General features: G+C 41.0%; 2 protein-coding genes across 3 annotated transcripts; one reads left to right on the forward strand and one right to left on the reverse strand.

Annotated features, from left to right (window-relative positions):
- Window positions 1-17544: 17544 nt before the first annotated feature.
- Window positions 17545-98107, reverse strand: JPH1 (junctophilin 1). Its single transcript, XM_021688275.1, has 6 exons — window positions 97682-98107; window positions 91402-92161; window positions 40833-40951; window positions 25693-26342; window positions 19346-19441; window positions 17545-17564 (listed from the first exon to the last, which is right to left on the reverse strand). The coding sequence occupies exons 1-5, from the start codon at window positions 98058-98060 to the stop codon at window positions 19361-19363; spliced, it is 1989 nt and encodes a 662-aa protein (XP_021543950.1). The 5' UTR covers window positions 98061-98107; the 3' UTR covers window positions 17545-17564; window positions 19346-19360.
- A 27548-nt stretch (window positions 98108-125655) lies between these two features.
- Window positions 125656-141204, forward strand: GDAP1 (ganglioside induced differentiation associated protein 1). 2 transcript variants are annotated; one of them, XM_021688443.1, is made up of 6 exons: window positions 125656-125772; window positions 126456-126648; window positions 136119-136292; window positions 137505-137599; window positions 139645-139759; window positions 140786-141204. In XM_021688443.1, exons 1-6 carry the CDS (start codon window positions 125656-125658, stop codon window positions 141166-141168), a joined length of 1077 nt encoding a protein of 358 aa, XP_021544118.1. In that variant the 3' UTR covers window positions 141169-141204. The 2 variants fall into 2 exon arrangements, with proteins under 2 accessions (XP_021544118.1, XP_044770171.1); XM_044914236.1 differs by lacking the exon at window positions 136119-136292.
- Window positions 141205-144179: the final 2975 nt, after the last annotated feature.

Raw genomic sequence — 144179 nt, forward strand, 5'->3', positions numbered from 1 at the left:
ATTTGGCCAATGAAAAGGAGGAGGTACCTAGGATTACAGCTTTCAAAGAATAATTTAGCAACATTGAACAGATGCGAGTTGGTGATAAATTACATTTGGCCAATGAAAAGGAGGAGGTACCTAGGATTACAGCTTTGGGGTTCTGGGGGGGACAGTATGGGAATGATCCGTTCAGTTTGTAAACACCTACCACCTTTTAAGTAAACTTGAGCCAGGTCCAGAGCTTCCAAAAGGCTCCAGGGAAGGCAGTTTAAGTGTTCCCTTCTCCCTTCAAAATGCAATTCAGTTTTTCCATTTGACCTCTTAAATACGGAGTTTCTTATACTGTTGCTGACACATCCCTGTATCGGGCTTGTATTCCTCTCCCTTCCTCTCTTCTCTCTCCTTCCTCCATCCTCTCTCATTTCCCTCCAATATTCTTTTTTTATATTTGTGTTGAACCAGCCTATGGCAGGCCAGGACAAGAAAGAACCCAGGACTTTCTATCCACCGCTGCGTTTCCCCACTCCCTCCCTGTGCTGTGGTTCCTCTCTGTGTTGGAAAACTCACCAGAACCCAGTGGATACAAAGGAATTCACTTTCTGGCTGGTTCTCTTGGTGAGAGCACTGCATGGAACCAGCAGATGCCTCACCAGCAGGAAAGGCTGTTGTTAGGATAGGAAATGCGGATAATTGGCATGCTTTCTTTCGTCTGCCAATGCTGCTCTGAAAACAAGCTGCCATAGACTGCAGCTTTGCCTCAGTGCAGCTGTGGTTCCCAGCACACAGGATCTGTTCTTTAGGAATTAGAAACACGTTGATCTGAGCTGTACAAGCTGATGGCTGAAGGCAGTCCAATTGCATATGTCATCTGAGAAGCTCTAACTAGTGTACTGTTTGGTCAGTGGGGCTAGCAGAGTGGTGACTGAGCCAGCTTTTTGCTGCTGCTTTTCCTTTGCTGTGACCCAGTGTTTCCAGCAGCACATTGCTGGGCACATGTACCTCATCTTCAGGCCCAGGAAACTCAGGGGAGTCAGAGAGTCAAAGCATGTCTGTCTCCTTTGCTAGAGTGCAAGCTTTTTGAGGACGGGGGAGTGGAATTTACTTCTGTGTTTCCCAAAGCACCTTGCCTCAGGTAGTTCAAGTCGACTTACCTAAGTGGCCTCGTTCTGGGAAGGCGGAGCTTGGCTGTATCATTGCCTCTCCCTTTCCCCTGCCCATTCTCAGGTGAGCTGATGGGGCTTGGAGCAGGTGTTCAGGCTGCCACTTTCCCAGGATCTCTCTCAAGAGAGCACACACAGGATTTCCTTCTCCTTGGTGTCTGGAGATGGCTGTGCGACCAGCTAAAGAGGAGTGAGCTGGCCTCTCCGTGGGGCCTGGGGCACACACTGACATTTCATGGTTGCCCACAAGGCTGAAGCTGGAGAACATGACTTTTCCCTTGGTGACCCTGATGACTCTGGAGGGAACGCCCCTCCCCAAGCTTCAGGCGAATGGTACTGACTTCTGGCTTGCTCACCAAAGGCTCACCTTCAACCCTCTTTTAGTTTGCTCCTATGCCAGAGCCCCCATCAGCCTGATGCCTCTGTTTGCATGGCTGGGGTTGGGGCGTGGGACACAAATTCATGAACAAGGAAAGAACCACAGCCACTGGATACAAAAGCCAAGTGGGATATCTGGTCCAGGTGACTCTTTCCAAAGCAAACTCCTTCCACAGACAAGGTAAGAAACAAATTTTAACAACAACATACAAAAAACCCACCCAAATCAGGAAAATTCTTAAGGCAATGAAACTAGAGCTTTAAGATGGTTTTATGGAACTAAAGAATTACGTTTTTTGAAGAAATTCAATAGATGCATTTTGAGCACTTATTACTGTAAAAAAACCTTTTGCTGAGTGTTTTGAGGAGTATGATGACGACTGAGATTGCCCTTTTCTCAAGGAGTTCATAATCTGCTGAAGAAAGGAGACTAAAACAACTAGATGTGGAGAGCTCATATGAAGTAGGAGAAAGTGGTTTTGCACGTAGAAGGAGCCATTAGTTGGAAGTGGCAGAGGAGAGCGGCCTCCCGGAGGGGGTGCTGTGTCAGCTGGGGAGCGTGAGGGGAGGGATCGTGGGGCGCTGAATGCTGGGCTTGGGGGACAGACCAGGGAGGCTGGAGGGACGTTGTGGGAGACGAGGTTGGAAAGTGGCTTGGAGTCAAATAGAAGAGGGTCTTGATTGCTGTGGTAAGAAATTTGAGGACTGGGGTGATACAGGAACAGTGCAAAATGCCAGCCACCTGAGGGGCTGCCCAGGTGCGGAAGCAGCATGAGGGACCTAGATGTTGGCATCAGGTGTACTTAGGCTTACAGGCCTGTTATATCCCTCACAGCTGTGTGACCTTGGAGGCATCTTGCAGTTTACCCTTCTGTAATGGCGTTGCTGACGTAAAAAGAGAAACTCTGGAAGAAGTAGGAATAACGTACGTAAAGGGTGTTTGGTAGGTCATGGCCTCTTGGTGTAGGTCGGCTGCCTGAATAAACTCAGAGAGAGGCATGGGTATGTTTTTTTGTTTCTTTGTTTTTGTCATTTATTTGTCAGAGAGAGTGAGAGAGAGCACAAGCAGGGGGAGCAGCAGAGGGAGAAGCAGGCTTCCCGCAGAGTAGGGAGCCCGATGCGAGGCTCGATCCTAGGACCCTGGGATCATGACCTGAGCCGAAGGCAGACGCTTAACCGACTGAGCCACCCAGGCGTCCCGAGGCATGGGTGTGTTACCTTCACTTTATAGTTGGAATGTTTGAGGTTGAAAGAGTTTAAAATAGCTATCTAAGCTGCCCGAGGAAAAGTAAAAATTCTGGTCTGGATTCCAGCCCAGAGCCCACATTCTTCCTTTTGAAATATACTGCTTCATGGAGAGAAAACCAACATGGGGACGGGTAATATGTCACGGCGTGTGTCACTGCCCTCAAGGAGTTGACCCTCCGGCCCTTCTAACATGGGAATTTGGACTGTGAAACAGGGTTGTGGTGCTGGGGGCGCTCAGAGGAGGTGTAGTCCCTGTGAGAGGCCATGGTGATGGGGCGCCCCTGGATTTCGCTGAAGAAAGGGAATTCCAGGGTGGTGTGTGCTGTGAGTGCTGCCCAAGATGCAAGGCAGGACGACAGGCCTGGTCCTCTCACTCAACTTGGAATGACTTGGAAGAGTGCCTCAGCCTCAAGTCCCCGCTCAGCTGAGGCCCTCCTTGGGGTTGCATCACAGCTCAGCCTCTCTCTCCTCCCTCTCCTGCTGCTTCCCCGCAGCCTGCCACAGGTACTGACCTGAGAGTGCTCCCTGTCGGACATCAGCAAGCTAATCCCTGTCTCATTCCGCTTCCTGGGGGATCCCCACTTGTGCTATTCAGATTCAGATAATAACCTGTCGCTTTGGACTGCACTTGCATCTGCAAGATTCAGACCCCTCCCTAGGTGCTGGTGATGAGAGGACAGAGATCCACATGGATGATGCCCAAGAGCCCCCTAGGGTACTCTTTTACAGGCTGCAGCCTGTCTGGGTCTACCCCCTTGAAATTCTTGTCTGGGATGGACATTCTCCTTGATGCCTGGTGGGATGGGCAGAGAGAGTGTGTGGGTGTGGGTGTGGGTGGGGAGGTGGGGCTGTGAGTGGCAGCAGGGGTCAGGAGCAGGGAGGATTTTGAGTGGAGGCACTCCTCTTCCAAATGCCCCTGCAGCTACTCTGTGGAATGCGGAGAGGTACAGAGCATGGGAAAGGAAAGGTGGGAGGGCGTGGCTGGGAATGAGGTACCACATGGAGCAGGAGGGAGAATCAGATTCCAGGAAGGGAGTCTTTTAAGATCCTTTCCTATTGGAAAAGATTGCTGATGTACAGAATGGAGAACTCAACATCTGCAAACCTCTACTGGGAGAGTTCCACTGGGATGTACTTTCTATAGTTTCGGTGATGATAGAAGCAAGTTATTCTTTATTCCCCTTTATGCATATAAAATTGTAATTTTAAAAACTGAGAACCTCCCCCCCCCCCCCAACTGGAAGCACTGTGTCCATTGACACAGGCTGTGTCAATGTGAACCTGGAAAATCTGGCTGGCCAGGGCTGCGGGGGTCCCTTTACTGCTGAGCAGCTCCTGGAACTCAGGGACCCCAGGAACTGTCCTTGCACCCCAGTGACAGGAGGGTGCACACCTGGCTGGCCTATGGTTGTACAAACTTAACACTCAAACTCCCAGTGAGTTTTCTGTGTGGTGCTCTGCCCTTCTCCTGGCTGAGTTCTTTGGCCAAGTGCTGGCCAGTTGGAAAATCAAGACTTGGCAGGGGCTGGATCTCACTAGGGGAGAGCCTCTGATCCTTCTTCAGACCTGAGGACCTGTACTGGAAAGGGTCTGGCCTGGTCCCGTGAATGCGTGGGGGTCATTCCCCTGTTTCTTCTCATTTTTAGGGCAGTGAAGAAGTGAGTGTACATTCTATTATAAGGAGGTCACAGGTTTGGAGCTATGTTCTAGAAATATTTGGCTTTGTCTCTCTGGCAAGTCCTAGTAGGAACAATAGAAAGGGCAGACTGGGGGCAGGGAGACCAGTTTGGATGCTCCTGTGATCCGCTGCCTGGAGCCAAATTAGAATGGTGGCGAGGGGACTAGAAAAGAGGGGGTCATTCGAGAGACACTGGAGGCAGGATGTGTGGGAGGTAACAGTGGCTTCCACAAAGAGAAGTCAGACTTGATGGAACAGTGGCAGATAATGCCATTAAAACAAACTGGGAAGTCAGTTCTCACAAACCCTATGAGACAGACTTCAAAAATAGACCTGGTTTCAAATTCTAGCTCTGTTACTACTAGCTGTTACTAATATGCCGCTGGATATACATTACCTCTTGGAGCCCAATTGATCGTTTTTAACTTGTAAATCTGGGATGACGATGACTGCTTCCTACAGTTATTTATTGTAAAGAATGAATTTAATGAGAAAATGTCATGAGCATTTACAACAGGCCAGTACACAGTCAGCACTCAAATGGCAGTGACTGGGTAGAGACTGATTAGTGCAATTTATGCGCTTGGGGGCGTGGGTGGGCAGGATGGACCTGCAGAGGAGAGCAAACGGTTCTGGTTGAGTGGTTCAGGGAAGGCCCAAGAGGAGTCAAGAGTTCGTGCTGATGTCTCTTCAGGTCTTCAAGGTTTTATTTATTTATTTATTTAATTTTTGTTAGTGAACATCCAGTGCAATATTGGTTTCTGGAGCAGAATTCAGTGATTCATCACTTACATACAACACCCAGTGCCCATCACAACAAGTGCCCTCCTTAATACCCATCACCCAACTAGCCCATCCCCCACCACCTCCCTTCCTCAACCCTCAGTTGTTCTCTGTCATTAAGAGTCACTTGTGGCTTTTTTCCCCCTCTCTCCTTTTTTTTCTTTTCCCCCTTCTCATATGTTCATCTGTATTGTTTCTTAAATTCGACATATGAGTGAGATCATATGGTTTTTGTCTTTCTCTGACTTATTTCACTTAGCATAATATACTCTAGCTCCATCCACATTGTTGCAAATGGCATGATTTCATTCTTTTTGATGGCTGAGTAATATTCCATTATATATACACATACCCACCCACCACATCTTCTTTATCCATTCATCAGTCGATGGACATTTGGGCTCTCTCCATAGTTTGGTTATTGTTGATAAAGCTGCTATTAACATCGGAGTGCATGTACCCCTTTGAATCTGTATTTTTGTATCATTTGGGTAAATACCTAGTAGTGCAATTGCTGGATCGTAGGGTAGTTCTATTTTTAACTTTTTAAGGAACAGGTCTTCAATGTTTTAGAAGTCCAATTCTCTCAAGCATACAAATAAATTGATTTATAAAATGGTCTCTTCTTTTTAGGGTAGGTGCAAACAACAAGCATGAATACTGTTGATAATCTCTTATATTTACACAATGTTGGAATCATTTCCCTCCTTTTATTACCTTTTTAGTAGCTGCTGAGAATTTTGTTAAAGGGGGATTAAACCATAATGACATTTATTATTTAACAAGAGAATTTCAAGAATGTTGTTAAGGATCCAAACTTTTTCGAACTCTCTGCTTCCCCATTCTTGTTAGGTTTTTGTTCTTATGCTTGTTGCCTCATGGTTTCACGATGGTTGCTACAGCACAAGACATCACACCTACATTCAAATCTGAAAAAAAGAGGAAGGTGGCGCAACACTGAGTTCTCTGCTACCTATCCCTTTTATCAGGAAAATAAAAACCTTTCTGGAAGACTCAGCAAAGTTTCACTGGCCAGAATTAGGACACATGGTCACTGCCAAGGATTAAAAGAGTCTGAGAAAGCAAAAATCTGGCAGAGGAAGGAGATTGCCTGATAATGATTCCCTTCCCTAGAGGTAGATTTTTAGGTAGCTGAGATCTCAGCATAAGATTCTGGCAAACTTAAGAGTCCTGGTTTATCCAGTGACTTACCATTTAACTGTAGATCAGTGGACATTTTCATGGATGAGTAGGTAATCTCTGTTTTCTAGGAGGTAGGAGAACTGAAAGACCATTTTAATAGAAGAGATCTATTTGCCTTTTTGGTTCCCAGGACCTACAGAAGCTTTAATTCTTTTTTTTTTTTTTTTAATCCCCCCCCCCTTTTTTTTTTATTTCAGTAAACAAATAGTGGATCTTTCCATACAGATAATAACTAAAAAATACTGGTGAACTTCAAGATCAAACTTTGTTCTTAAATTTATCTATGAGTTCAGGGGTAGGCTCAATTGCACGGGAAGCCGAACCAACAGGAAGGAGGATGAAGAAGCCAGTCCCACCTCCCGCAGGAAGGGGCTTGTGCAGTAGTGATTAACAGCTGCTCTCTTCTGCCCTCAGGTCGGATGGCCAGGCCTGGGCTCCTCCTCCTCATGAAGGAACACTTTCTTGACCCTTCGTGATTCAGCTGAAGATTGCTTAAGCGTTCACAGATATATACGGTAGTTTAACCGTCAAATTCTTTGTTATACAATGAATTAGAAAAATTGTACATTTGATGTGATACTCGGTGACCTCAGACTCAGGGATAAAAGAAGTTATTATAATACCTCTGTGATAATTAAGCCTGAATTAGTAAAATTAATGACAAAATAGTTACTTTTGTGAAGAGAGGCAATTACAAAATATCAATTACAAGAATCTGAAGATGGATGGTGGTGATGGTTGCACAACAGTATGAATGTATAGAATGCACTGAACTGTACACTTAAAACTGGTTAAAATGGTAAATTTATGTTATATATATTTTACCATGATAAAAAAAAAAATCTGCTGAATGTAGTCTTGTTGAGAGATCTGCTCTAATGAATGGATAGAAAATTTGTAAAGAGAAAAACAAATCCTTGCACACCAGTGGGTGTTTGTCCTTCACCATATGCTTGGTACACAGCCTGATCACAGAGTTCTCTGGGACTTTGGGCCCATATACCCAATGGCATTCTCTCCTCTGAACCCATCTCACAAACCCGTCAGGCCCACTGTGTCTCAAACTTTAGTTTTTAGTTTTCTGTGTCTTCGGGCCTCTTGTTCACGCCTCCTCCCATCTCCCCTGTTGAGGACTCTAACAGGCACTCAGTGGCTCAAGCCTGAACTTGGCATCATTCTGGTATTCGACTTTTCCCTTATTCTCCCTACTAAATCACCACTTTGGGTTAATTCTGTCTCCTCAGTGTTGCTCTAATCTGTCCATTTTTCTTCCCCTCCATAGTTGCCACTCTGAGGCAAATAAAGAACCAGGAACTCTCAACTCTGAATGAGCTCCTGGTATCCATTCACCATCCATGTAATCCTAAATGCCTGAAAACATTTAAAGGTGTTACGAAGTAATTAAAATTTTTATTGTGGTAAGAACACAACATGAGATTTACCCTTTTAAAAGATTTTTTTAAAGGTTTTATTTATTTATTTGACAGAGAGACAGCGAGAGAGGGAACACAAGCAGGGGGAGTGGGAGAGGGAGAAGTAGGCTTCCCGCTGAGCAGGGAGCCCAATGCGGGGCCCGATCCCAGGATTCCGGCTAGACCCGAGCCGAAGGCAGACGCTTAACGACTGAGCCACCCAGGCGCCCCTTAAAAGATTTTTTTTTAAAGATTTATTTATTTGAGAGAGCAAGAGCACGTGAGTCGGGGAAGGGGCTGATGGAGAGAGTCTTCAAGCAGTCTCCCCGCTGAGCGTGGAGCTCAACATGCTACTCGATCTCAGGATCCATGAAATCTTGACCTGAGCCAAAACCAAGAGTCAGACGCTTAACCAAGTGAGCCACCCAGGGGCCCCTCTTAAAAGATTTTTGAGGGCACAGTACAGTACTGTTATCTACAGGCATGATATTATACAGCAGATCTCTAGACTTACTCATCTTGTTTTACTGAAACTTTTCTTGTTTATTAGAAATCATCTTCTTAATCAAGACAGATGATCTGTTGACCTTCTTGGATATATTATCAAATTGATTAGCAAACTGCTTTTACCAAGGCTCTCAGTCGTAATTTTTGCCAAATAGAAATGGAGTGATATCTGAACAGGATTTCTACATATGCTTAAAACTTCTTACTCTTCCGGGCGCCTGGGTGGCTCAGTTGGTTAAGCGACTGCCTTCGGCTCAGGTCATGATCCTGGAGTCCCGGGATCGAGTCCCACATCGGGCTCCCTGCTCAGCGGGGGGTCTGCTTCTCCCTCTGACCCTCTCCCCTCTCATGGTCTCTATCTCTCATTCTCTCTCTCAAATAAATAAATAAAATCTTTTAAAAATAAAAAAAAAACAAAAAAAACTTCTTACTCTTCCATAAGTATTCACCCTTCCTCCACACACATTTAGCAGAGTAATATTAATACAGTAAGACAAAAGAATTGGAGGTCATGTCCTCAGAGCATGTTGCAGAAGATGGCTTTCTTTCAACAGTGAGTGAGCTGTCCAAGTGGGCAAGGTTATTTCAGGTTTTTTTTTTTTTTTAAGATTTTATTATTTGAGAGAGAGAGAAAGAGAGAGAGAGAGTGTGCATGAGCTGGGTGAGGGGCAGAGGGAGAAGCAGACTCCCTGCTGAGCAGGGAGCCCCATGCAGGACTCGATCTTGGGACTTCAGGATCATGACCTGAGCCGAAGGCAGACACTCAACCAACTGAGCCACCCAGGCGCCCCAAAGTTATTTCAGTTTTATGAATTCACTCGTCAGTCCTGTTGGACATATGTATGTGCCAGGCACTGGTGAGTACAGACATGGGACAGAATCCCCACCTGCAAGGAGTGCACAGCCTAGTAGTAGAGACAGATTTGAAAAACAAATGGTTCATGCAGTAAAGTGCTAAAAATCAAGTAAGGTGGTTTGGAGTAACTGAGGAGGGACATTCCTTGGAGCCTGGGAAAGTTTCCCAGAATGAGAAAGTAAAGATGCTCTGGAGTTGAGATCTAGTGCTAACTCCAAATCAAGCTCTTTTTCCATCTCAACTAAGAATGTAGTTAATGTGGCAGGCACTGGATTTTGAAAATCTCATATTTTGGGGCGCCTGGGTGGCTCAGTCGTTACGCATCTGCTTTCGGCTTGGGTCATGATCCCAGGGTCCTGGGATCAAGCCCCGCATCGGGCTCCCTGCTCAGTGGGGAGCCTGCTTCTCCCTCTCCCACTCCCCCTGCTTGTGTTCCCTCTCTCTCTGTGTCTCTCTCTGTCAAATAAATAAAATCTTAAAAAAAAAATCTCATTATTTTAATCTGCATTTCCCTGGCTACCAGTCAGATTGAGCGTCTTTTCATGTTTATTGACCATTGTGTATTTCTCTTCTGTGTCTTGTCTATTCTTGCCATTTGTGGAAAATCTCTATGTTGAAGATAGACTCTCTGAGGCAGCTAGGGAACTTGTCTGATGCTCTTTGAAGGATTAATTTCCTAAATTCCACACTCGTCTCTTGACAAAAATAAGGACCAGGATGTTTTCCTAAAAGCCCCCTTGCTTCCTGGCAGTATCTGCCTTCTCTCTTCTTTGATAATCAGGCTTCCTCTTGGAGGCTTGTGATTGCTGAGGTAGGTTAGCAGGACGTGATGGGATCTGTATGTGCAGATACTATTGTCATCTTTAATGACATAGGTTTGTTTGTGTTTTCCTGTAAAAGCTAGAGAAGAAAGTCTACAGAGATGGACAGAGTTATGTGTAGGCTTGCAAACATGAGCACGCCTGACAAAACGGAAGTATTTGAGTGTGCAAATCTTAAAAGAATGAGGTCCAAAGTCGTATGTGGTTTGAAGAAATGGCTACAGATAAACCACTGCGTGGATTTGAGAATGACTCTCCTTCAAGTGATGGACAATGCACTACCTTCAACCTTAGATATCAATGTTTTGTTCCAATGAACCCCGGGAACCAGCCTTTATGTTTTGCCTGACAGCAGTCAGAACACCTTTGCAATGGGCCGTGTTCTAACCTTCTGGTGGCGGAGGACAGACTCCGAGCTGCTGAGATATGGGAGAAAGAGCACCCAGGACTTGGAGTCAGAGGCACCTGGGTGGGAGTCTTGTTTCTGTTAATCAGCTGTGTTTTGTTAAACAGTTCTCTCCACCCCTCTTGACCTTGGGTTTCTCATTGCAAAATGAGGAAGTTATCTAAGTTCTAAGTTCAAAAGTTATCTAAGTTCTCTGATCTAGTCTAAGGATCAAATAATGTTGTGATAACGGATGTTTGTCTGTCTGTATGTATTCTTTTCTACTCTTCTCTTTGGCACACACAGAGCCAGGCAATAAGCTTAACTGTAGTTGGCGCCTCATACTTGCACCCTGCTTGATTATATAACGCAGTGGTTCTCAAAGATCGGTCCCCTGGCCAGCAGCAAGGCATCACTTAGGAACATGTTAGAGATGCAAATTCCCAGAATTATTAAATCAGAAACTGACTGGGTGGGGCTCAGCAATGTTTTACCTTCAGCTGATTCTAATGCTCATGGCGGTTTGAAAACCACTGAAATAGTCTCCTTCCTGTTGTGGTTCATACAGAATGAGATTTGGTGAGAGGGGGAAAAAAAAGTGTGTGTTTTAATGACAAAAGCTATTTAAAGTCCCAGGAGGTGTCTTTCTTCTAATGTCAGGTTTTCCTTAAAATAGTGAATGAAATATGTTTGAGCAGGAGAATTGTTTCCTGTTTCCTACTGAAGAAAAGCACTCAAGTTCAGCTTAAGGCAGGATTTGAGATAAGCTATCAGGATGTCTACATTGAACTGAGCAGGTAACTCCTTAGCCTCTTTTCTGTTCTTTCTCTATAAATATTAATGATGAACTTATAAACTAATGGATGCTACACTAACTACTCAGCTCTGGAAGATCTGACATTATGATATTTTGCCATGCTATTATTTCTGATTAAATGTATTTTAATTTTCTTTAAAGCCAGAGCCATTTGCCTATGTTCATAACCATAGTGATTAAACATAACAGCTGAGCCCATTAACACATTTCTGCGTATCAGTGAACATCTTGATGCTCTACCTGCCTCAGGAAGTTTGTTCCTATAACTAAGAGTATAGTCATTGTGGCAAGTCTTTGTCAGGCTCATTTCTCATACACCTTAATTGTATCTTTTTATCATGCAGTTTTTGTGAGTAATAGACATTAATGAATAGTTGTACTAGTAAGAGCGTTCCATATTAAGTATTCCTAAGCTTCTAATGAGAAATGCACCAATGCTCACTAGTGTGTCTTCTGATGATCAGTAAGAGCTTTGATTTTTATTGTCTGTCCTTTGCTTTTGAGAAGGAACTCATTTAACTATTCAAAGTACAGCTGGTTCTCTATGCGGAATGCATCCCTTAGTGCAGGAGGATCTGATGCTTAATGACCAAAGAATTTCATTTCAATGAATTTAAAGAAAAATCAATTAAATACTATTAAAAAAATTCAAGAAAACAATTTAGGTATTATGAACAAACTATTTAACACTTCATAAAGTAAACAGTCTCCTTTTGGAGAACTGCCAAATGTGGTAGAAGGCAGGGAACTTTTATAGGTTAAAGAATAAAGAAAAAGAAAAAAAAATAGAAGTATCTGATTGGTTGGGGCCACAACACTTGTTTGGGGTGAGCGACCCAGAGTTAGCTTGGGGTTTGGGGATTGGCTGACGGGATATATTGTGTTTCTGGTCAAATGGAGCATTTACAGGGACCCAAAAGTTATTTAAGCTCTGGTTTGCTGATAAGGCACCCCAGGCGAGGGCCGCTCCATCTTGGGCCTAGAAAGTTATTTCAACAGTACCTAACAAATGTTTGATGAAGGAATAAGTAAAAATTGCTGATAAAGTTGAGACAATTAAGTGTGGTAGTATCTACTATATGTTGAGAGCCTACTATGTGTTAGGGAGTTGATTGAAGTTCTCTACTTTGATTCTTATAAAAACACTACGGGGGCTCCTGGGTGGCTCAGGTTAAGTGTCTGACTCTTGGTTTTGGCTCAGGTTATGCTCTTAGGGTTGTGAGATGGAGCTCTGAGTCAGGCTCTGCGCTGGGGGTGGAGCCTGCTTGAGATTCTTTCTCTCCCTCTGCCCTCCCCAGCTTGCTCTCATGCTGTCTGTCTCAAAAGAAATCTTAAAAAACAAAACAAAAACCAAAAAATCAAACACTCTGAGGCAGATATTATTGTTCTCATTTTACAGACCCCAAAACTATCTTTAGAGTATACCAAAATGGACATGTAATGTTTGGTGTTGGCACAGCCAATGAATAGGGGGAGAACTCAAAAGGAAGTGTGTGGCTGGTTCTATAAACTGGCATCTGAGAAAGTGGCATCCTGAATTGAAGCCTTTTTATACTTCTCTATTTGAATTACTATCCTCAATTAGGCTGACATGTTTGTCAAACTGCACTGGAAAATTGTGTGTCTCTAAGCATTCTGCTGCTGTGGGGAGACTGACAGGGAGCCATGATTCAGCGCAATGGAGAGCTCGGGTTTTGCAGGGCACTAAGGCGTCAGGCAGGGTACTGAACACAGGCCACATTAAAATTCCTGAAAGCTCATCTTAAAAAAAAAAGGGGGGGGGGGCGGTGCCTGGCTGGCTCAGTGGGTAGAGCATGTGACTCTTGATCCTGGGGTTGTAAGATTGTAGAGATTACTTAAAAAAAAAAAAAAATCTTTTTAAAAAACTAAACCCCTGAGAGCTCTGAGCAGGGTAGCAGATAGGTTTGCAGTGCTTCCTTTATAATTTACTCAGTCTTTAGAATGTCAACACAAATACAGGTAAATTGTTGATAGCTGGAGTGAACCAATAGAAACCCAAAAATACAGTCTAGGGTCTTTGAGATTAGTAATACTCTTTTGTGAAGGCAAAAACGGACCTGATTATTAGAAAAAATGGAAAGAGATTCCTGTGCACAAAAATCCTAATGGAAGAAAACTAAACTGTTAAGTACGTAAATATTGGGAAATAAAGTGGACATTGAGAAATGAAAAATTATGCTGAATCCCCCACATTACTTGTATCATGCCAAACAAATGAGATGTAGATAGCATCAAACCTTATTTTGGGCACAGATGTAGTGCATTCTTTGGTGCTTTCTTGTGTTGAGATTACTTCCCAAATTCTTGCTTGGTTTCAGTGGGCTGATGAGTAACCACAGACTGAAGTGATAGCTGTCTATCCTTTTATTTATTTATTTATTTATTTTATTTATTATTTTTTTGTAGTTTTTAATTTTATTATGTTATGTTAGTCACCATACATCATTAGTTTTTGATGTAGTGATCCACGATCCATTGTTTTCGTATAACACCCAGTGCTCCATGCAGAACGTGCCCTCCTTAATACCCATCACCTGGCTAACCAACCCCCCCTCCCCCCTCCCCTCTAAAACCCTGTTTGTTTCTCAGAGTCCATAGTCTCTCATGGTTCATCTCTCCCTCCAATTCCCCCGTCCCATTTTCCCCTTCCTTCTCCTAGTGTCCTCCATGCTATTCCTTATGTTCCACAAATAAGTGAAACCATATGATAATTGACTTTCTCTGCTTGACTTATTTCACTGAGCATAATCTCCTCCAGTCCCATCCATGTTGATGTAAAAGTTGGGTATTCATCCTTTCTGATGGCTGAGTAATATTCCATTGTATATATGGACCACATCTTCTTTTTCCATTCATCTGTTGAAGGGCATCTCGGCTCTTTCCACAGTTTGGCTATTGTGGGCATTGCTGCTATGAACATTGGGGTGCATATGGCCCTTCTTTTCACTACATCTGTGTCTTTGGGGTAAATGGTAGTGCAATTGCTGGGTCATAGGGTAGCTCTATTTTTAAATTTTTGAGGAACCTCCACACTGTTTTCCAAAGTGGCTGTACCAACTTGCATTCTGTCTATCCTTTTAAATATTGTGTGGATCGGAATGTTTCTAACCTCCGCTCACTTTTTTTTGGCCCAATTATCTGATGTAAAACTGCTTTTAAAATGCGAATCTTTAGGTGATGGATTCCATCACCTGGTACCTCTACAACAATGCTAGGTTTGAGCATCTTCTTGGCCTTTATCAGAAGCAGCTGCCTGACTCTAGGTACTTGCTCTGGTGGTCAGAAGCTGTTGTTAGAACATGCCCAGAACATGAGAAAATTAGATGACCTTTGGCTTCTTCTCACCTTTGCTTCTGCTTTTACTGCATGGGGGACATGATATTGATCAGATTCTTTTCTTCCAAATATGTGCCATAAATGGCAAGAAGGTGACATGTGACATACATTCCTAAGACCAAAGACCTCTGTTGCTTTCCCTTAAGCAAATGTCATGATTCCATTGAACACTTGATGTTGTTCTTGATATTTCATGAATGAGTTTGCTTGGGGCAAGGATGGGAAAAGGAAAGACTTGTACATGAGTACTGTAATCTTCCGCTGAGTCTGTCTCTCCCTCCAAATCTTCTCTCCAGAATTCTCTTCAAAGATTGATATACGCTTTACGGTGGTAAGTGAGCTGCTTTACCAATCACTAGCTGAACAAATCTCAGGCCCTCACTTCTGTGTTAATTCTAATAGTTTACCTAAATCAGATCATGTTTTCTGCCTTTTTATGGTTGATGAGTATGACAGTGTGGAATAATAATAACCAATATATGAAATGAAAAAGCACATTTAGAATCCGATCTGGGACTCAGATACAAATTTTTATAACTTTTTGGCTACCCTTGGGCAAGTCATTTAAATGCAGGAATTCTTCCCTAGAGATCTTGTAAGAATCTAATGAGTCACTTAAGTGAATATTCTTTGTAAAGCAAATGTCTCACATCATACTATACAGAAAATTGCATTTTAGCGTAGAGAAGGAACTCTGGTGAAGGGTGGCCTTTGATTTTCACAGTGAAAAAGGAAGAAAGAACATAATATGACCTGTGACATAATTAAGCTTTAAAAAGAGGCCTTTATAGTGGGATCTCACTCTATTTTTAATGTGTTTGAGACACTTATAGAAATTAACATTTTTTTTCCTAGTTCCTCCAACTGGCAAAAACTAACACAACAGTTACTATGAGCCAGGCACTGTACTGAGCACTTAACAGAAATGACCTCATTTCACCTTCACAACCACACTGGGAGGTCAGTGCTCTGGTTACACCCATTTTAGAGATGAGGAAACCAGGGCACAGACTAGAGAAAAATCCATAATCAGTCACGACCGTAGCCGAGAATTTTATCCATATTCACTGCATTCAGGACTATTTATTTTATTCTGTATATTTTGCTATTTCCTCCTACTCCCATACATGAGATTCCTATTGGGGCTAGTACAGAACACTGAAGTACTTGTCAGTACTTTTGGGGGCAGAAGGAAATGCTGGATGTAGATAGTTCCCAAACGCAGGCTAATCAAACCCAGCCTGACGAGCCATTGGTTATGCTGTGCTGACCGAATAAGCCCTGTGTGCAGCCACATACTGGGTTGGAAAGATGAGGCTACGCAAGTTTACAGAGCACGGGAGGAGGGCTGCGGGTCGCATCAAGTGTATGCCTGGGGAGCCTGCTTACCATAGTTCCTGAAACAGTTATTGCATTAAAAGGGCACATAGAGTATTTTCCAGATTTCCCAACCACAAAGTCTTTACCCCAGCTTTGGCTTCAGCCATCAAAACTTGTGGTTTGGACCTGAAACTGGAATCAATAATCTTTCTAGCACCCTGTGCTTTTTCCCACCCGCTCCAGAAGAGTCTGTGTTCCATTCTTTTAGATTTTACTGGGAGATGAATCCCTTAAGCTGTTCCATCTTTTACTACTTAGAGGTGCTAACTTGATGCGTTCTTCATACAGGGGTCTCCAAGACCTTAGCCTTCAGCAGGAGTGGCTCGTTTGGGGATGTGAAAGCACCATGGCGGCTCCCTGGGAAGCTGTTTTGGAGGCGGGCCTTTCACTGTCCCTCATAGGGAGCTTGCTAGGTGTCAGGGCGGCCTGGGCCGGTACCCGATGGCTTCAAAGGGAGCCCAGGGGCTGGAAATTCTAGTGGTGGCAAGTTTATTATGCACAGTGTGCCTAAGCTTCCCGAAATGTGTCTCAACAGGGGCCGTAGCAACATATTAACTTATTTGAGGCACAATTGTCCAAAAACTTTAATTACTTGAAAAGTACCCGTGCAGGAGGGGGATTTACTCCAACTTTGAGTTTTCCTTAACAACAGGGGCAGACTTAAAACCCTGGCTAAGGAACTAATCCAATTAATGAAGGCACTAAGCGGGAAAATGAATCTTATTTTACAAAATTAGTTGGAAAGCCCAGGATGAAAGAAACGTAGAAAGAAATAATGGTGCAACTACCTTCTCCCCTGTGGCTGCTTTGAGCATTCTGTACCCCATTTCTGTCAGTTTGTCAGCAGATCTTTCTCTTAATACAACCCACCAACCCCCAAATTCCACATAACTCAAGACAGTAATTGACTCACAAAGGAAACACTTAATAACCAACTTTCTCTTTTTATTAGAGCGGATACAGTTGTGAAAACTGTACATTATACATTTTGGTTTCGAGGATTATAAATAAAGGAACTCACAGGTAGGGAGTTCTTTTTCACAGCAAGAAACTTTAAATAAACAAGGTCATGTTTTATTAAGTACATTGGCAGACTTCATGTGCTGTCCAAAATGTAGAGCACAGTATAACAACCCATTAGAAAGAGCCTTTCATGTAAAATACAGCTGTGCACATTTTAGAAAAATACCAACAATTTGAGCTGTTTTTAAAAAAGCTTATAAATCATACATATATTTATAAATGGAAACAACATGCTCACTTTATAAACATATCCTTTAGTTATCTGTTACCCATTATTTCCAAAGCATTACACATTTTAAATAAACACTTAGTAAGATTAAATATTTTATTTTTTAAAAAAAAATCCGCTTTCCCAGCATCAAGAGCTATGGGGTTAGGAAGGCGCAGTGAGAGTACGGAGACTGACACAGGAGCTTAAACGTTTCTTGGCTAAAAACGTACTTCCTAAATTTAAAAGTCAAAGCAAAATGTAAAAAATAAATAAATATACAAGTTGTAATTTTCATTTGCTCTCTTTCTGCTTTCTTCTTTATTCCATATTGGTCACACCCAGGATTCTCAACATATTGCACTTCTGCAAAAAACATCACTGGGTTACTACCCTGCAGGTGACAAAGCATTCAGTCCACACCTGTGCTAACACGTGAGTGGTCTCTTCTGCATTGAAAAGGTAGCAAGAATCTGATTAAACCATGCAGATCATGAAAATATTTAGGAATAGCTAGCTCCTTCTCCACAATGTAATGTCTTAGAGAGATTTAAGATACCTTTCCTCCCCTGATTTCTTTTTAAATAATTATCTTTATAAAGACCACGTAGTGTCTCTAAGTAATAAGCATGCTTCTGAGTAATAAAGGATGAATTATAAAACAGCAAAAAAAAAAAAAAAATCAGATGTCAGAATAACAAAGGACTGCAAAAGACAAATATTTAAATAAAAACGGCTAAGCCTTTAAAATGTGAAATAAAATTACGAAAGGACTTTGAAACACACGTAAAGGCGTAAAATTGAGAAGCAGAGGTTTAACAAAGCTTTATGCTCTACCTGAATGTATTCAACAAAAATTTAAGTTGGAAGAAAAAAAAAAAAAAGACCAGAGCAGTTATTAATAGCATCTTGCTTAACTTTCATGGGAATTAACATAGTCACTGACAAGATTTTATTTGGTTGTAAAGTACGTCAGCATTGAAACTGAATCCTTTAAACACTGATTACTGCAATCCATGCAACGTTTTGACTACACTTCTTAGAATTCTGTTGTCTTTCAGCTTTTAAAATTTAGCACCTCCTAAGGGCATAATTAAAACTATTTAAAATGATTTCTTAGGAAGGTATAATGCCTTCATCACTGCTAAATTTTAAACAGCCTGTTACAGGTTTAGGAAGACTAAATGGCATGAAAAAAAAAATGATGTATTGCTATCGCAACAAACACATCTTCTCTAGAATGTTGTTGTTTCTTTTCCTTGAGATGCAACAAGTGTGTTTCCTCCAGCCAGGACCACACATTGTAGAGGGCTATACATCCTACTTCAATAAACAGCAAGAATGAACAGAGGCGTGCACAAGCAAACGAAACGTTCTCTCCCAGAACATTCCAGGAGATGTTAAAGCAGCAGGTCATGGCGTAAGACTGGTGAGTGATGCTGCTACCTATTTCTTCTAATGAGATAGGAGTGAATGTTGGAACCATGGCCGCAGCAACACAATCCTCCGACCGCATTCTTCGGGCAGTCGTTTGTTTTCCCAGCTCCCTACTAAAAACGTCAGATGGTAAAATAGTAAGGCAGCTGTTGACTTCCATCAGGAAAAAAAAAAAAATGCAGCTCCATACATTTCCAGTTTAGTCACACTCTGCTAGGACAGATGGAGTAGCCAATGCCAAGAACTTCGCCGGATGGGGGCTGCTTCAGCAGATTTTAAGAGAGAATGATTATTAAGTTTTGCTCTCCAACACGGCTGCTTGCTTCAGCTCCCAGAGGACCCCAAAGCCACCAAGCATTCCCAGGGGGACCGAACAGGTCCTCTGGCTGAATTTTCCAAGTTTCATCTCTTTCGCGATCCCATCCTAATTCCAAGCCTCCTTCCCTGAGTCTGAGTCTGACTGGGGTGTGCCATTTAAAGGGCTGATGATGCCACGGCAGAGAACTGTGGGCTAACACCGCTAGTTGTCATACCTTCACTGAAGGGTCAAAACAGTTACAGCATTAAGTAACTATGTTGAATCACATTCAGGCACAGCCAAAATTAAAGTGAAGGACAATATGCAGTGGTTTAAAAAAAAAGTAAATTGAAATAATGGGAAAAGAATGTTATAGATGGTGATTTTATATAGAAATTAAGGCTATTCTTACCTTTCCTAATTCCAATCAAGTTAGAAAGTGAACAAAAAGAATGGCCAACCCGATATTCAACAGCATGACGAGGACAATCATGACTGAATTAGGGCCCTGGAAATGAAACAGAACAAAACAAGCATAATGTTTCCATATTAATATCCACATGTAAGCTAGCTCATAAAATCAATTACCCCCCCAAAATAAACAAATACATAAATAAATAAAAACCTCAACCCCGTTGCAGTGAATGACAGCAGCTCCAAAAGGTATAAACTAAAAATAGCAATGCCGTATTTAGGTGCAGCCGTCTCCGCACTTTCACTATGAAATGAATCCAGTCCTGATTAAATCTAAAAAAAAAAAAAAATGACTAACAATCTAGTTCATTCACCTCAGAACATCTGACAACAGCAGTCTGGGTGAGAGTTCGCCATAATGGGGTGAGGGACTAATGGAGAGTGGATATGCACTTTTTGTTAAGGTGTAATTTAGATGAATTATTTGCTCATGAAGGCAATTAGAAAGTAAGACTAAAATCTTTAGGGGTACTGAGGCCTCTCAGGAAAAATTTAGGACTCTTGCTTTTCCTGGTCAGAGTTTTGGATACCACCCCATCCTTAAAGTAAAAATTGCAAGCGGGAAGTTAAACACTTGCAGAAATTATCTTATAGGTCTTAATTCTTCACTTCTTTGCTCACAGCCACCACGTTTCAGAAATCAAGTTCTATTAAACTGCAGAATCATATTTTGATAAATACAGCTGTAATAAATACCAGCTAGCCAAGGTACCCAAACTTTCTTTACTTGTTTAAAAAGCCAACCTTATTGACCCATTGTTCAAGAGCTGCTCATGCTTGACCATCTTTATTACAGAGACCTGATCTTGGTATTTACTATTAAAATAGTGTCTAATTTTTTAATATTAACTGTGTTCTAAACTGGCCTTATGAGGTGGGTGGGGTATTTTAATTGTTATTTTACAGATGAGGAAACAGTTGTACTAGATTTGAATACTGAATGAGGCTACATTGAAACAGGATAACAGAGTCCTCAAATGTGGTACTGGTGTGATTTTTGGAGGGGGGGGCGGGGAGGTAAGAAAGACTGGAATTGCAATTGGTCCAGTGCTCATGTTGCAAGATATAGAGCTTGGGTCACATCCTTATAGGGGGTCTCCTCCCCAGCTGGGGCCACAACCTCCCTGGCAGGGGTCAGAGTGCCCTGGTTTTCGTTTCTCATAACACTTCGCACTTTGTCACTTCTTGTTAATCTCCGTCTTTGCCCTAGACTGAGTTCCATGGTGGTGGGAGCTGTGCTTTGTTCACCGCCGTGCACCCGGCACATATGCGTCACCCAATTCATCCAGGTTTTCATTATGAACACCTGCTATCTTCTGGTACTTTTCCAGGTGTTGTGGATGTGGTTGTTGACCTTATTTATTCACTGCCTTAAATGAAGAACAAGGTGATTAGTAAAATCAGAGTGGGGGAGAAAAGGAAGGAAAAATGGGTATCCTTGAGATGGGGACTACTAGGAAGAAGAAAAACCCTAGTTCCTAAACCCCAAGTAAAGGGGAGGAGAAAGCACATTTATTGCAGGTCTTTATATGCCAGGCAGTGGGCTAATAATAAGTATTGCTGGGTATATGATTTCTTCTTCACAAGTGATTACAAGTTACAGAGCTCCGAGAAGGTAAGTGTCTTGCCCAAGGTTACTCATCCAGTTTAAGCAAATTACAAAACTAAAATTAAACTTTGTCTACTTCAGAGCTGTTTTTTTTCCCCCTATATCCCTGTATAGCTATAGGCCTTAGTTTAAAAATAATAATTTCTAATCAAGTTCTTGAAAATGGCATTTTCATCTATATCCTCTGATTTCGTGGTAGCAGAAAACCAATCAAATCTTGATAGGACCAATTGTTCTTTTAGAATAGTTGTATTCTAAGGTACTAGGAGGGTTCAAATCTATGTAACTCTTCAATAATGATTAACTTAAAATGTCTAGTGTAGGAAACATAACTCAGAAAATAATTGAAATCTTTCAACATAACTCAGCATGGAGATTAAGGAAATGCTATTACTATCACAAACTTTGATTAGATTTTGCTCATGAATATATTAAGTTTGGATTCATGTAACTCTTTTGGGCCAGTGGATTTAATTCATAATTCCTGAAGACAGTGATATTAAAGATGAGGAAAAGTATATGAGGTCAGAACAACACAATGTAGAGTTCAGTGTCTTATAGTGGACCAAGGAAAAGTAGAAAAACAGAAAGTGCCTTCAGTGAATCTAACTTCAAAAGTCTAAGCTGTGTCTGGACTTTTAACTCCCATTTCATAAATCCTTACAAGGTTCCATGAGTTTATCTAACTTTTTGAATTCATTAGCATTTCTGGATGGAGATATATATATATATATATATATATATATATATGTATACATGTACATATTTATATATAAATATATAGACATGTATATATATTTATCCAACTGTACAACTCCATTTATAAAGCTTTTTTTAAAGATGATTCAGTGCAGATGAGGGTAAGGCAGCAATAAAAAATTCAAACAGCAATCAGGTGGCAAATAAATTCTGGGATGCTATGTTTAATAGGCAGATCTCAAGACGTGACCTCGGTGTTCTTCAGGTACCTACGCTGGACACAGGGTGGAAAGCTTTAAGATGAAGTCTCATAAACATGACTGTGGTAGCCAGTTGTAGCTTAAAATAGCAAAATGAAAAAAAAAATCAGTCTTGCTTTTCAAGACTGACTGAGACAGGTGTAATAAAAGGAGCTGTAGCAGGGCAAAGTGCAAATCTGGATTGGAAGAACTTTTAGGCAGTTAGAAAATAAAGTGTGGGGAAATATGGAAATATGAAGTTCTAACTCAAGAAATGTATCTTTTCTTCAAAAGACTATTACTCATTTAAAACTGAGGAATCTTCTGAAGAGTTACTATAGTCTGTTAAATCTAAAATTTCTCTAAAAACATGAAAAGAAAAAAAATTGAATTTAGTATAAATAGGCAAGTTTGTATGTATTTACTGTTTGTAGGGTTTTAGTGTGTGTGTACTTGGTTCAAAATTGACGTGACAGGGATGCCTTAATTTCCAAATAGAACTGGAAGAGAGTAATGGCTAAGAAAAAGTGCAGGCAGTTCTCAGAAGGAGTCAAGATTGCGAATTAGAAGACCCCTTGCTAGTCTGTTTGATGATCAGGCTGTAATGATGTCTCTACGGGATCCTACCCATGCTGCAAAATCCTACAAAGAGGTGGGTACCGCACAGAATGTGTTTCCATGGAATATCAGTCTGTGTGCAACCATGGCCCACAGGAGTCCAACGTTTCTCAAGAAGTTTATAGAGTAATCCGTGACATAGCCCCCCGTCTCTTACTGCTTATATCAAGTAGTTAAATTTGCTAAGTATTAGCCTGTGTCTCAGAAGGTTTTCTGTTTTTCTAGGAGATGGCTATCCAGGGTGGTCCTGAGGATGGGTCAAAATCTATTGGAATATTTATGAACTATTTTATGCTTCAACGACTACAGTATTGGGACAATAATGGCCACTGCTTTTTGAGCACTTACCATGTGCTATGCATTGTGCTAAGAGCTGTGTAAGTACTAACTCATTTAACCTTCAAAACAGCCCCATGATATAGGTAGAGATGAGGAAAACAACTCACAGAGCAGGTAGGAAACTTGCCCAAGGTCACACAACTGCGAAGCAACACAACTGGGATTTGAACCTAGGAAGTCTGGCACCAGAGTCCACAGCCTTAGCCACCAGCGTATCCGGTCTCAGTCAATAAGCTGGTGACTAAAATTCCAGATCCCAGTGTATTCAACAACCCGAAAAATGACGATTCTGACTCATACTAGATCTCTCGGTTGCCCACAACGAACACCGCTTCAGTCTGGTTTTTCCCTCCAGTGTGTGCTTCGTTGTGAATATTCCTTTGAGTTTTCAAGTTATTTATAAACCTCTAACTTACACAGTGTCTATCTCAAAATTGTACGCAGTACTCCTTAGTTTTAAAGATGGTTCATTAGCTACCTTCATGATGATTTTATCACTTCTAAACTGCCAAGAAAACAGTTGTCAGGAGTGTGAAAGGCAGTTTTGTGTTATGATCAGGAAAAGGTTAACTGTTAAAATCTTCACATGAAGGTGCCAAGGCAATCTTTTTTTTTTTTTTAATAAAGCCTCATTTACGGTCAGTGGATTTTTTTTTTTCTTTAAAGATTTTATTTATTTATTCATGAAAGACAGAGAGAGAGGCAGAGGGAGAAGCAGGCTCCCAAGGAGCAGAGAGCCCGATGTGGGACTCGATCCCAGGACCCTGGGATCATGACCTGAGCTGAAGGCGCCCTGGTGCCAAGGCAATCTTGACTTCCGGTTCCTGTCATGCACAGAGGCTGCAGAGGGCTAGGCCTCCTTTCTCCTGGGATGTGGAAGGGAGCCCTAGAGACCAGCCTACCAGGCTGCAGGATGCTTGGCTACCTCCAAGAATCAGATGGTTCTGCACATAAGTAAAAAAGATACTTTTCCTAAATAAGGAGGCTATGAGTTTATCACACAGTAGTAACATTTCACAGACTGTGTGTAGGACACTGGGCCATTCACTTCCTCTTAGGCAGTTCTAGAGGTCAACTGAACCCCACTACTGGATACCGCAAGGTAGAAACTATATAGCCTTGCATTGTTTGAATTTCACCCTTGTAAATCAGGCAAACTAATCGACTTCGTTTGTCTTAAAAACCATTTATCCCCATGGAGGATGACTCTCAGGAAGTTAACGTAGTTAATCTGATTAATTTAGACGTAGATGATAAAAAAGATGAGAACCAGTGTTTGTAAATGTTAGCAAAATAAACCTAAGAAACAGCAAATATAAGTTAATAAAAAAAGATGCATTTCAATTGTTTAACGTTGTTACTGTTTAAACCTGTTTTCTTTTGTCTGTTCAGTTTAAGTTGGTCAACAAGAATATAATACAACTCTCTTAATCTATGTCTCAGAAATTAGTAAATATTGGGTCAGCTGTGGCTTCTTCCCTAAGCTGCATTTAACATGCAACACCTCTGTTCCAAAAACATGTGACTAGGTCAACAGATCAGTTGGTCAATTTTTTATTAATAATTACTTAGCTTCAGGATTTTATAAATTCTATAGAATTTGATAAAGTATTAATTCCATGTTATTCAAATCTCTACATGCTCATCAAATGACACTTATCAATAACAAATAGCGTTCTGGTTGACTAATTAAAACCCTTAAATGCTCAAGACTAATTGAAAATAAAACTAGCATTTACCAGAAAACTAAACTTTTAGAAGCACTTACACTGAGAAGTTAGAAGACCAAAGTAATTTTAAACAGTTGAAAAGAAAAACAATGTTCTAGTGGCAAAGCCTAATTGAGTAAAATCCAAACTATTTAGGAGAATAATTCACAATAGCTACAAAAAATGTTCTTTTGCCTAAAGATGCTGACTGGAGTATCTTTTCCTTCTCCTTCACTTTTAGTCTGTCTTTTTGGGCCTGAAGTGAGTCTCTTCTAGGCACACAGACATAAATAAGTCTTGTTTTCTATCCATTCCTTTATGTCTTTTGTGAGGCTCAAGAGCATGGCTAAGAACCTAGCAACTGGTGGTGGAACTCTTTTCCCAGCTAGGGCTGTGAGAGGACCCGGCCCTTGTCAGCGCCCACGATTCCTTTCTAGGCAATCAATCAGAGAGTTAGCTACATGTGCTCCTCCAAAATTCATATGTTGAAACCCTAATCCCCAGTGTGATGGTATTTGGAGGGGGACCCTGGGTCATGAGGGTGGAGCCCTCATGAGGGGATTAGTGCCCTTGTAGGAGACATGAGAGAGCGTGCTGTTTCTCTCAGCCCTGGGAGGGTACAGCAAGGAGGCCTATGAACCAGGAATTGGGTTCTCACCAGACATCAAGTCTGTGGCACCTTGATCTTGGGACTCCCAGCCTCCAGAATTAGAAGAAAGAAGAAATTTTGTTGTTTAAGCCACCCAGTTTATGGCATTTTTGTCATAGCAGCTCAAACTAAGCTACCACAAAACTTACCAAGAAGTGTGGGGAAAGGCTTGCTAACATATGATTCAGTAACAAGCTGGCTACCTGAATGATGTTTAAGATGGGTGACTGAGCAGACAGGGACAAATTTCTGCCCCAAGAGCTCTTTGCTGTCTCAGGCTACAAATGTGCTAAGCTCTCTCCTACGTAGTCCTATGCTCGTCAGGACTTTTGCCAGACAAGCTGTCATCAAGATGCAAGTCACCCTACGCTGCTACCTGAAGGAACCAAAAGGAAGCAAAAAAACACATTGTGCACAACTTACTGAATTGGCTTCTTTTTCCAAAGAAGGGCATGAATTGTTGCTTGCTGGATTCTTTGGTATAGCAAGTTCAGACTTCTTAGCTTTTGGCTCAGCTTTGCTTTCTTTGGCAACTGGTTTTGTCACAGATTTAGGGGGACTCCATTTGTTGGGTACTGGCTTGTGCACCAGCGCTGAGGAAGACAGGCTTGATCCTTCCTCTTCCTCCACGTCTTCTGGGGGGTGCTGGGGGGCGTTCAGTTTCACATAGTAGCCGTGGTACTGAGAATGCAGTTCCCCATTACTGGGGTTGGGGATGTGGTGGCGGCCAGAGTACCTGGACGTGGGCACCATGGCTCCCACCTCCTTTGTGGGAGCCTTTGACATCAAAGGCTTATTGATGATGGCTGTCACCTGCTCGTCAGCCACACTCCGTTTGTCTTGGTTGAGTCTTGCCCCTGAGCTGGGGTTCTGCTGCTTTGTGGGTTTTGGGGAGGAGGGCTGGGCAGAGTGGCTTTGTTTGGGACTTGCTTCAGGAGACCTGGGGGGTGTCGTGCCTTTGCGATAAAAATGAGGAGATTCCTTTGGTGTAGGTGGCTTTTCCGGTACTTTTTCTTCTGGATTTTCTTTAGCATCTACACCTTCCTGAAATCTCTGTTTGATATAATCTGGGCCTGGGGAAAAATTGACAACAGAAGGAAGGTAATAAAAAAGATAAGGCATAAAGGCTTGTTCCTTCTGGCTATCTATATGCATTTTTGCTACGTCAGATTAGCCATTCCTTTTTTTTTCTTTTAAAAATATTGCCAAGGCTTGGATTAAACATAAGCACACCTCATTTCTGAGGGGAAAAGATTATTTGTTGCAGAAAAAGTTAATATTTACCATTATTTATACTATTTTGATAGCCATAAAGGTTAAACAGTTCTGACTTCCCAATAATTGCATCATTCCTGCCTGCTTGCAGAACACTGAGGTGAAATTCATGTTGATGGAGCACTGGTGATAACACCATAATTAAGCTACATATTCAAATTTTGCAGAGTAACTAAAACACAAAGTACACACTCAAGCTGACTCTTGTATGTTTAGTAGATTAAAATATTTAAATTACTTAATAAATTAACACTTAACAGAGCATCTACTGTGTAAGTAAGAATAGAACCTGCAGATGACATTTGTAATGCTACTTCATCAAAGGATCATTTTTAATTTTTTTTTAAAGATTTATTTGAGAGTTGGGGGAAGGGGCAGAGGGAGAAAAAGACTTCCCACTGAGCAGGGAGCCTGATGTGGGGCTTGAGCCCAGGACCTGAGCTGAAGGCAGATGCTTAACCCCTTGAGCCACCCAGGTGCCCCATCAAAATATCATTTAAACCTCCTGGAGTCCTTCAACAGCTTCTGCAAGCATCAAAGTCATGACAAGGCAGTTGTCTTTTGACACACTAGTCCCTGGATTTTTTTTTTCTTTTTCTAAATACTTTAGGATTGTTTATAACAAACATGTTATTTTTCTAAATGGAAAAATTTGCATTTAAAGAAAGGGGCCCTGATATAAGTGTTGCTACATGGACTTTTTTTTGTTTTCATTGGCATGGAGTATCTTTTCCTACCCCTTCATTTTCAGTCTCTCTCCTTAGGTCTGAAGTGAGTCTCTTGTTGGCATATATAGATAGGTCTTGTTTTCTATCCATTCCTTCATTCTATGTCTTTCAACTGGAGCATTTAGACCATTTACTTTTAAAATAATTATTGACAGATATGTACTCATAAAAAAGCTGGGGAAGCAATACTTATATCAGACAAAATAGACTTAAAGACACAACGAAGGGCTTTACGTAATGATAAAGGGATCAATCCAACAAGAGGATCTAAAAATCTAACTGTAAAGATCTATGCATCCAACACTGGAATACCTAAATACATAAAGCAAATATTAACAGATAGTTATTTTCTGCCTGGATGATCTACCCATTGATGTAAGTGGGTGTTAAAGTCTCCTACTATTATTAGATTACTGTCATTTTCTCCCTTTAGAAGGGAGCAGTGCCTTTGAATGATACATTAGACCAGATGGACTTAACAGATTATATACAGAACATCCCATCCAAACCCAGCAGAATATACATTCTTTTCAAGTGCACATGGTACATTCTCTAGGCTAGATCACATGTTAGGCCACAAAACAAGTCTCAATAAATTTAAGAAGACTGAAATCCTATCATGCATCATTTCTGACCACAACAGTTTAAAACTAGAAATCAATTATAAGAAAAAAAAAACTGGAAAAAAACACATGTGGAGACTAAACAACATGCTACTTGACAAACAAAAATAAAAACACAGTGATCCAGATCTTTGGGATGCCCTAAAGGGACCTCAAGAAAAATCTCAATCTAACCTTATACCTACAGGAACTAGAAAAAAAGGGAAAAAGCTCAAAGTTGGTAGAAGGAAGGAAATAATAAAGATGAGAGCAAAAATAAAGGAAATATAGAGTAAAAACACAATAGAAAAAAATGAAACAAAATTGACATTTAGCCAGACTCATTTAGAAAAATGGCAAAATAAAATCAGAAACAAAGGAAAACAGCCAGCACCATAGAAATACAAAAGAGACTACTACAAAAATTATATGCCAACAAATTGGATAATCTAGAAGAAATGAATAAATTCCTAAAAACAGTCTTCCAAAACTGAATCAGGAAAAAATAGAAAAATCTGAACATATCAATTACTAGTAATGAAATTGAATTGGTAATCAAAAACTCCCAACAAATAGAAGTCCAGGACCAGATGGATTCACAGGTGAATTCTATCAAACATTTAAAGAAGAGTTAATACCTAGTCTCCTCAAATTATTCCAAAAAACAGAAGAGGAAGTAAAGCTTCCAAATTTATTCTACAAGGCCAGCATTACCCTCATACAAAAACCAGAGACATTATAAAAAAAAACTACAGTCCAATAGCTCTGATGCACACAGGTGCAAGTTCCCAATAAAATATCAGCAAACCTCATTTAACAATACATGAAATGAATCATTCGCCATGATCAACTGGGATTTATTTTGGGGATGCAAAGGACGGTTCAATGTTTGCAAATCAAGCGATGTGACACACTACATTAACAAAATGAAGTATAAAAATCATATGATCATCTCAATAGATGCATAAAAAGCATTTAACAAAACTCATCATTTACTCATGATAAAAATTCTCAACAAAGTGAGTTTAGAGGGAACATACCTCAACATAATAAAGGCCACATATGACAAGCCCAGAGCTAACATCATATTCAGAGGTGAAAAACTAAGAGCTTTTCCTCTAACATCAGAAATAAGATAAGAATGTCCACTCTTGCCACTTCTATTTAACATAGTTCTGGAAGTTCTAGCTGCAGCAATTAGACAAGAAAAAGAAATAAAGGCATACAAATTAAGGAAAAAGTAAACTATTTGCAAAAGACAAGATACTATATATAGAAAACCCTAGGGGTACCTGGGTGGCTCAGTTGGTTAAGCGTCCAGCTCTTGGTTTTGGCTCAGGTCATGATCTCATGGGTCATGAGATCAAGCCCTGTGTTGGGCTCTGCACTCAGCAGAGAGTCTGCTTGAAGATTCTCTCCCTCTGCCCCTCCCCCCACTCACGAGCTCTCTAAAATAAATAAAATCTTATTTAAAAAAGGAAAACCCTAAATACTCCACCAAGAAACTATTAGAATAAATGAATTTGGAAGTTGCAGGATACAAAATTGATATATGGCAATCTGTTGTGTTTCCATACACTAATAACAAAGTGTTAGTTAATCAGAAAGAAATTAAGAAAACAATCCCATTTACAATTGCACCAAAAACACTGATGGAAGAAGTTGAAGATGCCACAAATGGAAAGACATTCCATGCTCACGGATTGAAAGAATTAATGTTGTTAAAATGCCCATTCTATCCAAAGCAATCTACAGATTCAATACAATCCCTATCAGAATACCAATAGCATTTTTCACAGAACTAGAACAAAAATAATCATGAAATTTGTATGGAACTACAAAAGACCCTGAATAGCCAAACCAGCCTTGAAAAAGAAAAACAAAGCTTGGAGGTATCACAATCCTAGATTTCAAGATATACTATAAAGCTACAGTAATCCAAATAGTATTGTACTGGCACAAAAATAGATCAATGGAACAGAATAGAGAGCCGAGAAATAAATCCATGCTTATATGGTCAATTACACTATGACAAAGGAGGCAAGAATATACAATAAGGAAAAGACAGTCCCTTCAATAAATGGTTGTTGGGCAAACTGGACACCTACATGCAAAAGAATTCTTACACCATACACAAAAATAAAAATGGATTAAAGACCTAAATGTGAGACCTGAAACCATAAAGCTCCTAGAAGAAAACGTAGGCAATAATCTTGTTTGACAGCAGCCCTAGCAACATTTTTCTAGATATGTCTCCTCAGGCAAGGGAAACAAAAGCAAAAATAAACTACTGAGACTACACCAAAATAAAGAGCTTTTGCAAAGAAAAACCAACAAATCAAAAAGGCAACTTACTAAGTGGGAGAAGATATTTGCAAATGATATATCCAATAAGGGGTTAATGTCTAAAACATTATGCAAGAACTAATGCAACTCAACACGAAAAAAACCCCACAATCTGACTGAAAAATGGGCAGAGGACCTGAACAGACATTTTCCCAAAGAAGGCATACAGATGGCCCACAGACACATGGAAAAATCCTAAGCATCACTAATCATCAGGGAAATGCAAATCAAGTCCACAATGAGATATCACTTTACATCTGTCAGAATGGCTGGTATTAGACGAGAAATAAGTACTGGCGAGGATATGGAGAAAACCTTTGTGCACTGTTGGTGGAAATGTAAATTGGTGTAGCCACTGTGGAAAACAGCATGGAGGTTCCTCAAAAAATTAACAATAGCATATTATCTAGTATTCCATTATTGGGTATTTAGCCAAAGAAAATGACAATACTAATCTGAACAGATGTATGTACCCCTAGGTTTACTGCAGCATTACTTACAATAATCAAGATATGGAAAGCAACCCAAGTGCCCTTGATAGATGAATGGACAAAAAAGATGTATATACACACAATAAAGTGTTACTCAGCAATGAAAAAGGCAATTTTTGCCATTTGTGACAACATGGATGGACCTAGAGGGTATTATCCAAATGAAGTAAGTCAGAGAAAGACAAATACCACATAATTTCATTTATATGTAGGATCTAAAAAGCAAAACAAACAAAAAGCAGAAATAGATTCATAAATATGGAGAACTGATGGTTGCCAGAGGGGAGGGAGGTGGAGGGATGGGCAAAATGGATGAAGGTGAGTGGAAGGTACAAGCTTCCAGTTATGAAATGAGTAAGTCATGGGGATGAAAGGTACAGCATAGGGAATACAGTCAATGGTATTGTAATAGGGTGACAGATGGTCGCTACACTTGTAGTGAGCAGAGCATAACTGTACAAACTTGTGGAATCACTACGCTGTACACCTGAAACTAAAGTAACATCTGGTGGGGCACCTGGGTGGCTCAGCCAGTTAAGTGTCTGGCTCTTGATTTCGGCTTAGGTCATGATCTCAGGGTCATGAGACCGAGCCCCACGTCAGGCTCCATGCTCAGCAAAGAGTCTGATTAAGATTCTCTCTCCCTTGGGCCCTCCTGTCCCTGCTCCCACTCACTTTCTCTAAAATAAATAAATAAAAAAGTTTAACGAAGTTACATTTGGTGTGTCAAGTATACTTCAATTAAAAAAAAATGGTACGGGGCACCTGGGTGGCTCAGATGGTTAAGCGTCTGCCTTCGGCTCAGGTCATGATCCCAGGGTTCTGGGATCGAGTCCCGCATCGGGCTCCCTGCTAGGCGGGGAGCCTGCTTCTCCCTCTACCTCTGCCTCTCTCTCTCTGACTTGCATGAATAAATAAATAAAACATTTAAAAAAAATTAAAAAAAAAATGGTACATTGTAGTGTTATGTGGGAGGTTTTGAAGGAGTGAAGAGTAACGACCCAGACTATGCAGCACAAGATGGTACAGGCCTTGAGTTTATGAATGTCAGTGGTCCAGGCAGTGGGAAAACCCTGGGGCTGTCCCAGACAGCACTCCAAGGCAGCGCCCTCTCTGTAGGCACTTCACCTCTCAGCTCCTCCCCTATAAGCAGGCCACGTATATCCTTTGGCCACCACTCCACCTATCAGCCACTTTCATCTCATGAGGTCAAGTCAAGGTCACACAATGCAGGTGGCCCTATTCTCTGCAAATGGGCAAGAGCTGACAACATCATCTCTTGAGAATACAGGGAGAAACCACCCCACCAATTTGTTTACAGAAACTGGCATCTGTTCACTTTCCTTCCTGCCCCCTACTCCCACCCCTCACCCCAAACTTGGAAGATTTACAGAGGAGCTGAAGAACAATTATCCTTAAGAGTTAAAATACATACTGCTTACTTATACTTTTAATTGCTCTTCCTTTGGTGGTCTGAGTAGTAACTTAGTGTTCTGAGACCGCTATTTATACAAGGTATTTTCCACAATTTAAAGCTTCACCAAAATCTTAGGAAGCAGGCATTATTATCCCAATTTACTGAAGTGAAAATAGCTATAGTAGCTGAAAACCAAAAATCACACAGCTTCTGTGCATCCTTAAAATAAAATATAATACATGTATATGTAATCTTTTAAGCCAAAAATGAGAATTCCCAAAGACCCATAATTATAGGTTATGTTCAGGGCCCAGAACATAACAAACAGTATTATCCCACTTTCCATCCAAACAGGATAAGATCATATGTCAGCAACTGCGATTTCCTTTCTGGACTTGCAAGCTCCCCCAAATGCTACCACCCCTTTTAAATTTGGCTAATTTTCTTTGAAAGTATGAATTCCTGGCCCAAAGAAAGGTATCTCAGTGCCCTAAAGGAAAAGGGGCATCTGCCAGTCATTCAAAAGGTGATGATTTTCCTGTTTCTGACTTCTCTGTTGGTGCTGGGACTGGCACATACCAGCAAGAGAAAAAAGTAGCAGCACCAGAAAGTGCTGTTCTTTCATCAACAGACTTGCCCTTACTTTAAAAAACCCATTAAGGTCATTTATACTGGTCTTCCATGGAGAAGAACCTCATCAATCTATGGCACAAAATCCCTCCTCCCTTCCTGTGATAAGAGATAGTATCTGATACAGTTTGATGCAGTGTGTTGCTTACATATTTTTTTTTTCTCAACCCTTCTACCCCAAATTTCATCAGAGTTGATTTTACTTGTACTTCACTGTTATTCAATTTTACAGCATTATTGGAATACAGAAATTACAAGGTATTTTTAATGTCTTCAATCTAAGGGGTAGGAACAAAAGTTATTTTTGCAAATCTAAAGATAAAGGCACATTAAAAGCTAATATTTAACTTAAGTACCTATAAGCTATACAGAAAAGAGCTGGGGGGTGTGGGAATGGACTCTGGTGAACATGATTAGTTATACATTCTTAAAGCTGTGAGGAAAAGATACAGAGTCACTGAACTATGAGAAATAAAGCTGTCACAGAGCCCATGTGCTTCATTTTGAAAATATGAGACCATAATAGTGCAGCTTACAAATTTAGGACTTATCCAAATTTGTAAGGAAGAAAGTAAACTGTCAGTATTTGCAGATAACATCATGCTATATAATATATACAGAAAACCCTAAAGACTACACCAAAAAACTATTAGAATGAATAAATGAATTCAGTAAAGTTGCAGAATACAAAATTAATATACAGAAATCTGTTGTGTTTCTATACACTAATAGTGAAGTGGCAGAAAGAGAAATTAAGAAACAATCCCATTTACAACTGCATCAAAAATAATAAAATTAGGAATAAACCTAGGAATAAACCAAGGAGGTGAAAGACCTGTACTCTGAAGACTATAAGACACTGATGAAGGACACCGAGGATGACACAAATGTAAAGATATTCCACGCTCATGGACTGGAAGAATCAGAAGCATTAAAATATGCATACTACCCAAAGCAATCTCTAGATCCCTACCAAAACACCAACAGTATTTTTCACAGAACCAGAATAGTCCTAAAATTTGTATGGAATCACAAAAGACTTCAAATGGCTAAAGCAATCTTGAAAAAGAACAAAAAATCTGGAGGTATCACAATCCAGATTTCAGGTTATACTACAAAGCTAGAATAAGCAAAACAGTATGGGACTGGCACAAAAAGAAACACAGAGATCAGTGGAATGGAATAGAGAGCCCAGAAATAAACTCATGCTTGTATAGTCAATCTATGGCGAAGGAGGCAAGAATATGCAATGAGGAAAAGACAGTCCCTTCAATCAGTGGTGCTGGGAAACTGGACCACTATCTTATATCATACATGAAAATAAACTCAAAATGGATTAAAGACCTAAACATCAGACCTGAAACCGTAAAACTACTAAAACAGGCAATAACCTCTCGGACATCAGCCTTAGCAAAATTTTTCTAGATATGTCTCCTCAGGCAAGAAAAACAAAAGCAAAAATAAACTATTGGGACTACACCAAAATAAAAAGCTTTTGCACAGAGAGGAAACCACCAACAAAATGAAAAGGCAACCTACTATATGGGAGAAGGTATTTGCAATTGATATGTCTGATAAGGGGTTAGTATCAAATATATAAAGAACTCATACAACTCAACACCAAAAAACCCAAATAATCTGATTTAAAAAACTGGCAGAGGACCTGAACAAACATTTTTCCAAAGAATATATAGAGATGGCCAACAGATACCTGAAAAGATACTCAGCATCACTAACCATCAAGGGAATACAAATTAAAACCACAAGGAGATATCACCTCTCACTGGTCAGAATAGCTAGCTGGTATGAAAAAGACAAGAAATAATGAATGTTGAAGGTGTGGAGAAAAGGGAACCCTTGTACACTATTTTGGTGGAAATGTAAATTTGTTCAGCCGTTGGAAAACAGTATGGAGGTTCCTCAAAATTTAAAAATAGAAATACCAAACATTACGGTATTTCCACTGCTGCGTATTTACCGCAAGAAAGCAGAAACACTAATTCAAAAAGATCCATGCACCCCTATGCTTACTGCAGCATTTGTAACAGCCAAGATAAGATATGGAAGCAACGTAAGTGTCCATTTATATATGAATGAAGAATATGTGGTATACACATGTGCGTGCATGTGCACGTGCACACACTCACTGGAATATTACTCAACCATAAAAAAGAATGAGTTCTTGCCATTTATGACAATAATGGATAGACCCAGTATTATGCTAAGTGAAATACGTCAGCTTTGGGAAGACAAATACCATATGATTTCACTTATATGTGGAATCTAAAAAACAAAACAAATTAACAACAAAAATCCAGAAACAGATTCATAAGTACAGAGAACTGGTGGTTGCCAGAGAGAAAGGGGATTGGCAAAATAGGTGAAGGCGCTGAAGAGGTAAAAACTAAATAAGTGAAGGGGATGAAAAGTACAACATAGGGAATATAGTCAATAATATTGTAGTAACTTTGTAATAGCTTCGGAAGGTAACATACACTTAAGGGGAGCATTGCATAATGCACAGAAGTGTCAAATCACAGTATTGTATACCTGTGACAAATGTTGTATATCAAGCATACCTCAATTAAAAAAAAAGGAATTTACTAGAATGGTGGACATACACTCTAGTACTAACTTTCATATTAAAAAAAATTCTCAGCTTTACCATGCATTAATAAATGGCTAGATAAGAAAATAAATGTACTCTAAAGCAGGGGCTCCATATCTGCTGTCTGTCAGAGGCACTGGGGTGCAATTCCCAGAGACTTTAAGTATGAATCGAAGCCTTGAAGTCTTGATGTTTAACAAATGCTCCAGGTGATTCTAATGTACCCAGATAGAGCCATTTAAAAGCATGCAAAAAAAAAATAGGTGGGCCTAACTCCAGGTGGCATGGTTCCAACATGGGGTGGCCATGTGGGGACGGGCCAGCTAAGGGAGGATAAACAGTTCGATATTCCAGAGTATGACTGAATGCTTTTTGAACAAGACCTATAACGCTGAGGACAGAAGTTTTTTCCTGGACTCTCTTCTTGGAAGGCACATGTGCTTGCTACTTGTTCTGACACAACTGTGTGTGAGTGGGGCCATGCCAGCAACACAGAACAGATGACACGCAGCAGTTCACTACAAAGACTAGTCAGGATATTGCCAGCGAGCAAGACTACGACGTATGTTGATGGTTGTTGTAGGAAGCGTTTTCATCCATCTTTACAGACCGTCTCTCTGAATCCTAAGGGACTTCTCCCCCTGGGGATTCATGTTAGGAAGAAGTCAGATACAAGTCACCTGCTCACTGGCATGCCACACAACATGAAGCCACGTTCAGCACATGTCATCCACCAACACTGAGAGGCTCCTTGTCACAGTTGGCATGAAAGCTCTGAGCAGATATGGCAGATGGTTAACAGCAGGGGATGCGACTAGTTCTACCTAGGTGAGCCTTGGTGGGCTGGCTGTGGGCAGAAGGAGCACCATGAAGATTCCCCAAAACAAATGTCGACGAGGGTAGGGCTCACGGCAAGTGCTTTATAGTAACATTGGAAGTCATTAAATAGAAATCGGATATTTTCTACGGAGACTGCCAGTCAGGAGAAGAGGACCAGATTGAAAGATTCTAAAAAGGTGATATAACCAGCAGCACAATTACTTTTATATTCTACATGGAAAGAATGCCCCTTTCCTACAGGACTTCAGAGTCCCATCTATAAAGATACTGCCTCTTCTATGAACATGGCCAGAGGGCTCTTGCCTGCAAGCTGGGGGACCTCCATTCTGGTGTCTTGCGCAGGGCGGGCACTCAACACACATTTGTGGGGCTGAAAATACTGAAATAAGTGGTAGGAGTAACCAGCAAACTCATGAATTATTAATTTCATGTCAACTAGTGGATTATTCCATTTCCCCTTTTCCATGGAAAAAATGTATTCTGAATTTTGGGTTTTGGAAAGTGAGTTTAGAAGTCCTCTGTTCCAGGATACCTCCCTTAACCAAAAATACTACATATTAATGATAAGCAGAGACCATTATATAATGAAAATATGCTTTGATTTCTAAAGACTTCTAACTCATACCAGAAATGTGAGCTTAGTTAACACTGGCCCATAATAACCTAAATACTTCACTTTTACTTTAAATAATGTACAGAGTGTTATGTGTGTACACATACATGCTATTATGGACTGACTGTTTATGTCTCCCCCAAACTCATATACTGAAGCTCTAACCCCCAATGTGTTCATATTTAGAAGTAGGGCCTTTGGGAGGTAAGTAGGTTTATTTATTATTTCTATTTAAATTCAATTAGCCAACATATAGTACATACTTAGTTTCAGATGTAGTGTTCAATCATTTATCAGTTGCATATAACACCCAGCGCTCATCACATGGTAGGTAGGTTTAGACCAGGTTATGAAGGTGAGACCCTCATGACAGCATTCATGCCCTTATAGAAAGAGGAAGAGACAGCAGAGTTCTTGTTCTCTATCCAAACACGTGCAACCAGGAAAGGCCACGTGAGGACATAGGGAGGAGGCCATCTCCAAGCCAGGAAGATGGCTCTCTACCAGAACTCAACCATACTGGCACTCTGATCTCAGCCTTCCAGCCTCCAGAACTGTGAGAAGTAAATTTCTGTTTCTTAAGCCACCCAGTCTGTAGCATTTTACTTTGTTATAGCAGCCGAGCTGACTAATACACATGCTTAAACACAGGAAGACAAAACTTGCTGAGGATATTTCCTAGGGAAGTGAGCTGGCTATCTCCTAAGAGGGCTCAAAGTAAACACATTTACCACATTCTGGGGCAGTGCTTTTCAGTCTTTATTTTTTTTTGGCTCAGGCACTCCCACTATTGATAAATACAAAAGTTTTGCACCCTACTTAATATCACTTGAAGTTAAAAACAAAATAAGTATCTTGATGGGAAGGAAACTGAAAGAGTGGGACAAAGAACCATACCATTTCCCAAGCATCCTCCCCTCTGCTTCCTTAGCAATCATCCGAAATCTCATCTCAGCTTTCCTGGCTTAGAAACCTGATTTCATCAACACTTTGAAGTAAAGCCATCCCTTGGGGGCAGACTCACATCACCAGAGCTCACAAGACTGATGTCAAACACCAGAAGGTCAATTCATTAGTTCACCATGGGCAATGTAAACATCACAAAGGCCAGGGACTCGTACCCACGGCACCAATGCATGCTGTTCCTGTTGGGAGGCCTCCACGAGGAGCTCAACCAAAATTAGAAGGTTACGGTGAATGTGGGATTCGGACAAGCAGCAGGAGACGAATCAAATAGCTAAAGGCATCAGGCTCAGCTAGCCTGATGCATCCATTTCCTCAGTGGAATGATCTTGCCCATAAAGCCATACACGGTTGTCTACGGTTCCCTGCATCCTTCCCCATAACACAAACGTCCTTGCCTATTCAACTGCAATACTCCCAGGGTTTGGCCACGGCCTCTCTCTCCCCTGGACAGTGTTTGGATGGGTGCTGCCAATTTTTGCCTCTGTGGCTTTTTTTTCCCCTATACTACTTTGGGTGACCAATTATTTAGATAGTTTTAATACACTTAATCTGGTTGCAAGGAAATCTTGCTGTAATACAGCTGTGCTATCACTTACCACTTTATAGATCTTTATGCAGTATCACAGGCTCATTCGAAAATGTAACTCTCGGAGGGAAATGTCATTTCTAAGTTCTTGGGGGGTGACTTGCTGTGTCACCCATACACACGACAATGACGGTTTGTGTACAGACGTGTAATTATCTACATATACAGTCACATCCCTCCATTTGTATGCTTTTTATTATTTGTTAGAACTTAACCCTTTGGGTGACAAAGCCTTCCCTTGTGCTTATTTTTTTTCCTTAGTTTTTAACTGAACCGTAGAATAATGCAGTTTTGAACTAAAAAGCATTAGATTTAATTAAGATGGCAAATATCTGAAAATATGGCCAGCTCTGGGAAAAGTGTTCAACATGTAAGGTACAACAGACCTCCTTTATCCTAGGGCCAACAACTTCTATGTACGACACATGGCCTTTCAAACGATGGAAATATTTATATCTAAGATATGTAAATTAAATGAGCAGCCTGACTTTAAAAAAAGTACTTGAAAGCCCTTTTAGAAATGTCTATCTGATTTGATCACCCTATAAATGCAGAGTGGACAGCTTGAGTTATGCTCCCTTGAGAAGATCAATAATACTTAGTACAGAAAAGGCTTTCTATCCAGTTGTTGAAGGAAGAGTTGGCTATCGGTCAAAGGGGACTGCAGCCTTCCCCTTGGCCCTGTCTTAAATAGACCTGTTGTCACCTTATGCTACTGTGATGTATTCATTACTGATGGACAACTTGCTTGTATGAAGCTGGTGTGTTAGCTAAGAGGGTGGAATTACATTTTCCCACAATATTTTCTTCCCTTAAATGCTTTAATGCCATAAAAGGCTTTTAAAACCATTTAGTCTGGGAAACTGAGATGACCTTCAGTATCATTTAGCTCTTGGTAACACCTAATAGAAATCTATAGGGACCCCATTCCCCTGGAGAATTAACAACAGAACCTAGAAATTACCATCTGCAGACAACAATACTAAGTTTGTTTGCTTTCAGAGCAGCTCAATCCTAGGGCTACTTCATGAAGCAGCACTATCTCCTGTCCAGCCGCTGCCCCATGGTAATGCCACTGGGGAGGGAACAGGACAATCCCTCGTAGGTGGCTGAACTCTATCTGCAGCGCTCACACCAACAGGTAGTGACCAATGCACTCAGGTATCAGGAAGTAGGCATTCATTTCACAGGTATACGTTAAATGGCTGAAATCTCATCCAGAGGTTTAGAAAGGAGGCACATGAAAGAAAACACCCATTATCATGGTTGTCTCCCTGGAGCTGAATTATTACAGAAGTCACTCTGAAAGCTCTATCACTCAGCAACCAGACTAGGTCCCTTTCTAGTCTCTCTCCTAAAAAACAGTCTTCTTAACCTGGTCTTTTACTGTCTTCATTCTTTGTAGGGGAAAAAAAAAGAAAAACACACCATGTCCTCCTTTCCTTCTGATTCCTCCATCCTTTATTACAGCCAAGTTTCTAGCTTTTGTATTGATCTTGCTATTCTGTTCACTTTGACCTGCCTTGTTCACTTAGTGGGTTCCAGGATTATATTACCTTTATTGGAACCAAACACAATTGAACACATATGTTGTACAGGGTGCTAGTTTTCCAGCTTGAGTTAACAGAAACCAATGTGGAAACATTCTTTACCGAGAAAATATAAATTTTGATATTTAGAATTTTATAGAGCATTTATTTTGATCTCTTCATCTAGAAATTTGTTGATTCCTCAATCACTGGGAAGATGTTGTTTCTGAAACAATGAAGAAACATAAATAAAAAAGTGGCTAGACTATTATAGAAAGGGATGGAAACCATCTACTAAGAAACCACTTTAACAGAAGTCAGTTAAATATTTAAACCTACTGCAAATATTTGTGTATTGCTATTTTATAACGTTTGAGAAGTAGATGATCTGGATTGATTTTTTTTTTTTTGAGGTTGTTATTTTAATTTCTTCTACCATGACTTGGGTTTTCCTGTTAATATATGCAGATTAATCTTTAAGTGGTATACTTCCTTACCTAACCACAGGTAGTTCAGATCAATTAAAAAACGTAGTCATAGTAGTTACTGGTTCATCTCTTACTACTGCTAATGGTATGGTTATATGTGCCTCTGAATTTGGAATGTTTGTTACAACATGTGCAACAGTCACTAATGTGCTAACACCATTTCTTAGAATCAGATACTTCTTTTGGACTCCCATCTCCTTTACTGCTATCAGCTCAAAGTTTGTTGCTGGGAGTCAGGAGGCCGGAAGGGAGAGACACTGGGGAATAAGCCAAATCTGCAGCACTAACACTCAGACTTCAAATACTTAGGACTTTTTGTACCTACTTGTTTTGTAGTATTGCTGGTATCCCTGAAGCACAGACCTTTAAGGAAAAGGAAAAGGGAAAAAAACGGGGACCAGAGGCAATACCCCTACCTCTCCCATCCCTGGACAACAGTCTCACCTGGTTGGTAGAAGTCAGGCGACAGCTCCCTGGCCACAGCTCTTGCGATGTCACACTCCTGGCGGGCCGCCTGGGCAGCCTGGTCGGCGGCGTCAGCTTTCGCTCTTGCGTGTGCAGTCCTACACGGGGCACAAAGGGCGAGTCAGCAAGGGCGGTACCTTGTTAATTACCCACGGACAAGCACGCTGTCTGCGGCGGGGCGGGGAGAGAAATGCTCACTGCGCTCAGGGCCCCGCGCTTCCCACTGCAAGTTTTAAGGTCATAGTGTCATGAGCTATCCACGAAAACATGGATGGAACCACCTGTATATTGCCTCAGTCCTTCTTTCAAGCTAAATGAAAGGGTGAGCAAGTTTTGTGCAGCCTGATGCAAAGCCTGGTTTTCAAAACTTCCTGGGTCAAATCTCCTGCTGACTTTGGTTGGCAGCTTGCCCCGCAAACCATGGAGAGTAGAGTTAGAGCTTATGAATATAGTGTTCATGAATTTAATTCCTGTGGCAGAATCTATATAAGAATTTGATTAAGAAGGGTCTGCCCAGTAGCATGCTGAAGAAAGTAACTCTGGAAAAAACGTGGTAAAACTCTTATTTGTAGCCTTGATTTCCATGGTTAAACACGCCCTCTATGACCGATTCAAGTGACCAGCGTGATGTCACTGAATGTGTGGTTGGGAAGAGATGCACACAATGGGCTCACAAGCCTGCAGAAGCAGAGTGCAGGGTCTGCACTTAGGAATGTGCTCAGAAGGTTTTGAGGAGTCCATTTAAGTATGTTTTTTTGTGAAACAAGGAGACAGAGTTGGGGAGGAGGAAACAGATGTCTTTCAATCTTCCACCTGCCCCTTGGCCCATCCTCACTCACGAAACCTCTTCCCTTTCCAAAGAACTAGGGTGAGGGAGAAGGCAGCTGGGTAGAGAATGGGGCTTCTTATGGCAAGACAGGAGAACTGATGTCCCCCTGCCCAAGAAGAGAAGATTTAGAGGGTAAGACAGAGAACTCTAGGGCATCCGCTTCCAAAGAAGACCTTGCCCAGTTAGTATTAAATGATAATCATGGGCATTTATTTCTTATGATTTTGTTAACTTTCTCTTCTATTTCACTAGCATCAGGCATGGCTATAGATAACTAGTAGTAAAAGCTTGATGAAAAGTCTGGAAGAGGTGCTTGCACTTATTTCAGAAACAGCAGGAGAGGAAAAGTTGGGAAACAACGTTGAGCCCCAGCAGTTCTTAGGAGAGAAAATGCAGGTGGCAGCTGGAGGAGGCCGGCAGACCAAATTCCTGTGACTAGCTGCAGGAAGGAAGAAGGGAAGATGGGGTCTGACCTGAGACAGGGGTCAGTAGGTCCTGTTCCCAAATTCTGCAACTACCTCCTCTCTCTCTCTGTGTCTTCATGGGACCCTTCACTCCTCCTTAGGACCTAACCAACACTGGAGGCTGGATGTACTAGAATGTAAGCTTCATGAAGATTGGGATTTTACATCTCTGGTCCTCTGCTGTATTCCCAATGTGTATGAACTACCTGGCACCCGGTATTTATTGAGGGCTCGTTTTATGAATAAAAGAATGAATGATGCATCCTTAGGAACAGCTGGGGAGTTCCTTAAAAGTGAACGGATTGACAAAACTATAGAGCCAGTAAAAAGATCGGTGGTTGCCAAGGGTTCAGGGTAAAAGTGGGGGAGGGATGAATAGGGGAGCACAGGAGAAACTTAGAGCAGCGAAACTACTCTGTATGACACTGTAATGGGGGCTCCATGCCATTATGCATGTGTCAAAACCCACGAGACAGTACCACACACAGAGTGAGCCCTAATGTCAACTATGGACTTTAGTTAACATTAATGTAGCAATCCTGGCTCATCAATTGTACCAGAAGTACCCATCAGTGCAGTGTTCATAATAGGGGAAACTGTGTGGGTGTGGAGAGAGGAGGTATATAGGGGAACAAACCCTCTACTTTCTGCTCAATTTTTCTAGAAATTTAAAACTACTCTAAAAAATAAAGCCCAATAATTAAAAATGAATGGATCGACTTTCAATCATCAAAATTGTTATTTCTGAATCACAGAAGATACTTCAGATTACAAGGTTATCATGAAATGGAAACAAAATCAAGAAGGTAAGAGCATAGTCCTGAACAATGGGCTTTCATAACCCCCTCGTGGGAGCCATGGCTGATGATGGGTGAAACTTCAGTCCCTGTGTTGTGCCTGAGAATCAATGGATGCCCTCTGTTATGTTCTTGCACAGTTTCTCAGAATCTCAACTCGTTTCCCCAGAATTATTTTCCATTGTATCTGCTATTCTTAGATAGACCCTAATTATATCTAGGCATCACAATTAATGAAGCCGTAAGAATACAGTTATGCTGCCTTATAATAAAATCTGCTAGCCCTTCGGTGATACATTTATAAAACCAAGTACAAACAGTTTATTCTGATAAAATCACAACACACCACTACATACTCACATAAAATGATACCATTTATCTCCACCACTTTTTACAATACCTGGAGAATAAACATATACAGCTTAATATTTCTGCAAATGTATTTTGGAAGAACAGTGTCTGTAAAGCTGTAACCCCTTTACTCTTTTACTTGCTCTTTCCTGTAAGACCAAACCGGGGGGCGGGGGGCGTGCAACCTTTCTATCTAGTGCCCCTCCCTGTGTCAGTGCTCCTACACAGGTGGCAAGATGAGTCAAAACCACACATTCAAACCCTGAAACAAGAGGTCTGCACGAGAGCTTCTGGTAGCCTTAGACCCAATGACAGGAAGTAGAAGAGAACAGGAACCCATCTGAGTTTGCTGTCACCACCAGCTTTGTGTGGCCAGGCCACTGATATGTCTAGATTTTGCCCGGGGGAAAAAATCTGGGCTTAACTCCGGCTCATGTTAGTGAATTCATGTGTTCAAATCCCCAGCTCACTTCCAGAGCAACACACGACCCCTTTATTCAGCCAAGTGGTAAGACATGCCTTTGTTCATGGGTTGGGGGGTGCGGGGGTGCGGGGGGGTTCTGGCTAGTTAGTCTGGAGAGGACAGCTGCAACAATGCAGGGTGGATACCCTGCTGCTACAGCTGGTCACGTGGAAAACACACACACACACACACACACGCGCACACACAAACAGGAGCATGCACGCCCAAGAACTCTCTCACGTATTCAACACACCGCCCATGTCCATAAGCGGTCAGACCCTCACGAATCTCCAAATACCATTATCACATACACTTTCTGCCATAAAATGCAGTAAAAAGTAAGTAAACAGCAACTTCTTTCAGTTAGGCATCAGCTGTCGACTTTCTGTTAGGGCCATATATATATATTTTTTTCCCAAATAAACCCAAGTTTTAGCTTATAGAGAGTTACTATGTGTGGGAGAAGAGGCAGGGAGACCTGAGCAGTTGGCTAAGCTCACACAAGCAGCTGGGTGAGCCCCCCCCCCCCAGACATAAGTCCTGCGAAGGTCACTTGTGAACAGCCAGAACAGTAAATGGGGCATTTCTGGACGTAAGGCATTCCTGGCACACAACAACTTAATTTCAACCGATTTTTCTAATCAGTAGTTTGATGATGAATACCTGAAATTATTCTTTAATAACTGAAATAGTTCTTCATGAACTCTCAAGTCATCTTACTCAGAACAAAATGGTCTGGCTTTCCTGATTTTTCTTAAACTTATTAATGCTTTCATGAAAAAAAAAGTCTATCAACAATATATTGAATATGCCTGGCATAGACTCCTGCTAAGGTAACAAGCTGGCCCCTTAGCTGTCTGTCCCAACTTCTAACTTCAATCTTTTTTTAAAAGATTTTATTTATTTGAGAGAGAGTGAGTGAGCGAGCGAGGGGGGTGGGGAGCAGAGAGAGAGGGAGAAGTAGACTCCCCACTGAGCGTGGAGCCCGAAGCAGGGCTCAATCTCACGACCTTGAGATTGTGACCTGAGCCGAAGTCAAGAGTTGGATGCTCAACCGATTGAGCCACGCAGGGTGCCCCTAACTTCAATCTTTTACTCACCTATACACTGACATAGCTGATGACGATTTTAATTTAGAATGCACAACAAATCTGCTAAAGGTAAAACTGTATACAATATTCACAAATTTTGCTATTTCTGCTTTTTTGTATGTTTTCTTCCCAACAACAAACTGCTTTAAAAAAATGTGGATTTTGATGTCTTTTTAAATTTGTTATATTAAATCAAAGTCAGTTTACTGGTATTTAAAATCTGACAGCAGAGCTGATGATGTATTTGGTTTGGGGGCTGTACACCTGATTTGCTTTGATGTCCAAATATTTAAAGAAGATTATTAGGAAAATTTAAAAATGAGCTCAATTGTGCATAAGAATCCAAATCTCAGGTGATGGCAACCCCATCTTCCAGTTCCTCAGGCCTAAACCGTTTGAGTCATCCTTGATGCCCCCCTTTCTGTCACACGCCACATCCACAGTGAGCAAATCCAGTTGGCATTACCTCCAAAACATCCTTAATCCAGCCAGTTCTTGTTATCATTGCTGTGCCTGCCCTGGTCACATTGCCACCATCTCTCACCAGGGTTCCTGCAAAGGCAGAACTGACCTCCCCGCGTCTATTGTCACTGCTGACCATTCTGTTTCCCTTCTGGTTCTCCTGAAAATGCCTGACGATAGCTAACATTCTTTCCTGGGTTAAGACATCATGATAAGAAAATGCAAAAAAGTATGACCTGTTAGCCTTCCGAAATAAGAAAATGCAAATAAATATGACCTGTTAGCCTTCCTTTTGGAGTGTGACCTTACTCATTTATGAGAGACCCAGATTTGGGAAAGCCAATTATCTTGTGCATACAGTTGTGGCCCTTTTTAAGAAGACATCAGTCTGTGAAGCAAGAAATACTCTTGACAGGAACAAGAGAGTGGTGGCTGCACAGATCTCGGCTAAAAAACAGAGACATGATTTCTGAGTTCCTGCACTCAGAAGAAACTGTTCTTTCTATCTTGATTTGGCTCTCTGATAAGCCCAGCCCGGCGAGGCTCAGCATGTGCTCCTCCTGATAAGGTACAAGCGGGCCCCTTAGATGCCGGTCTTGACTTCTAACTTCCAATCTTCTATACATCTGCTGACTGACATAGCTGATGAAGATTTTAATCTGGAAAATGATTACATGTTACATGATTCTGCTAAATCTCTATTTTCAGTAAATTTGGTTTGGGAAGACTACTTGTTATGAGTCCAGTCCTTACCATTTTACTAGTTCTTGAGTGTTCATTTTCTCCCTCAGTTGCTTTCTTGTTTTTTAAAAGACAGGACCTGGCACAGTAACTTCAGGACGGAATTCTTAGGTCCTGGTTAAAAACAAGTTACATCACTAACAAAGAGTTATCATTTTCCTGGGCAGGAGTTAATCTCTTCCTTTTCTGAAAGTGGTATCAAATTATTTAGATATGAAATATAAACTAAGGGGCATTATATCCCCATTGAAGTTTGGTATTTGATCTTTCAAGGGCCTAAACTTCCACGGAGGCGTGAAAATATACTGGCTTTGAAAGCATTACGAGCCAGTGACTAGGCTGAGGCCAGTCTAGGCCACAGATGATTCTTGTCTATGAGATCAAAAGTCAAACCACATTACGTTAGCTATCATACAAATCCCTCTGTAGAATCATATCATACCCTCGGCTTTTTATCAAAGGGAGAGAGGAAGAACCAAGATTCATACGAAGAATGGTTACATATCTTTTGTAAAATGCCATCCTTTATGTGTGACACTGCTATGTTTATAAAAGATCTTGGTGACACATTCCTCTTAAAGTTTAGTGCCCGAAAAAAAATGGCCTCTGCTGGTAAATTTGTGTGCCTCCGTGGATCATAAAAGGAGAACTACATAATTTATTATTTCTCTTTTTGTTAAGGCTACTAGGAATCTTGGAGTAAAATTAGCCTCAATCGGGGTGCCTGGGTGGCTCAGTCGTTAAGCGTCTGCCTTCGGCTCAGGTCATGATTCCAGGTCCTGGGATCGAGCCCCGCATCGGGCTCCCTGCTCGGCAGGAAGCCTGCTTCTCCCTCTCCCACTCCCCCTGCTTGTATTCCCTCTCTCGCGGTGTCTCTCTCTGTCAAATAAATAAATAAAATCTTTAAAAAAAAAAAAATAAAAAAAAAAAAAAAAAAATTAGCCTCAATCTATGTGCGTGGTTATCTTCTGTAACTACATGGCTTTAACATTCTCCAATGTCAGGAATGCTATTATGTGAGTGAATCATAATGCCCTGCAAATCCTTTTTGGAAACTGGCAGGATACTGAAAAAAAAAAAATCACCAGATCAATAAGCTCTTGTTATACTAAGTTTTTTGAAGTCTAGTCCCTCACAGTGTGTTAAAGCTCAGGAACGCAGGTCATAACCTAGGGACAGCAGAACCTATTTATTATTCAACTTCCTTCACAGGATTTTTTTCTATATCCATTTTCAAGCTTGAAACATAAATCCTCATTCTTAGGTACTTTACAGATTTTATTCCATAACATTTATCAAATTTAATAAGCTTAAAGACTATATTCTCTGGATAGCCAGCTCAAAAGCACATTTGTAATCCTCAGTTGGAAGAGGCCAAATAACTGGCTATCTTCTTCTTTGTTCTGAGTTCTATAAAATTTATCTAAAATTTGCCTTCTCATGTAATTTATGCATTGAAAAAAATCTGATGTAAAAAACCATTTAAGGCATGTTTTACTCTTGAAATCATTTTTAGAAAAAGTCCTTTTTAATGAGGGTCATTCTAAAGTTCAAAAACATTACCATTAAATAAGACTAAAACTTCTCTTTAAAATATAATCACCTGCAACTCACTGAATGGGAGATATATTTGCTGATCATTTATCTAATAATGGGTCAGTATCCAGAATATGTAAGCACTCCTACAACTCAATGACCAATAAATAAGTAAATAAATAAATAAACAAACCCAATTAAAAAAAAGGGCAAAGGACTTCAATAGACATTTCTGCAAGGAAGATCTACATACAGCCAATAAGCACACAAGATGCTCAACATCACTAATCATAACTGAAATGCACATGAAAATCACAATGAGATACTACCTCACACTCATTAGGATGGCTACTATCAAAAAAAAAAAAAAGGAAACAACAAGTGTTGGTGAGGATGTGAAGAAATTTGAAACCTTGTGCCTGGATGGAGGGAGTGTAAAATGGCGCAGCTGCTGTGGAAAACAGTACGGGGGTTCCTCAAAAAATTAAAAATAGAATTACCATATGATCCACCAATTCCACTTGTGGGTATATAGCCAGAAGAAATGAAAGCAGTGTCTCAAATACATATCTGTACACTCATGTTCATGGCAGCATTATTCACAATGGCCAAATGGTAGAAACCCAAGTGTCCCTCAATGAATGAATGAATGGATAAGCAAAATGTGGCATACACACAGAATATTATTCAACCTTAAAAAAAAAAGGAAATTCTGACACATGCTATAAAACATGGGTGGAACTTGAGGGCATTGTGTTAAGTGAAGAGGGCCAGTCACAAAAGGACAAACACCCAATGATTTCATTCATATGAGGTCCCTTGAGAAGTCAAGTTCACAGAGACAGAAAGTAGAAGGGTGGTTGCCAGGGCTAAAGCAAGGGGAACGAGGAGTTGTCATTTAACAGGTATAGGTTTTAGTTGTGCAAAATGAAAATAAAAAAATTGGTTGCACGACAAAGTGAATGTACTAAACGCTACTGAACTGCACACTTAAAAATGGTTAGGATGGTCGATTTCGTGTTACGTATATTTTACAATTAAAAATAAAAAAAAATACCTTGTACCTGATATCACCTGATGTACAAGTATTTATGGAGCATCCTATGTGTCCTGAGGAAGTGAGGAGAGAAGACCAAAGGTTAGATTCTCAGATGAGAAGCTGCTGTGCTAGTCCAAGCCAGGGCATGCTATGTATCTAACGAGGGTAAGAGCTGGAAGGACTAACCCACAATGTTTTACGGGAGGGACTATCAGAACTTTGAAACACGAGGGCAGCCTCCATATCTGTTTTGCCAGCTCTTAACAAAACCCCTGGAACAGAGGACGTTTCAATGGATACTTGTAGAATGGATAGATGGCTAAGAAGAGAAACATACAAGATAACCCCAAGAAATCTAACTTGGTATCCGGATGAATAGCTTACTACAGATAGAAACTGTGCAGGTGGTAAGGGGAGACAGTTGGAAGGTGATGACAAGTTCAGTTTTAGATGAGCAGGATTTTACATGACACAGACATTTCTAGTTGGAAATACAGGGCTGAGATGCAAAGTAAAGGTCAAGGTTACAAACAGGAAGGTGGGCATCGTGATGCACAGAAGATGAGTTCATGAAAGATGGACGAACCCAACAGGTAAGTGAGAAACAAAAAGCAAAGAGCTGAGGATGGAGACAAAATTGTCCTAGGGACTTGGAGAAAGAAATAAGGGTTCCAAGTTCTTGTTCTTGGATAAATCCTGTGCTCCTCTTAGGAGTTAAGTGGGGCCAGATGGGAATGTATCTCTTCTCTGGGGCAGAGGCACTGACTGGCTGATTTATGTGGTAGTCCCTGAAACAAGCGCAGTTGGAATCTGAGGAATGGATGAGTGGTCACTCCTGCCCTGTGCTGGAGAAAGGTGAGGGCAGAGGAGAGGCTGCTGGATTTGGTAAGAACCTTTGAGAGGGCAGTACTAACAAGCAGCCCACTGCAGAAGCCAGACAAGGGGGGCTGGTAAGGAAATGGGCAGAGGAAGTAGAGGAAGCAGGTGTGGGCCACACGCTGGAGACTTTTGTCCCAGAAAGGAAGGAGGAAATGTGGACAGTAACCAGAAGGATTAGCTGGGCCAAGGGAAAAGACGTTTTACTCTTATCTTAAGAAAATGAGAGCTGATCTTATCGTGAGGTGGGAAGAAAGATACTCAAACAACAGGGGAAAATGAAGAAGCCTTGAGAAGGTGACAGTTGTTAGAGACGGGTCCTAGATGAGGCAAAAGAAAGGAAACAGGAAAAAACATAAGAACAGTGATGGCCTCATCCAATATTTTAAGGTTACTTGAAAGATCCTTTGAAAGCTTGAAAGAGACCGAGAGTGCTGTGGGCTTTGGGACCAGACAGGCCTGGGTTCAAACTCCAGTTTATCATATACTGACTGTGTTCCTTGAGCCTCAATTTCCTTACCTATAAAATAGGGAGGACATTACCTTGTAGAGTTGTTCTGGATCAAAACTGATTGATGTGAAGTACTTAGTACTAACTTAGAGAGGGTATATAGTCAATAAATGGCCATTATTAGTCTTCTGCTAAAATGTAGGGCTGGTGGGAGGAATCGGGTGGGGGGTGGTTTTACAAAGGTGAAGATTTGGAATCAGAATGGAGACAAGGACTATTGGAGTTGCTGAATAGGACCAGGAGGACCTGACATCAGGTCACCATGATGCTACATCTTCCTCTCAGGGCTCTCTCTTCTGGGAGAAGAACAGACAGAAGAAGGCAGCCTTGATGCAGGGTAGAGACGTGAACGAGGAAGATGGGGATGGAACCCTGGGTAGAGAGAGAGGGCACACAGCCAATGGTGGACTTTGGACCAGAGGAAACAGCGAGGGTTAAGTTAGGATCAAATGAAAAATGTAAAGGCGATTTAGTAACTGTTAAGTCCTATCAATGCAGACTATCATTATACTTGTAGGTGCTTTTTTAACTGATTGAAATAAGGCATCTGTCTTTCCTATAGCAAATTTGTAGAAACTGTCTTATTCTGACTAAATCTGGTGTACTACTAAAGAGTCTGTCTTTAAATCAAATTACAAGCTCTTGGTAACAAAAGGTGGGGCAAATTATTTTAAAATGGAGGCATGTTCCATAAAACGAAACTAGATACAATCATGAGTATATTTTCTATTTAGTGCGGTAACAGAAACATCTGGACGTGCCTGGTAAGAACTCTGTAACCCTTGGAACAGCGAAGACCTGGGTAATGACAAGAATTGGCATGTCAGCGCTGTTTCTATTTCTCTATCAGTGTTGTTATGGTCCTTATCCTTTACCAGGGGTCCATTATGGGTACAAATTGAAGTATGACTAAGAATTAGAGCAACTGAAGATGATCTAATGGTCAAAACACATGACAGAAGTTGGTGGTATTTGGCCGAGTGACAGACTGACGAAGTGACTGGCTCACAGGTGGACCTAGTCTCCACTTACTGCTGCCACCGCCCATTACATGTACACCCTGGTGCTCAAACTATTCCATTAGATAAAATCTGTACATTAAAAAAATTAAGCAAACATCATTCACTCATAAAAATCACAAATGCTTTAGAACTCTTCCTTGAATGCATAGTTGAAAAACATTTTCTTAGGTAATAAAATATCCATTTTCTATCTCCTATGACCTAAAATGGTTCCCTAAATATCCCAAATCTACCAGTTTCCATTTCACTTTGTTCTATTTAGATATGTTTAGAAAGTGAACAATAAGGGATCTATTCCTCTGTTGAACATTTGATGCAGAACCGTATGAGCAAGAACTGGCTTGGGACTGGCCATGCAAAACCATTCTGCATCTTGAGCTCTGTCATGTTAAATGTGCATGTTTTGAAGCTGCAGAGTTTATGAGAGGCCTGCTTTGTGAGGAATGCTGAAATAGTAGGGATAAATAGTGGACCCTTGAACAACGCAGGGTTGAGGGGTGCCAACTCCCTGCACGGTCAAAAATCTGCGTATAACTTGACTCCCCCCAAACTTAACTACTAACTGCCCACTGCTGACCAGAAGCCTTGCTGATAACATAAACAGTCAATTAACACATATTTTTGTAATATTATGTGCATTATATTCTTACAATAAAGTAAGCTAGAGAAAAGAAAATGTTAATAAGAAAACCATAAAATATATTTACTGTATTTGTAAAAAAAAAAAAAATCTGTGTATAAGTTCAATGGTCCACTGTGTTGTTCAAGGGTCAACTGTAGTTGTACTCTCAGCAAACTGGTTTTAGTCACTTCATGTTTTCTTGTAGGATTTGTAATTCAGTTAGTCCATTTATTTCATGCCTGGTTCATGACAAGGAATCATTTGATAGTTCAACTAAGTCTTGACTGTTTTTACTTTAAATCTTCAGCCTCTTGCTCCAATAGATACTGGGGACAACGATATAAAAAGCACAAAGGATTTGCTCTGATTTATGTTAACCTTCTGGTTTTGAGGAAGTGACTCTTGAGAGTTCTACTTTACTAGACAGATGAGAAAACACAACTCTTCACTAGAAGGGCCTCTGAGAACTGGAAGGGGTCAGGCAGAACCCACCAACTCTCCTAATCTTTAGGGCAAAGTGGGTGACTATATTGTAAAAAGGTTTCTGTATTACTATCTTTTTTATTTTGCTTTAGCAAACATTTTGTTTTTAATTATTTCATCTTCTAGTTATACACTTTTCTTTCTGCTATTTTCATTCATATCCATAATTTTTATATTCATGCTTTCTCTTTGAGTCTGTTGCCCTCCTTATTTCTCTATCTGATTCTTTAAACTTAATAGATTTATGTCTCCTGTTGAAAAATGCAAATTTTGAGCTTTCTTCTTTAAATATATATTTTTAAAATCTGTTTTGGCTGACTTTCAAGTGAAAATAACACAGCTCAGAAAACATCTCACTATAGACTATAGGAAAGATTTGGTTTTCATCAAGGGTATTCTTTAGCAGGAACATTTTTAGGTGGTGTTAAAAATACTACAGAGTCATCCAACTCATAGTTGCCTTTCCCCAAATCACCAAATTAGTAATTAACGCCTCCGACTTTAAAAGGAGGTATCAGAAGATCATCCAGTTCTTCCGGAATTCTTAAAAAGTTTTCTTCTTCATCCTCATGAGAATCTCAAAAAATTTCTGTTGTAACTTTACCTGTATTCAGCATTTGCTGTGCTAAACTGAGAAGAGCAATTTTTCATTCCAGTATTCGATAGATAAAATAATGGCTTACCCAAGGACACAGAAAAATGGAGACAGAAACAGATACATAAAGCAGGGTAACTGGTTTTCTGTGTTGGACTTTCAATATAAGTAACAGTACAATCTGGGGGGCGGGCAGAGGCAGTTTTGAAAATGAATATATGTATATCAAGATAAAAATGCATACTTCATTAGAGATGGTAGTAGAAAAACAAGGCAGGATTCAAATAAAGTAAAAAAAATCACGTTATATTCTAGTTCAAATAACAGGAATCTTTTCCTTCTGGCCCTGATAGACTATCAGTGATCTGCTTCAATCCTACATCCTTGTGGTGCTTATAATGCTTGGAATATTCTCGACCACCAGCCTGTTGTCTGCCTATGCCTACTCTAGACACATTTTGATGAACTTTTAACCTTTATTTTTCTTCTCGGAATTAATTGACTCTGGGGCCTGGGATGCCATACCTGTCAGGAGGATGGATGGACCCCTGCTGCAGTCAATGGGGAATGCACGTGCTGCCTTCCAGAACTCCATTCCTGAGGAGACAGATGCCTTAACCCAAATGGAACTACTGCTCACCAATCCGAGACTCAGATCAAGTCCAAAGAATCTCAAGAAGAATTCCAGGCATAGAAGGAATACCGCACATCCCAAGAATGGGGGAACATTTAGGATGTGATTTGCATGGAAGTCAGGATTTCCTGTGAGGTCCCCAATTCAACATGTACTAATTGCTATCTTACACCTGGTGGAAAGTCAGATTGAACTCTGGAGGGACAGGGAGAGTGACTTGCCAAACTCTGAAACCCTCCCCCCCGGCCCCGCCCTGGGCAGAGAGCTGTCCAGGGTTAGCACAAAGGCCCAGAGTTTTACCTGCTGCTTTACTGCTTTCTGATCTGCAGGTTCACCTCAAAGCACTGGGCTATACTTTCCAAGTGAGATTTCCTGATTGGGCTAAGTTTTAGCCACGGCAGGAGCACTGGAAATAGTCCTTCCTTCCTTTTCAGTACAATCACAGTATCTACCGAAATGACAACAGACTGGGGGACAATAGGACGTGTTCTTGCCTGAGGGCCGCTCTGCCCTATCTGAAGTAGGAATGTGAAAAATCTTGCACCTAAGGCAGAGAACTCTGTAGCCCTGAGAGGCTCTGTAGGATTCTGCTAGATACTGGTAAAACATATTTATAATTTTGGACCCAAATAATGCTGCAATGGACACAATGAAGTATAATACTTCACATTCTGGAATGAAATGGGGACACAGAAAGTCCTTTGATAGCTTAGTATACAGTCCCTTTGGGTCCATCAGTTACCCTGAAAACATGAAGAACATCAAAGGAAGGAGATGCCGATGAGGGTCAATTATGATGCACAAAACATGCCCATCCTGAACAGACCTCCGTTCTCTTAGGAGTACGTGTGGACTCCACTGCCCTGTAGACAGGGCTTCTTCCAGGGAGGAATTAGAATGCCCTGGAAAATGGCATGTGTGCCCCAGAGTAAGAAGAAGTGTAAGAAGCTCTTTCCATCCAAGACAAGGAGGGGACAGAGCATGGAAGTCTGAGGTTGGTGAGCAGCTTGCAGCTAGAATCTACACCGTTAGGAGCTCTTACTAATGTTCAGAATGTCCCGCTGTTCCTCGTCTTCCTATTGACATGTCTCCAGGTTTCAGATCACTTTTGGATTTGGCTCCCTAAGATAATCACCCCTGGCTTCTCTCTCCTGACATCTTCCCATTGCAATCCAAAGCCTCACTTCATGATCAACTCTTAACGTTTTTGACCCCAAATAAAACCTCAACATATTTCATCATTACAAATGTCTAGAAATGCTTTTAAATTATTTGCTACTCCAGGCGCACACAGTTCTGATTAAATTCTAAGTATCATGCTTACTTTTCTTTCCCTACTTACTATATTCATATTGTATACCTCACCATCCTGCTCTGACCCCTCTGCAATTCTGGTGGTGAAATTAAAGCTTCTTTTCCCTTAAATTTCTCCCTGGCAGATGATCACTGCTGGCAACAGTCAATTGTAAATATGAAATTTCTCTGCCATGTTTTTCTGAGATGTCACAGCAACAGCGCCTCAAACAAGTGGTCTTGCATGGCACAGTGACATGAAAAAGGTTGATGCTGGTCTGAGAAAGAGGCTTCTGTCATAGCCTGAGCTCTGAGACACTATATAAAAAATTAGCACAAGTGACATATTTTAATGCAATGAATAACATGCAATTTACGTTAAAATATCTTTTCCATGGTGCTGGCACAGTTCCAGAAAACAGCTTATCTACCTTACTTCTAGAAGTCCGAAATTAATTTTTGAAGCAAATATTTTTCATTCTAGACATAATGGAAAGACCTAGGATTATTATTTTTTTAATCTGTTTTGCAATCTTAGAACTATCAATTGTAACTAACAACTATCAATTTAAATGCTGTAAGACCATGGATCTCTTGTAGCACTAAAAATTTCTAAGTAGTGCCAAAGGTTTGCTTGGTAGGTTTAATTGGACAGTGCGTTTTAGAAGAATACACAAATATATGTAAATATATAATATACACACACTTTAATACATGGATGTTATATTTGACTGAAATGTATCTCTGTACCAACAAATGCTAACCATTATTATGAGTGTCTGAAGGGTTTTTTTGTTTGTTCTCATTTGGGGCAAATATCTAACTGTATTTACTGTCCTCTAATAAAACATTTTTTGGTTTTATTGATCCCAGGGAACACAACGGAGTTGGAATTAAGAAAAACTAAAAACAATGAACCAAATAAAACATTTTAGGGATAAATAATTTAACCAAAATGCTAGCTAAAACTCTTACACTGACTACTAACACTACCCTGGCAACTAGTTAAGTCAGGGCTGCTTATATTTTTAAATTATAATCTCATTATGTACAGCACCAGGCTCCTTTGTCAAAATAAGGCTTTATTACCTGGTTATGATAGAATTCAATTCATGGGCTGAAAAAGGCTCTGATGCCTGGAAAACCTAATTGCAATGGTATTGTCCTTTACTCTGGGTGAGAAATCATGAAACTGGAATTCAGTAACCAGATTTTAATTTAAAGTTAAGAATACGGCACATTTTAATCAGTTTTTGAGATAGCCTTACAAACTTCTGAGTGCTTTCACGAGTTTTCTTTTTTACACTCTGGGAATTTACATTGACCTGAAATTTAAGTTATGAAGTAGGATCCCGGGGTGTCCTATTTGCTGTTGTTATCCGAGCCTGTACGATCCATCTCAAAAGCCCATTTTTCCCGTCTGTCAGCCATCTCTTGGCAAAGAGCCCCACTGCCTGCCATTTGCCACTTGTTCTGGGCTATTTTAATTCTGGACAAGTTGTGGTCGTAGGCTATATTTAAGTTGGCCTGCTCTGTGAAGAAACACGGCAAATGCACATGGCACCTTTTCCCTTTTTGACATAATCCAATTGTGCTTTGGCTTTGAGTCAAGCTGTGCGAGATTCTGTGTTATACAGGCCGGCTTAGCGCCCACTCTCCACGTCCCAGGTGCTTCCCACCCATGAGGTGGGGTGGGGGGCCATTCACCGGGAAGGGATGAGCTGTGGCAGGAACCCATACAGCCGTCACCGAAAACTTAAAGAGCAAACTGAGAAATAGGAACGATGATGAAAGGAAAAATAAAGATACCTCCAGCTCTTGGCTGAGTGTTACTGGCACATCTGCAGAATAATTTCTCAAAGACGAACTTCCAGACATGAATTCCGTAAAATATTATGCATCTATTGAGAGACCCTTAAGAGAAACAACATGCACCTTTTAAAAAGCCAGCTTTCTCATTTCTGAGCTTTTAGAAGCGGACATTCGAAGATACACTTGGTTCTAACCTGCCCCTCCTAATGGGCCCCCACCCTCTCCGCTGCCATCAGTTTGTACGCTTTCTACCTAGCACAGAGGTGTTAAGTTTTTACTTGGAGTTATGCTGTTCCTTCAGAGAAGAAAAACAGGTCGGAAATGCACACTACTCATTAAAAGTTAAATACAACGTAAAAAACACCTTTCTAGAGAACTGCGCTGAGGTCTTGTAAGCTTCGGAAGTTCAAAGCTAGCCTAAAGGCAGGATCTGTGATGAAGAACCAGAAGACACTTAACTTTTAAGGAAATATTTTACAAGTCCGGGAACTTTTGCCTTGAGTCCTTAATGTACAAATGCTGGTACTGACCTATTCATTTTGCTGGCAGTGGAATTCAAATCCAGACTAGTTTTATGATCCTATTCATCTAGCCAGTCCACGGAACTAAAGTATAAAAACCAAATTTCTGCCTATTTACTTGAGAGGTATTTAGTCTGACTGCTTGGGCTCTTAGAAATGACCAGTTTACTGACGTGCTGTCAGCTAAGACTCTACTTGATTTTTTTGCTGAAAAAACTTTACTACTCAAGCAGGGAGTAAGACCGGGCTTTTGTTTTCTGGAATGAGCAGGAAAACCATTTCAGAAATACTATGTTAAGAAAGCACTCACACACACAGACTTGTCAATTAATACGAAACCACTTTTAAATGTCCCTAACAAAGGAAGGGCCATTAGTAGACTGTTTGGTTACATGTAGTCAGGGCTACAGGCTTTCACATTTATCTACATGGTAGCAAAACAGAGATGAAGAAAATGGATCAATACAGAGATGCCTGTTTTTTACTAGAAAGCACACAAGTGTTACTGAATATCATTATGTTCTGAATATCATGAAAGCACAACCCGAAATAAATTACCCTTTAGTTCTCTAAGCTTTTGGAAAGCTAATTCCAAATTTCAGTAAATAAAAATGCCATCTTCTTTCCCAAATGCATTGCCAGGCTCCTTGGTAGTCTTTTAGGAATGAAAATTACTTAAGGTTTTCCCAGTCTATCTTTTCTTTTCCTAAAATGCTGTCCAAGCTCATTCTTAAAGGCAGCATGACAAAAAATGTGAGCGACTCTTCTGCCACAACCATGCATAACTAGGATAAATCATGTAATTACAAGTCTGGATCAGGAACCTGCCACGGAAATGCTGCCAATGGGAGTATAATTGGGGCTAACAGCACAACAGATAATGGAAACATAATGTCCCTAAAGGAACTTTAAATCCCTTAATATAATTGCGGTACCATCCCCAGGATTTTCCTCCTATAACAAGGATAGGAAGCGGGCTCTTTTGAGAACGCTGGGACAGAAAGGTCTTTATGAGAGTCGTCATCTTAGGTCAGAATCAAGGCAGGGAAGAGACCAATTCAGGCTTTAAAAATAAAAAAAGCCAACTTAAATGATTATTAGCACTTTTTAAAAAAAAGACATTTTTTAAATAATGTCTTAATTACTAGTTCAACTTTTATTATATTGTGTGCTTCTGGTATTATCAACTAAAACACACACATACACAGATCACACATATCCCAAGATTAAAATAAACAAAGGGTTATGTGTCATTATTTCTAGGAAGGACAGGGTAAAGGAGAAGAGAAATTCTATCATATTTTTTGAAGAGCCTGGGAGAGAAACGGACATTAGACAGACAAATCAAACCATAAAGCGATAGGTGGTAGGAGCTGAAAACTAAGAGGCACAGCCACATTTCTGGGCTCGGGGGCCTGTGGACAGGGGTGAATGGATGGGACAGGACCCAGAGGTTTACAGCAGCCATGGACCCGTGCCTCACGCGACCTGAACAACACGGCCACACTGAGCTGTGAAGTTGTGAGCAGGGCAGTGAGCTGTCGTCTGTGGTCTCTGTGGCCTGGAGGTCAGCCCTGCCTCTGGTCATCATGCAGCACTGACCACGCGAGACACAAAGGACAGGGGCAGATTCTTTCTAGTCAGTTCAGTGACTTGTACTCTACAAAATATCACCGTTGGAGAAATATAAATGCCTGGGATGTATTTCTTGTAGTAGGTTAATCAAGCAAGTGTTGATGATGATGGGGATGATGATAACTGCTGTTAGCATTTCCCGAGTGCTTTTTATATGCCAGGTTTAACTTGCATCATCTGTTCCAAGAACTTTATCCACCCTGGGTTATGAGCTAGTGGGTGGTGGGAGCAAATCTGAATGGAAGATAAGAATTGTGCATGCATCCCCCCATCCCCAAATCCTAGTCAAGCCGTAGACTTCCCCATGGTAATCTTTTCTTACTTGTTTTTCCTCACCACCCAAATTTACTAAAAGATAAATATTTTCTTCCAGATATGCTCTAAATTAGCATATATATTTCTTCTTTTCGCAGGAGTTGGTTCTTAACCAACTGAGCCACCCAGGCGCCCAGGAGTTGGTTCTTATATAGAATAAAATTTTAGGGACAATTTTTAGTTTAAATAAGAGTATAATCAGTGCTATCAAGTAACAAGTGATTATTAGCTGCACCAGATTTTCAAATGATTTTACTCCAAGATATGGCATTTTTTTTTTTAAACCAGGTTGCAACACCTCCCTCAGACCTTTATAAGATGTTGAGGTTCCACTGTCTTTCATTGGGGTTTCAGCTGGTGACACACACCAGACCCCCTATCGTGGGCATTTCACCTCCCGTGGTAGAGGCATCGGAAGCCTTCTGCCTGCTTGGTCACCCTGAGGCCACCTTGCCATCCATCCTGGTCCCTGCTGTCTCTTGCCATCTGGAGGCTCTGACTGCTCCTTCCCTACCTATTGCCCTTAGCATGTCCTTGGGTGTCTCAGCACTTGTAATATTTGGCATTGAAAACCCAATGCCTCAATCCACAGCATGTTGTTACAACCACAGCATAAATGTAATCCTTGGATTAGATTAACATAATGGACATTTCACGGTCTCCCTGGACTTGCTCTATAGATGTGGACACATTATTTAGGATCCACGGACTTCAAAAGTGCCAAACTAAAAATATCTATTATACCATATCGGAACACACTCAAAATTGAGTTTCTGGCTCTCTGTCTAATCTTTGCCTATAGTGGTTACGAACATGAGTTCTAGAGTCAGGCTGCCTGGATGCAAAATAGCTCTCACCATTCACTAGCCTGTAACCCAGAGCAAGTTACCTACTCTTGCTATGATGCTGTTTCCTCTTCTGTAAATTGAGAATAGTCGTAGGACCTACCTTGCAGAGTTATTATGAGGATCACAGGTGATACACATAAGGCCCTAAGAACAGATAATGCAGATAAAGCTGGGTGTAGAACACTCAACATCATTATAGATAATATTTATCCATTTAATTAATTGAATAATTTAAAAATATATTAAGTTGCTAAATAAGTAATATATTCAAAATGGTTCAATAAAACATAAAAAAATAATGGGAAAAGTCTCCCTCTTACTTTGTCCCTTATTTATATTGTTATTAACCCAGCCGCAGCTAACCAGTGTTGCTGTTTTTTAAAGACTTTTGCAGAGTTTCTTTAAGTATATACAAGAAGACCGGAATATAAGTTCCTATTTCCTCCTTTCCTATATAAAGGAAAGCAATATATACACTATTTCTGTACCTTTGTGACATGCAACTAGAAAACAGTGACCAGATAGCATTAGGCATCAGACTGTGCCAAACTCATGTAATCCTTAACCTTCATGAGAAAGGACAGTGAGTGTGACAACCCAAGTGAAGCAGGGGCAGCAGAGAGGTGACAAGGGCTCTGGTCAGAGGACCTGTATGTGCGTCCTGGTCCCACCATTTGCAAGCTGTGCAACCACGAACAGATTACTTAAAAGTCTTGGAGACACATTGGTTGTCAACATGTTTGTTGTGGGGATATCACGAGATCTGCAAATCTGAAGACATACACAGATACACCCATAGTGTTGTTACTGGTTAGAAGCTACCACAACCCACAGGGCCACTCTTTCTATTCTGGAAACCCCGGTGTGTGGATATGGAGACACAAAGTCTCTATTTGTGACCTGGTATGTGGCCGGCCCAATGCGGTTCCTTGCCTAAGGTCACAAAGGTCTACTTTTCCTTGAGCAAGGAAGAGCTGGTATGGGCTATACTCTGGATCTTAGATCTACCTTGTTCAACTTTTCTAATATGGATCCAATTTCTTTGAGAGCTGACCTAAAATTTCATCAACAAAAATTTTTACCTGACATGAAGCTTAAGTTTTGAAAGTAAACCAGAGGGTAAATTGGGAAGGCAAGTAGAAGACAATACTGAAGGCCCTAGTGGTTTTCACTTCCTCAGATGCAGCCGCATGCATTCAGTCCTGAAGGCATGGCTGATGGGCTTCATCACTTTGCGTTCCTGATCCTGGCTGCAGCTGGGTCTGTTGCTTCTTTAGGGGTCTGAGCACTCGTAGAGGAGAAGCTTTTCATGGGGTTTAAGAGATTTGGCTTCTATTGCTGATTCCTTATTATTTATGACCAGAGGTCTCTCACCTCCCTCTGATATATTAGTGTCCTCATCTATAAAATTAAGGAGTCAGAATGAGAACAATTCTAATTCAATCTATTTTTTTTAAAGATTTTATATATTTATTTGAGGAGAGAGTGAACACGAGTGGGGGGTAGGAAGGGCAGAAGGAGAGGGACAAGCAGACTCTCCACTGAGCAGGGAGCCCACTGCGAGGCTGGATCCCAGGACCCCAGGATCATGACCTGATCCGAAGGCAGACACCTAACTGGCTGAGCCCCTTTAATTCGCCCTTATAACTAAACTTAACCTACTTTCCCCTACCCTATACAAAACGGGATAAAAGTGCTGACGTTACACCTTACAGGTGCCTATCTCCACCTCCTCGGCTTTCCCCTGCCTCCTGTCCGTGGCGCCCCCATAAAACCTGAGAATCTCTGAGGTGTGCAACTACCCGGGAAAAGTAAGGCATTCTAAAGTTCTCTTCAACATGAATAGTCAGTAACATGAATGTGGCAACTACACTTATTTCTAGAAATCTGCTGATTACATACAAGTAAAACCTAGAACTCCTTTTATTTACTTATCTTTTTTAAAGTGATAATAGTCCTCCTACTAAATCTGAGGAATTATTTTGCTTTGGTAAATAAAGTTAGGGGCATTAGATTCAAGTAGGAGAGGCAACTGTACCTTCTAACTAAAACTTTCCTACAATTTGAATGATTAAGAACTCTAAGTAATGGCCTGTACGCAGCAATCAGATCATCTGCGGAAAGTAAGAACTCAAGTTGTATGTATTTTATAACAAATAGATAAAAAAATCTAGCAGTAGGTGTTTATACATATGAGCAAAGCCCAAATGTCCTCAAGGATTCATGGCAGATTATTTTTATAAGTGGATCTCTAATGCTGGCCACAGTCTTTAAATATCCTATAATCTGCTAATTAAAGCTGGAGTTATTAATCATTACATCAACATATTTTACAAAATCTGGAAACGGAGAAAGACCTCAGAAATCATTTAGTTCCAATTCATTTATGTGGACCAGGAAGCTCAGGCCTAGAGGGGAGATGGTTACATGGTACGCGGGCATCCTTGCGCAGGTGTGCGTGCGCGCACACACACGCGCGCGCACTGGGGAGGTCTGTATTATGTGACCCCAGCCTCCCTAGGCCAGTGCCTGTGGTGATGGCATGGTAGGAGGCTCTATAACAGGCGTGCAGAATGCAAAGCAGTCATATTCCTAACTAGTTGGGCAAAAGGTATCATTTCACCAGCCATGTGGTGGTGAAAGTCAGGGGACCTGCCATCCTCAGGGGACGGTGTGAGGATGTACCCTGTGCAGAGATGGCTGTTTTAAGTGTGACTGCCAAGAACTGGGCTACTTTTCAGCAGACAGATGTTTCTCACTTATTTTTTCAACTAATTCTACTATTACTGTATTCACCTTAAAAAAAAACTATTTGAGAGACAGTAGTACATGAGTGGGGGGAGGGGCAGAGGGAGAGATCTCCCCCCGCACCCCGACTTGGGGCTCAATCCCAGGACCCTGAGATCATGACCTGAGCCGAAACCAAGAGCTGGACCTTTAACTGACTGAGCCACCCAGGCGCGACTCACCTTTCTTATTAGTGTTGAAGTGTATGGGACAGAGGAGAGGCAGGGAAGGAACAGCCCACACAAAAGGAAGGAAGGTGACAGGGAAAGCAAGGTGGGGAAGACAGACGGCAATGCACTGACTACTGGGGGTTCTACGCAGCAGAGTGTAACCACACAGTAAATATCCTAGAGTTAAGTTTGACACTGAAAAATGATCTTAAGTCTCTGAGAGAAATGTAAAAATGAACATTTTCCTATTTATAGAACTACCATAATGTGTGGGTACAAACACACACACTGATAATATATAAATATATACTACCCTGCAATTACTGCACATATATATTCCAGGAACTTTGCTAAACACTTTACAAATGAAATTATTGTGCTGGACTCTTACAACAGTCCTTCAAGGTTATTATTCTATTATGTATAAGGAATCAAGCTCTGGTACGTAGTGTTGGATCCAAAGTACATAGCAGAACCAGGACTGAACCCAGTTAGGTTTAATGAAAAAGTCCATGCTCTTTCTTCCACATTATGCTGCCTATCAGCTGGAAATAATTAAAATGTTATGGGGGGAAATCTGCCAACTTGTAATTTTGCTTATTATACTGGTTTTTGTATTTAAGTCAAATATAATCCCAATAAAATGAACTTTCACTAAATTGATCATTCAGATAAAGGTTCTTATCAATCCTGTGAGCTACACATAAAACTAATAATCAGCTGGAAATTCACTGCTAAACCAACTCTGCTCACCATTGTCCTCCCCAGATCGGAATGTTACCAGTGGTCACTTGGGCATTTAAGGCTTGCCTTAACATAGTAGGAGCAAAAACCCTACTGATCCCTCGGTGAGCCAAACTGGTTAAGAGAGCTGAAAGTACTAAGTGGACAGATGTGTTTATCCAATTATTTCAGGCAAATGGACCCAGTATTCGTATCTAACACACTGAAATAAAGCCACTCTTCTTTGGCAGCAAGTGTCTATGGACAAGTTTCTAACTGAAGCTTGATAAGCATACACTCTTTTCATGAGAGTTTGTAAAGGATGCTCCATGTTCTTCTGATCGCCGGAATCCAAGTACCAGGCCAGGCTCCCCACGATGTGCCAGACCCGTTCTGATCTGTCCACTGTGCTTTGTGGGAGCTACCCAAACCTGACCTCACTCAGCCCACAATTACCTCCTCACATTCATACTTTGATGATATTAGGTCATGGCCTAAATCTTCTTAAACACAGTTGGATTTCCCCCTCCCACACCCTGTCCTTTTCTTATAACCACTGGTGCCGCCCACCCGTGGCCTCTCCCTTCCCAGGACTGCCAACTGTCAGCCATCTTTGACATTACAATGGATAGAAGATGGGGAGAGGCTACAGAAAAATGACCAAGCTGGCTCTTGGAAATATGTTTGAGAAGCTGTCTACTCCAATCTGAGATGAGGAGACTTTTCTAATGTTCCAGTTACCCCTTATAAGAGGCTATGTGTCAGGCGTTACACAAGATCCATCTCATATATGAGCTTATTTAATCCTTTTGATGTTCCTATGGGGAGGGCTCTATAATCCTAATTTTATTGATGAAGAAACAAGGGCTAAGAGAGATTAAATAACTTGCCCAAGGTAGAGTTAAGACATTCCCTGACTGCAAAGTATCTGTTCTTCCCACACTTCATGACCTTAAATTATAGAGTGTGAATAAGATCAGTCCCCCATACTAGTCTAGAATGTTCCTCCAAGCTCTGCCTAACAAAGGCTCAAACTATTATTAGGGAAGATGTGTGAATATTTTATTCTAAAACAGAGGACCCGGAGGCTATCTGCCCAACCACAGAATGCATTCCATACTCTATCAGAAAGTTTTATTTTTTTCTGTGCCATCAGGACAGAGATGCCAAGAATACTCATTCTGTGGTGGGTACCAACATTATTCCAAACTACAGAAAAACTTTTAAATTAAAGAACTATAGAATGTATACATTTGAATTTAAATAGGTACCCCAGGATTTTCCTACAGGCACGTTAATGAACTGCATCTTGGCTTTTAAAAGAGAGTTGAACGTAACGTGTATTATAGTTCTGTTTGTGATAGTTGGGTGTTAGAGGCAAACTAGGATCCATCACTTAGGGGAATGCTAAGTAAAATTGGATGCATGCATACTTTAAAATACCGTGCAGCTGTCCGAGCCAATGGCCCAGGTGTACTTATGGCTGCAGGGAGGCCAGGTGTACATCTTAAAATAGGCTTGAGTGGTGCAAAAAAACTTTAACATTATATAAAAATGTAAAATGTTATTAATATGTTAAATGATTACAAATAAAAGAAAATGAGCGGTGTGACACAGTGCCATTCATATAAACTAAAAATATCTAGAAACAACACTGTACTTTTCTATTTATACAGAATCAATGGCATATAATCAACATTTATTACTGGGCAGTTATGGAGGAGAAGGGAATGGGCCTGGGGAAACCGATAAAGGGGAAAGAGGGAAAAGAAGAGAGGGCCCTTCCATTAATGGTTGCTGACAGAAAGCCAGGACCTGGGGAATGTGATTACTTTAACCTTCTACACTAAAGGGTTAAGAAAACAAAAGGAAGGAGGGTGGGAGAGAGGGAAGGAAGGGGGGAGGGGAGGAAGCTGGGGAGGGAGGGAAGACAGAGGAGCAGGTGGGCAGAAGATGGACACCAGTTATGAATCCAGGTCAGAGCTTTGTCTCCACATTGACTTTTATCTCTTAGCTCTGTTTTAGAGTGGTACAGTACACCGTCCCCAGCCTTGGGAAGCTCTTTCACGCATCCATGCGGACACAGTCACCCCGCAAGCCCCAGGCACTGCACAACCAAGCCTGGATTAGAAGCCCAGGTGGTAGGCTGGAATACTAATATTAACAGAAAATCATACTTGTTGGCATTCGAATTGTACCTTTGGATTGATTCCTACAAAAAAGGCTCCATTATAAAAAGAAAAATTTTCTTTTTATAAATACACAGAATGACAGAGTATAAACAATGCAGAATGGAGACCAGAGAAATAAAAAGCAAAAAGGCAAACTAATGACTAGATGGGTTTAAAAGTTCATTTCCCCCCTTCTTCTCCTCCTCTTCTTCCTTTCCCTCCCCTGCAGCGGGCACCCAAGGAGTCCAAGGGGTGGCAGTGGCTGCAAATCCCCCTCCTTGGGACCCCAGCCCCGGAGAGGCCGGCTGGGGAGGCGCTACGGTGGCTGGGGAAAAAGCTGTCGGAAGCCAGGAGTGGTGAATGAACTCCTAAACAAACTCTCCACTGACACATTACTAAAAATAAGTATGCTTACATGCATAACACATTTTTGGAACAGTAAACTGAGCTCTCTCTGTCATCCTCTCTAGAGACTTTAAGTTTCACATTCAGCTTTATAGAAAATAAAATGCAGGTGGCAACAACTCCGAGCGCTGCAGGTAGGAACTTTTGAGGTAGGTGATAAATGCCCATCTGCCAAGACCTTAAGGAATTGCAGCGGGCGGATAGGCACCGTTCATCAGCTGCTTGCCCGTGATTGTGGTCAAACGCTGATAAGGCTCACTTGGGCATTGCCTTATTTAGTCAGACTTCTCTGCCCAAACACCGGTGCATGATGACAACAGCTCATGCTATTACCAGTCTTTCTCCTTTCAGTCATTGGTGCTGACACACCAATTAAAGAGAGTGTCTCCGTTATTCAAACAGCCTCTTGCCTTTCCTGGTAGCAGCTATTCTACAAAGAATAATGATAATGATATTACAAATAAACCTGCATATATTTACTTGGCAAAGATTTCTCATACGGAATACTGAAAAGTAAATTTTAGTACCTCAGGCTTTTTTTTTTTTTTTAAACCCAACACTGAACAAATTATAATGTTGTATATTACGGCTCTGTTGGTTTGGCTCAACTGTGTGTTGTTTTTTTTTTTTTTCATAAACCAGTATTATTACTATTTCTATTATTTTTTTTAAAAAGGCATTATTGTAAAGAGCCCTAGAGAAAATAATTTGATCTAGACCTGATTCTGCTCTTAACTGCACCAATACATGAGTCTATACACACAAAAACGTATATGTACACAAAGCACTGTATGTATTTAAATTATATTCTACAAGAAGTCTAGTATGTGAATCAGTTCTAATTGCTTATAGAATGAGGAAGCTCTTTATGTACTGATATGGAATGACTTTTAATATATATTACTAATTAAAAAAACAACAACAGGGTACAGAACAGTGTGTATTCTAGGCTACAATCCTTTATCTGTAATTCCAACATCTAAAAAGCTTTAAAAACCTAAATTTTCAAGTTTAATGCCAAAACTTATTTGACAGTAACACCTGAGTGCAACTGACATGAGGCTATTTATGGTTCTTATTTATCCCATTTGGTGTGCGTATTCAGTTTCCCTGGAGAATTAATATGTTTGATTACTCCGTGCTGTTCAGACCCCCTGTAGGTATTATGTAATTTATGCCATAAGCGCCATTTTGCTTTTCTAAAATCCAGTAAATTCTGAATTCTAAAACATATCTGGACCCAAAACATCTTGAAAGCAATTATGGACTTGTGGTATGCAACCATTTGTGTTAAAGGGGATAAAATGTATATTTGTATGTATATAATTATCAGAAAAATTTTATTAAGATACTAATAACATCGGTTGTCTTTAGAAAAAGGAACTGATTAGCTGGAGTCAGGAATGGGAGGGAGATTTATCACTCGGTCTTCCATTTTGTAACTTTAAAATTTTGAACCATGAACATGTATCATTTATCCAAAAAAAAAAAAAGAATATTAAAATTTAAAAAATCACCACTTATACAAGCATATGTCAATAGCATGATCTGTTTAAAATACACTCTGTTAACAAGTCTTCAGTAGGCAATCTTTACACCCATTGCCAGTGGATCCCCTTGACTAGTCCTCTTTAGTCGCCATGAACTTGGGCTGTTCTGGGCTCTCACTGTAAGTGTGCCCAGGTCTTTACAATGCTGCCACCCCTGCCTTCCAAATGCCATTTACAATTCATTTCTTAAACGAAGCTTTTGTCTGCCTAGCCCACCTGCGGTTACTTCAGGTCTATCTGTCGCTCTATAAAACTCATGGTATTGGCTAGCTACATGCTCCCTTACTTATCCTTACTATTACACTGGAAATTCATAAAAGGGGTGATAAAATAATCTGGCTTTGAACATTCTGCTTGGCAGTTTTTCTTACATTGATGGCTCATTATACTGCGTGTGTATTTGGTCTTCCTAATGAGCCTTCCAGGGCCTGCCCAAATAATAAATGATAACTACTAGCTAAACTGAATTAAGCTTATAAAACAAAAATCATGTCCCAGGGAGGCTTTATAATGAAAATGAAATAAAAAAAATAATCAAGGCAGGCTTCTGAAGACTCAAATACCACCTGTAAATGACAACTCACAGTAGAGCCTGGCCTGACAGGAAGTGATTCTGAATTTCCAGATTTCCAAGTGCTGCTATGTGCACTGATGGGGGAGAAAACCCAGCTACATTTTGGTGCTCTTCCACACGTAAGAAGTGGTCTAGTAAGAATTACTGTGAATTAAAAATTGCATCTGTTCCCTGTGCTGTTAAAGAAGTTCTCCACTAATTGAGATGAGTCCTGAGGATCCAAACTGAGACTCAAAATCTTTAAAAATCATGGGCTACTAAATTTAGGAACAACCCAAATCCTTGTATTTCTTAGAACCTTTGGAATCACTTCAAAATGATTTTTGAAAAGGTATACATATTCAGTTTAACAATTAGTTCAGTTTCTCTTTTTTAAGACAGAAAGCAAGAGACTTTTTTAAAGAGTCAAAGTACATCCAATGAAGTAAAATTTCCCTCTGACTATACATTTCCTTCAAGGCCACTGTTTTGGCATTGGTAACAAACTTTTGTATTCACAACTATGAAAAAAACCCTACATTTTCTCTTCTTTTTATTCTTAGAAATTAATTCTACTAAAGAAATCCACTTCTAAGTCATGTCTGCATCATCACAAAATAAAGGCAAAACATCGAAATGGTTTTCCATATAAATATGTACTTGTTTTAGCTGATAATCATAAGGTTTTATTATTATTATATATATATTTTTAAAGATTTTATTTATTTGACAGAGAGAGAGAGAGACAGCAAGAGAGGGAACACAAGCAGGGGGAGTGGGAGAGGGAGAAGCAGGCTCCCTGCTGAGCAAGGAGACCGATGTGGGGCTCGATTCCAGGACCCTGGGATCATGACCTGAGCTGAAGGCAGACGCTTAACGACTGAGCCACCCAGGTGCCCCTATTATTATTATTTTTAAGCCAGAAAAACCTTAGCAAGAATTCTAAGTCTCTGTTCTCACTTTACAGATGAAAAGACCAAGCCTGGGGAAGTCACAGTTTACGGGATGTGTCCCACCTGCTGTCCACTTCGAGGTGTACAATTACTCATAGGAACTGGCTGGACAAAACAAGCACAGACCTATAGCCTAAGAAGTACTGAAACATGGGTCTGTACGGAATGCCACGGAGCAGACAGGAAGATGGAGGGGGCTGGAGAAGGCAGCCCCAGAAGGGGCTATGGCTGGGCCAGGTTTCATCTTCCCATCCTCCTCCGTCCGCCTGTGAGTCGCTAAGCCTCCCGCTGCCCTCTCCAGCAGAATTTCAGCTGCACCAGCACTTCTGCCCTGTAATGGGCTGTTTACTTGCCTGTCTCACCTCATGACATTATGAGCACCCAAAGGGCAAGTGCTGCCTTTGAATACCCATTTCTTGGACCTGCATCATGTCAGGGGAGGGGAGGCTCTCAATTAACATCCATTAAATGAGCTGGGTCTACAAATGACTTGAGGGTCAAAATGTGCCAGGCAGAGCGGGATATCCAGAAGGATAGTGGATGGTTAAGTCTAGAAGTGGGAAAAGTTGGCAGGGAGAAGGGCAGATGTGGGTAGGAGACAAGAACGAGCAAGAGGCAGAAGGAAAGAGAGTTAAGGAGCACATGAGCATTCAAGGAAATGCTTTAGGAGGCAGACAAAAGAAAGTAGAGCCCATGGACGGTTTCTCGGAAGAGATCAAAGTGGTTACCATCCTTAGTCAACACTAAATAAATAGAGGCCACGAAACCATAGACTTACATAGTTGTAATGACAGGCTTAGGTTATTTGAATAATCTTTTGTTCACATGTTTCTGTTAAAAGCTGGTAAATATTTTCGCTGTGTAGAGCTACTTAGCCTTAAAAGTGACTTTCAAACGACGCATTTCTTTTGTCCAGGGAGGGAGGATTTTACTTAAGAGTCTGCTGTTTGGCAAACATGGCCTCGCCCATACGTGAAGAGAGTGGCTGGACCTGCTGGAAAGGAGGTTGCTATGTAAACTCTGAAAGATACCAACCAACCAGTCCCAGGAAATACACCTGTACTAACCCGACGGATCCATTAAGCCAAGCAACCGTCAAAAAGGGGAAGATAACATTTTCTATAGAAACCTCATCTGAGAGAATGGAGCCAGAGTTCAGTTAGATCCGATTTCGATTTCTTTACAGGGTTAAAAGGAAATAAATGATTATCGTGGTTAACATACCTGCATTTATGGCAATGAGGGTATCTACCACAATTACACCACCAGCTCCAACACGGCCCTCTTCAGAGAGAGAGAACACAAATCAGCTCCCGCAAGAACAACATGGCCTAACAGATTTATAATGGTAATTAAAGCTTTGATTTTTTTTTGAAAAAGGAGATAACTCCAAAGGTATTTAACTGAAAAATGCACAATAATCACAAGGCTTCGGGAGCACACCAGGAACTGGGTCCCTCGCAGGAGGTTCCCTGTTGTGCCCCTGTTGCCCCATGCCTGCTTTTGTGCTCTTCTCTCGTGCTCTTTGCTTAGAACATGCTCTCTCCCGTTTCTATTTGCCGAAATCCTTTCCAAGGTCCAAGATCCAACTCTAACCCCTTCCCCCTGAGGCCTTTCCTGATGCTCCCACGTGGAAAAAAAAAAAAATCCCCTTGTTTCTAAATTTCATGCAAGACCAAAAAGATTCAGAGAAACACAACTGACTCTAGCATGGCACTTGCTTGTCACCTTACGTCATGGTGATTTGTTACAACGCACTACTAGAGGACACCCTGCTGGAGAGCCAGGATGATCTTAGACTCACTTCTGAACTCCTAGCAGTGTTTACCCCTGGAAGCATCAGCAAGTACTCAGTGTAGGAAAGGACAGTGGTCTGGGTCTTCCATAGTTTGTCACGATGGCCTACGGCATATGGGTCTGTAAGTACTGACTTCTAGATCCCTAATTTTTACTCTATTCTTCTGGTGTCATTTTGCAGATTGCAAATTTACCCAACTATAAATGGGGGGAAAAGGCTGATTTCAGTTATTTCCCTAAAGCCTAAACAGACACGCCTCGGAAAGGACATAACGAAGACGTTTTAATCATCTTCCGGTAGACATTTCACACTGCTTCGTTTTTAATCAAACATAAACATAGCACGAGGAGGATTTTGTATCTAACTTTCAGGTTATTTTCTCATACTTTCAAGTCTGGCCATTTCTTCTGAAAAGTTGATTGAAACACTATGAGGCAGGAATGCAGAAATGCAGGCATGTAGGTGGGTAACTGTGTTGAAAGGAGAAGTCCAATCAAATCCTGTTTTGCAAGGCAAGACCCAGGACAAAGACACAGGTGTTCAGCTCAAAGCTGTTTAAATTTTCACAGCACACAGCACACAATGGTGAATGAATCAGGCTGGTCTGAGTCTCAAAAAGGAAACCTGCATCACAAAAATCTGTCTTTATATCCACAGTTTGCACACACCCTGGAGCAGCCTGCAGGCACTTCAAACAGAGGTGTGGCTCTATATACTGCAGGCTGGGACTTGTCTTCACGTGTCCATGTGATGTATTAGGAAAAAATCAGTTATGCTATTCTAGAATTTGGGGGAGAATCTCTACAGCTATCTTTCTATGAATGCCATTGAACTTCCACTAACCCAGTAACTGAACATACATATTACTTGAACTTCATAAAAGCCTTGGATAGGGCCTCAGAGACATTATACCCTCAGATAGATATGCTCAAGGAGGCATCGGGAGAACAAGTTCACCCCAAATTTCTCTATGAGCACCTTAGCAAGAGTAAGAGCTCACGCCTGCACAATGCTTACTGGTGCCAGGCACTGTTCCAAATACTTGGCACGTACCAACTCAAGGAGGACTTATTTTAACCCTGTGAGGAGGCACTATGAATTATCATGCCCATTTCACAGATGATGCAATTAACAGTTGGAGAGGTAAAGTTGTTTACTTGAGGCCACTCAGCTAAAAATGTGACAGAGCCAAGACTTGAGGTTGCTGTGGCTCGGACATCTGTGCTCTTAACTACTATACCACATTGCAGAAAGAATTCCCTAAACCACTCTGGGCAAAAATCAGGCTGTCAGTTAAATATTTATTTGAATCGTTTCCCTCTTTTGTCCCTTCTGAAACTCTGCGCTACAGCTCACATTCACTTCTTCCTCGATTTTCAAAGGCAAAGATGACTGAGTTAGAGTTGACTTACAAGCCTCTCTTCCCAGGATCAGACTGACCCAAAAGAGGGGATGGTACGTTATTAGAACTCAAACTGTGGGGTAGAGTCAGGCGCAAACCAGCCTCCGTGAGATGGTTCTGCCGGAAATAGGATAGCTTGGACCCAAATGTTGAACGACGCTGGGGGCCAATAGACACCCAGCTCCTACCTGTGAGCTGGTAGCCCCTGGGGGACATGGGGACTCTTGTAGGGCCTGGTAGGTGCAGGGGAGGGTGCTGCTCTCACTTCTCTGCTTTCTCAGATCTGGCTTCCCAGGTCCCACAATGCACTGGGGGAGCAAAGGAGGTGGCATCCTGCAAGTCTCAGGGAGCTCTTTTGAATGTGGGGAGTCGGTGGGCCCGTGGGAACAAATAGCAGCAGAACAGGAGCAGTGCAGGGGCTGGAAGGGGAATTCTGGGATTGGACTCCAAAGCCTGGGGCCTGGGGACTTCCCTGTAACCTGACTTCTTCCCACGGAAGGTAAAGTCCCCAGTTCCTGACTGCCCTCAGCTCCTGCTCTTCCTGCATCTCTTTTAGGCTGAAGATATAAACCTACCTTACTTACCCTTCCAACTTCAGTCCTAAGGGAAGCATTTGAATGCCATCCAGGTAAATGGGAGAGGAGCCAAGACAAAGTCAGCCACAAGGAAGGAAACAGACCCAACAGTGCGCCTGAATGGACCTGCCCTGAGTCACACACGACGGAGCCAGAGCAAGCCAAAATGAGCACTGGGCGAAAATTTTTTTTTTTTTTTTTTAAAGATTTTATTTATTTATTTGAGAGAGAGAATGAGATAGAGAGCATGAGAGGGGGGAGGGTCAGAGAGAGAGGCAGACTCCCCGCTGAGCAGGGAGCCCGACGCGGGACTCGATCCCGGGACTCCAGGATCATGACCTGAGCCGAAGGCAGTCGCTTAACCAGCTGAGCCACCCAGGCGCCCTGGGCGAAAATTCTACACCGACCTCACTTCTCCCAAGAATTCCTCCTCTTCCTTGGAACAGATTTCTTTTCTAGTGAGATTTCTTTTCTAGTGATGCTCCCACACATTGCTTCAACCTCCACGTAGCTCTTCTTTAATTTCCAGCTGCACTGCAAGTTGTTTACCTATCCATCTCTGCCCCTAGGTTATACATTTCCTGGAGGATAGGGCCCCATCTCATTTTGGTTTCTCCCCAGACACCTACTCTTTTTGCTTTACACAGAGCAGATATTCTGGAACCGCTGGTTGAAATAATTACAAAATTTACTCTAACATGAAACATTTAGCATCCCCTTTCCACTTCAAGTCTATTACCTCGTTTAACCCTCACAATAATCCTGCTAATAGCTATTATTGTTCTTTTCCCACTGTGCAGATGAAGGCACGTGAGGCCTGAGTCCCATCGCTGACAGTGCCAGGATGGGAACCCAGACTGTAGTCACAGTGTGCGTGTTCTTAACCACAAGCTGCACACACCGCCTCTCCACGGCCTGGAATTCCAGGAGTATAAATAACAATAGCATTGTAGCGGGAAGGGACAAATAAGAGCTCTTAACCCTCCACGCTTTTGCCCTTGCAGTCCCTCTGCTAGGAAAGCCCTTCTTCCCCGTTCTGTTCCTGGAAGTGCCTACTTTGTCTCCCCAAGACTGCCCAAGAGTTGCCCTTTGAAGTCTCTCTCAGTTCCTCCGGGTGTTCAGGGATCCTCTGCTGGCTTCTTATGTATCCTGTCCTTTGCTGTGTGACATCATTTAATACCTGCTGCTTTTCTCCTCAATCTCCTGCCCTGGAAACATGAGCTCTCAGAGGGCAAGGGCTGTCTTTATACAGTACTCAGTATGGAAGTATTCGACAACGGCTGGCTGTATCAGTTTATTTAGTACCTATTAAGCGCTGCTTCCTGTGTAAGGGGCACTCATACACTAATCGAATTTAATTCTCCCAACTTCTGTGAGCTGGGTGCCAAATCACCCTCTTTTTTTTGGACAAGTAATCTAAGGCTTAAAAGGTCACATAGACGATATTTGAATACAATCTCCCACCTCAGCCCAGTCTGGCAAGCTGCGACAGTCTTTCTGGCATCCTGGCCCCCAAACATAAGGCAGGGCCAGTACCACGGGGAAGACTGGCATGTTCTTCAGGTCACCTGTGAATGGGTCTCTCCAGGTCTTGCTCCTGGGCACTGATCTGAGCCTGTTTGGGAAAGAGATACAGTCTCCAGGTGACGAGTGAATTGGACCTCTCAAACTTCAGCTCATTCACCTGATTGTCTCCTGTCACTCAGGCTTCACGTGTTTGTTACAACCGAGCCCCCAGGAAATCAGTGTCACTAACCACAAAGGACTTTCAGTAACGAATGATCATTTTCATTAAACTTAAAAACTTTTATGCAATGACCTCAGCATATATTTATGTAGTATTGAGCTGATAAAATGAACTGTCAGAAACCCGATGAGATTTTAGCTTTGTAATGGATTCTAAATCTCCAAGGAAGAAAGCCAACTGAAAAGTGATAAATGAATCAAAACCAAGTATTTAGAGTACTTATCAGCTCTTGATACCTGCACTGGGTCCCATGTAATGTATAAGATAGAATTATTTTTATTAGCTATACAGTATACATTAATAAACATAAAGTTGGCCACTGAAGTTTTAAAATGACCTCTTATTCATGATTATCATTTTCTTTCTGGGTGTAAGAAACATTTTATTCTGGGTTTAACTCTTGTAATTCTTACTAAAAATGATTCCAGCTAGCTTTAGATTTGTGCCTAATTATTAGGAAAAACTTATAGTAACTCTGCATAGATTTACATTTCGTTAAGTTCAGTATTAATTCAGATTTCTAAAAATTATTTAGAATTTAGGTGAGCGGAATTTCATACTAATTATAGAGCTGCAATGGATGGGGAAAAGGAAGAACAGAAAAATTAAGAGAAAAAAAATCTTGAAAATGTCAAGAGAAAAGCCAGTTATGGTCACCCTATTTTAAGCTCCTAAAAGTCACTACACCTGCTTGGTACAGGGACTGTAAATATATTTATTTGCTTCTTAATCTCCATGGCTTGAACACTTAAACTTTTATATCCTTGGCTTACTCAGAGTCCTCATCAAGACAAAAATTATAAGGCATGACTCAATGTAATCCATGCTTTTGAAAGAGCTACAATTTTATATTTTATTTAGTAAGTGTTCATTGTTCAGTAAAAAGTTTTTCTTTTCATATTCTCCTGTTTCATGAGAATAAGAAAAACTGTTGACTAGACCAGAATACACATGTAACCAGTTTCTTCTTAATGGAAAAATCAGACTGTTCAACAGAGACCCCTGTACCTCATCAAGCATTCCTGCACCTGCCTGATTTCCAGCAGGAGGGGGGATTTCTCAGGTGGTCAGTCAGAGCCGGCTGAGCAGGGGGCCTTTTCAAGCTGGGACTTGCCACTGCCGAGAATTTGCAGGAAGGCTGGACTGTGCTCCGAAATACGCCAGCTCTGGGAAGCTAGGTGGACTCTCTATTACAAACCAGAGAGGGGTCAAACAAAACAAACTTGTAACGAGTTAGAGCAGAGACCAGGGAGCGGAAAAAAAAACATAGACGGTCCTGTGGAACATCATCAGCACAAAACAGACCTCTGGTTCTCCCGTGATTTTAATCTTCAGCTGAACCCAAGTGCTCTTTGCAAGACTGCTAACTTACTCACTGTTCTTGGTCCTGCTTACTCCATGTATGTAAAATGCCTACGGATGTCCTTCTGGGGGCAGGTCCCAGGGGATAAGGTTTGGGGCCTGAAACTGGCCTCTGCAGAGTTTTCACACTCTTTGTTTAATTAGTAAGTCAGATATCTTCCTACGAGCCATGTGCTTATTCTCTTGATCCATTTTGTACACATAATAACTACGCAAAAATAAAAGATGCCTTTTCCAAGGCAAAGAAACTCATAGATGTTAATTTCACTCTTTTATATAGACTTAAGTAGACAACAGGCTGTATAAAGAGTTAATGAAAGCTCTGATTACTATATGGCTGACCATCTAGATACTGCGATGGCTACCTTATTAATAAATAAGAAAAATAAAAAGGATTTGCTAATGTGACTTGATTCCAGACAATGGAATTATGCAAATAGAGATGTTATAACCACAGTAGAACCTTGGTCATTATCTTAAGTTTATCTTAGTATAAAATAATTCCCTCGTTTCCACACATGATTTACCATCTCTGATGATTCCTTATAAATTTCTCAACCTCAGCCTTCTCTAACTCATTTTCCTAACAACTCTATTACAAGTGACTATGTAAATCTTTGATTTTGATGTTTTCATTTCCCCCTGGGAACTCTTAAATGCACAAGGCTCCTAGGTACCATTCTTACAGGAATCTCTTCTTGCTTTGTTCCTCCCTGAAAGTCCATGACTCAAAGATTATCCTTCTCCCTAAAGTGTCACCCCCATTATTTATGGTTCATGTGTGTTCTTAGCGGACTACGCTCAGATCCTTAGGGTTTTAACTCTCTTTGTACACAACCAGTGGTAGACAAGATGAGTTCTCCTTTGCCACTTTCAAGAATCCAGTTCTTTATGCGTGGATTGATTTGTTCATGTCCTCCATGGTCCTGTTGCAACTTTTGCTGTGTCCAATCCACCGTGTGCATGACAGCTAAAACCATTCTCCTCAGATGTTGTTTTGCTCATGTTACTAACTTCCTCAGGACTCTGAAACGGTTTCCACTTGTGTATTACATAAGGCCTGATTAGTGCTTTTAAGATCCTTCAATAGTCAGCACCCTTATCTAATTGTCCTCTTCTCTGACCATGACTCAGCTGGACTCTACAAGACCTGCCGCAAAACACTGTGCATCTTACGTTACACACACCAGCAGGGGGGCGCCCAGTCCAGAAGGGTTTTGAGTACGTTTTTGTACACACACTTTAAGACTTCTCAGAAGATGAAGCTCCAGAGTGAAAATCTAACAGAAAGGTCAGATCCAGTGTCTCTAGCCTCCTACCTTCCTATTATTATTATTCTTTTCTACAGACCAACAGCATTAGCTTTCAGGAATTTCAGACTAGCCCCACTGCTGCTATCTCCCAATTTACTAGCTTTCTGGATTTTTTTTTTCCCCCTGGGTGGTAGGATAAGGGTGAGAGGGAAGTGTTTGCATATGAAAGACCCTTGTTTTCAGGTGCTGTTGGCCACGGGAGTCGCTAGGGAATACCAACACGGAACATCAGAAGATTAATAAGGCTCTGAGGCCAGAAGTAATATCCACTCCAGCAAACCACAAGGACAGTATTGCCCATGATAATGAACACTGGTGATCTCTACTGCCTTGAAGCATTTTTCATTCTCTTCAGGCTGTGAGTCATCCGACACGCTATTCTTCTCCCACCTGGCAAAATCTCTGTTGCCTCTGTGACAAATCATGCCTTAGCTTCCCTTCAAAATATTGCTCAAGGCTCAAATTCCTTATGAAATCATTCCAGACCAATTCCACCTGGCACCAGACATGCCAATTATCCCAGGAACCCCTTTATTCATGCTGTCTCTCTAATTTTTCTCCCTTTTCTCATTACTCGGCATTCCCTTAGGGCCAGCATCTTATACATATGAATTTACATAGATTCATATGCATACATGTTTATACAGACACTGTTTATGGAGGGGGGATGCTGGAGACTTTTTAATTTTCTTCCCTTTGTTGGCTTACGCCTTCTATTTCCTTCAAAATTTCCCTTATTATCGGGCACTGAATACAGCGGAGGCTCTGTAACTGTTACAAATATAGCAACTGTAATTTAAAGAAAACTTTTCAAGAGTAAAGTTTAGTAACTGAACTTTAAACCACAAAATTAACACATTACTGAAGATTCCAAAGAAAGAAAAAACTGAAAACTCTTACATATGCTCTTCTTTCCCTTGTTTTCATTTATAGAATGAAACATTAGGGACTGTCTGCTCACTCTATAATTAGGCTTTAATCATTCCAACAATGGGTTGAAAGTTATTCTGATTTAGTGAGGAGTAAGAAGAATAACAATTTTGAAAAATGCTTTTACTCTCAAGTTTGTATGGTAACATGAAAAAAAAAAAAAGACCTCAAAATAGTAGTAGTGGCCAAGAGAAAAGTTTTTGAAGGTGCTTTATGGACAGGTCAATCTTTTTTTAATTCCTGTAAGACCACCCATTTAGACATTTAGATAAACTACTTCAAAACCTGTATGGAATAAGGTAGGCATTAATAAACAGCTGACTGAATGAATTGCCTTGTGTTATTATTTAACTACTCCCTGTGGGTCTAAGTTCTCTCCAACCAACCCGAAGTTTGTGGACAGGTCAGGTGCATCTACCTTTCTCCCACTTCAGGTCTCGTGCGATACTAAGTGTGTCAACATTTAACAATACCCGAGATGATTAAAAAAAAAAAAGACTGGTATGTGAGCTGCGCTCCTGGAATGCTTACAGGTACTTCAAAAATGGTTTTAATTTTGGTTATATGTCCCTAACTGTAATCTTGTTCTTAACAGTTTATGACAATGGGACATTTTCCCTTTCAGTCCACCATCTTCTGAATCTGGAGGTGGAAAAGTAAAACCTCAATGATGCTTCACTGTGTTTACCAACTGAATAATTTCTTTAAGAAATATTGTTGGTATAGTTAGGTGAAGTCAAGTTCAAAACAGCAGTGGAGGTCCAGACTTGGACCATCTATTAATGAGAGATCCAGAAAGACGACTTTGCTTAATATGTTTGAAATAAATGACCCACATTCCAGGAATGATGAACCTTTTCACTAATCTTATTTAGGAGCATTAGAATATCACACACACGAACATCTTAGATTTGCCTCTGTTCCTCACCCACCACTTTGATCCATCAATTCCAGCTAATTTCGTCTCCTGCTTCTCTACTATCCATGCCCTTGACTGGGTCTTTACCATCTTGCCACAGACCAGGTCTCCAGTCTTGGCCCCACTTAAATCCATCTCAGAGACAGATGGTTCCTTGCCCCACTTCCTTCAAATACTCCCCAACACCAACAAGAGTAGACAATCCAGCTCCCAAACCTTCATGACATCATTTCCTATCATATCATAACCTACACTTACCAACTTTCAGTGTGCCTCAAGATAACTGGGGAAGCTTGTAAAACGCAGATTTCTGAGCCTCACCCAAAGACATGAGAAGCCAGCACTGGGTAGGGGCCAGAAATTTTCAAGTGCCCCTTGTGATCAGCTGCAGGGGCTGTGGATGGAGAAGCCCCTCTATCCAACTGCTGCTAGGAACTTACCCTATGCACCTTCATCCCACTCTGTCTTCCTCTGGATATTCCTTTTGTCCGGAGCATCCTTGCTACCATTTGCTTTCTGCTGAGTCTTGATCCATTCTCCACAGCACAGGCTCAGCCCTTCAGCCCTACATGTGTTTAGTGTTCTTCCTTCTTTTGCATTTCAGTTTTTCTTAGAATTCACCATACTGATATTACCCGTTTATGTTTGTCTCAGCCACAAGATTTGTGGCTACTGAATAATACTGGTTAAATGGAACCGGCAAAATGAAGCATATGACGAAATAATGAAGCATATGGCGACTGCTCCCAGATAGATCTTCTTTTCTGAGCCTAAGGCAGGCGCATGGGTAAAAGGAAAAAAAATTCCTACCCCAATTCTCAAAATATAGTGGACATTAAAGGCTTGGGCTCTGATGCTATGCTGCCTGGAATCTGCCCTACCATAGGTCATCTACCTGTTTTGTGACCTTTCTAGGTCTTGGTTTCCTCCTGACTAATAGGGTAGCTGTGGGGATTAGGTGAGATGAGAGATGCCAAGTTCATGGCAGGGGTTCAGGCACCAGGTAACCACTGAACCATGTTAGCTCTGTTTGTGTTGGCCAAAAGGCATCACCCGAATTGCTGTCCTCAGGCCCAAAGGGGAAGGGTGCTTGCACTAGTGTGTTGTATACGTGGGGGAAATGTTTAGCACTGTCTACACTGCTTCCCTATTTGGAAACATGGCCAAAAAAATCATCTTACTGCAGGATAGCTAACTTTGATGTTTTTGTATCTGAATGATGCTAAGATTCTGCTACCATCAAAAATCATATCTTATAGACTCTATGCAGAGATAGTTTTAGTTTAAGTTAAAATGTGATTTAAATTAACAATCTTCAGCTATTGAAAAAATTTGATTTTTTTTTTTTTTTTAGAAAGCACCAGTCATGTACTTCTTAGCACTATAAGACTCTTATCTATGTATATTCTGTTGATAGCATTGCTACTGTCAGTGATAACAGTCCCTATACGAAGAGACATTTTGTTTGGTTTTCTTAATTCAGTCCTATATGGACCTTGCGCACAACCACAAAAGACTAACAGAGGTTAGGCAAAGGAAAGGGGCCTGGGTGTGAGGGTGTTCTGGGCAGAGAGGGCTTGCTTGTGCAGAAGCACAGGTAAGTGACAAGCTCACCCAGGTGGGTTAGGTGCCTCCCGGGGGGTCCCTCCACCTCCCAACCCCACCTGTCTCACGGCATTGGCCCACTGCACAGGAGTGCTGTGAACCCCCCAGGGTATTTGCTCTTAATGACAAGTTTTGTTTCTTATTCATCTTTGTATTCCTAGGGCCTAGCGTCATGTTTGGGCAGAACTGGCACTAAATAAATGTTTGCCAAACGATGTTTCTTTAGCACAATAATTTGTGAGAGTGATATTTTGTTCCAGTACGTTGCCAAGAAAGAAACAGGCCAACAGATCTTGCTCACTGGGTAGGTCCTTTGAGCATAAATCTTAGAAAGCATAATTTCACAAATTCAGAAACAGACTTTCTGATACCTGAATTGCATTGTCCTAAAGCAACAGGTTCCTCCTAGTTACTGAATGTGAGAATTTCTTTATTTGTACTTCTTAAAAAGAGCTGCATCCAGCATCATGTACATGGAATTCCTCTTTTGCAGTGTGCCTCATAATGTCTTTGTTCCTCAGGGTTTAGGTCTGAGCTCTTTATGTGTGGTACAAGTCTGAATTCCAGGCCCATGTTCCTTTTTGTCTTTGGGCCCAGCATCTCAAAATTCAAGAAGTCAAAATCCAAACAGCTTCCTCTCTAAACCCGTACTTTCTTCTCTGGTCCCTGTCTGAATAAACAGTACTGGCATCCCTCCAGTTGGCCGAGCCTGAAACTTGGGGGTCACTCTCACTCTGCCTCTTCTAGGTTTGCTACATTTAGTCAACCAGCCATCAAGTCCTACTGAGTTTGCCTGGGAGACTGTCACCCATCCATGTGCTCTTTCCATCCCCACTGTCACTGCTTAGCTCAGCCCCTCGGTTCTTACGCAGATTACTAGTTAGCAGATTACTACTTAATCAGTCTCCAGTTTTATTAGCTCCTTGCTCTTCCCAGCCTCTATACCACTTGCATCCAGAGTGATCTTTCTAAATTTGATCATGTAATTCTTCTGCCTAAAGCTATCAGTAGCTCTCCCTGTTCTTTGCGATAATGTTCAAACTCCCCCTTATAGGTTAGTGAGCCCTTACTTACTTCACCTCATCTCTCAACAACCGCCCCCCCCCCAAGCTAGTAGTCTCTTTTCTAGCCATATTTTCCAGTCATAATTTTCCAGTATTCCAAATACAAGTGGGCCATTATACTTTGCACCCTTCTCTATCTTTTTTGGAAAACACTCACACATCCTTTGGTTTTCAAGCTGGATACCACCTGCACAATCATGCCTCCAGCCCCAGGCTATGATTAAGCTCCTCCTATGTGCTACCTAAGCTCAGAGCAAGGGGCCAATCATGTGCGAGGTTACTGCATTTTTACCTGTCCTAACTGTCCTGATCTGTCCAACAGAAATGACTGGATCTTAATCATTATTTTACATTTACACAGTATGTCATCAATTCATGTTATAAGAGTGATTAAAATTAATTAATTAAAATTAATATTTCACGGAGATAAAAACCAAGCCTTATAAAATGGGCTGGTAACCTAGAGTCTTTTCTGCAAATCCAGACCAGGGTGTTAATCAATGTGTTAACTAATGACCCTTCCACTGCATTTGCATCTTTGCCAGGTAATCTATCAGTCACAGCTCAACTGATTCTCAAATCACTGGGGTGAGCAGGAGGGGTGGGAAATGAGTAACAAGGCCTGGTGGAGGGTGGGTATGGCTCCTCCATTCCTACTCCTGAACCCGAAACTCCAGCTTCTATGGGATTTCTCCTCAACATATTTTGACTAGTAGGTTCCCCACACGAATATCAAACCTTTCCCCTAATGGATGGAAGTGAATGTAGGAAATCTTGAAATACTAATTCAAAAAGCTCCCACACCAATGTAAAAAATTAAACAGAGAGGGATCTCTGGACCAAGCCAACTGAGATCAAAACTTGATGGACTTGATACAGCAAAACTCAGCAAAATTTTAACCTTATTCAGAAGTTTTTAAAAACTAACAAAAATATAGCGAAGTTATTTGTTAATCTCTGGCATAATCAATTATTTTAAAAATGCTAGAAAATGAATTAATGTATTTTACTTGGCTTGAATAAGTTTCTTTTGGCACACAGGGAAATCCTAAGAAGATTTGACTTCAAAGAGTCGCACTCTTTTGGGGGCGATCTTGATTCCTTACATATTAATTAAATTCCTGATAAAGAAGCTTATCTTGAATTGAGCATATTATACAAATAAATGTGAAACACCAACTGAAATAGAAGGGCAAAATTATTAAAAGCTTATTTGGTTTTATTCTCAAGAGACTGTTGTACTAAAGCTGAATGACTTACATAAATACCTTTGGCATTTGTTGGATCCTGTTCCCAAACACAATGTTCATATTTCATCTATAATAAGAAAAGCATCTCAAAGATTTGCAAGGCACTCGTCTTGCAAGCGTCCAGTTTGGTGTCTTGAGTAAAGTGAGATTGGCAGAGTCAGCTTAATCCATCATGGAAAGTTGTGAGCGGGGTGCTTTGGCTGCCTGGCAGTTGCTGCTCAGACGAGTCTCCCAGCTGTGTTAGCATGCACACAGAGCTCTGCCACTTGCCCAAAGACAGAGTAGCTCCAGGTCAAGGCTAAAAGCTGTAGGGGGCACCCGGGATGGAACACGAACGCTATCACACCTTTGGCTTTCCGGGAAACACAGTAGGGGGGCTTTCGTTACAAAGGAAGCTATACTAGAAAGTAACTGCTGCTTTAATTCTTCATAGTTACAGAAGCAGGAAAAATGTCATGCTTCGGAGATAAATGAGATTGAACCTGCTGCAGTTTGTACTGTCTAAGCAAACTCAGATTTCTATAGTTAAAACAAGGCCAACATGTGTCCCAAAAACCTAGCTTATTATCTCCCTGGCACGTTGCTTTTTCCCTCCCGTCTTTGCAGCCGGTTTTCGCCAAGTAGATTTCTGCAGAATTCAACATTACCTCATATCCCATTCACACCATATACAGACGGCATCTTCTCCTTATGCTCTCTGCTTAATCAAAGGGGAGAGACCTGCCTACATGATCCAGGGCTTAAAAAAAGTAGGTTTTTAATGGCCCACAGGTCTGGATAACTGTGACCCTCTCATTATTATGGCATAAGACCCATTTTCATTAAATTTGTAGTGCTTGAACCTACTTGTTCATCATTAAAACACACGCCCTTCCCTCCCCCAAGGCCTCAGTTTCTGAATGGGCCTGAACTTGGGAGGGTTGGATGAAGAGTTTTTAAAGAAAGGTCTTCAGAAACAAGATACCCTAAGAAAGTTTTACAAGGTTCCCATAACACAGTATGTTCCCATGTTAGGTGTAATGACCTGCTAAGCATGAAGTACTGTAACATCAGAGCTGAAGGAGAGAAGCCGGGCATGTTCCCGTCATGCTTCTGGAGTATCATCCTATCCAAGCTTTACCCCTTGTTTGGGGGCAGGACAGAGCAGATGCCTAGGTATCTTTCTGGTTTCAGCTGCTCCCTCTGCACACCCACACAGAAAATCCTCAGTGACTGGCCCACAGAGAAGGCCCCTCAATACAGAGAAGTATAGCTTTCTTTAAACAGCCTGGACAAGAATGTGAGGAAATTAGAGCAGGCTCTTCACCCTCGCCCATGGGAAATGGGCATTCTTTGGTAAAAAGGAGAAACACGTGTTTACAATTTTTATGTGCAATACAGAAACTATAATATACAAAAGATAATGGTGACCTAACACTAGCATACCTACACTATATGAAGATAAAAACCTTTATTATCCTACACTGTCTTCAGAACATCACCCCAGCATAGCTTGATATAAATACATATGCCAATTCCTTGTTCAGTTTCTTTTCAGTCTTAAACAATATAATTGCCTGTTGATAGCAGACTGACTTCACACAGATCTGAGGCTGGGAATGGGGTGAATCTTGACACACGCTCACATCTAAACACAGGTGGTCACACTTGGTGGATTTAATTCCTTTCCTTTTGCTTATCCCTATTGCTGCTTCCCAAGCCTCCTTCCCTTCCTTTTTCCTTCCTTCCTCCATCTTTACCTCTATCCCGGTCTGGCTTCTTGGTCATCTATCAACTGTCACTTTTGGGAATGATACTTGTAAGATGGACACATTTCCCAAAACATGAACTGGATATGGTAATTCACAGTTTACATACAAAGCCCTGTGATACCCACTCTCTCATTCAACTCTTAAGGCAACCCTTCTGTGAAGAAAGAGGCAACTCTCAATCCCCATTCACAGTAACTCTTCTCAGCCTAAGCATATTAACCAAGCCTCTGGAAGCTGTTTGCAGAAGGGCTGGTGCTAACAGGTGGAAAAGCGTGACAGGCGGCAAAGTCTGATATGGAAGAGCACAGGAGGCATAACTAAAGAAAATCATTAATGCTCTCCTCAACACTGACTTCCCACATTTTAGGCGATTTCCGCCAGAGTTCTTTACGTATTTAACAGCTTTTTCATTAAAATGGCTTACAAAACATTACTAAAAATTCAACCTTCCTGCAAAAATCACTTATGCTAAAAACTGAACATTCACCAGAGCCCCAATTGAAGAAATAAAAAATTCATGGAAAAGATAATCTACAATTGTTCTTAAAGATATGATAGGACTACTAACATTAAAGAAACAGAATAAACCAGAATTTTGATTTGCAAAAGAGATCTAGAATCCATTTGTCCAACTGAATTTAAGAATTTCAAATTCCTGGCCCTTCACAATAACTTGGTAGAGACTGAACTTTTTCCCTAAAATTGGTAGCAGTTTAATTTGGATCCGTAATGTGCACTGACTCATGGTTGACTCTGGGTTTTAATTACTAATAAGTGAAGTGTGAATCAAGTCAAGTAGTCTTATAAGGAACTGTTCTACTGAACACTATTATTTGAGCTCAGGAAAATGACAAAAAAAAAAAAAAAGGTAAGACAAGAAAAACCTTCAAAAGGGAATAAAGACAGCAAAACATTTAGAAAACAGATTCTTAAAAAACAGTAAGCTCTTACGTTCTGACCAATCACATATTTTGGTGATGTCAAACAGGTAGAATGAGCTAATATTTTTATAGTGAGTATAAGTTGACTTCCTGGAGTTTCCATATCTGCTTAAGGGAAGCACTCACATGTATCACTGGACCAGCTCATCCCTGTGAAGAATGGAGATAAGAGTTTGGCTTAACCTCAAGTTCTTATTCCCCGGCCATGCCTTAGTGATGACTCTTTAATGATGTAGACATAGCTAAGGAAAAGCGCACCCGTAACACATACTTTTGCATTTTCTGTACTTCCTTGATTATTGCCAGATTATAGCATGATGATTTACGAGAGCTATGTTTCCTTCCTTTAAAGCTGGTTTATAAATGCCCAACAAAACAGAATTAGAAGCCCTGGGAGTGTTTACAGCCTAAGTAGTGAGAATTTAATTCACTCATTCATCAAATATTTACCAGAGCCCTTATAAAAGTGTCCTGATCTAAACTAGCTGCTGGGTGCATAAAAGTGAGCAAAGCTGCCTTCAGGGTCTGGCTTTCTGATCTAGTTGGAGAAAGAGATATCAAACGAATACACTAAAATACGATGACAACTCAGACAAATGGGCATTTAGGTGGAAGGGGGTGGGAGTGGGGGGGAGGGGAGAGTGTGGGCTTAGGGGAAACTTTCGTGAAGGGACTTGATGCCTAAACCTGAAGAGGGAGCTAGCCAGAGGGATAGCTGGGGCAAGGGCACCAGGCAGAGGGAAGGGACGAGCAAAGACTTCCCTTAGAACTGAAGGAAAGCCAAGACTTCCCTTAGAACTGAAGGAAAGCCGTTGCGGCTGACTCATTCAGGCCATGGAGGAAAGAGGGAGAGTGGTAAGGAATTACATCTTTTTAGAAGAAAAATATGGGAAATATATTTTCATGTAGGATTTTTGGAAAAAAGTCTTTTTTTTTTTTTTTTTAATATTAAGGTTCAAAATTGGCAACATGGAATCCAATCTCTAGTTCTGGAAACAGGTGCAGCAAGCTCACCTGTGCACCAGACCCTTGGGCTTCAGGCCTCCACATTCTATCTGGTGCTTCCATCCCCCTGTACGACTACATTTGTGCCAGGCCCAGCAGGGTTAGGGCTGGGCGGGACACAGTACAGGGCTCCCTCCCAACATTACCTGTCTCAGTGTTGCTGTCACCACCTGAAGTTTGGGAGAGACTGGGCGCAGGAGTCACTGACACTTCACGGTCGTCTTGGAAGCCTGTCCAGCCACACACCCTCCCAGCTTCAGTGAGGCGGGCCACAGAGTCAGAGAACGGTGGTCCACTCCACCCTCCCACTTGATTTTCTTTCTTCGAATCTGTGTGATACAATGAAGCCAGCCTGTGGTTCTCAATTGCTTGAGGCCAGCTCTCTCCCATCCCTGTCATCAGCCATCTTCCATCCTTTAGCATGATGATCATGTCCTCTGGGGCTCAGAGTCTACAAAGCTCTTCTTTTGTCTACATCCTTTTCTAAATTATCTATTCTTTTCCAAGGAAGTATGGTTCTCTAAGGGCCACTTACTTGCTATCTCAGCCAAATGCCTCAACTTAAAATTCTTCCTTAAAATATTTTTTCTTGGGCGCCTGGGTAGCTCAGTCATTAAGCGTCTACCTTTGGCTCAGGTCATGATCCCAGGGTCCTGGGATCAAGCTCTGCATCTGGCTCCCTGCTCAGCGGGAAGCCTGCTTCTCCCTCTCCCACTCCCCCTGCTTGCGTTCTCTCTCTCGCTGTCTCTCTGTCAAAAAAATAAATAAAATCTTTTAAAAAAATATTTTTCTCAAGGAACAGTATTTTGAACATCTCTTAGGCGATGACTGGAGACAAAAGTGACCTGGAGTAAGGATGACCAAATGAGAATTGTAATCGAAACCACAGGAACAGTGGGGTCATCTTGGGCAGGGCTGTGGTCTCTGCCTCTGAATGGGGAGGGGCTTGAAACATTCAGAGTTGCTCCTTTACCTCTTGCACATTTCTTTAAAAACAAGGTTGAGACATTGTCTCAATTCCAGGAGATGATTTTTACCCACAGGACCAAGACAAGAACGGAAGAAAACATCTTGTTACATCTTATAGACATAATACTCTTTAGATCAGAACAGAAACCTGAAGAAAAGTTGTAAGAGTCAGCAAATTATTAGTCTCCCTTAGAGTTTTCACTCTTTAAGTGCTAACCTGCTAGTAAACGATTAGTATCTACTAATTCTCTATCTGCTGCATTATTCCTATTATCCTCTAACTGTTATGTGATCCTCACATTCCCTTATCGATAAGAATTAAACAGGGGCCCATAATACACCTTCTGAAATAAGCCTCCTGTGTGTTTCCTGCAGACACACCACTCCCTCTTCAAAGAAGCAAAGGTCCACAGACCTTCTTGAATCTCTGGGGGCTGAAGGTGGTTGGTTCCATGTCTCCTGATTTCCCTGAGGAGGATACCATGATTTTCTCTCAAAGCTAACTTGAAGCTTTGCTTCAAGATAATATAGGGTGATGGCACAAAGACGGATCCATTTTCCTGAGACTTAAGAAACAAAAATTCTCCACAGCCTAAGAAATAATAGCAAAAGAATAATGATGAGCACTATCTAGGTGGCAAACTGAGATGGTCAGTAACTCTTACCATCTCCCTCTGTTGCTAATGGCAAATGAGTGATTTTGAGAGCTGCAGCCATAGGAGCCTTACTTTCTAGTTGTTATTCTGCCATTACTGGGGCAGGACCGGGGGAGAGTGTCACCTACGTTCTTAAACTTTTGCTTTTTTTTAAAACCAAAACATTAATGGTAACTACTGGAGGGTCCAGGAAGGGCTAAGCAGATACTCAGGCATTATAAAGAGCCATGGTTTATGACAATATAGTAAGAAGTCCGTTCCCCAGCCAGCAATCTCCAAAACCTTAACTTTTCCTCTATTAAAAAAAAATTATTTATTACTTTTTAAAAGATTTATTTATTTATGAGAGCGAGTAAGCGAGAGTGGGGTGGGGGGAGGGGCAGAGGGAGAGAGAGAAAATCTCAAGCAGACCCCCTGCTGAGCACGGAGCCCGCCCCGCCGCCGCAGGGCTCAATCTCGCCACCCCAAGATCATGACCTAAGCCGAAATCAAGTCACCAACTGAGCCACCCAGGTGACCCAAAAAAGTTTTTAAAAGAATGTAGAACTTTAAGCTCAGAGCCACTGAAGGGGACTGTCGGTCCTTCAGCTACTTTCTACAAAAACAAGTGGCAAAAACTCTGTATCTGAAGTATTTATTAAAGCAAGGAATCTGAAAAGAGGAGTAACATAGTTAAAGTAAGACATAAAAGGTTAATTGAGTATTTTGTCTATTGCATCATCTAAACAGTATACATATATTTTTTACTGTGGTTAGAACCCTTCAGAGATCTACCCTCTTAACAAATTTTTATGTACACAATACAGTACTGTTAACTACGATCTTGCTTAACTGAAACTTCAGAGCTGTTGAACAGCGGCTCCCCATTTCCCCCTCCATCCAGCCTCTGGCAACCACCATTTTACTCTGTTTCTAGGAGTTTGGCCATTTTAGATACCTCATTTACATGGAATCATGCAATATTTGTCTTGTGACTGGCTTATTTCACTTAGTATCGTGAATTGAGCATTTGCAAAATAGCTAAGTGAAATATCTATGAAGTAGTTAACTGGCTAAAAGTATGTTTGCTGATTATCAACTATGTAATACAGTACTCTCAAACTATATTACTATCCCGAAAAGACTTTCAACAGAGGGGACGTGGCTAGGACTTGGGTAAGAGTTTTATGATACTAGCATAATCAAAGATCCTTGCATTACAAGCATTTCCCTTTCATTATTTAGATTCCTCCAATTTAAACTAACCGTAAAAGTCAATAATTAAAGTGAGTGTAAGAAAATCATTTGCTAGAGTGTCCTGCACAGGTGTACTTTCCATCTGCCGAGATCAAACTGGCTCTACTAGAGTACCAGGTTGTAAGGTGAAAAAAAATGGAAGAATCCAGGAGTGCATTTAAAATTAGAGGCCGGGGCATAACCAAACGTACATCACTAGCTCTAAAAGTTAGCTGAGAGCCAGAGAAGCCAGTAAGATTAGATGTGCCAAGTATCCCATCTATAAGCAAACTGAAAAGCAAGTAACGCAACGCTTGGTGATCTGGGAAAACTATGATCTAAAATAAAGGATGCTCAGCAGAGAAGAGAGGTGAGGCCCTTCCTGAAAGTCTGTGCTGATCAACAAGCAATATTAACTTTAAAACAGGATGAGTTTGGGATAAAGATGGAAACCCTGAAGACTTTTAACACATACCTCAATATAATGCAAAAAATAAGACCAAGTAGTGCTTCAGATACTAAGAAGTAAACAGCAGCCATAAAAGTTTTTTTTTTTAAATAGAAACTTGAGAAGTCTGAAAGTATTCCATTGAGCCTCACGAAGTTGCCATTTTTTGAACATCAAAAGGTCCAAATATCAGTAATTTCATATGGTTCAGCCAAAGCAAAAGAGCGTTCACTTATTCAATGCTAAAAATAAAAACCTGAAGACATGCTAATTTTTGTGGCCTTGAAAGAAGGCTTACTTCTATGAGAAAATATAACCGAAGTAGAAGACATAGGCCTCAAGTCGTACAAAACTGTGGCCAGTCAGTGGCCATGTAAATAAGCCTAAAAATAGTATTTTCCATTTATAACCATCGTTTTTGTCTACAATAAGACAATTCTATTCCCAATAGATTTCTCCATCCCTCTTGCTGGATCCCTGAACCCAGCTATTAATGGTAAAACTTCAGGCACATAGTCCTGTGCCCACAGACACCCCACTTCTCAATCTATAATTCACCGCTTTCTCCTACTCACTCCATCCCTTCTCTACTGCTCTACTTTCTTCCAACTTTGGCACACTGACAGTCCCATCTGTCCATGTCAGGTTCCCCCCCCCACCCCTTCCCTTTTAATACACCAGTGATCTAATCATTCTTGCATAGAAAGTGGTGATTTGTATGAGCCTTAGTCCCTCATCCATTCCCATATGGATGAGCTGGGTTTTTTTTCTTTTTCTTTTTTTTTGCAGTGATATTTTATTTATTATTATTATTTTTAAAATTTTAGGTAGTGAACGTACAGTGCAATATTGGTTTCTGGAGTAGAATTCAGTGATTCATCACTTACATACAACACCCAGGGCTCACCATAACAAGTGCCCTCCTTAACTTGGATGGGAGCTCTGTTGTTCTAAAGAATGCATGCAAGATTTGGCCTTGTAACTTTACATTTCTGCCATATTTAGATTTTGATGCCTTCTCAAAAAACAAAACAAAACAAAAACAAAAAAATAACTTTCTGGATTCCTGACAATGTACATAGGGTCTGCACGACCCGACGTATTAGGGAAATAATTTGCAACAGGAAGGGCATCTCAATGTGCCTTCAACATTTTGTGATGATGGCCTTTCAGAACAGTGCAGGTACATTTCCGACTCATTCCATTGCACTTCATCGTTTTCTAACTTTGGTTCTGGCAGTTGTAGAGGCTCTTTGGTGGTGTTAACAACAAAATGACAAACATACTATTTGATATCCCACTGTTGTGAACGACCAGCACAACCACCGCCCCCTGCATTTACATACCTTGAATTTGCTATTTCCACTTTGGTTCTCGCCATGGCAGCTGCCCTTTGCGCGCCTTCAATTGCTCTGTCCACCTTCTCCCTAGTTTTTGTATTTCTTATTGGTATAAGCTGCTTCCTTATTCCACGGACCAGAATATTATTTTTGTATTTTCCCTCTTCTTTGGAGCCGTCAGGAAACACGGTGCAGCCATACCCGTGCCTCTTGTTATTTGCCCACTCGCCTTCATACTTCATGCCGTTGGAGCGCTCGCTAATGCCGAAACCATTGCGCTTGTCGTTCTTCCACTCGCCCATGTAGGTTTCCGTGGTGGTGGCGTCGACGTGGTCTTCCACGGGGCAAAAATCACAATCGACATCGCCGAAGCTGATCGTGGAGTTGGCATCGCTGGAACTAATTCTGCTCATGGCCGCGTCGCTGCGGACCGAGCTGCGCTTACTGGAGATGGAAGACTTGGATTCAGACTTGCGAAGTTTCATGCTTCCGAGAAGGGAGCCCCTTCGGAAGAGGCCGCCCTTCTTCTTGCCCACGAGCTCCGCGTCGGCATGGAAGTTGAGCACGAAGCCGCCGCGGGTGCCCGCAGGACTGTCGGCGGCAGCCGCGGCGTCGTGGAGCACGCTGCCATTGCTCTGCTCGCTGCGCAGTGAGGCCATGGAGGTGCGCAGCGGGGAGCGGATCACCGTGGCCATGCCATAGGGCACGCTCTGGCGCACGCCGTAGCCATGTCGCATGCCCCCGGCCCACTGGCCCTGGTAGGTACCTTCAAGAGACCGTGAGAAAGCACAGCGTGAGTCGGGGGCAGAAGGGGTGCCCTCTTGGCTGCAAGCGCCCGGGTACGCCCCGGGAGAGCCTGGCGCATAGAGCAGGCAGGCCCACGGTCAGATCCCATACATTTCCAAGTCAACTCTAAGCGCTACTTTTCATCCATTTGTGAATTCCCGCCCTGTAATTTTGTGTCTATGGTTTTAATGTAATTGCATAGCATTTTCCAATAGTCTGGCAACTTTGCTTTTCATTTAAAAATTTATATGAGTGTACTACTTTCTAATACAAAAAGAGGGATCATTAGAAAACAACTTTTCTCCTCTGAAATTAACACATCAAAATCCCCCAAAGGAAGGCAGTGTCACAGAAGATGAAATGAGTTCTATTTGTGAATTTTATTCTAATTTTACTCATTTAGCTGAAAACCTTTAAAAACTCTAGACCCGTCACTGTAACATTCCAACAGGCTCAAAGACTTAACATTGGTGACCTGAATACTCGGGACATGGGCCATCAGATTATCTTACATTTTTTTTTTTCTTTCATGTTCACCATTTTTTTTTAGGGTAGGGAAAACTTTAATATTTAGGCTTGTTATGTAGATTTGGGAGAAATTTTTGGAGCTAAGAGTGATTTGACAAATACTGTATGTATCCTGAATATAGCGAACCATTATGAAAAAATGGGCAATTTAAGATTTTGTACTTCCAGGTGGAACGGTCAACATTTGTCCTGTACTACTGGCCAAATTTCTGCTTTCTCCTCGCCATTCTCTTCACGGATTCCCCTAGTCTCTGACACTACATAATGAAACACATCATGGACTAGAAGCACTCTGAGGGCAGGATTACCTCCCAAGCAAACACAAAATTTCCAGTCTCATGGCTTATGTGCCCTGTGGTCTGTAGGTGTTTGATGACTTCATAGTAAATAGCTATGGTGACTCAAAAGAATATACTATTTACTCCTAGAAAAACTGAGATTAAGGCCAGAATAAAACTTCCACTACTAACAGTATCGAATTCATCTCAGAGCAAAGGTGTGTTTGACCATGTTCCTTAAAATTCTATTGATACCAGATCACTTTTTCAATGAATATTATGCCATTTTAGGAATAGGATAATCTCTAAAGCATTTGTGTTCCGTAAGTTTTTCTATTAAATAAATTTGCTAAATAACCTGGTGTGGCTTTTTAAATCACATGAAAAACTGGGGGGCGCCTGGGTGGCTCAGTCGTTAAGCGTCTGCCTTCGGCTCAGGTCATGATCCCAGGGTCCTGGGATCGAGCCCCACGTCGGGCTCCCTGCTCCACGGGGAGCCTGCTTCTCCCTCTGCTCTCCCCCTGCTTGTGTTCCCTCTCTCGCTGTGACTCTCTGTCAAATAAATAAATAAAATCTTAAAAAAAAAATTACATGAAAAACTGAATATTAAAATTAGGGAACTTAGGGGAAAAAAATAAGAGGGAACTTAGAATTTTCTTTTCAAAATCAAGGTGATTTCCTTTAATTAAAGGCGTTTTAAATTATAGTATCCCCCCCAAAAGAAGCTATGTGGAGATTTTAAGACGTAATTACTTCTGTATTATTCATCATAACTCAGAAAATAAATCATGGTTACAGTCTTTTTTGACCTCTTTCAGTTTCTGATTATATAGATCTACCTTGCAGTCACCTCTCATTTCATTTTAGATTTCCATTTACTTTTTAAATACTTGAGCTATTTATGCTATATCATTGTGTTAATACGGCCTGATTATTTCAATGCGTTTAAAACTGTAATGGCTCCAAAATCAAGTTTTGACAAATTTCAAGACTATATTCTCTGTTTAGTCTGATATATTTATGTCATATAAACAGACAACAGCAGGACAACAATGAAATTCTAAGTAGGTCTGGTACTATGAATGTCCTATTCTGGGTAAATGTTAAAGTCTTAACCTGACATTTATGAACTTCTGAGGAGGTAGGTGGGCCACAGCTTTCTCAAAAGGATTAAACCCCAAAGGATAAGGTAGTCACATAGAACATTCCAGGTTAATAAGGTTCCTACTGAATATTAGCCTTTTCCAAATACCATCACCTTAACAGGGAAGGGAATTAAATTATCAGGAAATTTCAACTTTGACTCTCCCTCTGCCTATTTAGATAAAATACAAGTTCTAGGATAAAAGTTCTACAACCTGACTTACACATACTAAAACAACCTTGTTTTTAAAATATTTTGTCTAAATAGCAAGTAATGCTATAATCATCTCCTGTCTTTCTACATAATGACAAGTTAATTTTGCAAGAACGTTTCCAAAGGTGCTATTTGATGAAAGTTTTATACTTTGAAAATGCAACCATACCATCTTAGTAAATGTTTAACACTGAAGGAGAATTAACAAGTAGTTTCCTTAAACTGGTATCTCCAAAAGTAAGAAGAGTATTTAGAATTTCCAAATAAGTATTGCTTGAAAATCCAAGCAGTTTAAGGCAACAGTGGTAATTAGAAAGTTTAGGTCTCTGCTTAACTGGCCAACAGGAAAGGAGGCGGGGCAACTGCATTGGCCATGTTCCCATCCTATTTTGTTAAATCACAGTATATGGAAGACTTCTTCCATGGAATTGCTAAAAACCAATTTACAGTCAAACTGTTAGTAGTTCATCTGAAATTTCAATAGGTTTAGTCAATGAACTTAGGGGAAAAAAAGGGCTTCTATTTTTTTTTTATGAAGCAGGTGGGTTCCAACTTCTCTCTGCTGTCCAAATAAAGTTCTAATTAGTTCCTCTCCATTCCTCAAATAAAGATGCATATTTCACAAGTGTAAAAATTATTTTTACAGGTTTTGCTTTAAATTATGTTCTATGACTTTTTCATCTGGGAGCTGGTTTTCTAGATATAGCCATTTTAACTACATAATCTTGTAGTGGAAGGCATCCAGTTCAGAATGAGTTCCAGTCAAATGTAGACTGTGCTATGCCAAACTTATATTCATGTGCAATGAATGGGTATATGCAAGCATGCACATAGTTAATAAAGCAATGTGTCTTCCTAGATATTTTCAGTAGTTTATGACTGGTGGAAAAAAATGAGGTACAGATCAGAATTTATGCAAAAAATTCTGGGCACCTAGATTTAGATTTCATTAGTACGGTACTAATTTATTCTTAATATTCATGCATTTTTGGCAACACTTCACACACAAATCACTAATAAGTCAGGTGATACTCTCTATATGGAATTAATACTTCATCTTCTAGTTTAATGTTGTCACAAAATACATGGAATCAGATTTTCCCTAAGTTTGACAAAGGGTGCACAGTGATGGACAGGTGGTAGCGCAGAGACAAAAATAAACTCATTCTTAAGTAAGAATAGGGAAGGTGAAATTTCATATCTTGGTCAAAACTTTTGTATAGCAATACACTTCTACTTAGACCCCCACTTTATGATTAGGGACTTTCTAATTAAATGAAGTGACATATGAAAGAAAGCAGAAAATCAACTAGCACATAGTAGACAAAGTGATTTTTAAGGGTTTTCTTTTTCCTTCCTGATTGGGAGCATATTTGATTTCTTTTTTCTTTTCTTTGGTAGAAAAGGAAAACCAGTCCTAAAGTGATGACATATTTTAAGGTTTAGAAATTTTTTAAAGTTAGTTTTAAATCAGAAGGCAGATTATCCATAAAGTCATCCTGGTCACCTATTTGAGCTTCTACAACACATACATAGAGGATCTTCATTGTGCCATATGTGTGTGCGTGTGTGTGTGTGTGTGTGTATTTGCTAAGTGTAATGAATCGTCTAAACCAAGAGATTTTGTTTAATGAGTAGTAACTTTAAAAGACTTCTTTTATTATTTAAGACTAATTTATTTTTAACCTTCCCAAACTGAAGAGAACTATCCTTGGCCTTCTTCAGAAGTTATAAAATAACACGCACATTTAGAAACTAAATTTTGCGTTCTACTTTTGAGCATGGAATGTAGTTATATTACAGACCTAGGGCCTCCAATAAAATCCAATCACAAGCTAACATATTATAGGGCTGTCAACCAAGGCACTATATGCCCATTCAGAACATTTAAGGGCCCTAATTAACTACAGTGAAACTCAAGACTCCTGGAGCTCATATAAAAGTATTAGAGAAAGTTTTTTCCCCTCCTTTTAATCCACGAGAACCATATCCTTTATTTATATCGTAGGATGAAGAGATGTCCTTTTTTATCAAATTCTACCATTGAATCCTACCATTTTGCATTTGAAATACAGCCCAAGTGTTCTGAGTAAGTGAAGTGTACAAATTGTATAAGCTTTTATGCAGTGGGCTGGAGAAACTTTTAATTGGATCCTTTTAATTCCCTTCAACTCTAAGCTGTGTAATGACAAAAGTTGACACTGCCTCCCTTAACCTTTTTCAATTAACTATGATTATGTTTATCATCAGAAAATGTATTTTGCCAAAGCATAAGCCATTCATCCTTCTCAGCTTATTACACAAGTAAATTCATCAGGTTTTGACACCTGTTTCAGTAATGGATTCTTTTCCTAAATAAAAAAAAGGGTGGAGGAACTCAGCCCTGTTCTATACACAATTTATTTTGCAAAATTGTTAAATATTAAAATCGGGTGAATTTTGTTCATAGCTAGCTAGCATGCTGAGGTCATACAACCTTAGTGCAATTTGGTTGCACATATTGCCATTCTCTGGAGTAAAGTGGCTACTAACTTAGCAACTGTAGGAATGTATCGTTCGAATGTATTTCTTAAAACGAAGACTTCATTGTTCATTTCTAAGACATTTTCCTAGTAACTTGCCCAGAGATCTCCAGGTCAACAAGGACTACGATTCTCCTGATGGAAAACCACTACTTTAAGGAACCGAATGAAAACCGGGAAGGGAAACCCACACCCTCTGAGCCCCACCTGCATCAGGTGGCCTCTTCACTTCCATAGCTAGGATGTTTCCAAATGCACTCCAAATAAGGTACAACTCCCCTACATCCTAGTTATGGGGTGATGGCTTCTATCTTTAGGCAACTAGAGGATCAGAAGCGAAATACGACTCCACGTGAAACCAATCCGGGGAGCGGTCAGCACCGACCGCCAGCCTCACAAGCCCAGAGCGTTCGCTCTAACTCCACGGGAGTGGTGTTTTCAAACCCGGCCGGGAGAGGGAGGGATCAGGAACGTAATGTGACGAGCTCAAGTGACAGCGTCCTCTCTCCTGCCCAACCCACCCAGACGGCGCTCCCTCCTGGTGGTAGTGCAGCGCTGGCGCCGGCCAGGTATATTCACGCCTTGCTCCCCCGGGTGTGGACACACTGCCCGTTCCAAGAACCGGGTCAGATCAAACCCCCCCGCGCACTAGTCGCGTCTCAACGCTGGCGCGGGAGATGGGTGGGAGGCTTCCCCAGGTGTTTTGGCGGGTTTCCGGACACGTGCGCCTCTCGTCCTCCCCGCTTCCCCGCAGCCTGGGCAAAGCCCACCGCACCAGCTCAGGGAGCAGCCGAGCCGCCTGCGACGCTGCTCACCTCCGTCCCCGTAGGTCTCCACGCCGTACCCGTCCTGCAGCCCGTTACTCCAGGTACCCTCGTAGCGAGCGGGGGTGCACAGGCTCTGCCGGACCCCGTAGCGCCCCTTGAAACCATGTGACCACTCCCCCCGGTACATCCACTTGCCCTTCGTCTCCACCCCCAGCCCGTGCCGCTTGCCCTGCGCCCAGTAGCCCTGGTAGGTGTTGCCGCTGGGCCAGGTGTAGCCTCCAGCCACCTCGAAGCCGTGCGACCAGGAGCCCGAGTACTCGCCCTGGCCCTTGGGCCCCGTGCAGATGCCATGCCCGTGCGCCTTGCCCTCCTCCCAGCCGCCGCAGTAGGTGCCGCCATCGTCGAAGTCGAACCTTCCGCCCGTCATTCGGGGGGCAGCCCCGGCGCGCTCCCCGCGGGGGCACGGACGCGGGCAGAGCTGGGCACGGCAGGGTGTAGCTCGGGGATGGGGGCCCGGCGGGCGAGCTCACGACAGCGCCCCGGGCAGCTCGCGCCGCCGCTCGGCTCCAGTCCGACGCCGCCCCCGTCCTCCCCTCTTCTTTCGCCGCCGCCGCCACCGCCGCCTTCCTCCTCCTCCTCCTCCTCCGCCTCCTTCCCCGCCGCCGCCCGGGCCAGCGCCGCGCGCGAGAGGACAGCCCAGGCTCCGGAACGGACCTTCAGCTGCTCCCGCCCGCCCACGTGAGCCGGGCGCCGCCCCGCGCCCGCCCCTCGTCCCCTCCCCGGGCGCGGAGGCCCGGCCCCGCGGCGCTCCGGCCCCACCCGGCCCTGCCCCCAGCCCCGGGAGCCAACGCTTCCCCGGCGGGCGGGCGGGCGCGGGGAGCGGTTGGCGCGCGTGTGTTCGCGCTGTGGCATGCCGGTGGGAGGGCGAGTGTACCCGGGGACGCGCGAGAATCCCTGCGGGTAGACGAAGGTGCGGCTGCATGTGTGGGGGCAGCTCGCGGGCGGCGGAGCCTCCAGTGTTTGTGTTGGGGTTTATCAAAGTGGTTAAGCTCCTGTAAGTGCGACCACGTGTGTGGAGGGAAAACTCCTGTATGCGTGTTTGTTTGCATGGGGTTTGTAGTTGCATTTTTTTTTTCTCGGCATTCCAACTTGTGTACTGTTGAATTTGTCATGCTCAGCTGTCATCATGAATTAACATCTCCTAGATATATGTGTGCATGTGATATAAATCTCTGGCAGCCTAGATATAATTGTGCAGAATGTTCTTTTACACCCACCCATTTCTAAGCACATGTGTTTGCATTTATTTAATGAAGATACAGGGGGAGAGCAATGTAATTTGAAAAAGCACAGACTAAATGGGTCAGCTTTTTATTTGTAATAATGAAGAGGATGTTTTTAATCTGTCTTTGCAGGGGTATATGCAATTTCCTTTCACATCAGAGCCCCTAATGCCTCATTTGTTCTTCTGACAACCTTAGAAATTCTTCAGCCAGGAGCTATGTACCCAACAGGCAGACGGCTCAGTCTGTGGATATTGTGTAAGGGTCTGGAATACACCTGGTACCTCTCCACTGGTATCCACAGTTTAACAAAGTAAATAGAAGATCTCAAGGTGGAATATGGTAAGTAAAACACTGCTCTAAACTTACAAAAAGCCCGTGACCTAAAAAACTGGGGACAGGTGTCAGCTGATCTACTTTCCAGCTACGACACTGTTTTGTTGAATTCACTTTAGGCAAGTCTCTTAAACTTGCAAACCTCTATTTCACCGTCTGTCAAATGGGAGTGACAAGATTTGTTTTTCTCTTCCTATGTCAGATATTAACTTGAGTATGTTGTGGTACAGTGCAAAGCCAAAAATTAGAGATTTGGTAGTAGGCAAGTTGAATCAGTATTGTCTCTAGTGAAAGCAGACATTGGTCTCAACCACCAACATACTTATGGGGACACCTTTCTGTGGTTCATAGCCTGGGGTTTGAGGCTGGCCTCTTGAGGGCAGTGCTTTGCAGGGATTTCATGATATTCCTTACGCTGAGAGGCTTTTGGATACTGGGGGAGCACCAGAGGCTGCCAAAGTTTCTCTCAGTAGGTATTTGATAATCAGATAAAAATGATCTGATGTCAGGATAGGGATCAGGGGAAAAATAGACTAAACTGTGCAGAAAAAGGAACGGAAATTGACCTTGATTGGCTCTATCTCAGGACTGGAGCTGGCCTTTCCTGCTTATCTGGCTGAAATACTGAAAGAAAAATCTCAGTTTACACAGAACCAAATCACCGAAGAGAATTAGAAACCCTCATCCATGGCACTGCCTGCAGAGTTGCCAGGAATAGTGCTTACCCTAGTGGCCTGAAATAATTACGCATCTTGCTCAGCATCTTGTCCTAGACTAGGGATTGATTTAGGCCACTGGGAAAACGAGGGCCCAGGTCTTTGCTGCTGAACCATAATTCCATCTCTCTGTTATGGGATACGCCAGGATCAGGAGCTAGCATAGATGGACACATTGCCATCTATTTTGGTGTTCTGTTTGATATGAAAAACTGTGGTTGCTCAAGCCAACAGCTTTTTCCTCTTTTTAAACTGAATTTTTCATGAAGTAACCTTTGTCCTGTTTTTTGTTTGTTTGTTTTTTTAAATCTACACCCATATGTGTTAGGATCCATATATGAATATTTCAGGGCTAAGTTTTTGTTTGCAAGCACGGTGGAAACTTTTTTTTTTTTTTTTACTTTTCCTAATGAGCTCTCATGCAAATGATAGATTTTCTGAAATAAACTAGCACAGAGAAAGTTTCTGGCTTCTGTGATGGATGTCTAGTCCATCTGTGGTGGGTGGGCAAGGGATGATGATGCACATACATTTGGATAGAATATGGAGATTGGGGAGCCAAAAAGATAGGGCCATTTATCTCTTAATCTATCTCTTGCTATCCGTAATAGATGTCTTCCTTGGAAGGCATCTTCATTAAAAGAAGATATCTGATACACCAAATATCTGATACAAAATTTCAACTAATCTTAATCCTAACCTGAGTCTGCCATTGGCTCTCTTCATGGAAGAAAATTAGTATTGAGTTTTTGGTAGCTTCTAGAACTTTTGGCAAAGTAACCATGCAAGCCATGCTTCCATTTACCTGCTGCCATCACAGTGGAATGTTTCCCCAATCACACTGATGTGTTCATTCATGTAAGTGTTCAGGTTCGATAGCAATGGTGGGGGAAGACTGGGAAAGAGAACTAGGAAGAGGAAGAGGTGCTGAGGATGAAGGCAGAGCAGATAGTAGGCAGTGGAATAATGTTGCAATTCACTAGTCAGGGTTAGTCATGTCCTTATTTTCCCTCTCCCTCTGAACCTTTGCCCTGGATAAGGGGGAGTTGAATTTAGCTTTAAGGAGGGATTAGTAAGAAGAGAATGTGAATGTTGGTTTGACAGGTGGGGTGGGGGAGGCCATTGAAATCCAGGGGCTGACAACCACTTGAGCAGTTTCTTTTTCCCCATGCTCAAAACTCAGCTATGCTAGGCTTCCATTCTCCAAAATTTTGTAACAAAACTTAAGCCGTTTTGAGTGAGAATGTCTAGTAACAACTTTTTGGTGAATATGTTTTGTTTAGAATTTAGTATTTTCTAATGAAGGCGTGTTTAAAAATGTATCAGTGACTTCATTTTATTTACATATTAGAGTTAATTATTGAAATTCTTGATAAAAATTTACAAATGACAACTAATCTTTATTGTCTAAAGTGTGTTTCTTCAAGATGTGTAAAAAAAGCACATACAATTAAAATTACTGGATTAAGTAAATCAAAATGATTATTTTTTTTTCAAAGATTTTATTTATTTATTTGTGAGAGAGAGAATGAGAGACAGAGAGCACGAGAGGGAGGAGGGTCAGAGGGAGAAGCAGACTCCCCGCTGAGCAGGGACCCCCTCCCCCCCCCATGCGGGACTCGATCCCGGGACTCCAGGATCATGACCTGAGCTGAAGGCAGTCGCTTAACTGACTGAGCCACCCAGGCGCCCAATCAAAATGATTATTATTAGCACATTTGTAATAAAGCATTTGTAATGACTTAAGAAATTTATCCACAATAAACACAAAAGAAATATGGTTATAAGCTTTGCAGAATACTTGATGTCAAAAGAGGGAGAAAATTATAAAATTAATGGTCTTCACAACTTTGAAGGCAATTACTGAGTGCCAGATTCCGTGCTCAGTTCTTTACAAGCATTAATTCATTTAAATCTCATAATAACCCATGGGATTAATACTAGAATTATAACCTTTTTACAAAGAATAAAATCAGGTTTAAGACATTTATGTGCCCAAGATCATTCCAGGTAGAAGTGGTCTGGCTGGGATTCAAACCAGGTCTGTCTGACTGCAGGTGGTTCTCTTTATTACTGTCCTTTATTGGAGCAAGGATGAGCTTTCAAATGGGGGAAGGAAGCAGGCTGGGTAGAGAGCAGGCAGGGCTGGTGAAGGGGACTTTTCTTATTTTTTTAGAGTAGCTGGCCAGATGAATGGTGATGCTACTGTCTAGAATTAAAGAAATGGAGAAAGAAAAGTAAATTAGAGAGGTGGGAAGATAGGTTCACTAAGGAGAAGAAGATCCAGAAATATATCCCAGAGGAGATGTTCAGAAGGCAGTTGGGTAATACAGGTCGAAAACTAGGAATAAATTAGTCAGTAAGTAAATAATCCTTGATTTTCTCCTCTCTCTGGCAGCCATTCAGTAGTGCCTCCTATGGAGACTTGCATGGTGCACTCATTCCACCCGTGGTCCACTCTTGTCTTTATCTTCTCTAGGTTGCTCCCCCATGTGCATCCAGGACTGGCGGCTCATGCTGTCTTTGCCCCACACACTGTCCCGTCATTGTCTTGAGCAGGTTCATCCTGCCTCACAGTCCATTGTCTTTCCCAGTGCCATGACCTTTATCTTAAAGTCCTCAGACCCAGCCTGGACCTTACTTGGACCAAGATGTAGGCCAACTCTGAAAACTGGAAGTTTACAATCCTACTCTTTGACAACACTCTCTGGTCTTTCCCACTCACTGAACAAGCCATGGACTTGCCAGAGTCTCTACTCCTTCCATATGCTACGTGTCCTTTTAGTCCTTCTCTGCCTAAAGGCCATATCACACTGTGCTTTCCAAAATGACCTCCTGGTGCCCGCCCCATCCCTAATCTCATCCCTTGCTCCTAGGAAGCCCCTTCTGGAGGCAATCACGTGCTGTACCAGTTGCCATTGCAAACCCTGCGGGCAAGCCTCAGGTCAATCCCTACACACACACACACACACACACGCACGCACGCACGCACGCACCCCCCCCCCCACCATCTCTTCCCAGGCAACGTCCAGATGCCTGTCACCTGAGCCCCGCGCAGCCCCAGCTCTTTCCTATTGAGCAGAGGCCTTGTCTTCTCCCTCAAGAGGAGGAGAGCTAACCCAGGAACATCCTCCCTCTTTTTTCCTTTCTACAAAACTTAATCAATGGTTCTCATTTTCTTCCTTTCCCCACCCACTCCAGATATCTTTTTCCTCTCCTTGTTCTGGGTCAATTCCTCCTCTCATTTGAATATGCTGTAATTTCTTTTTTTCCATCCAACAACCATGTTCTTGTGTCCTCCACATAAAAACAGTCCTAATTTCTTGGTGCTGCTTTCACCTCAAGTCCTGTTTGTTCTTCTCGAAACTGCTGACCTCCTTGAAAGGGTATTACACTCATATAACCTATATATTCAAGTATCATACATATATATCATATACATTCACATATCCCACCTCTCATTCTCATGCCATTCGATTTGGGTTCTGTCCTCATTAGTCTGGTGAAGCTTATCTAGCCAGGAGGGACCTCCTAGCTGACAGATATAAGGGCATCTCTTCAGTTTCTTTCTTTCTTTTTTTTTTAAGGTAGTGTTTTTAAGATTTTATTTATTTGTCGGAAAGAGAGAGAGCATGCACACGTGCACGCACAAGCAAGGGGAACAGCAGAGGGAGAAGGACAAGCAGGCTCCCCGCTGAGCAAGGAGCCCAGTGTAGGACTTGATCCCAGGACCCTGGGATCATGACCTGAGCCGAAGGCAGACCCTTAACCGACTGAGCCACCCAGGTGCCCCATCTCTTCAGTTTCTATCCTCCTAGTGGCAGCTGTGAATTCGAAACTTGTGAGCACTCTCTCCCTCAGCTTCTGAAAAACCCATGTCTTTTACTTCTGCTCGCTCTCTTGTTCTCATTCCCTGTGTGTTCTTCTTCTTATCCCTTCCTAGTCTCCTTAATTTTAGGCTGGCTTTTGTGTTCTATGCATTAGCTTCTTAGTACCAGGATTTTGTATAATTGCTGGATACTTGTTGGCTTACCTTACGCAACTAGGCAATCCTGCCCTAAGGGCTAAGAGTCTAATTTAGAAATAGTCTAATTCAGATATAAAAACACCAGCTGAGCCTTTTTTTTTAAGTCTCAAGGGCAGTGCTTTGGTTTCTTCCCATGACTTGTCCCTTGTGGCTCTCTGCCTGCTCTTCCTAATGGGCAGAGATTAGCCTACGTGTCCAGTGATGAGGCTCAGGGAGGGCTTCAGGAAAGTTCTCACGATGACAAAGATCAAAACAGATTAAAGGGAGACTTAAAAGAGGCAGTAAGCTTGAAGACACAGAGTGGATTGCAGGTCTGTACTGAGGCCCCAGTACCCGAAGCAAAACGTAAAGTGTATGTGTGTGCACGCGTCTGTGTGCATGTATGTATGATTCCTGGGTTACGTTTGGAGACACATCTCTGAGAAGTATAAGGCTCAGACCTTGCTCCTAAGGGTATAAAGTATCTCTAAAGAGGCAGGAGATGAAAAAAGAAAAATAATTAAGGGACAAGGGAGACAGCTACAAGCAGCAAATAAGTGCCAAGGGTCCTAGGAGCTCAGAGGACAGAGGGGTTTTGTTGGCTATGATAGTTTGTAGGAAGCATGTGGGTAGAAGGGCTGTCCTTCCAATGTTGACATAGGATGACCTTTTTGCACGAAGAGCCACCCTCCAGAGGGAGGGAATGAAGGGAACCCATGCCTGTGATTGTGAGAAAAGGAGACCTCCTGGGACCTGCGGACACACGATGATGGGTGCAGCTCTCATGCTGCATCGAAGGTCAGAGTGCTTTATTCTGAAAATGAGAAGATACTGAGGCAACTCAACATTGGAAATAGCACAGTTGAAGCTGGCAAAGGAATATAAAGGCGTATTTGGAAGTGTTGTTTTTTTTGGTAAAGTTTTTATTTAAATTCCTATTAACGTAGAGTGAAATATTAGTTTCAGGTGTACAATATCGTGATTCAACACCGCTGCACCTCACCTGGGGCTCATGGGAGTGTTGGTATTAAGATGTTAAAAGTTGCGAAAATTGATGAGCTATCCTTTCGGTAACAAGTTGAATTAAGAAGGGAGGCACACAATTTGCGGAAAACACAGCTAAGGGGTAAGTAGCAGCTAAATGCGTTATAGCTGAAAGAGAGGGGAAAAAATCAATTAGGCAGTAAAAGAAAAGTAAGTTATAGTTGGAGAATGAATCGTTCCAAGAGCCCTGGAATGGGATTTGAAACAATAGCCAGCAGTAGGAAAGGCTGTCCTCTGACTGAATGACGCGGGGTTGGGGGGGATGTGTTATCCTTGCCAAGTGTTGTTGTTCCAATCCACAGCCTACCTCAATGGGCACACCTCAAAGCCTCATTGGATTCTTCAGATGCTGATTGCATTCCAGATAAAGCTTCAATTCCTCGTCCTCTCCTTAAACATGCCCTAGCATTTTTGTCATCTTTTGCATTTTACTTATGACTTCCACATGGCAAGCACTTTGTAAAGCTTACCAAGAAGTAGGAACACCCCATGGCATGGCCATACAGGGCACCGCTCCGATTCCCCTTACAGAGACCCTGCAGTGAGGAGGGTACTTGACAGCCAGCCTCCGGCTCCCACAACTTCAGGTCTGCTGTGGTGTTCACAACAAGGCCACATTCTGCCTGCGATGCTCCCTCCAAAGTAAAAGGCAAATGGCTGCATCTTGTGGCCTCTACTACAAAAAAGATAGCCCTCTTGGGTCCCGGAAGCAACACAGATCACACGAAACTGCTGCAGCCTATGTGATGAGAGCCATGGATGGAAGCTACCAGCTTTGAGAGGGCTCAGAGCAGGAAAGAGTTTTGCAGGAGGCTCAGGCTGTGCTGCAAACAGCCCTGCGTCTTGGGCCATATGATCAGGCAGATCCTTTCGTATGGGTGTTTGGTGTCAGTGGTGTGAAAAGATACAATAGGGAGATTATGGCAAGCTCCAGTGGAAGAGTCACCATACAGGTCTATGGGGGATCTGAAGCAAGGCTATATAATCTGCAAAAGAGAACTATCTCTCTTTTGAGAAATAGGTCCTGGTAAGTTGCTTGACCTTGATAGTAAAGGAATGCTTGACCATAGGACAACAACTGACCAGTCATCTAGAATTTCCTATTATAAGTGGGGTCTTGTTGAACCTGCCAAGACAAATTCAGAAGGACCCAAAGCAGTCTACTGTAGGTTGGACACGGTATATCCAGAATCAAGCTGAGTGGGAGCAGAGGACATGATAAGCTACCAGAGCAGGTTGCCCAGACCCCTATGTCCCCTAGTGTTGCAGTAAGCACCCCTTCCTTGGCTCTCACTTGTGGGAAGATTGAAATTCCATACAACAAGCTGAAAAAGGAAGAGAAGCCTCCACTTGGTTTATAGATGGACAGGCACAGTATGTGGATGAAGCTGAAAATGAATGGCGGCTGCACTTGGGAGTGGTCTTAAAAGCCTCTAGAGAGGGAAAATCTTCTTAAGGGGCAGGTTGTGAGTGGTAAACCTGGTCATCTGTTTTGTATGGAAGGAAGAGTGGCATGAGGTAGAAATGTATGTAGATTTTGGGGTAATGGCCAACAACCTGGCCATATAGTCAGAGGCCTGGAAGGAAAAGGACTGGAAGATTGGAGACATGAAGCTCTAGGGTAGAGGCATGGGAATGGGCATGACATGTGAAGAGTTTTGTGTTGCATGTCATCACCTTCCATTGGGGAGGCACTGAAAACCCAAGCAGACAAAAGGACTCAGCCAGTTGATGTCAGCCATCCTTCCTTGCCAACCATCCTAGATCTGGAACAAGGGACATGTGAACTTAGTGGCCTCAGTGGCAGAGATGGAGGTTATACATGGGCCCAACAGGAAGGACCCACATTTATCAAGGCCAGTTTAACAAATGCTGCCTCTGAATGTCCAACCTGCCAGCAACAGAGACTAGTCCTTGAGAATACCCATCATCTACTTGGTGACTATATATTGGGCCCCTTCCAGCCTGGAGGAGCCAGTGGTTTATCCTCTCCAGGGATAGACACCTATTCTGGGTATGGATTTACCTGTTCTGCCCCCAGAACCTCAGCCAGTATCACCACTATCCAGGAGCTTATGGGATACCTGATGCCCATCATGGAATTTCACATAACATCGCAAATGATCAGGTGATCTACTTCAGAATGAACGAGGTCCTAAAGTGAGCCCTGGCCATGGGATCCATTGGTCTTCTTGCATGCTGCATGCCTCTGTTATCTGTGAGGAGCCAGCCCCACAGAATGATGGAATGGTCTCCTAACGGCACAGCTGAAGTTCCAGTTTGCTGGTAATAATCTGCAGAGATTGAGTAGTGTCCTGCAGGATGCAGTATATTCACTCAATCAGCTTCCATGTAGCACAATATGCTCAGTAGGGTGAACCCATAGGCCCGGGAACTAAGCGGTGGATGCAAGAGTACTTCACTCAACATCATATCCGATGACCTATTCAGGGTCTTTGTTTCTCCTACCCGTGAAACTCCAGGCTCCGCAAGGTCTCTAGTGGGGAAGTAATTTTGTGAGAGGACAAAATGAGAGTCCTGTTGAAACTGCAAATTCTGAGCAGGAGGAGGCTTTCATACAATGGGGACAGAAGGGAAAATGTGTGGAACACAGGTGGTCCTTTGGGTACTTCCCAGTACTCCACTGATCCCTTGTAACTATGGATGCACGCTTTCAGCAACCCTGGTCTGAGAAGGGCGTAGCTTACCAAGGTTTGGACCCTCCAGGGATGAAGGTTTGGGTCACACCACCAGGCAAACCACCCAAACCTGCTGCTGTGGTAGCTCAGGGTAAGGGGGATTTAGAATGGTGAGAGGAAGAGGGAGAAGATAACTATTCACAGCCCCAAGACCTACCATAGTGACAGGGTTTCTTTTGTCGCACTGACTTCCCTTCCCTTCCCTAAGCTTTCCCCTAAGAAGAGAGCTCCCCAAATGTGCATGGAGAAGATGACATTTTTCAGTAGAAGGAGAGATGGTAGTGCCCTGGCTGTGTACTGCCAGATCTTCCTGCAAGAGAACTTGCTGCAAGGAGGGAGATTGCTCAGCAGCCTCCAGCTGCTGTAACTTTGGATCCCAGCAGCATTCATGCTGTGGCCATGCTCCACCTAGACTGTCACTAGCCAGTAACTGAGACCAGTGGGATTGCTAGTGCTGGACATTCCTCCTCAACACAGCCTCTGCCAGGCTGACATTTCCTGTGCTCCCTATCGACGGCTGAAACTTTCCAGGGCTACACTGCGGTCTGAGGCTTCTTTACCCAAGCCTCCTTCCTTCCCTCTTTCCTTTCATGGGTTTCACACCTGTGTTGTGACCTCTAAGCTTTCCCCACCTACTCCGGCTTCTTCTGGCCTCTATCCTTCATGTGTGTTCCCCCAGTAATTCTCTTGTATGTCTAATTTTGCCCCGGCATCTGCTTCTTAGAGGCCCTGAACTGACAGGTGAACTGATCATCCCAGTGATCTTTTAAAAATAAACATACACATGCACACACACATACTCACACACTTATTACAGGTGGGCCTTGGTCAAAGAAAGATGAGTGTCTGACTCCGAACTTAAAATTGAATTGAGATTCAGATTTCATGGCCTTTAAAAAAGAATGAGGAAGTTCTCTATGAACTGATACGGAAAAATCCCCAGGATCTATTAGCTGGAAAGAAGCGAAGTACAGAATAGTGTATGTAACATGCTGTATTTATCTTTATTTGTATGTGTGTAAAAACCTATAAAGATACAGAGAAAAATAAAGGGAGGGGGTGACAGTGCTCCCTGAAGAGCATTTTGATTTGCTTATATTTTGAACCTTGAAATTGTAATACCTATTGATAATTAAATTGTAATCAACCTTCGCATCTTAGCATGTTATCTTAAAAATCAATACTTTGTATGTGATGGACTAGAATCACATATTCTAGTTGGCATATGATGCAGTAACATGTGCAGTTCTGAGTGGACCTAATGAATTTTACGACCCTCAAAAACAGTGTCCCAAATGGAAAAAGACTGTCTGGGTAATCCAGATGGCATGAGTGATTTCTCACTCACCAGCCAATTGAATAATTCATAGGCTGTCTGCCTGACTGTGGCAGAGTGGACACCTAGAAACCTCCAGCTGTATGCTGGTGTGTCAGTCCTGCTGTGTTTGCTGCTCCAAAAGGTTTGCTACTTCTAGAAGGAAGTATGCCCCACCATTTTCTTCTTCAGTGTTAACAGCCTAGGCTAAATTATGCCTCATTTCCACACCTCAGATCCATAGTAAATATTCCTTTAGGACTGATACTTCATCAGAGTGCAGGTAAGAATCCCTTGGTAAACATTTTCAAAAGATGCTTGTTCAGGCTCTACCCTTCCCTCACAAAATCTCTGAGAGAAGCCCGATCACACACATTCTGAGAGCTTTCCCATGATCCCAATGTATTTATTTCTCTGATGAAAAATCATTTTTGTAGGGCAATTTTCAAAACTCCCCTCATGGCAATTACCAGGGGATACTTGTGAAATTATACACATGCCCAGGTCTCTCCCTTGGTGAATTCTGACTTAGTGGGTTTGAGTTGGGGCTCAGGAATCTGTATTTTTAATAAATACTCAGAGCGTTCTTCAGGGACACATTATTGTAGGGTATCCCTTCCCGTGGACTGCCTTACAGCCCATAAATTGATAAAACAAATTCAATGTTGCCTGACACTAGAGATCCTAACATTAGTTTGTCTTTCTTGCATGAATTCTCTTTTGGAATGCTTTGACAATTGAAAATAATATTCTCCTCGTCATTTTAAAAGCAAAATTCAGAAGTACTATGTAAGAGCATGTCTCCTGAGGAGAAGTGTACAGTAGACAGTGAGTACTTCTAAAATAAAGCAAGCCATGAATGGGGTGGCCTTGAAATCTAGACCTTAACAAAAATCTGATAACTCTAGACCAAATCAATTGGTGGACTTGTAAGTTCTCCATTCCTTCCCCAACATCTCTGGAGCATTGACTCAGGGAGTTATGCTGTCTTTAGGGATCACTGGCCTTGAGAGGCTTGTCTCCTTCATCCATCTTGGAGAAGCAGCAGGGCACAGGGTCTGGGCTAAGCTGGGAAGGCCTGAGGGTTACCATATAGCAAAGTATCCCAAGCCCCAGCTCCTGAGGTTTCCAGACAGTTTAGAATTATAGCCTTAATTCTGCTGGCAAGTTCCTTGTGGTCCTGGACTAGCTGGGCACTGTGGCGGCTGGACACACAGACCTGCCCCCTGCTCATTCCTGATTATTGGCACCTGGATTAGCTGGTTTTTCTGTTTGTCACTCCTGGGGGTTTAGAGCTCTGTTGAAATAGGAGGGCCTTAGGGTTAAACACACAGGAAGAATATGTGTTCAGAGGATCCTGGAACCACCTCTTTTAGATTTTTTTTTTTTTAATCATTATGTCAGTTAAATAAAAAAAAGCTATTATGTGAAAATGGTTTGGTGACTACTGAATCATACATATCTTAAGAGCCATTGTGTCTGAGCAATAACTGAATTTCACTAAAAAATAGCCTTTATAGTCACTTTCATACTGATTATAGTGTCTATTTTGTCTTTGATTAGGGTCCCATGAGGCTGGCTGTATGCAAGGGCTGTTTCAGCTTGAGGTTCTCTTTCATCTCAAAAGCCAAAATGTATCATTTTCCTCAAAATTTAATCATTCTTTGGATTGTCCCATGTTAATGTAGTCCATTAATTAAAAGACTTTAAAATGTTTACAGTTACTTAGTGATGTTAAGGTAATCTTCAGGTTTTCCTTTTGTTCATTTACTCAACACACACACACACACACATAGTGAGTGCCTTCTGAATGGAATTCTTTCTAATGGGTATGAAGTTATTAGTGACCTGCCCTCATGGAATGTACAGTCCACTGAGGTGGGGAGTGGATAGATACTCAGTCAATATATCGTTGAAAATTGTTGTATTATAGAAGAAAAAGTAATGCTACAGAAAGGAATATCAAATGACACTTCCATTTAGATTGTAAGGTGAGGGAAGGCCTCCCCATCCATCCATCCATCCATCCATCCATCCATCCATCCATCCACCCACCCATCCACTCATCCATCCATCATTCCAACAGATAATGCTCAGATACTTCCCTAACAAAGTGACATTTAAGCTAAGCTCTGAAGGATGAGTAGGAAATAGCCTGGAAAATATGTAGGAGATCAGCTGGAGAAGAGGAAACAACTGTGAGGTAGAGAAGAGCTTGGCACATAGAAGGGACTGAAACGGGACAATATGCTGAGGCTCACTGAGCAAGGGAGAAGATCTTGGTGAGAGATGATGGTGGGGAAGGAGGCAGGGAGGAGGGCCTGTTTGTGATCTTATTCTAAGAGGTCAGTAAGAAATGGTGACTATTTTATAACTTACCCCATAGCTGGGGGTAGGGCAGAGAAAAAAAAAAAAAGAGGAAGAAGGGTAGTATTGGAAAGAAAATATGAAATCGGTGCCAAACACCAGCCCCTCCTTGTTGATTGTGATACACACCCTGAAGCAAGACGTGACCCCCTCTTACTACAGACCAGTGTTTTTCAATCTTGAGAAATGCACAAATAGCTTTTGAAGGAAAACAAAAATTTCTCTAGACCTCCCTCCTACTGTGGTTTAAATAATTTTATTTTTATCTGAATGTGTGATCATTGTATATGTGTGCTTAAATATATAAAACCTAAAACAAGGTATACTTCTATATACTTCTAGCTTAGTTACAACATAAGCCAATATAAATTGAAAACAATATTGAAATTAACAACCTGAATTTAATGTGACAGATGATGTTTTGATGAATTGAAATCACTGCTTGCATTTTAAAAAATTAGAACACTTCCCACAGAGGCATAGCTTCTCCTGACTCAGCACATGCTGATGCCTTTGGAGACTCCTCTATGGGATCTATTAGGAAGCCTTTCCTTGTACAGTGTCCTGGCATACCATTTGACTATTGCTTGGTGGAGATGCCTCATTTACCATTAGGTCTGCCTCTCTTCTCATTAGTCAGAAATAATTAAAGTAGAAAGACTCAGTGCCAAAGTTAGCCTAAATGTTAATACAAGATCAGCCACTGAAACCAGTGATGGAAAATTCTGGAATTACCAGACCCCTTAGAATACTTGGGTGAACTCCCGTGGCTTTGTGGACTTCTGTTTGGAAGCCTGTTCTAAATGAGAGTGGATTGTTCCCAGAGACTTCCTAGAGGAAACCATTCCTTCTCATAGAGCCATGGGGACAAGATGAATTGTTTCTTTTAATGGTCTCATAAGGGATCATTGGAATCCAAGGTTTGGTGTGGAGTCAAGAGAGATTAAGATTTGAGTGTAAGGAGAGACCAACTGGGACGTGGTCACAAGTCCCCATGGTTCCTGCTTATGGCACTTGGGACAGACAAGATCAGAAAGAGGCAACATAGATGTCTCTGCTTCCCAGGCCTTGTGGCTGAAAAAGACTTATAGCGCTAGCCTCCCAAGTCAGGTACACAAACCCATCCATTGGAGTGTGGGAAGAAAATATTAAGGGTTCTGGGAAAGCTTAGCCCTGCCCTCATGCACATAAAGAACAGCTTTCAAAGAAATTTGAGTGGGGACTCTGTAAAACAGGGCAGTTTGTATAATTTTCCAAATGCAAAGAGCAGGCAGTAAAATCAATGTGCATTTCCTGACAAGGCAGAAGATGATGGAGTCTACCGTTGTTAATTGATCAGGTTAGTATATATGGAACGTCAACTAAATTTTACTGTTCAAAGTTGTCAGAAGTCTTCCCATCCCATCAGCAACGGGATAGACGAGGGACTAAGAGCAGGGACCGGACGGAAGATGTGGTTGAATTCCAGATGATCAGTTAGAGACAAGATTGAGTCAACGTTGGGGAGGGGTAGATGGCCACACGCTGATGGGGCTGGACCATGCTGGAGCGACTAACCACAAGTGACCTCAGACATGAGCCCTTTAGCACATGCGGCAAGGCCAGAGCTCAAGTCCCAAAGATCCAGTGGGGCAAGACACTTCGGGGCAGGCCGGTGAGGACCAGAGGCTCTCAAACCCAATGTCCCTTTTGTTGAGGTCAGGTGAATACTAAGCACCAGAAAATTAGACCTATTCCCCACGTGCACTCCCACCACCAGAGAGAGGGAGAATGGAGACTTGAATATTTACCCCAAAGAGATTTGTATCAGACCGGGAGGTGCCTGAATTACCAGGAAAGGGACAAAATTAAGAGGAAATGCGTGGAAATGGGTCTCCATTTAGTTATTCTGCTGTCAGTGGAAATGAATGCAGAAATACTCAACCGAAAAGAGGGAGGAAAGACAAAAACACAAATCAGGGCAAAAAAAGCTACACAGATAATATATATTTCTATCACTTTCTTAACACTAAGAATCAGGCCTTGTTTTAGGTGCTTCTATTTAAAAAGCTCTATAGTGTATCGACTTTTCAGGTGAAAACTCTCCAAGCTGACAGCTGATAGTACACTTTAAATACTACTCTGGGTATTGAAAAGGTATTTCCCTGGCTGGCAGCCAGAAGCATCCGAATCTGGAGCACAACTCCTGCGTATTGACCTTCTCAGAATGAGCAGCCCAGACTGGAGGTGAACCACAACTCATTCAAAGGAAATGTGCTAGAGTGACGTTAAATTTCTCTGCTCCTGTTCTCAGCCTTTGAGTCTTTCTGTGTTTCCATACAGTTTTCTCATTTAGTTCTCGTAGCAACACCTGAGGGGGCTACTCCTATCATCCTGATTTTATAGAGGAATGGAAGCTTGACTGAGCGGGGCTTCACGCCCAGGCGACTGGCTCTGGAGCCCCCTCACGCCGCTCCTGCAACCCACTGCCTCCCCTATGTTTTCTGCTTCCGTGTCCATCACAAATGTGATTTGTGTCAGGGTGCATGAAGCCTGAAGAGTCGTGTTAGCAAAGCTAGAGTCGAACGATTGCCAAGTGCAGATGATCAGCCAGGTGAGAGCTAACGTGGAGGGATTATGAGCCATGGTGAAGACTAGCCTGACTGACTGGCAATGAATAGGGGCTAGTGGTAAAGTCAGAGTCACTCCCCTTTGGGACATCTTGTAATGCATGTGGTAATTAGTTACTTATGTGTCTATGTTCTCCATTTAGAAAATCTCTATATAGTTACTTTCCAGGAGCTGTCACTTGTGCCCCTGTATCATTGTATCCTTAATAGGAATATCTGCGGTTTGTCATGTAGTCCCTTCCACGTCACAGAACGGGAGTGTCTTAGTAGGAAGAGTGAAGGGATGGAGGCAAGTGAGAATCTTCAAGTGTTCTGGTAACATTTGGACATTCCCAACATACAGCAGTGGAAAACTCAACATTTGCCAAATTTTCAAGCTGTGTTTATCAGTCAGGGTTTTTTTTCCCCCCTCCCCTTTGCAAAGTTTTCTTTCTTAAGCAAAGTTACCACCAATCGCAGTTTAAGTGGGATGCGAACAGTACACATATAAAACTCAGGGCTACCGAATTTAAAGCTTTTAATGCCATAGCATTAAAGCGAAGAGACTGAGACGACTTAAGAACTTCTCATTATAACTCTCCTCCTGATAGAGTCTATTTGTATCCCTGGTTTTAGCCTTGCAGACTTGGAGGGAGTGGTGAAAGATGAACGGGCAGTGCTCAGCCACAAGGGGAGAAAAACGTCATCTGGGCCCCAGAATAGCAACAGCAATAAATATGGTCATGTCGCTCTTCTGCTGAGGCCAAAACGACAGACAGGATCACATTTGCAGCACCAAGCGGGCCTACCGGTGACCAGGGGCCAGCTCAGGAGTCGGGAGGAAACATGTCCAAAAACTGATGCTGACCCAGAGCCTTGATTCTGGAGCTGTGATGTAGCTCATGAAGAAAGAGGGCACAGAACCCACTGCAGAGCTAGAGGGGGCTCTGCACCCTCCTGGCCATAGGGGAGTAAGTTCTAAATCAGCTTTTAGGACAGCTGGCTCAGGGCTCTTGAGAGCTGAGCCGTGAACTTCCTTGCACGTCTGCCTGAGAACTTGCTGTTATCTGCAGCTGCCACAGCCATCAAGGCACATGTGTAATGAGGAAGGTGAAAAAGAGGGCTCTTGTTGGTCATCGGTTATTTAAAGAGGGCCCATCGGATTTCAGCTACCTCTAATTGTACAGAATCAACACCTTTGCTCCAGGGAGGTCTTGGAGGAAGGGGCATCTCCCCCCCCCTTTAAAACTACTCAAGTCTCCCTTTCCAGACCAAGCTTCTGGGCTCTAACCATTTCTGGGACTCCTGGTGCTTCATCTTCATCTGTCCCATTTCATGTGTATTTCAGTTTCATATACTATATGACAATGTCTCTGGCTGGTGGTGATTTTACCATCTTCACATTCTTTTGCCACTTGGAATTGGCAAAATTGGGCTTTTACATTTGCAGAACTTGCAGAGAGCAATAGTTTCTCAGGCTGAAAAGTTTTTAAGTTGATATATGTATCTTGTTTTTTGGAAACCAAAGCATCACCTGAATTTGACCAGTTTTCGTTTTTCTATTGAACTGCCCTGCTCTAAAAGGATGTGACTGCTTATAAAGGCATGCTCCTCTCTGTGATCTTTGTGGTTCACTGGTCTCCCCAGCCAGTCGCCAGTGTCACTCAGGGAGTCATTGGCAACAGGTTCATTGTGGTCACATGCCACCCATTTCTCTCATGTAGCATTCATGAACAGGCACAGGTTCAGTTTCATGCTTTCATTTGTCTCAGTTACATGCTTAGGATTTAAATTAATCTTTTCTCTATGAGCCACAGTATTGCTTTTATTTAAAACATGTGGTATGTGAAAAATTAAAGCATTTAGACTTTGCTGTTTTAGACTTTGGTATCTCAATGTAAAATTCAACACTTTATTCTAGTGTCACTCTTATCTTATGCTTCTTTAGGATCTTACTAAGACCAACAAGATAAATGAAGTAGTTTTTGTAGCACTAGCTCTCATGTTTGTTCTCTCAACATCCCTGGTGACACTGGGTGGTTAAGAAAAAAAAAATCATTCCAGTGTGTTGAAGTTGGTGCCAAAGGAACATAGATGACTATCTGGTGCCCAGGATATGCTGCGGCCCAGAACCTTATCTTGTCCTATTTATACATTAACAAAGCAAAATCTTACTTAGAGCAATCCTTGCAACATTAGCATTTTCTTTCTCTAAAGCTTATGTCTCTGAGTTTTTATGCCATTTTTCTCATGTGGCCAGAGACAATGTAGGCATAAATTAACTTCTCCACTTATTATTTAGTGACTAAAAGAACACAAGAGCAAGGCTATTGGAAAAATAAATGCCAATGTATTATTGAATATTCTAATTTGAATTACAAAGATAAGTGCCAAATGATCTTAAATCCCTGGACAGATTCCTTTAAACATAAAAAGAGAATGATAAACGGTGTCTGGGAAGACTACCTGAGTCACTTTTTGGGAAATGGGGAGAAAAAGTAAACTTCCACTGAGAGAGTGGCATTCCACAGTTGTCATTAAATGATAAACTGTACACAAGCACATTGTAAATTAATAAGAAAGCACTTAACTTAGGAAACACCTCTCATACAAAGCTGCAATTTCACACCTGAGCTTTAAGTGTCTTCCATGGAATATGCTTTCTTCCAAGATTGTGTCTAAATATTCTAGAGGCTTTCAGAGCTGCAAACATTTATAAATAGACCTCTTTATTATTGTAACATTAAGAAAGAAGTGTTAGTGATATTATTCAAATACTAGTCAAGCACACTGGGAAGTGACTCCTTTTTTTCTCCTTAACTTCTCTTACCTTCGTATTATAATCGACGTTTGCCTAATATTATTAACACAATCAGGAAAGTGTTCTTTTAGTGATCTACTCCAGGGGGCAGAGCATAAAGTCTAGAAATGAATCTGTGTGGATCTATGCATAGTATCTGAATATTTTACTGTTATTTCTTTCATTAGAAATACTTAATTTCCAAAAGAAAAGAAATATTTAATTCCTACTTAATGCTGATGCTTTCATATGTATTTTTGAGGTATAAATGTCTAAAACTTACACAAAATCATTGGAGAGAATTGCCAAAAATGAAATTCCAAGGATCAGCTAATCTAGCAGCCAAATTCCTCTGACTGGAGAACATACCACATGAATAGTTAACATTTAGCCAGAGTGTTAAAAAATACCAGTTACTTTTATATCCTATCATTATTATGTTATAATTTTTATATATCCTATGCTAAACACTGTGTTAAATACTTAACAATTTATAAATCACCATCAATCCACAATCTATCCCAGTGAAAGTGGCAAAATTATTTTTCCTGGTTTATAAGTGAGGAAGCTATGGACTGCATAATCACATAGCTTGTGAGGGGTGGAGCAAGGATTTGTTTCCAGCTCTGACTTGAGAGTCTGAGCTCTTAATTGCTAGGCTTTGGACTGCAGTGGAGGGCGACACTAAATTAAGGACAAGTTGCACAGTGAAGTGTAACCTCAGGCACTGAACTCAGACAATGAGAGGACCCCACAGTACTGGATCACCATGTCCAAATCCTTCATTGTAAACTCAAGAAAGGGGACTGAAGTCAGACTGTGATGTAATAAATAATGGAGTACTCTCGGGTTGGTCCGTATCTAGGCTGAGGCAAGAGGTGAGCCTCTTGGGAGCTGTGAGACGGGGTAGGATGTCCATAGGATTTGGAGCTGGAAGCCTTGAGTTTCAGTTCCTGGTCTACCGCTTATTAGTGGGGTGGTATAAATCATATCTCAGTGCGGATTCCTTATTGCTAAAAGGGGGTTTGTTGGGAAAATCAAATGAATACTGTTTTTAAAGCACTTTGTAAACTTTTAGAAGGGTATTAGATATTACTAGGGGAATGTTGGTTCAAATTTGTTAAGTGTTTGTTTAGTTTTAGGAGGATATTCTTTCCATCCTGTCATTCGTTTTTTGTATGAACTCTAAACAGTCTTGGGCAAAAAATTCCTGAATTAACACAATTAGTGTCTGAAGAAGTAGGTACTATTTGCATGAGACTAGTGAAATCAGAGCTGATGACCCTATGGTTGTCTCCCATATCCTGCGGCTGCCTCTTGCAGTGGTAAGAACATGATCTCTAGACCAGACTTCTGGGGCTAATAGTGGGAGTTTGGGAAATTTCCTGACCTATCTGTGCCTCAATATCCTCATCTGTAAAGTGGAGATATTTCTCCCTGTCTTAAGGGATTTTGCAAGTGTTAAATACAATCTACACATAAGGGCTTGAAATAGTTCCTGGCATACAGTAAGCACTCCAAAAAATATTAGCAACCATGTAGGGCAAATACATCTTTGCTTAAATTATATATTAGTCCATATTCATGTGTTTATTCTGAAATGTACACCATTCATCACAGTAGAGATAGATGAGAGAGGGTGGACATATATGTCAAATTTTTTTCTACCAGAAATATAGCTCAAAGTGAATTCTCTAGTTAAAAATAAAGAATTTAGTACATTCACCTTAGTAGTCCTTCTTTGAGAGACTAGAAAATTAATCAAATTATTATAAGTATACAGTAACCTCACAGCTAGAGCCTCCTGAATTAATAAGTTGCACTTGGTATTAAATACGATTATTTTGCTCTGGGAGGCAAGAAAGACCAGAGGTAACATTTTAGAGTTTCAAAAGTGCATCTGGGCTATTCTAAGGTCATTGAGGCTTTTGCTTAGAAGCCTGCAGGGAGATTACTCCTGGGGAAAGTGAGGGGAAAGTGGAGGTGTTTTGGCATTTGAGCATATAAACTATGGTAACTTGGCACCATGGGGTTTTATCAGACTGTTTTGTGGAAGTGGTTTCATATTATTTGACCTTTTTTCCAGACACTGTAAGTCATATTTTCAGACACGATTCTGCTCTATAAATTTTAGAGATGGGGCAAATTAGGGAAGGAGAATTGGAATGGTTCATCAATTTTACACTGAATTGGTAGTTCTCAAACCCTAAGTGCATCAGAAAAACCTGAAGGACTTTTTTTTTTTTAAATATTTTATTTATTTATTTGAGAGAGGGAGACAGAGACAGAGAGATCGAGTATGAGCAGGGGGAGGGGCAGAGAGAGAAGGAGAAGCAGACTCCCCGCTGAGCAGGGAGTTGGATATGGAGGCTCACTCATCCCAGGACCTGGAGATCATGGCTTGAGCCAGAGGCAGACAATGACTGAGCCACCCAGGCGCCCCCTGAAGGACTTTCTAAAACACCAATTGCTCCAGAGTTTCTGATTCAGTAGAATGTGCATTTCTAACAAGCTACCAGGTGATATTGATCTGTTTGTCAGGGGACCACACTTTGAGAACCACTACAATAAATCAAATACAGGAGTCATGTTCATTAGAGCTCAGGTAAACTAGCCAGAATCACAATTCTTTTACCAAATCAATGTACTCCATGAGCCAACTTTTATCTCATTCAATTAGATAATAACTTAGAGTTTTGCAGATGCTTGAGAATGTCAGACAACAGTAACTATTCACCTTTGAGATAAGCATTCTCAAAATAATTTCTAAATGACCCCCTCTCCATTTTTCTTACATGCACACTAATTACAAATTCTATGCAATTCACGTGTGTTGGATAACTGGCATGGGTCAAAGCAGAACGGGCCAAGTAGCTTCTGGGTACTTAGTGTTAATGTTACTATTATCAGGAGGAATTGGAGACAATTCTGTTTTTCTACATATGTGTAAAGGATTTTTTTTTTCTCATTTTGGAAAATTTGATTTTGAATGAGATAGCTTAATTAGTTAAATATATCCTCTTGAGAATACCATCATTTCTGTTTTCTAATTTGTAAAGCCAAAAAAAAAAACAACAACGAAAGAAAGGAAGGAAGAAAAAAAGCAGATTATTCTTAAAAAAATAGAGACCTCTTGTGGTCATTCATAAAAGTACTTTAAAAATCAGAAACCTAGAGTATTAACAATTTGTCAGGTTTCAAGATCTCTGGCTTAGTTGACATACATTAAAAATATATGTATGTATATATAAATATGAGTTAATACCTGCCAAAATAGATGAGTAATAGGACTATGAGTAATAATCACTTTTATAAATATATAGATCATTCCACCATGATAGTTCTTTACGATAAATCAAGACTTGATTGAAGCGGAAGACACCGAAGGGCACATATTATAACTGTCTAGATCAAGGAATTTTCCCAAACTGGTCATATCTGTGTAGCCAGAATATCTGGAGGATTTTTATCATAATTTTATAGGTAAGGTGGCTCAGACTCAGAAAGGTTGTGTGATGTATTATTTCTAACATCAATCAAATCCACCTGCACCATTCTTTCAAATATTTAAATGAATAAAGAATGTCAATGAATATTAACATTAAAAGGGAGTTCATTTGCAGAGCCATGATCCACAGGCCAGATTTGTAAATAAATACCAAATTCTGTCAAATAAACTTACCTTTACACACCAAATTTCTACAGCAGTGAACTAAAAAGGCTATAATTTATTATTAATTGTTATTTTTTGTTGTCATCATTACTCGCTGCTATTCATGGTGGTAATGGCTACCTATTCTTTTTCTCTATTAATTAAAAAGCAGTTTGGAGTGGGCGCCTGGGTGGCTCAGTCGGTTAAGCGACTGCCTTCGGCTCAGGTCATGATCCTGGAGTCCCAGGATCGAGTCCCACATCAGGCTCCCTGCTCAGCGGGAAGCCTGCTTCTCCCTCTCCCCCTCCCCCTGCTTGTGTTCCCTCTCTCGCTATGTCTCTCTCTGTCAAATAAATAAATAAAATCTTTAAAAAAAAAAAAAGCAGTTTGGAGCATCAACCCAAGCACTATATTGCGTTCCTGGGGATACTGAAATAAGTAACATTGGGTCCTTGTCCTTAAAAGGCTCAGAATGTAACACACAGGAAAGAAATATAAACAGTAATTTGATATGACAGTTTGTGCTTTAACAGAAGTGTATATAACTTCGGGACTAATTGTCAGGAAGGTGGCTACATTTTCCTCAAAATCTGTCCCAGGCTGTGTAAAGCTTGAAAGTCCATAACTTTCTCTCTTTGGCTTAAAGCTAGCATACTGTAGTAGAAAATAATACCTTGGGGAGTAGTCCGAAAAGTCATGTTTGAGTTTTAGCTCTTTCTCTTCCTATAGGATTTCAGACTAGTCTCTCAGTCACTAAACCTTATTTCCTCAACTCTAAATTTGGGATGGTAGCTGCCTCACAGGCGACGAAGAGGATCAAATGAGACTGTAAGAAAGTGGTCCGTGGTCTTTAATGCAAAATTCTACATTATGCCTTTTGTTTATGAGGTATTATTAGTATTAAACACCAGTGCAATAATCAATGCACTCCGTGTTTACTGTGATTCATGGTTTTGCTGCTGGGAGGATGCTAGAGAAAGTGCTCAGTGTTCGAAAGTGGGCTGATAGATGTGTTCATATCTACTTTTCCCCTAACCGCAGTGAAGAGAATGAAAAGGAAATGGCATTGTGGTTGTCTGAGAAACGGAGAAAGCAGAACTGAAGCTGTACCAAGTACAAATTAATAAATTCAAAATATACTCAGGGTTCTTTTGATCATCATCTTCAAAACAATTTATTCAATATTAAATAAGATATGTGCATTCAGAGGTGTGCTGGTAAATGTTTAACAACCAACTTTCTTGAAAAAAACAAACACATGATAGATAGTACTTGCCGATTTCTGTAATGTAAATACCCCTACCATGGCCAGTTTCAAGTTACTAACATGATATCACTGACCAGGGAGTTAGAAAGACATGCAGTGTAGCACATCCGTATAAGTGACTTCCATCATACCAATATAATAGACAAAAACAAACTCGAGTATAGATAATAAATGTAATAAAATAGGAAGTGGTGAGTTTTGAGCACTTGCTAGGTTTATTTTGTAAATAACTCATTTAAATGCAATTCAATTTTATTTAATTTTCAGTAATAGCTGGGTTGAACATCCAGCTTATAAAATTCCTGAAAATTTAACAATCAGCTCTCATGAGCCTGTATGAGCAAGAGGAGATGCAACACTGGATATATTGGTAATTGCACTAGTATGGTACTAGTTACAGTAAAGATCATCACCTTTTCTGGGAAGACTGTCTCTCTTAGGTGCCTTTGTCTATATTCTTATTATAATCTCCTAGATATCAAAGCAATTACCACACATGTTGAAATCTCATTTCTCTTTCTCCACACTTGAGTTCCCAGTGACTATGGCTTTTAAGTCCATATCTTCTGTATCTAGCACTGTTCCTGGGACAGGTAAAGTCTACAATGCATATTGAAGAAATAAACTGACCTGGATCTGGCTCCTGTTCTCCAGGGGCCCACAAGCAAATGTTATGTCCAAAGATATACAGCTACAGAATACACATGCGATTTAGTCAACTCTCTGAATAAACAAGTAAATGGGTAATAAGGTTTTCATATTACCTACAAGTGGCTTTTAGTGAGATGGAAAATAACAGGAATTATAGATCAATGAAAGTCGATGTAACAGTTTTTTTTCCTACCCCTATCTTGATTAAAACAAAACAAAAAAACCCAAACACCACAATGTTTCCTTATCTAATCTGCTGAATGATATTCTTTTGACGTTCAAATCTTTAAGAGGCAAAAGCAGCACATATTCGCTTATTGGAAAATTACTATATGTAGAAGCATAAACAAATAAAAGCTATTTACATTTTACAAGATTGTTGTATTAGTGAGGATAGGTTAAGGCAATAGCACTTGGAAATCACAAAAAATAACAGTGGCTTTATTTCTCCTTTAAGTAAATGTTTAGAGGTTTGCAGACTGAGATTAGTGTGGTGGTTCTGCTCCATATCCTTAGGGGCTCACTTTCCCTCCAGCTCATGGCTTTGGCCATCCCTGAGATGGGGTCCCTTCCTCATGGTCCAAAATAAGCATCCACCCTCCCAGCAGCAGGATGGGACAAAGAAGAGGCACAGGACTAACAGTTTTCCTAAGGAAACTTCCCAGAACTTTCTCTGTGGCACATCCATTATCCCATTTATTAGAATATAGTCGTAAGGTTGCATTTAGGTGAAATGGAGTCTGGGAAATGCAGTCTTTCTTCTCAGCAGCTGTGTGCATAGCTAAAATTTCTATTACCATTACCATCTATCATTCAGCCAACTGCTGGAATTTGCCAAAAGTTATGTCCTTAAACTGCAAATAGAAGAATTGCTAGGTTAGAAGTTACGCCCATTTTGGGGGCGCCTGGGTGGCTCAGTCGTTAAGCATCTGCCTTCAGCTCAGATCATGATCCCAGGGTCCTGGGATCGAGCCCTGCATCGAGCCCCGCATCGAGCCCCGCATCGAGCCCCACATCGAGCCCCGCATCGGGCTCCCTGCTCGGCGGGAAGCCTGCTTCTCCCTCTCCCACTCCCCCTGCTGTGTTCCCTCTCTCGGTATCTCTCTGTCAAACAAATAAATAAAATCTTTAAAAAAAAAGTTATGTCCATTTTCAAGGTTTTTGACACATATGGATCAATTTCCCTTCAGAAGCCATGTACACATTTGTACTCCCAAGGACATCTATGAATGCTTAATATTAAACACCAACACAGTAATCAATCAGTTCATTCAATGTTTGCTCTAAGGCTTTGTGACTGGGAAGATGTGATAGGGAAAGTACTCAGTATTTTATATATGTGGGATTTATTGTGAGAACACTTTTTTTTTTTTTTTTTAAAGATTTTATTTATTTGACAGAGACAGCGAGAGCAGGAATACCAGCAGGGGGAGTGGGAGAGGGAGAAGCAGGCTTCCTGCTGAGCAGGGAGCCTGATGTGGGACTCCATCCCAGGACCCTGGGATCATGACCTGAGCCGAAGGCAGACGCTTAACGACTGAGCCACCCAGGCGCCCGTGAGAACACTTTCAATGGCAAGTGACAGATGACCTGCCAAGAGTGTTGAGTCTATTCAGATATTGAAGTGACTGAATTAATTAAGGAAAGGTAACTGTATAGCATGTGTTGGAATCTGAAGTGGAAGAATTTAAAATAAAGTTTTTCTGAGGAGGAGTGGGAATGGAGGATTATATAGGTAGTTGTAAAAATCTTGAGGCTGTTAAGAGAGAAGAGAAAGTATAATATGTTCTCTTAATGTCATGGAGGAGCTTTCCACATATGCTTTCATCAATTGCTATATTCCAGGCAATGTCTTAAGTGCTTTATATACAATCTTTTACTGAATTCCCACAGCAGGCATATATTTTTATATATCCATATTTTACCCATGAGGAAGTGAAGGCTCAAGAAAGGTCAAGTTAGGGGTGGACCCAGAATTTAAACCCCACTCTGTCTGATTTCAAAGTTTTGCTTTTTCCTCTTCTACTCTGAAGAACAAATGGATAAAAAAACAAATTTGATAAGGGTCTTTTTTTGCTCTAACATTTGAATTAACTTACGAGTATGATAGATATTTTTAAATATTTAAAAATTATAAAAGAATTATAGAGAACAACAAATGAAATATTGTAAAGGGGAGGAAGTACCTCATGAGATTTTATCTCTTTTCACCTGAGTTGCATACTTGCCTCTCTTTTCTCATAGAACCTTGTGTTCATTCTAAGACTGACAGTTATCATCTCTGTTGTGTTGTCTATTTATTTGTTGTCTCTGCCACCAGACACATCTTGAGTGTCAGGTCTTCGTATTCCCAGAGCCTAGCACCATGCTTAGAATGTAGTCGGTGCTCACTAAGTATTTACTGAATGAATTATACAGGGATTCATTTTATGGTCATATTAATACATATTTACTAATGGAGAATTTTTATTAATTTACTATTATGTCAAATTTTAAGAGGTGTACAATCATTAGACTAGTATAAAATTATGATTTTGACTATGGCTTATGAGGGTATTTATAAAGCAACTGAACTTGTGAATAATATTGAGTGCCTACACATGTGAGGCTATTTTGAGTGTTTAACGTTGTATTTACTTATTTGTCAGGAAAACCTTATGGGGGAAATGGAATTATTACCTCCACTTCAAAAACCAGGACGTGAACTCAGGTAGTTCTGCCCTAAAAATGCTGTGTTTAGCAACTAGGCTATTTTAACTTGCCATCGTTTATAAGATCTGTTATCATTTATTATTTTGCATGACTCCATAAGAGCATCTTCTAATGAAAACTCATGGATCCTTATCCTGTTTTGTCAACCGAAACTTCCCTTCTGCAAAGGGCACAAATCCTCCAAGAGGAAATTGCTGCTTTTATACCTGAGCAACTTCTACTCCATAACCCCACCCCACCAAACCAATGAGTAATTTGCAGCCAACATTATTCATTACTAACTTTAGTATTCAGGGACTCGTATTTTAGACGGTTTCCTCTAAAAAAGTCCATTTGCACTTCCTATGTGACTTCCATACGCCAGTGGCTTTCTGGCAGGAAGACACCCCCGCATCTTTGCGGACACGTCCCGGCAGCTTTCTGGCGGTGGAAACTACATTTCCCAGTGGTCTATTCGTCCGCGCGAAGTCCTCTTTCCCGGCTCCCAGAGGCATCGCGGAAAAACTAACGACGCTTCGCGGGGTAGTGTGGGTGGGAGAAATAAAGGGCTGACAGGCGAGGCCCTGCAGCGCCGGCGCACCCCAAAATGTCTCGGAGGCAGGAGGAGCAGAGAGGGGGCGCGCCCTTGATGGCGGAAGGCAAGTCGGACGCAGAGGTTAGGCTCATTCTGTACCACTGGACACATTCTTTCAGCTCTCAAAAGGTAAAGGCCTCTGCTGGGGCGGGCGCCGCGGATCGGGTTTCAGCACCGGGACAGCTCCCTCAGGGCTCTCCCCGGTACTCCGGCGCATCTAGAACCGGGCCTCCGAAGCCCTAAGCCGGGCGGGCGCTCCCTTGAGGACGGGGATGCGCCTTGTGGGGGAGCACAGAGAATTAGTCGGAAATGGAAAGGCTATGACTCAGGCTTTGCCACTCATGAAATGCGAAAAAAAGCATCACTTTGGGTATTTGGGCCGGAGGCCTTGTGCCCTGCGCCTTGGAGAGTGAGGCAGAGGGAAGCGCCTTCATGCAACCGCATAATCTACAGTTCCTTCTTTTTCTTGTACGCATTCGCTCTCTTCAACGAGGCCTAACACATCTATATATCAGCGTCTTGTCTGGGGAGGACACATACTTAGGTTTAGGACGGAAAGAAAGTAGTGGTGATGGAGAGTCACTGTGGAATGAATTTAGCCAGAATTATTTTCAATCTTTTTTTTGTCCTCTAATTTATAGGATTAAGACCCGCTAAAATATATCTCACTTGTTAATTACTAGAATGGGAATAGTTAAAAAGAATGTTGATAATAATAATTTAGGGAAGCACAGAAAGGCTGCTTAATAGTATCCAGGGATGTCATTTAATTGAAAGCCTACATGTGTTGTAACCAGTGTGAACTCTTTCAGGTGCGCTTGGTAATTGCTGAAAAGGCATTGAAGTGCGAGGAACATGATGTAAGTCTGCCCCTGAGTGAGCACAATGAGCCTTGGTTTATGCGTTTGAACTCAACTGGAGAAGTGCCTGTCCTTATCCACGGGGAAAACATTATTTGTGAGGCCACTCAGATCATTGATTATCTTGAACAGACTTTCCTGGATGGTAATGTTAAGGCTATTTGTGATTTTTTGGATTTACTTTCAACACAGTTATATGTCTGTCTGTCTGCCTCCCTCCCTCCCTCCCTCCCTCCCTTCCTTCCTTTTTTCTTTTGGTTTTATGATGGTGGAAATAAAAACCTTTTCCATTTCCATAAGCACACAAATATAAAATAGGTCGATACCATAAATTTTATGTAAGCCAGCATAACTCTATTTAAAAGATTTTATATAAACTGCAAATTTAATGTTGGAACTTCCCTTTTTAATTCAGAGGTTTTCCTCTGCAGTTGTGTGGTTTGTGGTGGTGAATTTTTAGCCTGGAAAATTCATGACCACTTGAAATGTACACTATGAAAACCAGTTTTCTCTAGTCTACCAAATAGTTCCATCTTAAAAACAATAGGAGGGAAAAAGGGGAAAAGAGGAATAAAACTTAGGCAAGGAGAATAGAATGTTGGTATATTTGGAGATCTTTGCCCTGTGACTTCTCTATAGTATGAATTTTATATCTTTTGTAAGGAATTATAGCACTTAAATTTGTATAGTGCTTTTAAGTAATAATCATTTATCGATAGCCTGTTTTATGTTAGACATTTTATAATTTCTATTCTATTCAGTCTTCAGAAGAACCCATCTGAGACAGGCATGATAGACTAGTTATTCCATTGTAATTGATGAAAGAAAACAGGGATTGCCTAAGGTAATACAGCTATTTTATGGCAAATTAGGGCTGGAATGGAAGTCTTTCAAATCCATATCTTCATATTATACTAGCTGTCTCCCATAGTCATTGCTACTTCCATATTGTCTTGCTTGATCCTAATGACAATCCTTTGAGGTGAACTATAGCTTCAGTATTTGCCCAAGATTGTACAGCTGATCACTGGCATAATTGAGAGAACAGAAGGCTCCTTTCAGCTGAGTACTCTTCTGAAATAGAAGCTGCATGAGATCCAGTTACTTTTCATCTGCCTCTAGTTATGTTGATGTTAATTGGGCAGGATAAAACCAGAATATAACCCCAAATTACTAGGCCAAAAATGTCTGAGGTACTTAGAAAAATAGATATGGGACCTAAATGTGTGTGGAGGGAACCCCAGAGAATTAGATTGGCAATAGGTCTGCCCCTATTCTTATTCCAAGTATTTGGTTCTCTAGGATTCTGATTGGAGATTTTAGAGGTGGCCATTGATCTAAACCAGAGAGTTTAATGAACTGTTTTCTCTTTTATCACTTATGTCTAAATGCTGGGGACTGTACTGAAAATGGTGGCTAATTGATTTAAAACAATTTTTCTTAACCTTGAGCTTTTTGGAAATGGACAAGTCTGCTAAATAATTTGTATTTCTTGGGAAAAGTAGTTATAATAATATGAATAAAACAAAATCACTGTATAAGAATTCCATTTTAAATAACCAAAAATCTAAAAAAGATACAGTAAATGGAAAATCATATTTAAATATTTTGTTGGCATCCCTTGAACTACTACTACTACTACTGCCATTCTTCTCCTCCTCCTCTCCTTGCATTGTTTCTCCTTTAAGATATTCAGTAATATAAAATATGTTACTTTACAACATAGTAATGTTAATGATTATTAGGTTTTCTTAAAGTTGCTTTGATCATATAAAAACAAAACTAAAATACATTCTGACTCCTACTCAAAGAAGGGAAATATTAAGTTCTTCTTACTACTTATGGAATCAGAGGAGAAGGCACTGGGGCTAAATGTTAAGTGAAAATATGGAAACTAAGGACTTTAATTCTGGCTATACCAGTAGAATCAGTAAACAATCAAGAATCCCAGCTCTTAATCTGAAGCTATTGCTAACTTGTTGCATATCCTTGGTGACTTGACTTCTCTGTCCTCTTGGATTAGGTGATATAGTTTTGTCAATTGCAGAGATAAAGCAAGTCCGATCAATTTTTATTTCACTCTTTCCTCTTTCCCAGGAGAGTTGTCACTCCATTGGAAAGGGTTGAAAGAAGATTAAGGGACCCAAAACCCATGGTAGATATGAAGACAGCAAGAAAATAGTTATATAAAGGCTACTCTAGTCTATGGGGAAAGTTTATCCCGATGTATTAAAATAAAAAATAAACATGCATGTGTTAACCCAATTACCATTAAGATAATTTATATTTGTCATTAAGAACCCATGGAGATTAGGAAAAGAGCCAGACAAGACAGATGTTATCCCAATTGTCAAGGATGGGAAAAGGTAAATTCTACCAATCCTTGCTACTTAAAGTGTGTTCCATTGACCAGCAGCATTGGTATCACCTCGGAGCTTGTTAGAAATGCAGAATCCTAGACTCTACTGCAGCTCTCTTGAATCAGAATCTGCATTTTAACAAGATCCTGAAGTGATTCATATATACATTAAAATTTGAGAAGCACTTACTGTGTGTTAAGTAATTGCTTAAACTTTAAGCAGCACTATAAATTAGTTATACACACACACACGCATTTATATAACTTTAGAGTATCTCAGTTAAAAGGAACCCGTTTAAGTTTTATATTACTGAAGAATGGCTTTAACACTTAAAAAAATGAATCTATTGTATACCGGGCATGGTTCTAGATATAATGTATCTTAAGTAGAGCATTTGCGATTACTTCATAAGATACCCTTATGGAACAAAGGAGCCAATATGGTTGGATAAAAGTAATGCACATTTTCAGATGAACAAACCACCATGTTAAAGAATATTCATTTATAAATGAACACAAGGTTGCCCATTTAGCTAAAGACTTATATAATTTTGTTACATTTATTTCAATTACTTGTAGAACACTGTAAATACCATAAGATCAGAGAGCGTCTGTCTTATTAACAGTTGTATCCCCAGTGCTTCATATGGTGGATGTTCTCTAACAGGAGCTTAATAAACACTTTTGAATGATTAAAATGAATGAACTTTTGAAGATAGACATCAGCCTGGACAGGGATCTCTACTGGTGTTCTTACAAGTTTCTATTCTCTGACTTGAGCCTAATAATTCTATAAATGACTTGAATAAAGACATTGTGGAAATACTGTTACATTTGTGGATGACAAAAGCTGGGATAGTTAAAATAATGACTAGTTTGTGAAGTGCTTGTCATAGGACAATAAAATGGAAAAATAATGAAGATAAAATTTGACAAGGCTAAATGTAGTATGTGAATTAAAAAAAAATCAGCTGCGTTAATGAAGGATGGGAGACCTGCCTTGCTAAAAATTTATTGATTAAAGCTAATAATAAAAGGCTGGTAGGATCTCAAGTGGTTTTAAAAGTATAGCTTCTATCTAGAACATGGCAAATTGTGAACTGGTCAGAACATGCAACATTTTGTCCAATTATGTGTGGAAATTTGAGGAACATTTACAAATTAGAATAATAAGTGAATGGATTTCACGAGATGTATAGTTAGTTGCCCATGATTATAATAGGAGACTTTAAGTGTATTAATTCATGTAAAAAATAGAGTGTAGTCAACTGGTATCTCCTTTGCTGTTATTTGCCATCCCTTATTAGTTTACCAGCTGGGGATTATATTAAAAATGGTTTTGCTGACCTGTAGACATTTCTCAACATTTGTGTGTAATCAGTATTTACATCCTTATGCTTTTGGGATAAGTCCATTAAATAATTGGTAGTTTGGGGTTAGAAACTTGGTAGCGAAGGCAATCCTCTTCAAGTCTTAGCCTAAAAAAAATTAATTTCTAAATTGGATGATGGCTATGCTTGATTTTTAAAAAAATTTTATTTTTATTTAAGTAGTTGTTACACCCAATGTGGGGCTCGAACTCATGATGCTGAGATCAAGAGTCATGAGAACCTCTGACTGAGCCAGCCAGGCACCCCTTGATTTTTTTTTTTTTTTGAAAGCAGTACTGATGTAGACATCAGTGGTATTCCTGAGGTCACAATTTGGGTCAAAAGAAGAATTTAAAAGTACTCAATTATGGGTGCTCAACCAAGGGCTGGCAAAGAACAATCTCTTTATTCATTCTTTTAATAGCTATTTTTTGGGTGTTAATTGGTACAAGGACCTGAGATATTTCAAAGATCCCTAATCATTAGAAGCTTACTAATCTTCAAAGATAGTTTCATTCTGTAAACTTGATAATACCAAATCTGTCTTTAATACATGCATATGCTATTATAACTACTCAGTTTTACTGACTCCTTTTCATATATGTGACACCTTTTTCTCTTCAGGCTTATAATGAAGAGTAGATATGTTAAAGCATGCAATTGATTAAACTAGATGAGGTGTGATACTAAGCAAACTAGGGAAACTCAGGAATAGTGGATGTAACAAATGAATATATGCACTAATATAGATTTTAAAATCTAGATATTTCTTATACTACTCATAACCTCTTTCAGTGAATTTAATTTGGCCACTAGATAATAAAAAAAGTGGGTCTGAAATAACTACAACTATTTATTACTGCCAAATGACTCAGTGGTAATCTGGAATCAAGGATGTCATATGGTGAATACAGAATTTTGGTAATATAGGAGTTCTCTGAAGATCATGACCCATGTCTTTGGTTTATATATACCTCGTTTATTCTTAGGAAATAGGATTTAGTTTGGAAATAAAGTATTCTGGTATGATATTAAAGTATTATATGTAAGTCTCATTAGGAAATATATTTTGTGGATAAGATTTTGTCAATATCTATTGAAAATCAACTCATTTTAAAAACATTAATTCTGAAGTCACTGTTACATTAAAAATGCAGTTATTTAGGTAAAAATTTCCAATTTTTCCAATTTTTGTCTATTAATAAAAGCCTCATATATAGTTGGATAACTTTATATGTCTTTTAGCACATCTACTAAAATTATAGATTAGCACAAAGTTTCTAACCAAGTGCGGAGAAAATATGGTATGTGGTAAGGAAGAAGAAAATGAGCATTTAAAACTCATGATTGTGCCAATAAAGTGACTTAAAAAGTTACCTTTTTTTTTTTTTTTACTCTTTGTCCAATTTTAGTGGACAGGTCGGGGTGTTAAAATGTAAAGTTTCTAATTCCATATTATGTGTTAACAATGATTGGAACAAACTGTCTGATAAAGAAGTTTTGCCCCTCAATTACAAATGTTTCTGTTCAAAGTCTTAAGTATAATACCATTTAAGGTATAATATTTATTGAAAATAATGCTATAAATTTGTCTTTCTCAGAAAATCATGGCTGCATATAATGAACTTCTATAATTTGACACCATTTTTTTTCTCATCTGTGTTTAGATTTGATCGTTCCAGTTCTACAGTTGTGACAGCTTTGAACTGTAGTCAGTTTGTAACCATAACTTTTGCTTTAAGTCTTAACGTATTTACCATTTTTATTATATATTTTTTTAATAGGGTGGTGTTTGACTAGTTGAAGGGTACAGTTTCATTCAACTACCTGATGCATATTATCATATACACCAATGTTATCACTAAGTGATCTAAGTAAAATAAAAAATCCACAAGGGGATAAAGATAGGAATGAAGTCTGTTTTCATTGAATTAATAATAATAAGGAAGAACTGAAAGTTATTCAAATAGACCTGTGGGGGGAGGGGGTCTTTCTTGAAAACAGGGCATAATTATGCCTTCTTTATCTGCCATCACTGGGGAACATGGGAAATCAGAGCAGTCAATGTAGAAAAATAATGGAATCTTATGCCTATAAGCTCCTACATTCTTTTAATTTTTTGCTTTTGGGGAAACTGACTTTTTTTTTTTTAATGGCTCCAGGTCATTGTTATTCTACTGGGCAATGCAGGGACTGGAGACAGTATGGAGCTGTTTGTCCCTGTTAAATAGCTGCAGAATGCTTTTATTGTATCTTTTCTTTCTGGTTTTAAAAAACTAGTTTTCTCTTATTATCACATCCTTCTGCTTTATGCCTATCTGCACTTGCCTAATTTAGGTGCAGTACAAGACCTGCCTTGTCTCCTATTCAGTTCTTCTAGAAAGTCTGGTCTTCTGCCAATTTACTTATTTATTTTTATTTATTCTTCCAGCTTAGTCACTTACCCTGGTTTCCAATATAGCAACCCTATTCCCTAATGCTGGAAACTCTTTTCAGTGCTTGCTTCTTAAAAGTCCTCTGATTCTGTGCCCTTCCTCTGTAAGCCTTCTACTGCTTTTTCACTCCTGAGGTAGAATACCAAGAACAGCCTTTTTTTTAAAAAAAATAATCTCTACACCCAATGTGGGGCTCAAACCCATGACCCCAAGATCAAGAGTTGCACACTCTACCGACTGAGGCAACCAGGTGCCCCTTTTTCTTTTCTCTTTTTTAAAAAAATTTTATTTATTTATCAGAGAGAGAGAGAGAGAGCATAAGAAGGGGGAGCGGCAGGCAGAGGGAAAAGCAGGCTCCCCGTTGAGCAAGATGCAGGGGGGCTGGATCCCAGGACCCTGGGATCATGACCTGAGACAAAGGCAGACGCTTAACTGACTGAGCCACCCAGGCATTCCTCTTTTCTTTTCTCTCTCTTTTTTTTTTTTTTGTGCGTATTACAACAAAAATACTTTATGGAAGGATTGGGAAATAAAATAGAATGAGAGTGAGAGGGAAGGTCTGTATAAAATTCAAAGGAAATTCCCCATTGCGTTTTGAAAACCCCCATTTCCAGAGGCAGTGGACACTATTGTGCTCTGGTGTTGAGAGGACAGTGACAGCACATTGCAGGTGTTGCCATGGAGGTGCTGGAAAAGAGACAGTGAGGCTGGATGAGAACTTCGCTTCAGTGGGTATCTTATGCTCTGGCTGACAAAGTGTTATAGGAGAGAGTTACGTAGTAATAGTGTCCTGAGTAGAAGAAAATTATTTTCGTGGATTTAAACATTTATCTTCCTTTGAAGAATTTGGGCTTAGCCAGATGGAACTTCCCCAGAAAGCAATTACCAGACAGTGTTTTTCCTGCTCTTATTCAGTTTCCCAGAAGGAAGTGGTATCCTCTTCTGAAGACAAGCCCCAGGCCTGGCACCAGAAAGTAGCCTGAGCCAGTGGCCATAAACTTAACTACCGGGAAGCATTTTAAAATGTTGTACCATTTTTGGTTATTAACTTGAGGTTTTTGGACCCCCCAGAGCAGTGGTTCTTAAACTTTTTGGTTTCTGGGCCCCTTTATCATAAAAATTATTGAGAACATCAGGGACCTTTTATGGGGTATATCTATCAATATTTGCCGAATTAGAAATTAAAACAAAAAAAATTTAAAGCACACGAATACCCAAGCCCACATGTCATTAACTGTCAGAGTGATAGAACCATCACATGTCCTGTAGCCTCTGAAAAACTCTGCTGTATTCTTGAGGGAGAATAAGTGAAAAAGCAATGAACACTCTAGCATTACTGTACAAATAGCTTTAACTCTGTGGAACCCCTGAGAGTGTCTAGGGAAAGCCCAGGGATTCTTAGACCACACTTTGAGAACTGTTGCTCTTAGTGGTCTATGATTAGAATTCAGGAGATTTGAGATCCTAGGGGGGAAAAAATTGTATCTTCACTTATTTCCAACAGAAACTTATTACTTCATTTCATTTCCAATGTAGGCATAAACCACAGCAATATCAGGAGTGCCTGTGACATTGTTACCAATAGAAATCACAGATATGTTCATAGCGTATCAGGTTATGGCAGTTATCTTAAAAATAACTTATGCTTATAGCTACTTTGAAATTATGGTAGTTATTAGACCTGCTGCTAGATCTTATTAATGTATTACTAAAAGGCACCCATATTAATATTTTATAATCTAAAATTAATTTGATAAACATATTCAATATAATCAATTTCTTTTGCAATCCTATGTCCTGTATGTTTAAGGACATTATTTGGAGAAGAGCTCGGTGGCACACAAAAGGTTAAGAACTCTTTAGTATTTCAAAGACTGTAGAAGGACTCCAGTCTGTTGTCCTCATGGAAATGTCTACCAGGCATTGGTTAGGATCCTACCGATAATACTGAGATCCTGAAAGGTCAGCAAGGAAGTGTGTTGTAGTTGGGTAAATCCACTGTTGACAAGTAGTATGTGGCTGCTTCATTCTCAGTTATTCCAATGCAGACTTCAGAATTGGACTCCCCAGTGGGGAATTAGGTTTTTGCCCACTGGTTTGAGGAGTAATCCATCTTATTTTTTCTTAGAGTCAGAAATAGTCTGTTGGCTTAGAAAACTTGTTCCACTTGTATTATAGCATTATGAGATCTTGTCTGAAATGCTCTGCAACCAATTCTGAATTGTCAACACTTATGAATGAGTGTGGGATGCTCAAAAGGATTCTAAATTAAATAGCCCAAACTAAGAAATAAATGAATAAGATTGAGGCTATTCTTTTCACTTGTTGAAATAAGCTCATTGGCATTTTTCCGGAGCAGTTTGAGAGTCAGAATTAGGAAGTGTTTCTGAAGGGACATAGTCCTGATCTTTGGATCATGTGGTTCATTGTTATTCTTCTTGGATAGTCTCTGAAATGTAACCCCTTTGAAGATGTTACAATGATGTTATAAAGCAGGGCACTGCTTTAGGAATCAATGATTTTAGTTCTTGTTCTGCCTTTAATTAGCTGTGGTATCTTAGGAGAATACCTCAGCCTCTCTCAGTGTCCTTGTTAACTGCTACAGAGCTTCGCCAGCTCAAATATTCTATGACAACTAGAAATTTGGAATATATTCATTGATTGAAATTTACTGAACACCTACTGTGAGCCAAATCTTATATTAGGCACTGGGAACTCAACAGAACAGTGCATGGTCCCTGCCCTCAAGTAGTCTAGAGTCTAGGGTTTAACCAGCAAACTGAGGATTTATGTAGAACCCACTTTCTAGACACAAAATATTAGAAATTCATGGTGAATCTGTGAAGACTGTCAGTGCACATTCACATAACATCAAAAGGGTCACTCTTGGTATTAATTGGAACCTAGGAAAGAGTGGTCTCTGATTATCTTTTCATAATGAGCTTTCATTCACCTATCCAACCTTTATCAATGTCCTAAAATGTATGAGACATTATGAGAGACAGTGAATCACAGGCTCGCTGCCCTGAAGAAGCGCATAGGGCAAAAAGATACAACCAACCAGTTAAGGTGATAAGGCTATGATGGTGTATGTACAAAGGTATTTTTGCAGGTACAGAGGAAGGCACACCTGACCCAATCAGATATTGGTTGTAGGAGGTTAGGGAATGTTCCTTAGAGGAGTTGGCATAAATAACTGGGCCTTGCGGGTTCAGTAGCAATTTGTAAGGTAGAGAAGTGAGAGAATTTCAGTGTGATCATGGTTTGGGATCTAGTCTGGTACATCAGTCCATTTCAAATTTTGAATGTCTGGGCTGGGGAGATATCATCTTTTAAATGCCTTGATGTAATATTGAAAACACTGATAAGGGGGTTTGGGTTTTTCATTTTGCTTTTGGATGTAACCTCTCATTTGTAACTTTTCCTTTAATGTTTATGTGTATGTTTTTAGAAAAAACCCCCAGGTTAATGCCTGATAAAGGAAGCATGTATTACCCACGGGTACAACATTATCGAGAACTGCTGGACTCCTTGCCAATGGATGCCTATACCCATGGCTGCATTTTACATCCTGAGCTCACTGTGGACTCCATGATCCCAGCTTATGCAACCACACGGATTCGCAGTATGTAACAATCTTCAAGACTTGGAATTTTGTCTCAAAGTTCTTTTAATTCATTTTTGAGACTGGGCATATCTCATGAAGACTCGGGGGCAGTGTTGTGTTGTTGAGTTTGCTTCATGGATGTTCATGTTACAGATCAGTCCATGCACCAGTCAGATTAATCTGTGCTTCAGCTGTTCAGCTGGACATTTATTGTCTCTAGGAGCTGACTTTCCAGCTCTTGGCCTTGAGGGCCAAGCTTGAGTAAAACTCAAGAATAGCCTGTGGAAAAGTAAAGAACCTAACATGTTCTCATAGGAGATGGACTAAGAATCATGAAATCTGGAATCTGCTGGGGATTATGGGTAACTGAGTTCACATTTCTGGTCCTTAATTTTTGTTTCATTATGTGAGGGAGCTGGACTACAGGCTGTCTAACCATTAGTCTACCTCTAAATTTAGTGATTTGAGATTTATTAAGATTGAGTTGTGATATTCAACTCTCTCCTTTTCTGAGGACAGAGATGGTCAGTGCTTGGGATGTGGAAGAGGAAGTGTGTTTTACGGCACAGGTGATTGGGATGGGAAAGTAAGGGAAGGTGGCCGTGGTCAGACTCGGGGCGTGTTTGACCAGGGACACTCAAACCCAGATCTTCTAATTCTAGAAACGACATTCTTTCCATTACATCATATCTCACCTTTATAATTCTCTTATGCTATTTTTCTTTCCTTTTGATTCTTCTCTTTCTCTCCTCTTCCATCCCCTCCCTCCTTCTCCTCTTCCCGCTTTACCTTCTTGTTCCTCCTTCTTCTCTTCAGAAGTACTCATATGATGTGAAACAGGTGGTCTGAATATAATTCTATCACCTGGAGTTAATTTTTTTTTTTAAATAAGCCTTTTTTTCTTCTCTTCATATAGAAGTCCATTAACAAAAACTTGAAAGGTATTGAAAGGTAGAACAACCACTGTGCACTGAGTTCTTCTGACGTGCTGGGCCTTACTCTAAGTGCTTTCCTGGATGTCTCACATTTAATCCTTAGCTTATGCAGCAGATACTCTGATAGTTCCATTTTGAGTCTGAGGAAACTGAGGCACAGAGAGGGTAAGTCTAAGGCAGACAGGGCATAAACCCCAGAGCTCATGCTCTTACCATGGAGTTTCCTAGCTTCTCCTTGTTTCTTGTCTAGAAGGGAGGAAATAATTTCCTATTTCAAAAATGATTTTATTATCAGGCCAAATTGGTAACACAGAATCTGAACTGAAAAAACTTGCTGAAGAAAACCCAGATTTACAAGAGGCATACATCGCAAAACAGAAGCGACTTAAAGTAAGTAAACCAGGCTGTCCTCCATTGACATCCAATGTTTGTATTAAATGTTCTACTTTTTGTAAAGTTTCACTATTTCTAGAACATCTCTTAAATATTTGCAAATCACCAGTGCACGCTACCTTTGGCTTACGCTGTGCTTTTAGAAAGAATTTTTCTTTATTAGATTTGATATTCAAACCTAATGACAGTTGCTTAAAAGGCAGATATCGCTCATGCTGATTGTCAAGGCAAGTTGTAAAATGAAAAAGCAAGTTCATAATACGTACTAGGAATCTGTCATTTCAGGTTTTCTGCCACTTTAAGGCCTAGCTAGACCTTTAGGACTTTAATACCAATAGGGCAGGCAATTGGCAAGTTTGTTCCTCTATTATACTCCCCTCCCTTCTCTCATTTTTTTCCTTCTTACCTTTCACCCATTTCCTCCACCTCCAATCCCCACCTCTGGCAACCACCAGTCTGTTCTCTATGAGCTTGGTTTTTGTTTTGTTGTTGTTGTTTTTAGATTCCACATATAAGAGAGATCCTACAGTATATGTCTTTGTCTGACCTATTTCACTTAGCATAATTCCCTCGAGGTCTATTTTTGTTGGTGCAAATGGTAAAATTTCATTATTTTTTATGGTTGAATAATATTCCATTGTGTATATATTACCACATCTATTCATTCATCCATCGATGGACACTTAAGTCTTGGATATTATAAATGAAGCTGCAATGAACATGGGAGTGCATATTATCTTTTTGAGTTAGTGTTTTCATTTTCTTTGGGTAAATACCCAGAAGTGGCATTGCTGGATCACATGGTGGTTCTATTTGTAATTTTTTGAGGAACCTCGATACTGTTTTCCATTGTGGCTGCACAGTTTACATTCCCACTAGTAGTGCATGGTTGTTCCCTTTTCTCCACATCTTTGCCAACACTTATTTCTTGCCTTTTTGATCATAGCCATTTTAACAGCTGTGAGGTGATATCTCATTGTGGTTTTGATTTGCATTTCCCTGATGATGAGTGATATTGAGCATCCTTTTATGTACCTGTTGGCCATCTATATGTCTTCTATATGTCTTCAATTCAGATCCTCTGCACATTTTAAAATCAGATTGTTTTTTTGCTATTGTGTTGTAGGAGTTCTTTATATATTTTGGATGCTGTTAGCCCCTTATCAGATACATAATTTGAAAGTATTTTCTCCTATTTAATAGGCTGCCTTTTCATTTTGTTTTTGGTTTCCTCTATTGTGCAGAAACTTTTTAGTTTGATGTAGTCCCACCTGTTTACTTTTGCTTTTGTTGCTTTTGTTTTTGGTGTCAGATTAAAAAAATTATTGCCAAGACCTACATCATGAAGCTTACCACTTCTGTTTTCTTCTAGGAGTTTTATGGTTTTAGGTCTTATGTTCAAGTCTTTAATCCATCTTGAGTTAATCCATTCTGACTTGTCTGCCTCCTAAGGAGCAGGACTTTGCTTCGTCTGTTACAGTCAGCCTTTCCCTTTCTGGTGATTCTTTCCTCAGGGCCCGAGAACACACACAGGCTTCCCCCATATTAAAAATGTAGCAAATATCAACACTCCACACCCTCCTCAACTTCCCATTTTCCTTTATCTTATCTTAGCTAAGGGAGCTGCTCAAAAGAAATGCCTGCACGCACAGCACTCCTTACTTTCCACTTGGTCTTTAACTCACGGCATTCAGATTTCTCCCTCAGGCCTGGCCCTTCAGTTTTTCATTCCTCAAAAGTTGCTGAAGTTCCATTCATTCATTGGGGGTTGAGAGGAGTTTCTTTGTGCCCCTTGTATTCTTGGCCATCTCTGGTCATCTGGTCCCACAGGAGTTGCCAGTAGACCAGTGGGTCTGGCCCATGGAGTGTTCTCTCAGCCAGAGCATTTTCCCTCAGGTTTGCTTTGGCTTTAACATTATTCTGTATCTCCTCATTGCCTTGGATAAAGAGGCTCCAACTCTAGAAGAGTTTATATCTGCTTTGCTCTGTATTGATTGTTTTTTGCAGGCAAAATAACCTATTTAGTTATTTTTGCTAATTAGTCAAAGCTGCTTGACCATGACAATGTCAAATATTTGAAGAAAATTCTTGATGAATTGGAGAAAGTCTTGGATCAGGTTGAAACTGAGTTGCAAAGAAGAAATGAAGAAACCCCAGGTAGGTTCTCATTTGTGTGTATGTATGCGTGTGTGTGTGTGTTTTCATTCTCTTTTGCTGGATACCAGGCATATTTATGGGAATATTCTAAGATTTTACCAAAAATATTCTGTAGTCTGTTTTTTCTTATTTTTATTCACGGGCAGTTTAAATTATCATGGCAACAATAATACCGAACTCAGCAAAACCCAGGTGTCTAATGGTAACCCAGTCTGTGTCTATGTGAAATGTGACTGGTGGAGGATTTTTCTGCACAATTTAAAGTGATGGTTGAGACGTTCCTACTTAGCCCGTTTGACACATTTGTAATCACAGTAGTTCATTTGGTTGAATAACCTGAGTAATTGCTTGAAAGCTCCTTCTAGTTTTTTTCCCTAGGCAGGGAGAACACTTCCAATGTGAAGTCTAAGATGGCTGGCCTGTGTATATCTGCAGGCTGGCTGGTGAGCATCCCAGTATTGTACCTGTGAACCTAGCTGCACTATCCAGCTATTGCCCAGGTGCATGCACATGGACCATTTGCGCTATTCTAATTGGCAACAAAGTTGAAGACTGTGTTACATGAAACTTGTCTCACAATAGGAACTTTCGTCTGCTTTACATAAGTAACTAGGAGTGGCAATCACTGAGTGACATTTCAGGCCCAATTTTATGGATTTTCCTAAAGCTCACCTGCTGTTTTCCTAAGCCAAGAGGAAAGATCTGTTGACTCCTCTGGCTTGGAGGCTCTCAACTCCTCAGAATCCTTTTTCAATATCAAAGACCAACTTTGAGCTCAGGTGGCTCCAGTCTCACCCAGGGTTAGGTGGCTGACAGATATCAAGCAAATCTCCCTTAGCTTGGGATACACTGGCATGGACTTTGTCTTAGGATAAAATTACTGAGTATGATTGTCAAGAAAATGTACCATGGCCTTCATCATTTGCTGTACTCATACTTGCCCTCAGGACCGAGACAAAAGCTGCCGGCTAGAGTCTATCTGTATAGCTCTTGCCCCTAATTCTCCATGTCCCTCTCTCTGATTAGAAGAGGGCCGTCAGCCTTGGCTCTGCGGAGAATCCTTCACCCTGGCAGACGTCTCTCTTGCTGTCACATTGCACCGACTGAAGTTCCTGGGGTTTGCGAGGAGAAACTGGGGAAATGGAAAGCGACCAAACTTGGAAACCTATTACGAACGTGTCTTGAAGAGAAAAACATTTAACAAGGTTTTAGGACATGTCAACAATATATTAATCTCTGCAGTGCTGCCAACAGCATTCCGGGTGGCCAAGAAAAGGGCCCCCAAAGTTCTTGGCACTACCCTTGTGGTTGGTTTGCTTGCAGGGATGGGATATTTTGCTTTTATGCTTTTCAGAAAGAGACTTGGCAGCATGATATTAGCACTTAGACCCAGACCAAATTATTTCTAGGCTTGTAGGGATCTAGTGGTGGCCACTCATCCAACCATTCAACTAGACCCTTGTATACTCTTCCAGGCCCAGGGAAGAATGACCCTGGGCAACTAGTAAAAAGTATAATTTACTTTACTCTTTGGGTAGTTTTGTGGGGAGAGGAGGTAAGGAAAATGTTTTTGTGGGCTTTGAAATTACTTATTTGCAAACCTGAACTAATCCATCCTTAAGACATGTGCAAGGTCAAGATATGGACATGCTGACAGAGAATTAATTAGACCTTTAACTCAGAATGCCAGCTCAAGTTCTGAATTATTTTTTGTGAGGAGGTTCTTACTATGAGCAGACAGTAATAATCTGTGATTGCCCATATCTCTTCATCTGAGATGATCTGGATGTGCTGAGTGTTGAGCAGTTAGCAACATTTTCCACTGGAATTCAGAAATCATCTTTGTTTCACAACCTGGGTTCAGACAGCAGCGGGGCACAACAGTGCTTCACACAATCATTGTTAGATTCAGGCAGAAGTAAGAGAGACAAAGGGAACAGGGAGAGGGAAAAGAGGGAAAATGAAGTCCATATAGTGCAGAGCAGTAGAAGGCAACCTCCAGGTGCCTCCAATGTCACTCATGGCCGCCTGTCCCCTTAGTAAGCATTACACTACTTGTAGCCACTGCCCACATATCCTCCTATACTTAAGACCTTGGAAAGAGGACTGGGGACTTACTGGTGGGAGTGGACTGGAGAAAATTCTGGGCTTTACACTTACAGCACCTCATCTGGCCTTAGTATTAATTTTAAATGCATTTGAATCACACTCATTGTTTTAATAAGATTAGCTGCTTATATACTTGGGCGTGAAATGCCCACTGGAATGTGTCTGCCTAGCATTTACATGAAAATCTTAAGTGCTATAAAATGGTTCCTTTCTTTTCCTCACAGTTCCCCAGTTGGATGGTGCCTGTGAGCTATCACTCCTTTGGACTTTTGTGTCCAGTCACTGGGGGTCTTGGCTTCTACAGCCCTTTTTAGCACACAAATGGAAGTCAGGTGAATATCCCAGCTAATCACTAACATGGCATGTGGCTGGGAAATGGGTATTTTAATGATCTGGAAGTATTAAATATGCCCATTCTGTATATGAAGAGGCTGGTGTGTTAAAAAAAAACAACAACTGTTGCCTGGACCTTGCATCTGTTTATTGTCATTAACAAGGACTTAAAAGGTTAAAGAGAAAGAGAAAGGTCTAGTCTTAGCCCATGGAAATTAATTTAGGGGAAATGAAATAAGTTGATAGTGATGTCCACTTATATTCATTTAGGTATGTCTAGGCATTTCAGGGGGTACCTCAGTCCATCTGGAGGGACAATCCCAGTGTGTCCCATGAACAACCATGGAACTGCATCATACAGTTTGTGCTCAGGAAAAAATGTTCATGGTGACAGGAAGATACAGTTTCCCTGGAGCTGGCCTGAAGGGAGTTGGGGGATAGTTTTAGATCTCTGGCTGGAAGTATGTATAGAGAATGATGAGCTGAGGTTCCAGCAAACAACAAAAGCTTGTTTGGATTGCCTCAGATTGGCTATGCAAAACAGCTAAAGAGTGTACTGACTTTTTCATTCACAGGAGATAGTCATACTTAGGAAATGACTTTTTGATGGTAAAATGAGTCTATAATTCCATTTCATGAATCACTTGTTTTAGAAAATCTTGAAATGGATATTCCTTGTTTACAAAAATTAATAACATCTCAATGTCAACTCAATACAACAATAATTAACAGACTGGCAGCTTTTCTAATGTCTTAATACTGCCCCTCAGTGCATTGTCATAGAGACTGGCTGGATTTGTTTATTGCTGGGACATTCCAATTCATGTTCCTAAAAGAGCCACAAAACTGATTATTTAGTAGCGCATCATGTTTCAGAGATCTTTATATCACCCTTTTAGAAGGCAGAATTCTGACATGAAGAGAAAAAAATTGGATTTTTATAAAAATCTACAAAGGGTATTTACCTATGGAAAGGTTGTTAAGAATAAAGATTAGAAGCCCAGTGCTGGCTTTTCTTAAATTTTATTACTGAGTCAGACAAAGTCTACCAGGAAGTGTAATCTTCTGATATAGTTTCATTGGAAATATGCTTGTGTCAATATTAAAGATGATACATCATAATGATTTCACTTGTTTCACGGATACCCTTGCGTTTAGACTTATAAAATGTTTGGGATCATAATGCCCACTAGATGTCGCTGTTCACACAGTAGTCTGAGATTGGGCATTAGGTTCAGCAAGCTTTCTAAAATGGCTCAAGTGAAGATAAACATTAATGACCTTAGTTTCTGAAATGAGGGCATCTTGATCAGATCATTCATCTGTAAAAAAGCTTGAGGCACATGTAGTATTGATTTCTAATGCTTTGGAAGGGATAACAGTATCACACAATGTCAGGCTAAACATATACTGTTAGCAAGATAAGCACTTTTGTCTATTTTTTTCACGATCATTGGTGACTGACCAGTGTGCTCCTCACTTTCCAAGGTTTGTATAAATATAAAAATTATAAAAATGCCTGAGGTACTAAATTTAGGTTGACTATGTATGACTTAATACATAAGTACTACTTTATTGTTATTGCGATTACATGCCTTTTGAATCGATTTCTCTTAATTGCAGATAGTTGTAAATGTTTGCTTGATTTTTAGTGATTATTGATATTGACACCAGAGTTGTAGATATTTTGGTGTTGTTGAATGTAATAGATCAAGATACTATTCTGCCTGTAAGATCAATAAAAGTAACTGGATAATCAATATGAACTCTCTACAAGTATTAATTCTATAATCTTTTTAAAGAAAACAGATTTCATTTAAAATCAAAGCATACTGTGGTAATTGGAAAGAATAAAATAAGCAGAAGTTAGATATTAAAGATATTTAGCTACAAGATGCCATATTTTCCTTATAACAATTACTGACTCACAATTTATTTAAATACACACAATTTTATCATTAAAATGAGTGGCAGCTTA

Source organism: Neomonachus schauinslandi, chromosome 4 (genome assembly GCF_002201575.2).
Source record: "Neomonachus schauinslandi chromosome 4, ASM220157v2, whole genome shotgun sequence".
Taxonomy (NCBI): domain Eukaryota; kingdom Metazoa; phylum Chordata; class Mammalia; order Carnivora; family Phocidae; genus Neomonachus; species Neomonachus schauinslandi.

Coding starts and splice junctions, on each gene's coding strand:
- GDAP1 (XM_021688443.1), top strand. CDS start 125,656: ATGTCTCGGAGGCAGGAGGAGCAGAGAGGGGGCGCGCCCTTGATGGCG. Junction 126,649..136,118: donor TGAACAGACTTTCCTGGATG/GTAATGTTAAGG, acceptor GTATGTTTTTAG/AAAAAACCCCCAGGTTAATG. Junction 137,600..139,644: donor CAAAACAGAAGCGACTTAAA/GTAAGTAAACCA, acceptor TTTGCTAATTAG/TCAAAGCTGCTTGACCATGA.
- JPH1 (XM_021688275.1), bottom strand. CDS start 98,060: ATGACGGGCGGAAGGTTCGACTTCGACGATGGCGGCACCTACTGCGGC. Junction 40,952..91,401: donor GTGGAAATAGCAAATTCAAG/GTATGTAAATGC, acceptor TGCCCCGTGTAG/GACTGCACACGCAAGAGCGA. Junction 19,442..25,692: donor TGGAAAAAGAAGCCAATTCA/GTAAGTTGTGCA, acceptor TTTCATTTCCAG/GGCCCTAATTCAGTCATGAT.